Raw genomic sequence first — 105005 nt, 5'->3', positions numbered from 1 at the left:
GGGTGCATATATATATTTAGAATGGTTATATCCTCTTGTTGGAACGAGCCCTTTATCATTATGTAGTGTCCTTCTTTATGTCTTGTTACTTTCTTTGTTTTGAAGTCTATTTTGTCTGGTATTAGTACTGCAACCCCTGCTTTCTTCTTGCTTTTGTTTGCCTGAAATATGGTTTTCTATCCCTTGACTTTTAGTCTGTACATGTCTTTGGGTTTGAGGTGAGTTTCTTGTAAGCAGCATATAGATGGGTCTTGCTTTTTTATCCATTCTGTTGCTCTGTGTCTTTTGATTGGTGCATTCAACCCATTAACATTTAGGGTGACTATTGAAAGATATGTACTTATTGCCATTGCAGGCTTTAAATTCGTGGTTACCAGAGGTTCAAGGTTAGCCTCTTTAGTATCTTACTGCCTAACTTAGCTCGCTTATTGAGCTGTTATATACACTGTCTGGAGATTCTTTTCTTCTCTCCCTTCTTGTTCCTCCTCCTCGATTCTTCATATGTTGGGTGTTTTGTGCTGTGCTCTTTCTAGGAGTGCTCCCATCTAGAGCAGTCCCTGTAAGATGTTCTGTAGAGGTGGTTTGTGGAAAGCAAATTCCCTCAGCTTTTGTTTGTCTGGGAATTGTTTAATCCCACCGTCATATTTGAATGATAGTCGTGCTGGATACAGTATCCTTGGTTCAAGGCCCTTCTGTTTCATTGTATTAAATATATCATGCCATTCTCTTTTGGCCTGTAGGGTTTCTGTTGAGAAGTCTGACGTTAGCCTGATGGGTTTTCCTTTATAGGTGACCTTTTTCTCTCTAGCTGCCTTTAAAACTCTTTCCTTGTCCTTGATCTTTGCCATTTTTATTATTATGTGTCTTGGTGTTGTCTTCCTTGGATCCTTTCTGTTGGGGGTTTTGTGTATTTCTGTGGTCTGTTCGATTATTTCCTCCCCCAGTTTGGGGAAGTTTTCAGCAATTATTTCTTCCAAGATACTTTCCATCCCTTTTTCTCTCTCTTCTTCTTCTGGGACCCCTATAATATGGATATTGTTCCTTTTGCATTGGTCACACAGTTCTCTTAATATTGTTTCATTCCTGTAGATCCTTTTATCTCTCTCTATGTCAGCTTCTATGCATTCCTGTTCTCTGGTTTCAATTCCATCAATGGCCTCTTGCATTCTATCCATTCTGCTTATAAACCCTTCCAGAGTTTGTTTCATTTCTGTAATCTCCTTTCTGGCATCTGTGATCTCCCTCCGGACTTCACCCCATATCTCTTCCATATTTCTCTGCATCTCTGTCAGCATGTTTATGATTTTTATTTTGAATTATTTGTCAGGAAGATTGGTTAGGTCTGTCTCCTTCTCTGGTGTTGTCTCTGTGATCTTTGTCTGCCTGTAGCTTTGCCTTTTCATGGTGATAGGAATAGTCTGCAGAGCTGGGACGAGTGACGGCTGGAAGGACTTCCTTTCTTGGTTTGTGGCCCTCCTCTCCTGAGAGAACAGCGACCTCTAGTGGCTTGTGCTGTGCAGCTGCGCGCAGACAGGGCTTCTTCTTCCTGCCCGGCTGCTATGGAGTTAATCTCCGCTGTTGCTGTGGGCGTGGCCTGGCTCGGGCTGCTGCTCCAAAATGGTGGAGTCCCGTTGGAGCAGGAGCTACTGGGAGGCTATTTATCTCCGTAAGGGGCCTCCGTGCTCCCTGCAGCCCAGGGGATTAGGGTGCCCAGAGATCCCCAGATTCCCTACCTCTGGATTAAGTGTCCCGCCCTGCCCCTTTAAGACTTCCAAAAAGCACCCACCAAAACAAAACGACGACCACAAAAAAAAAAGAAAAAAATTTTTTTAAATTAAAATAAATAAATAAATAAATGAAAAATGGCCACTCGTTTTTCTTTATTCTCCGGTGCCAGCCTCAGGCATCTGCTCACCGGTCTTGCTGCCCTGTTTCCCTAGTATTGGGGTCCCTGTCCCTTTAAGACTTCCAAAAGGTGCTCGCCAAAACAAAACAGAAAAAAAAAAAATGGCCGCTCGCTTTTCTTTGTCCTCAGGCGCTGGCCTCAGGCACCCGCTCACCAGTCTTGCTACCCTGTTTCCCTAGCATCCAGGGTCCCGCGTATGCACTGTTTCTGCGCTCTGGCCCGGATGGCGGGGGCTGGGTGTTCGGCAGTCCTGGGCTCCGTCTCCCTCCCGCTCTGCCTGCTCTTCTCCCGCCGGGAGCTGGGGGCAGGGGCTTGTATCTTACCCCCTTTATGAGGCACTGGGTTCTCACAGGTGTGGATGTGGTCTGGATGTTGTCCTGTGTCCTCTGGTCTTTATTCTAGGAAGAGTTGTCTTTGTTATATTTTCATAGATATATGTGGTTTTGGGAGGAGATTTCCGCTGCTCTACTCACGCCGCCATCTTGGATCCACCCCCTCCAGAGACTTTTTAAAAAAGTAATTTTCACAACTTATGCATGTTTTGCTGAGAAATGGGCCCACCTTTCTAGAAGAGGTTTCTGCTGCTGATGCTTGGAGGAAACCCCTCCCCTCACTGCCCTGAGGAGCTTCCCCGTCCTGTCCCCAGGAATGCCTCCTCTGGGAGGAGCCCTGTGTCTTTGCGGTCACATTATTTTGGCAGAAGATATCCTTGGAGAGACACACCCATCTTTCTGCTGTCCCTGAATTTTCCCGTTTCTGTGCTTATCGCTGTGGTGCAGACCTCCCAAGATCACAGACCCTCTCTGGTTTGGAAGCCCCACCTACCTCCCACTGTAAAGTACTGTAATTTTTGGTTTGAAAATGCTTGAATGGAATTTTTTATTTGGCTTCAGAAATTATTATTATTATTTTTTTTTTTTAGATAATTATTTTTTTATTGAAGGGTAGTTGACACACAGTATTACATTACATTAGTTTCAGGTGTACAACACAGTGATTCAACATTTATATACATGATAATTCTAAGTACCAGCTATCACCATACCAAGTTGTTACAATATTTTGACTATATTCCTTATGCTATACATTACATCCCGGTTGCTTATTTATTTTACAATTGGAAGTGTGTACTTTTTCTTGGTTGTTGTTGTTAGGGCATCTCTCATTTTTATTGATCAAATGGTTGTTAACAACAATAAAATTCTGTATAGGGGAGTCAATGCTCAATGCACAATCATTAATCCACCCCAAGCCTAATTTTCGTCAGTCTCCAATCTTCTGAAGCATAACGAACAAGTTCTTACATGGAGAACAAATTCTTACATAGTGAATAAGTTACATGGTGAACAGTACAAGGGCAGTCATCACAGAAACTTTTGGTTTTGCTCATGCATTATGAACTATAAACAGTCAGTTCAAATATGAATACACATTTGATTTTTATACTTGATTTATATGTGGATACCACATTTCTCTCTTTATTATTTTTAATAAGATGCTGAAGTGGTAGGTAGATACAACATAAAGGTAGAAAACATAGTTTAGTGTTGTAAGAGAGCAAATGTATATGATCAGGTGTGTGCCTGTAGACTATGTGTTAATCCAAGCTAGACAAGGGCAATAAAACATCCACATATGCAGAAGATTTCTCTCAGAACAGGGGGGGTGAGGTTCTAAGCCTCACCTCTGTTGATCCCCAATTTCTCACCTGATGACCCCCCAGCGACTGTGCCTGTCTTAGGTTGTTCCTCCCTTGAGGAATCTTACCCGTCTCTGGCTAACCAGTCATCTTCCGGGGCCACACAGGGAAATGTTAAGTGGGTAAGTGAGAGAGAAGCCTTATTGTTTGAAATGGTTAGCTTTTTATTTCTTTGCATATTTATGCCCTGTGGCTTCTATGCCCAGCATTTGTCTTGAGGTATCTTTACCACTTGGAGGAGTTATGATACTCGGTAAATTTGATATGAGGCACGAATTCTATTTAAGAATTCGTTGTAATTAGGAAGGAAGAAGAAAAGCTATAGAAGTAGCAGGCGGGAGAAAACATGGGAAGATTGATTATTTTTTTGACATATCTTCTTGTAGAGTAACTTCAGCATGTATATATTTTAAGCTACTACTTAAATTGCGCACACACATTAACATAATAGGAGTATAGTTACATAACCAAAGCATACCTGTAATTACCAGCCATCTCCAGTGAAACCAAGAAAACCAGTTAGGCACCCTAGGCATTTGTGAAAACTTATCAATGATATGATGGTTATTATCTAACTGAATTTGAATAGTTTGAGAAAAATCAGACAAATTAAAACAACCCATTCCTGGGCACTGTTCACATCCCATATGTTCTTTTAACAGTAAATAGTCTGTAGTTGTAAGATTTTGGAGCGCTACAATTTGCACTTCTCCTAATTCTTGGTTGAGTTCCAACAGTATAGATCCAGTCAAATTTGTTGTTTTACTGTATGCACAGGCCAGCTTAGATATCTCCTTCATTCCCATGGCAAGTCCAGGAGCTGGTGGGATGAGTGCATCTACAGCTGTAGCAGTGCGTGGATCTTTGTTGGGGTTTTTTGATGATCATCTTCTGGCATGAGTCTTCCCGAGAGTGCTGATGTTGGAAGTTCTCTTTCATATCGTTTCTTAGTTCATTTTCGGGGTAGCCAAATTAGGCTTTGATCCTCTGTATAAACACAAACAGACCCTTTGCCTACACTTTTATATGTCCTTTATATTATTGTGTAGAACTCATTAGAGGTCACCACATAGGAACTGCATTTTTTTTTTTAATCATTAATCTACACTTACATGACGAATACTTACGAATACTTTGTTTACTAGGCTCTCCCCTATACCAGGTCCCCCCTATATACTCCTTTACAGTCACTGTCCATCAGCGTAGCAACCTGTTGTAGAATCACTACTTGTCTTCTCTGTGTTGTACAGCCCTCCCCTTTCTCCCACCCCGCTATGGATGCTAATCTTAATACCCCCCTACTTCTCCCCCCCTTATCCCTCCCTACCCACCCATCCTCCCCAGTCCCTTTCCCTTTGGTACCTGTTAGTCCATTCTTGAGTTCTGTGATTCTGCTGCTGTTTTGTTCCTTCAGTTTTTCCTTTGTTCTTATATTCCACAGATGAGTGAAATCATTTGGTATTTCTCTTTCTCTGCTTGGCTTGTTTCACTGAGCAAAATACCCTCCAGCTCCATCCATGTTGCTGCAAATGGTTGGATTTGCCCTTTTCTTATGGCTGAGTAGTATTCCATTGTGTATATGTACCACATCTTCTTTATCCATTCATCTATCGATGGACATTTAGGTTGCTTCCAATTCTTGGCTATTGTAAATAGTGCTGCGATAAACATAGGGGTGCACTGATCTTTCTCATACTTGATTGCTGCATTCTTAGGGTAAATTCCTAGGAGTGCAATTCCTGGGTCAAATGGTAAGTCTGTTTTGAGCATTTTGATGTACCTCCATACTGCTTTCCACAATGGTTGAACAAGTTTACATTCCCACCAGCAGTGTAGGAGGGTTCCCCTTTCTCCACAGCCTCGCCAACATTTGTTGTTGTTTGTCTTTTGGATGGCAGCCATCCTTACTGGTGTGAGGTGATACCTCATTGTAGTTTTAATTTGCATTTCTCTGATAATTAGCGATGTGGAGCATCTTTTCATGTGTCTGTTGGCCATCTGTATTTCTTTTTTGGAGAACCGTCTGTTCAGTTCCTTTGCCCATTTTTTAATTGGGTTATTTGTTTTTTGTTTGTTGAGGCGTGTGAGCTCTTTATATATTCTGGACGTCAAGCCTTTATCGGATGTGTCATTTTCAAAGATATTCTCCCATACTGTAGGGTTTCTTTTTGTTCTATTGATGGTGTCTTTTGCTGTACAGAAGCTTTTCAGCTTAATATAGTCCCACTTGTTCATTTTTGCTGTTGTTTTCCTTGCCCGGGGAGATATGTTCAAGAAGAGGTCACTCATGTTTATGTCTAAGAGGTTTGTGCCTATGTTTTCTTCCAAGAGTTTAATGGTTTCATGACTTACATTCAGGTCTTTGATCCATTTTGAGTTTACTTTTGTATATGGGGTTAGACGATGGTCCAGTTTCATTCTCCTACATGTAGCTGTCCAGTTTTGCCAGCACCATCTGTTGAAGAGACTGTCATTTCGCCATTGTATGTCCATGGCTCCTTTATCAAATATTAATTGACCATATATGTCTGGGTTAATGTCTGGATTCTCTAGTCTGTTCCATTGGTCTGTGGCTCTGCTCTTGTGCCAGTACCAAATTGTCTTGATTACTATGGCTTTATAATAGAGCTTGAAGTTGGGGAGTGAGATCCCCCCTACTTTATTCTTCTTTCTCAGGATTGCTTTGGCTATTCGGGGTCTTTGGTGGTTCCATATGAATTTTTGAATTATTTGATCCAGTTCATTGAAGAATGTTGCTGGTAGTTTCATAGGGATTGCATCAAATCTGTATATTGCTTTGGGCAGGATGGCCATTTTGACGATATTAATTCTTCCTAGCCATGAGCATGGGATGCGTTTCCATCTGTTAGTGTCCCCTTTAATTTCTTTTAAGAGTGACTTGTAGTTTTCAGAATATAAGTCTTTCACTTCTTTGGTTAGGTTTATTCCTAGGTATTTTATTTTTTTTGATGCAATTGTGAATGGAGTTGTTTTCCTGATTTCTCTTTCTGTTGGTTCATTGTTGGTATATAGGAAAGCCACAGATTTCTGTGTGTTGATTTTGTATCCTGCAACTTTGCTGTATTCCGATATCAGTTCTAGTAGTTCTGGGGTGGAGTCTTTAGGGTTTTTTATGTACAGTATCATGTCATCTGCAAATAGTGACAGTTTGACTTCTTCTTTGCCAATCTGGATTCCTTGTATTTTTTTGTTTTGTCTGATTGCCGTGGCTAGGACCTCTAGTACAATGTTAAATAACAGTGGGGAGAGTGGGCATCCCTGTCTAGTTCCCGATCTCAGCGGAAATGCTTTCAGCTTCTCGCTATTCAATATAATGTTGGCTGTGGGTTTTTCATAGATGGCCTTTATTATGTTGAGGTACTTGCCCTCTATTCCCATTTTGCTGAGAGTTTTTATCATGAATGGATGTTGAACTTTGTCAAATGCTTTTTCAGCATCTATGGAGATGATCATGTGGTTTTTGTCTTTCTTTTTGTTGATGTGGTGGATGATATTGATGGACTTTCGAATGTTGTGCCATCCTTGCATCCCTGGGATGAATCCCACTTGGTCATGGTGTACGATGGTTTTGATGTATTTTTGAATTCGGTTTGCTAAAATTTTGTTGAGTATTTTTGCGTCTACGTTCATCAGGGATATTGGTCTATAGTTTTCTTTTTTGGTGGTGTCTTTGCCTGGTTTTGGTATTAGGGTGATGTTAGCTTCATAGAATGAGTTTGGGAGTATCCCCTCCTCTTCTATTTCTTGGAAAACTTTAAGGAGAATGGGTATTATGTCTTCCCTGTATGTCTGATAAAATTCCGAGGTAAATCCATCTGGCCCGGGGGTTTTGTTCTTTGGTAGTTTTTTGATTACCGCTTCAATTTCGTTGCTGGTAATTGGTCTGTTTAGATTTTCTGTTTCTTTTTGGGTCAGTCTTGGAAGGTTGTATTTTTCTAGGAAGTTGTCCATTTCTCCTAGGTTTCCCAGCTTGTTAGCATATAGGTTTTCATAGTAGTCTCTAATAATTCTTTGTATTTCTGCGGGATCTGTTGTGATTTTTCCTTTCTCATTTCTGATACTGTTGATTTGTGTTGACTCTCTTTTCCTCTTAATAAGTCTGGCTAGAGGCTTATCTATTTTGTTTATTTTCTCGAAGAACCAGCTCTTGGTTTCATTGATTTTTGCTATTGTTTTATTCTTCTCAATTTTATTTATTTCTTCTCTGATCTTTATTATGTCCCTCCTTCTGCTGACCTTAGGCCTCATTTGTTCTTCTTTTTCCAATTTTGATAGTTGTGACATTAGACCGTTCATTTGGGATTGCTCTTCCTTTTTTAAATATGCTTGGAGTGCTATATACTTTCCTCTTAAGACTGCTTTTGCTGCGTCCCACAGAAGTTGGGGCTTAGTGTTGTTGTTGTCATTTGTTTCCATATATTGCTGGATCTCCATTTTGATTTGGTCATTGATCCATTGATTATTTAGGAGCGTGTTGTTTAGCCTCCATGTGTTTGTGAGCCTTTTTGCTTTCTTTGAACAGTTTATTTCTAGTTTAATGCCTTTGTGGTCTGAAAAGTTGGTTGGTAGGATTTCAATCTTTTGGAATTTACTGAGGCTCTTTTTGTGTCCTAGTATGTGGTCTATTCTGGAGAATGTTCCATGTGCACTTGAGAAGAACGTGTATCCTGTTGCTTTTGGATGTAGAGTTCTGTAGATGTCTATTAGGTCCATCTGTTCTAGTGTGTTGTTCAGTGCCTCTGTGTCCTTACTTATTTTCTGTCTGGTGGATCTGTCCTTTGGAGTGAGTGGTGTGTTGAAGTCTCCTAGAATGAATGCATTGCATTCTATTTCCTCCTTTAGTTCTGTTAATATTTGTTTCAGGTATGTTGGTGCTCCTGTATTGGGTGCATATATATTTATAATGGTTATATCCTCTTGATGGACTGAGCCCTTTATCATTATGTAATGTCCTTCTTTGTCTTTTTTTACTTTCTTTATTTTGAAGTCTGTTTTGTCTGATACCAGAATTGCAACACCTGCTTTCTTCTCTCTGTTGTTTGCTTGAAATATCTTTTTCCATCCCTTGACTTTAAGTCTGTGCGCATCTTTGGGTTTGAGGTGAGTCTCTTGTAAGCAGCATATGGATGGATCTTGCTTTTTTATCCATTCTATTACTCTGTGTCTTTTGATTGGTGCATTCAGTCCATTTACATTTAGGGTGATTATTGAAAGGTATGAATTTATTGCCATTGCAGGCTTTAAGTTTGTGGTTACTTACCAAAGGTTTAGGGTTAGCTTCTTTACTGTCTTACTGTCTAACTTAACTCGCTTGTTGAGCTATTATAAACACAATCTGATGATTCTTTATTTCTCTCCCTTCTTATTCCTCCTCCTCCCTTCTTCATATGTTGGGTGTTTTGTTGTGTGCTCTTTTTAGGAGTGCTCCCATCTAGAGCAGTCCCTGTAGGATGCCCTGTAGAGGTGGTTTGTGGGAGGCAAATTCCCTCAACTTTTGCTTGTCTGGGAATTGTTTAATCCCTCCTTCATATTTAAATGATATTCGTGCTGGATACAGTAGTCTTGGTTCGAGGCCCTTCTGTTTCATTGCATTAAGTATATCATGCCATTCTCTTCTGGCCTGTAGGGTTTCTGTTGAGAAGTCTGATGATAGCCTGATGGGTTTTCCTTTGTAGGTAACCTTTTTTTTCTCTCTGGCTGCTTGTAATACTTTGTCCTTGTCTTTGATCTTTGCCATTTTAATTATTATGTGTCTTGGTGTTGCCCTCCTTGGATCCCTTGTCATGGGAGTTCTGTGTACCTCTGTGGTCTGAGAGGCCATTTCTTCCCCTAGTTTGGGGAAATTTTCAGCAATTATTTCTTCAAAGACATTTTCTATCCCCTTTTCTCTCTCTACTTCTTCTGGAATGCCTATGATTCTTAAATTATTTCTTTTATATTGATCACTCAGCTCTCTTAAAATTCTTTCATTCCTGGAGATCCTTTTATCTCTCTCTGCATCAGCTTCTCTGCGTTCCTGTTCTCTGTTTTCTAGTCCATTAATGGTCTCTTGCATCTCGTCCATTCTGTTTTGAAGTCCTTCCAGAGCTTGTTTTATTTCTGAATTCTCCTTCCTTAGTTCTTGCATATTTCTCTGCAAGTCCATCAGCATGGTTATGACTTTTGTTTTGAATTCTTTTTCAGGTAGACTGGCTAAATCTATCTCCCCAGATTCCTTCTCAGGGGAAGATGTAGCAGATGCCGAAGCTGTCTGGGTTAGTCTTGTCTGAATCATATTTTTTTGCCTTTTCGTGTTGACAGGTGCTATTGACTGTCAGCTGGGAGGGCCAAAATTTTCACTTACTACTGGCCTTTCTTTACTGGGGCAACTGCGACCCCTAGTGGCTTGTGTTGGGTAATTGCGTGTAGAGTGGGTCTTTGTGTCTTGCCTGGCCGGAAGGGAGAAATTTCCCTTTCTGTGGGCGGAATTTGTCTCAGGCTGCTTCTCTGCTTTCGCAGCGCCCGGTGGGGTGATGGATGGGGGGGCTGCTTGACTGTTTGCCTCCGTGAGGGGTCTCAGAGCTGTTGCCCAGGGGGTTAGTGCACCCGGTTTTCCCTGTAATTTCCAGCTGCTGTACTGTGACCTGGGTTGTTTCCGTCAAGCTGTTAAGTCCCTGTCCCTTTAAGACTTTCAAAAAAGCCCCCGCTTTTCTTTGTCACAGGGGCATCAGCTTCAGCACCCGCTCTGAGGTCTACCCCCTGTTCTCCCAGTATCCAGGGCCCCCTGGGCATATACTGTGTCTGCGCTCTGGCCCGGATGGCTGGGGCTGGGTGTTCGGCAGTCCTGGGCTCCGTCTCCCTCCCGCTCTGCCTGCTCTTCTCCCGCCGGGAGCTGGGGGGAGGGGCGCTCGGGTCCCGCAGGGCCGGGGCTTGTATCTTACCCCCTTCGCGAGGCGCTGGGTTCTCGCTGGTGTAGCTGCAGTCTGGCCACTGTCCTGCGTCTTCTGGTCTCTCTTTTAGGGCTAGTTGTGTTTGTTGTATTTTCAAAAGTATATATGTTTTTGGGAGGAGATTCCCACTGTCCTACTCACGCCGCCATGTTGGCTCCGCCTCAGAAATTATTTTTAAAGTGATTTTTAAATCAAACTATTACTTGAAAATAATGTATAGCATTAAAGGGCTTCTAACAAAAGCCAGCCATCCCTGTCTCCCGCCACCCCTCCATTCTTCCATCCCCAGAGGCACTCAGGGCTAACAGGTTCCAAGGGCCACACCTGCCAGCCCCCTTCAGTGCAGGCTTTCCCGGGAGCCCTGCCCGCCTGCTCACTCCCCTCTGTCCTGGGACTCTGAGGGCCCTCCTTTCTCTGGGCTTACCTGGTTCCCCCCCTGCATTGGACCATATGATTGCCGACCCTCATCTTCTTTCTTGATTTATTTACTCGTTTTGGTGCATGTATCTTGCAGCAGGAAAATATCCTGATGACAGTAAGTATTGGCAGGGATTTGGGGGCCCCCTGAAACCTGTTGGTAGGAGCATGGACTGGTACATTCTGGAAAGCAACATTGCATGAAATTAAAAATGTACAGATCATGTCCGGTAATCCCATATGCAGAGAAATCTCCCACAGCTAGAAGTTGGAAGTCCTTTCCCCTTGGGTTCTCAGACACATGCTCTTTCTCTCTTTTAGGTTATTTTTTAATTAATTAACTTAATTTTTGAATAGGTAATACATTAGTTACATGGTTCAAAAGCAGAAAGTCTTTTGCTATCCACCCAGGCAACATCTCCCAAAAGTTAACTATCATTATTAGGGTTTTGTGTATTTTTAAATATTTTTAAAGGTTTAAAGAGATCTTGAATGTCATACAAGCAAAGGCAAGTATCTATTCCTTCCCACCTCTTTATACACCAATGCTAATGTGCCCTACGTGCTGTTTTATAGCTGTAGCCCATCATGGGGACCTTTCCCCATCAATAGAGAGTATCCTTACTGCTGCTCAGTATTCCAGGGTGGGGCTGTGCCGAGCTTCACTTCACCAGTTTCCTATTCATTGATGCTTGGCCTGTTTCCAACCTTTTGCTCTCAAACGGCGCTGCAGTGCAACAGCCTAATACAGGCTTCTTCACCAGGGGGTGTGCAGGGATAATGACAAGACAAATGGCTAAGGTGGGGGGGCCATCCCAGTGTACACATCCGTGCGGTTTTGATGGCAACTGCCAGGCTTCCTTCCTTCCATAGGAAGACATTTATATCCCACAAGGCAATGTGGGAGAGCCGGTTTCCCCAGCTTTGTCCACATGGTGTTCTATTTTTTTGTCATCTAAGAGGCACACCAATGTGGTCTTCCTTTGAGTAAAGTCGAGCATTTCTGTCACCCACGAGTCATCTGCATTTCCTCCTCTTGAACTGTTTTTATCTCCTGTCCATTTTTCGACGGGATAGCCAAGCTTTCCATTTTCTTTTGAATGGTCTTCAAAGTCAGACTTTCACTCCCCAATGCGTCGCTGGAGCTCCTCCCTCTGAGGCGGCCAGTTCTGTCTCCGCTGAGAACCCAAAGGCCAACGCTTGCTTCTTGTGTCATTTGGCTTCTCAGCGGCACTGGAAATGGCTGATCACTCATGTCCTGAATCTTCCTTATCAATTTCTATCTTCCTCTTAACTTTATCAGCTTGGTTTTCCTCTTAACTTCTAGAAACTTCTTCTCAATGCCCTTCGATGGATCTGCCTTATTTCCTCAACCTCTGGACATTTGTATGTCCCAGGGCTCAGCTAGTTTCTCTCCGTGTGTTAGATGCTTTACCCGAGCCTCTGTTGTGCAAGCAGCCTGCTCAGGGAAGCCTTCCGACCTTGTGTATCCAGGCCTGATCTCTGCTGAGAACTCCGGGATCATGTCATTTCAATCTGTGTTCAGTGTCTGCACTGGACTCTCTAATGGATATCTTGTACTAAACACGCTTCAGAGCAGATTCCTGGTTTTCCTTTCCAACCCTGCTCCTCCCCGAGTCTTCCCACATCTCAGGAAGTGGCAATGCTGTTCCTTCATTTGCCAAGACCAAAAAACCTGGGACTCAGCCTTGCCCTCTCCTTGTCTCTCACATTTGACTTACTCTCTACCAGCCAATCCTCTCAGGTTTCCCTTCAAAATACGTCCCACCTCTCCCCCCCTACCCCACCACAGCTACTCTGGCCCAGCCTGCCTTCCCTGCACCTGCATCAGCGAGCAGCCTCTCTGCTGAGTGTGTTGGTGTGTGAGAGCCAGTTAACTACAAGGAGACCTGACAGAGAGGTTGTATATGTTAGCGATTAAGAGATCTTAAACCAAACTGTGCTCTATGTTTTGCTATTTTTTACTTACATTCTAATCCAGAAAGCTGTCATTATTGAAATAAATAGGATGTAATGTCCCTAAAAGTCACAGGAGTAAATCAATTGATCAAAGACCTTTCTGCATTACTAGGTTGCATTGGTCTTACTGTGGTACTGAGCCCCTCACTGTCAGCCCTTGGCATGCATGCCGAGGCCACCAGAAAGCTCCAAGTCCCCCAACATTTGGCCTCCAAGAAGGGATCCAGGCATGGCTTCTCAGCAGAGGGGGTCTCTCCAAGCTCTGGGCTGGCCTGGGGAGCAAATCCAGCTGCTGTCCCAGGAATAGGAAGAATGACGCCATTAATTACTTCTCTGTTGTGCAAATACTGTGTTGATGTCAGATCTTTTCCTCAGGATAAATAACAGAAGTAGAATTATTGGGATAAAAGGTATCAAAGAGATCTTTCCTAAATTGACTGTTACCCCTGGTATTACTCTGGGTTCTCCAGAGGAACCAACAGGAGAGAAAGAGAGAGAGGTAGATAGATTATAGATGACAGATAGAGATTTATTATAAGACATTGGCTCACATAATGTGGAGGCTGAGAAGTCCCCAAATCTGCTGGGTGCAAACTGGAGGCTCAGGAGAGCCAATGACATACATTCCCATCCGAAGACAGAAGAACCATGTCCCAGCTGGGAAACAGGCAGAGAGAGTAAATTCTCCCTTCTACCATCTTCTCTTCCAGTCAGGCCTCCAGCTGACTGGACAAGGCCCCCCACATTGGGGAGAGCCGTCTGATTTACTGAGTCCACTGGCTCAAAGGTGAATCTCACAGGAAACACTGTCACACACACACACGGAAATGTCTGACCCAACATCCGGGCACCTGTGGTGGGGCCAAGTTGACCCATAGAATTAATCATCACATCTGTCCCTGAAATTTCAGTGCCCCCCACCCCCTCAGCCTTCAGGGTAAACTTTAAGCTCCTTGGTCTGCCCCATGGAGTCTTTCAAGGACTGGCCTTCCCTGCCATTTCTCTCCACTCCAACACACCAGGTTAGTGTCACCTTCTTCTTTGCCGAGCTCTTCTCTCACCTGCTCACTTGGTGGGGGTCCGTCATCAGCAGTGGAGCTTCTAGTCTGGGTCTCCTCTCACCTCTCTGGTCCTGCCTGGAGGTCCAGGGTCGGATGCCAAAGGAAGACGGTGTCAGACACCCTACTCAGCCTGCGGGCAGGGGCCCAGGGGCACTGAGAGGCATCTCGGCTCCGGTTTCAAGGTCTCCCTCTGGGATCTGTCCCTGGCTGGTACCCCAGGACTCCCGCCTGGGTCCTGGGGAATGAAAACGGGGCCATTTTCACTGAAGATGCTGGGCAGTGAGACATGCCCCTCACAGCACGTGCCGAAGATGAAGAGCAGTGTCACAGGATCAAGGCCTGCTGTCCTCTGCTGCTGGGGACAAGGCTTGGCTTTGCTGGCAGGGCCTGTGGAGGGGCGTGTGCAGAAGGGGAGCTGGAGGCAGAGGGAGGTCTTGTTCTGAGCATGTCTGAGACCCGGTTGGGCACTCCTGAGCCACCAGGGACACCAGGGGCTCAGTGACCTTCCAGAGGGGAGATGGCAGGAGCAGGGGTTGGCACGCGTATCCTGTGTCCGTGCTTGAAGGCAGACCAGTGGCCAGTCAGTGCCCACCTTGATCCCTCGGAGCCCCCAGGTGCAGAGCTCTGCACAGGCCCAGGCCCCACCCCTGTCCTTGGCACTGCTTTTGCCTCTCTGAGCCTCCCTTTGTCACTTGCCAAGAGGGATGGTGACAGCACCTACCTTGTGGGGTTTGTTAGGCTGTGTGTAAAGTGGCAGGCCTGTGGCTTGGTACTCATGACAGAAGAATTCGAGTTTCAGGGTGAAATGGAGCTGCCTGCTGAGGCACACCTCGACTGAGTCACCCGGCTCCTCGCCCCTTGCCCACTTGGATGTGGCAGCAGTCAGAAGTTAGGGGCTTGTGGGGGAGTGCTGTAAATGAGACATCCTGCCTATGAAACCTGCAGCCTGGGGGGCATGGTGGTCTGTGATCCGAAGGGCCAGGGGCCACACTGGCTACTGTTTTCCCCTGAGTTATTAGGGAAAGGGGGTCTGTGGTGCCCCTGGGACAGCTTTGGCTGTGCCTTGCAGAACCACCCTGGGGTTACCTAGGGTCCTACCCTGGAGGGCTGCCGGGTGGGAGAGACAGGCTTCTGCAGAGGCCTGGGTACGGCTGGGTTACTGGGTTGGTCAGTGCCCTTCCCAGGGAACTTCAGGGCATGGCGGTGTGTCTCCAGTGATGCAGTGAAGTGGGGACAGGAGCTTCAGAGGACCCATGGGTCACCCATGTCCAGTCAGGCCCCAGGGAGCTGGGGCAAACCCATCAAGTCTTCCTGCCCTCCACACCACTGTTTCCTCTCTGCAGGGCTCAGAGAAAAGGCGCCAGGATACAGCACAGCCATGCCCTTTCCCCGGCTCCCTCGCCACCCCAGGGCCCTGAGGCCCAGGCACCTGCACAGGGCTGAGCTGAGTAGCTTCAAACCCTGTGTCTCGTGTCTGGGGGCCATGTCACCTGGCACCATGCTGGGCTCATGGGCATCTGTCTTGGGCACCACCTGTGGTGCTGACACCTGCACGGCAGGTATAGGCTCTGCCCTTCGGGGCCCGTGGGCCATCTGACCCAGCCACAGGGACTGAGGGCAAAGGGGCCTCTGCAGGGAAGGCCATGAGTCCTGGGTACAGCCTAGGGACTGTGTGTGGCTCAGGCTGTGAACACCATGGGCTCAGGATGCCTCACGAGCTTCATCAACCCCACTCTCCAATTAGAGGGGCAACTGGCCACACGCAGGGCTATCCACTCACCAGACCCTGTCCATATGGCAAGGGGTTCATGGAGTAGACATGACCCCCATGTCCCCCTCCTGATCCATGGCCACAGAATTCCCCAGCCTGAGCTGGGAAATTGCCCTGCATCCTGGCAGAAGTTCATCGCGGGCCCATGGATGAGAGACACCATGTGGATGTGATCTGCAGGGTCTACAAGTATGTTTATACACCTCTAAAGCTTACAATGTACTGTACATGTTGTCATCTCCATGGCAAATTTGTCCTGTGACTGGTGTCACAGCTGACACCCAAAAGCTATCCCCTGATACCAGCAGGATCCAGAAAGGGGGCGAATGGGGCTGCAGAGACCAGCCCATCCCGAAGGGCAGGGAAAGGTCCATTGGCAGAAGAGCAGGGGCCACTGGTGGGTGCTGGCCCCTCATGTCACTGCGAAGCCTGCTAGCCACATGGAGGCTCCCAGGCCACCTGGCGACAGACTGGGTGTCAGCCTCTGAAGTGAGACCGCAGCCACCTGACCCTCTGGGGTAGTGCTGCGTCCTTGACAAGGATGGACAGACTGACTAGCAACGTGGCGCCCGCTGTCCTGAAGGCAAGACATGTCCTGCCCACATGTCTAGAAGCCCTGGGCCCTGCCAGGGCTGAGGTTCCACAAAAGGTGGAGAAAGTTGTCCTGTGCCTCGTGGTCACCGGGGCGGGTGCCAGGCCACAGGGGCAAGGTCTGCAGAGCAGTGAGGCCCCCACCGTCCTCTGGGTCGGCTGGGGCAGGGCTGCAGAGGCTTCTGTTCACTTCCACTTCTTCTCCTCCTCCCGCTCAGGGCTTCACGTCTTCCCCAAAATAGAGGACCTGGGGATTCAAACAGCCAGGGTGGTTCACAGTTATACTTCCCCCTGGCGAGTCCCCTGCTCAGCAAGAGGCTCCCCACCCTGAGGAGTGGTGTGCGGTTCTTTCGGCTCTGTCCCCAGAGCCCACCGCTGCAGACGGCTTCCACCCACCCCCGCTTGGCCATACCAACGTGCCAGACAAGCAGGAGACTGTGCCCATCTCCCTTTATGGCCTAAAGATATGGACTGGGGGCTTCTGGCACCAGGACTGACATCTCGACAGCCCACGGGGGCAGCCTCCAGCTGCTGGGGGCTCTGGTCCCAGCCTGCCTCCCCCAGCCCTGAGCTAAGGCCCTGGCCTGACCACCCACCTCTGCTGCAGGGGCTGCCCCGAGGCTGACAACCTGGTGACCAGGAAGCCCCTCGGCCCTGACCTGGGCCCAACACCCTCTCCCTCCACCTGTCTTGGCTCACAGACTCACCTTAGAGATTTCCACCTCTCTTTTTCTGTTTGGTTCTCTGGGCTCTCACTTTCATAAGAAGCCAAATAGAGACCTAGTCAAGAAATGAAGTGAAATTACACAGTTACGGTGGATGATAATCTGTTCCACATCCACTCTGGCCTTTTCACTTTTCAGTTAAACTTGGTAAGTAATTGTAGATTCACATGTGGTTGTAAGAAATAATACAGGGTATGTGTACCCTTTACCAGGAGTCCCCAGTGGGTGATCACTCACCCAACTAAAGCATGGGATCACCACCAGGATACTGATGCTGATCCAGTCAGATACAGGTACTGCCATCACCACAAGCCTCCCTCAGGTTGCGCTTTTACAGCCACATCCACTTGCGTCCAACCCTACCTCTTTCTTAACCCCATGCCACCCCTAATCGGTTCTCCATTTTGTCATTTCAAGAATGTGATATAAGTGGAATTGCAGCACGGGATATAACCTTTGGGGACTGGCTCTTTTTGCTCAGTGCAATTCTCTGGAGATTAATCCATGTTGTTGTGTGTGCCAATATTTCATTCCTTTTTATTGCTGAATAGTATTCTATGACATGGATATACCACTGGTTATTTAACTCTACCCACTGAAGGACATCTGGGCTGTTTCCAGTGTTTGGCTCTAACAAATTAAGCTTCTGTAAACATTGGTGTATGTGGTTCTGTGTGAACATGAGTGTGCATTTCTTTGGGATAAAATAAATGCCCAAAAGTGCAATTGCTAAGACATATAATAGCTGCATATTTTGTTTTATAAGAAACTCTGTCTAATTCTACATCCTAAAAAGTTCATCTTGCTTTTTCTTTTTCCTAAAAGTTTTATGCTTTTACATTTTGCATTTGAGTCTGTGATCCATCTTAAGTTAATTTTTGTATCAGGTGTAGGACTTAGGTTGAGGTTCATTTTTTTAGCTCGTGGATGCCCAAATGCCCCAGCACCCCTTGGTGGCAAAAGCTATCTTTCCTTCACTGAATCACTTTTGCACATTTGTCAAAAATCACTGGGCATATTTGTGTGGGTCTGCTTCTGGGTTCTCTATTCTGTTTCATTGAGTAGTGTTTGTCCAACCAATACCACACATTCTTGATTACTGTAACTATACAATATCAGCTTTAATGTTGAGTAGAGTGATTCCTCTCATTTTATTCTTCTTCAAAATAATTTCAGCTGCTCTAGTTCCTTTTACTATGTAAATTTTAGAATAATCTTATCTATCTATCTATCTATCTATCTATCTATCTATCTATCTATCTATCTATCTATCTATCTATCAGCTATCTATCTATATCTATCTATAAAAAATCTTGCTGGAATTTTGATGAGAATTATATTAAACCTATACTTAAATTTGGGGAGGAGAATCAAAAGCTTTGTTATGTTGAGTCTTCTCATTCACGAACATCATGTCTCTCCTTTTATTTAGATCTTCTTTGATTTCTTTCATCAACATTGTGTAGTCTTTAGCATATAAATCTTGTATGTTTTGTTAGACTTACACCTAGCTATTTCATGTTTCTAAGAAATCATAAACAGTACTGTATTTTGAAATGTAGTGTGTACATAATCACTGTTAGCAATGGACATACAATAGATTTTTGCATAGTTAGCTTGTATTCTGTGGCTTTGCTGAACTCAGTTCTAGGAGTTTTTGTAGATTTCCTTGGGATTTTTTTTACATGTTCTGCAAATAGGGACAGTGTTAACTCTTCCTTTCTGAGCTATATGTCTTTATTTCCTTTTCTTGCCTTATAACATAGACTAGATCTCCATTATAATGTTGAACAAGAATGGTGAGAGTAGATATCCTTGCCTTGTTATTGATTTTAGTGAGAAAGCATTCAGTCATTCACCATTAAATATGATGTTGGCTGAAGGATTTTTGTAAATGCAATTTATGAAGTTGATAAATTCCCCTCTTTTTTTTTTTCAAGAGGCAAAACGTTTATTTTTGATCAAAGAATTACAATTTGGGGTACACAGATTTAGGTAGAAACCCAAATAGTATCCTAATTACAAAAGGTGGACTAAAGGTTTTTCTTATGGTATCATTAATGTCAATTACATGAGCAACATTATGGTTACTAGACTGCCCCCATTATCAAGTCTCCCCCACATACCCCATTATAGTCACTGTCCATCAGCGTAGTAAGATGCTATAGAATCACTACTTGTCTTCTCTGTGTTGCACTGCCCTCCCTGAGACCCCCCACCACAACATGTGTGCTTATTATAATGCCCACTTTTCCCCCTTATCCCTCCCTTCCCACCCATCCTCCCCAGTCCTTTTCCCTTTGGTAACTGTTAGTCCATTCGTGGATTCTGTGAGTCTGCTGCTGTTTTGTTCCTTCAGTTTTTTCTTTGTTCTTATGTTCCACAGATGAGTGAAATCATTTGATACTTGTCTTTCTTTGCCTGGCTGGTGAAACTGAGCATAATATCCTCTAGCTCCATCCATGTTGTTGCAAATGGTAGGATTTGTTTTCTTCTTATGGCTGAATAATATTCCATTGTGTATATGTACCACATCTTCTTTATCCAATCATCTACTGATGGACACTTAGGTTGCTTCCATTTCTTGGCTATTGTAAACAGTGCTACAATAAACATAGGGGTACATGTGTCTTTTTCAAACTGGGTTCCTGCATTCTTAGGGTAAATTCCTAGGAGTGGAATTCTTGGGTCAAGTGGTATTTCTATTTTGAGTTTTTTGAGGAACCTCCATACTGCTTTCTACAAAGGTTGAACTAATTTACATTCCCACCAGCAATGTGGGAGGGTTCTCCTTTCTCCACATCCTCACCAACATTTCTTGTTGTTTTTCCTTTGGATGTTGGCCATCCTAACTGGTGTGAGGTGGTATCTCATTGTGGTTTTAATTTGCATTTCTATGATGAATAGCAATATGGAGCATCTTTTCATGTGCCTCTATTCTTATTTTTATGACAGTTTTCCCCATGCATGGGTGTTGAAATTTGTCAAAGCTTTTTCTATACCAATTGATATAATCAAGTGATTTTTCTCCTTTAGCCTGTTAATATGGTGGGTTACATTGATTGATTTTCAAATACTGGATTACCTTGCATCTCTGGAATAAACCCACTTGGTCATGATGTATAATTATCTTTTTATATTGCTGAATTCTATTTGCTAATGTTTTATTAAGGAATTTTTGCATCTATATTGATGAGGGATCTTGGTATATATTTTCTCTTTTTATGTTTTTGTCTAGTTTGGTATCAGGGTTATATTGGCTTCATAAAATGAATTGGAAAGTTTCCTCTCTTCTATTTTTTGAGAGATTGTGTAGAACAGGTATTAATTCTTTGAATGTCTAATAGAATTCTCTAGTGTAACCATCTGGACTTGGAGATTTCATTTTTTGGTATTTTTAAATTATAAATTCAATTTCCTTAATAGTTAAAGGGCTATTTAAATTATCTATTTTATGTTGAGTTATGTTTGCATTTTTCAGGCAATTGGTCCATTTCATCTAACTTGTCAAATTTATGTGCATAGAGTTGTTTGTTCTATTTCCTCATTAACCTTTCAATGCTGGCAAAGTCTGTAATGATATCCCTTGTTTCATTCCTAATATTAGTAATTTCTGTCTTATTCTTGTCAACAGGTTCTTTGCTAGAGTATGGGAATTTTATTTTTCTTTTCAAAGAACCACCTCTTTGTTTGATTTTCTTTATTGTTCTGTTTTCCATTTCATTAATTTCTGCTTTCTTCTGCTTTTATTTCCATCCTTCTGCTGGCTTTATGTTTATTTCATTCCTCTTTTTCTAAGGTTCTGGAGTTGGGGAACATAGATTGGAGACTTTTTCTTTTTTCTAATGTATGCATTCAGGGCATCCCCCCTCAGCCCCACTTTAGATCTCACAAGTTTTGGTTGTATTTTCATTTAGTTCAACTATTTTTTTTATTTCCCTTGAGACTTCTCTGACTCATGGATTATTTAGAGATGTGTTGGTTAGATTCTAGGTGTCTGGAGATTTTCTTCTTGTCTTATGTTATTGATTTCTAGTTTGATTCCTTTGTGATCAGAAGCTGCACTCTGTATGATTTCAATTACTTAAATTTGTTGCAGTTTGTTAAATGTAGCTTGGGATATTATCTATCATGGTTTGTGTTCTGTGGGTGATTGAAATAAATGTGAATTCTATAAATGTGTAATTGTATGAAGTGTTCTATAGCTATTGATTAAATCTATTGTTTGTTGGTATTGGTGAGTTCATCTATGCCTTTACTGATTTTCTATCTAGTTCTAACAATTGTTGAGAGGGGCACTGAAGTCTCCAACTATAATTGTGGATGTTTATTTCTCCTTTCCATTCTATCAGTTTTTTGCTTCATAAATTTTGCAACTCTATTGTTTGGTAGATACACATTTAGAATTCTTGGGAGATTGACACTTCTTTTATTATGTAATGTCCCTCTTTGTCTTTGAAAATTTTCTTTCCACTGAAGTGTACTTTATCTGATATTATTATTGCCACTCATGCTTGCCTTTGATTAAGATTTCCTTGTCCCTTCACTTTTTAACCTCTATAACATTATATTTGAATAGACAGCATACAAATGTAGACACCATACAGTTAGGTCATGTTTTAGATTTACTCTGTCAATCTCTGCTTTTACTTGGTGTATTTAGGCCATTTACATTTAATACAATTATTTATATGTTAGAGCTTAAGTTGCCTTTTTATTTATTTAGTTTTATTTTCAGTTTGTTCTATGTTTTGTTTCTTTGTTTATTTTCTTCCTGTGGGTTATCTCAACAGTTTTAGAATTCCATCTGGATTTATCTATAGTAAATTCTTAAAAGGTACTTTCACTGAATATGGAATTCTGGACTGATAGTATTTTTTCAGCACTTGAAAAATGTACCTCTGACTACCACTATGGCTTCTGATGAGAAGTCTGATGTCATTCAGATTGCTTTTCCTTTACAGATAAAGTATCATTTCTCTCTCTGCTTTCAAGATTTGTTTCTTTTCCTTTAGTTTTCAGAAGTTTGACTACAATGTATCTTGCCATGGGTTTCTTTGGGTTTATCCTTCACCCAGCTTCTTGAATCTGTAGGGTTTTTTTGTCTTTTTGATATCCGGGAATATTCCAGTCATTACTTCTTTGATTACTTTTTCAACCCTGCTTTCTTTGTCGCTTTCCTTCTCAGATGCTAATGACATGAGTATTAGATCTTTTGTTATAGTCCAAGGTCCCTCAGGCTCTGTTGTTCAGATTGTATAATTTCTATTGTTCTACCTCTAGCTCACTGATTCTTGCCTTGGTCCTCTCCATTCTGCAGTTGAGCCTACTCACTCAGTTTTTTGTTTCAGTTCTAAATTCTGCATTTGGCTCTTCCTCATAACTTCTGTTTCTTTGCTGAGACTTTCTATATCTTCATTTGTTTCAGAAAGCCTCAAGGCTGACTGGATTGCCAGGCAGGTCCTGCCAGGGGAGGCCTGAAGCTGAGGGCAGGGTGGGTCTTCTGTCAGAGGCTTTAACCAACCCAGGTGGGGCTCAATACATCTTAGGTCCCTTCTTTTGCTTTTCTCCACTTTTTTTTGGGTGGGGTGAGGAACAGGAGGAAGGGAAGGTCAAAGGGAGGGTGCTTTTCTCTAATAGTACTTCCAGAGGGCCAGGATTTTATCTGTATGTTCACAACCAAATTGCTGTATGGTAATTGATGTGTATAGAAACAGTATTTCTACACTGTTGACTGAAGGAGTGAATGAAGTGACTCTCCCTCACACCCCTCCCTGCCCCTAGACACCCTCTGCCCCTCTCCTAATGTCCCTTTGACCATTTTTATTGCCCCAGTTCCATTGGCTAATGACAACAATCATCATAAGAACCAGTGTTGTAGTTTGGTAATGGTCCCCAGAGATATCTAGAGCCTACTCCCCGGGACCTGTGAATATGTTACCTTTTATGTCCAATTGGTACTTTGCAGATGTGATTAGGTTGGACCTGCAGATGGGAGAATTATCCTGATCATCCAGCTGGGCCCTAAATGCCATCACAAGTACCCAAGAGGGAGACTTTATTATAGGAGAGAGATGGAGGAAGAGGTTGGAGTGATGTGCTTTTAAGGTGGAAGAAGGGGCCACAAGCCAAGGAATACAGGTGGCCACCAAAAAGTCACAATGGGCTAGGAAATGATTCTCCTCTCAGAGCCTCCAGAAATAACCAGCTTTACCGATGTCTTGATTTTAGCCCAGGGGAACTGATTTTGGACTTCTAACCTCTATAACTGCAAAAGGATACATTTGTGTTGTTTGGAGCCACTAAACTTGTGCTGATTAGCTACAGAACCAATAGGAAATTCATACAACTAGTATCAGTTGAGTGTTGCCCTATGGCTGTAGCTGTGCCAACTCAAGTAAGTCTCACCATGGCCCTGGGAGTCGGTTCTCTCATTAGCCCACTTTATAGATGAAGTAGGTGAGGCTTAGGGAGAGTGAGGATCCTGTCTAGGGGCACACAGCCTACCAGGTGCGAGCACCCCAGCTGGTGTATGTAGGTTGCCGAGCCTCTTGTTGTGGGGAGGGACTCCAGAAACAGGCAAGACCCCCTCCAAAAAGTTACTGGCTCCAAAATATAAAAAATAAAATGTTAACATTGCAAATGTTAACAATTACAAAGCAAAATCATTAAAAAATCTTTCCCCCTTCATGTTTTGTTTTTGGCAGAGCAGGTTCTCCTGAGCATGAATGTAGATCCCTCTGTAAACTGCTTGTTGGGATGAGAAGCCAGGCCTCCTGTGTGCTGAGTTGGGGGCCTCCAGGGGACTCAAGGGGCCTGGATCCAGACAGCAGCTAACTGTGGGGCCACACTGCCCCCAAAGGGACGGTGACCACAGGCCCAGATGCCCACTTGCTTCTCCAGCACTTTCTCTTCCTGGAGGAGGAGCTCCTGGAGTAAGCTCACTTGGCAAATACACAAGCAAATTTGCTGTATCTGACAAATGGTGCAACGGGAGTGCTGCTTTACTGCAGGGACAGGCATTGACGGTCTGGAGAAAAGATGCCTCATCTCGTGGCACACGCACACACACACACACAGGCACACATTCACATCCATGCACATGCACATACATGCACATTCATACACACACACTCACACACTCATGCACATGCACACACATACACACACATGCACACACACTCACACCTGCTGTGGAAAGACTCAGGGTTATCCCAGCACTCTGCCATCCCCATGTGAGCTTCAGGAAGGCTGTTCTTATCATCATCCCTATGTTACCCATGAGGAAAGTGGGGTCAGACAGACTGATGGTTCAGATTAATGTTGCCCAAAAGCATCCGGACTGTGTCCAAGGGTAAGCCTGGACCTGGGGACCCTTGAGGTCCCTACCTGCAGCTTCTCAGGCCCTCTCCCATGATTTGCGGGTGGCAGCCATCCATCCAGGGCATGGATGACTAAGAGACCATCTAAGAGTTCCATGGTTGGGAACTGGGGCAACTGTGGGGGCAGCTTACCATCCTCGCTGAAGATGGGGGCAGTGTGCAGGTAGTGGGTGATGCTCGGGTCTCGTTCGAAGGGACACTCCACTTGTTTCCATGTGATGAACTCTCCAACCTGCTTGGACAGCTCCAGAAATTTCTGCCAAGGTCATAGAGAAACAAAATGGGAGCCCCACACAACCCCAGGGCCTGGAGGTCACCTGTGAGAGTGATCCTGGAAAGACCTCTCTCATCTCTGCCCGTGAGGCCCGCCTCTGGGCAGGCAGGGTCACTTTGAGTGGTTGAGAAACCTGGTGTTCATATTATTTCCACTGAGGAGTCTGTGGGGACACAGCAGCTCAGCTACGGTCATGAGCAGGCAGTGCATCTAGCTAGAGGTGAAGATTACTTTAGTTTCCTTCTATTTAAATTTATGGTTATCCCTACTTGTGGCAAGTTTGTTTATCTAGAGAATTATGCAAATAAATTTAAATACATGTATTAAGTAAAATTTAAATAAATCCATTTAAGTAGGATTTTACTTAAGTTGAACTTGAATATGTTCATTTCAACAAAACAAACTGCTAACTTGAAGGAGGATTTTAAATAAATGGCAGCACAAACTCATGACTGGGTGGAAACCCCATTCCATGGTGTCCTTTATTAGCGTTGGTGGCCTGCTCTAGCTCCCACGGCCTGTGCCCCGAACCGGGGGCCACATGTACACCTTGTAGCTTTGCCTCTAACCCTGCCCTTGGTTCTGAGGAAGAGTTCAGGAAGTCAAGAGATGGGGGTTCCCACCCCTGATGTGTCGGGGTCACATGGAGAGGAGGTCCCAGGTACCCCTGGGATCTTGGACTCTTCCAAGCCCAGCCTCTTCCATGTCACCTCCAGCCTGGACCAACCCTGGGACATGGGGCCCAGGCCACCTGCTGGACTGGACTTCCCCTGCTATGCTGGCCCTCAGGGGCAAGCAGGCTTGGGGGCAGCAGATGGAGGCCTGCAGGGGTGTCTGTGAGAGGCCCCGTGCCCCCAGCAGAGGCAGCTCCTGGCAAAGGGCCCAGATAGCGTCTGGGACGCCATTAGCAGGGGCCCTTGGGGGTGCCTTGCAGCATGACTGCTCTTTCTAGCCCCTCTGGGCAGCCATGGCTGAAGCTCCATTTTACAGAGGGAGAGACTGAGGCACAGGCAGAGACAGGGGCCGACTGCCCCTTGTAGCTGGAGGCTGGAGGTGGGCAGCACTGGGTGGAGCCAGCCCTCCGGAGGGAGAGAAGCCCCCTTCCTGTGGGTTGGGGAGGGCCACTGTGGCACGTCATGCCCTGTATGACTCAGTGACTATCTGCTGTGACTGCTCAGTTCTCTCAGGGCTCCTGGGCCTCAGTCCTCACTATGTTCAGCCCACCAATCACTCTGAGACACCTGTGCTGGGTGGTCTCATGTGGCAGGTGGGGACATGGAGCATCAGCCTGGCCTTGCTTCTGAGGAGCTTGGGGGCTGGAGTGCTGTGACCAAGGGATGCCTGGCCCCCTGTGCACAGGTCTCCCTCCACCTGGGAGGTCAAGGGGGGCTTCCTGGAGGAGGGGACCCTTGAGCTGACAACCATGAGTGTCTGCAGAGGGAGTAGAAGTCTTTCTTTGCTCAGGGTGCCTCCTTCAGGAGGCCGACCCTGACCCACGAACCGTGCCCCTGTGCAGCCGGTCACAGCGCCTTGCCAGTTGTCGCCATGGTTCTGCAGGGTTTTCTCACCAGCCTGGTGGTCCTCAAGGGCTGAGAATGATTCTGCTTCACCAGGGCTGGGAGCAAGGCCCGCACAGAGTGGGGATCAGTGCCTGCATGAGGCCCAGTCTCCTCCCATGGAAGATGGGGGCGTGGGGCGGTCCCGACTGTCTGCCCTGATGTCTTGTGAACTGCTGCACTTGGCCTCGGATGTCCCCTTAGTCCAGCTGCTCAGGGCCAGGGCTCCCACCCTGGGAGCCTTCACTGCCCCGTCTAACCCTCTGAGGCCCCTGGGCCTTACCTCAAAGTTGACGTGTCCGTTGGGGAGGCGGTTGGCACAGCCCTCATTCAGGAAGTAGATGTCTTTGATGAGCAGGCTGAAGAAGGGAATGACAATCTGGAAGGGAGAGGGTGCACGTCAGCCCTTAGCGGGCCTCCCCGCAGGGGCTGCATGGGCAAGGCAGCCTGGCCACAGTCCCTGCCCAGGGTCCTGAGACGCAACCCCAGGAGGCAGAGGGCTTCTCGGTGTGCACCTCTGGGCAAGTGGGAACCACACAGAAAGGAGGCACAGGCCCTCACCCTGCACCAGACTCCTCCCTCCCCGGCCCCATCAGTCTCCCCTGTGTTGGGGCACAGTCCCAAAGGCCCTTGAACACATCTTCCATCGCCTGCTGGGTGAGGCTGGGGGGAGCTTCCCCCACAACCAGGGAGACCACAGACCCAGGCCTCCCAGCTCACGTGCACCAGGAGGAACAGAGCACGCCGAGCACACAGTTAAATACATATGGATTGTGAATTGTCTGTTGTGAAATTTTGTGGCCTCCTTTATGTACATATCATATATATTTATTTACGGCAACAAATAAATTTACATATTTAACGATTTGCCTAGTTTATTGTATGGAGGTCACCTGTGAGAGTGACCCTGGAAAGACCTCTCTTATATAAAGTGTATTAAAACATTTGTCATTCTATGTCTTTCCTGATGCTGAAGATCCAATCCAGCTACACTACAGTACATCCAAAAGCTGCCATTCCTGAGGGGAAAGGCTTGTGGCTCAGCCTGAGAAGGGCGGGGGGGGGTCTCTGTTTCCCGACAGCTGGCTTGCTCCTCCCCCTTCCCTGCCCTGCACACACTGACGGCTGGTCCCTGAGGAAGGGATGCCCACTGCTGACGACTCAGAACACCCTTGGAAAGCCAGCTGAGTCCGCCTGCCACCGTGAGTTCGGAGTGGAGCGCTCAGGTCCTCAACCCTGGGGTCCGTTTACAGGACCTTCTCTGGAGATGGTCTTTGGATGGAATCAAGTTACGGTGAGTGCACACTGGATTCGGTAAACTTTAATCCAGGGACTGGTGTCGTTGTAAAAGGAGAAAGTTTGGATACTCACAGGACAGATGGCCATGTGGAGATGGAAGCTTTGCAGCCACCCGCCAAGGACCACCTCGGGGAGCTGCAGGAGGCAAGGAAGGGCCCTCCCATGGCAATTTCGGAGGGCGCGTGGCCCCGCCAACCTTGAGTTCCACCTCTGGCCTCCAGAATATGGTAAGAGAAGACATTTCTATTGTTCTAAGCCACCCAGTCTGTGCACTTTGTTATGTCAGCCCCAGGAAACACACCTGCTGTGTCTGCCCCTGCCCCTGTCCCCCGAGCAGGGCACTTGCCGCCAGCCAGCTAGGACTGGCCTCAAGACGTGGGGCCGGCACTTGGCCCTGACACCCCTGGCTTTCAGGTGGGACCCGGGTGCCGACCACTCTGAAGCATGGATGGCTCAACTGGGCAGGGCAGGTGGGAAACTGAGGCCCACAGGGTGACAGCACCTGGCCCAAGGCCACCCAGCTAGTGACCAGCAGGGCCAGGACTGGGTCCAGGTTTAGCAGGGAGACCATCCACTTGGTTTGCCCAGGACCAAAGTATGCAGGACTTTAGGTGCTGAAACTGGGGCAGTTCCAGGGAAACAGGGACAAACTGGTTGCCTTAGATTTATGTCAATTCTGCAAGCATTTGCTCAGGTCTTCTGTGCATCAGGTGCCAGGGCTTGGGGGACAGTGATGATATGTCAGACGCATTCATCCCTGACCTCAGTGTAGCGGGAACAACTCCAGCATGCAGAAGCCTCACCTGGGTGGTCTTTGCTATCCCAGGCTGGGTTCAGGCCCCATCTGTGCCCACAAAGAGCCTCCACTTATGCCCTCATCAGAGGGTCACTGGTGGCGGGCCTGATGCTTCACTGAGCCGAGCTGTATAGGCGGGTCCTCCCACTGAGTCGCGTGAAGCAGCACTCTCACTACCCCACCTTACAGATGAGGAAGCCGATGCCCAGAGAGGCTGAGTAACCTGCACAAACTCATACAGCAGTAAGTAGCAGGGGCAGGACATGGATCCGCGTGGCTTGGCCCCAGAGCCCCTGTCCTGCCTGTTTCCTCACTGTGCCAGGTGATCTCTATTGCGCCTCCCTGCCCATCACTGGTGCTGAGCTCCAGGCCAGTGTGGGTGCATGGGGGCTGACCTGGGCTGGAATGGGGAGACATGCCGGGATGGAAAGGAGATTCAGGGCGCTGGGACTCTGCAGATGGAGACAGCTCCTCAGGGCCTGGTGCAGGCTTCCTGGAGGTGGAGGCATTGGAGCCGGTCCTCAGGGAGGTAGCATTTCCATCTGCAAGAACTTCTCACCACTTCTGCCTGTGCGTGTGGGTCCGGGCCACCCCCCCATCAGGCTTCAGCATCCTAGTTGGTCTCTTGCCCCCATGGCATGACTGTAAATACGCTGACCATGCTTTCCAGAGCTGAGCAGTTCCATCTGAACCTTCTCTGGGTGGGGCCTGTGACAGGGATGGGGGCAGAGTTGGGGTGGCCGGCATCTGGACACAGACAAGAACGAGTGGCAGGGCCCCTGGGACCTCCTGGCCTCAAAGTTTCAGTGGGGGCACTGGGCACCACAACACCATCTGCAAGCTCCCCTCCCTCGTTCCTTCCTTCATCTTTCTGTCCTTTCTTCCACCCGTTTATGAAACACCTTCTGTGGGCCTAGCCTATGATCTCTCTGGAGAATGCGGCGAAGCGAAATGCACAGCTCTGTAAGTCACCTGTCTCCAGCACTGGGCTCACAGCACAGCGGCCACCTGCCTCAGTCTGGAGGGAAAAGCAGTGCAGAGGCCAGGCCAGCTGTGACCGCCACTCAGCACCTGTGCCCTGGGGACGAAGGCAGCCTGCTGCTGTGCAAAGCCATGAGATCCTTAGCCGGGCAGGCTGAAGTGTGATTCTGGGCTCTGCTGCCTACTTGCTGTGTGACAGGGGAGGCCTCTGCTCTGAGACTCAGCCTTCTGGTCTGAGAGATGGCACTGCTGCAATCCTCCCCACAGAGCGGTCGTCAGGACTAAGAGGGGAATGGAGGTCAGATGGCCCTCCTGGGGTGAGTGCTAATGACAGGTGGTCCCTGTCCCTGCTGCCCTGGTTTGCCGGCCTCCTGGCCCTGGGGGCAGCTGCATCTCCTCTGGGATTTGAGGCCCTGCCTCACTGAGTGCTGCCTCCCTGCATCAGGCCTCCTGGGCCCCGAGTCACTGAAGTGTTCACAGCCTGAATAGAAAGAGCCAGCCAGGTAGGACACGGCCCCTAGCATGGCCGGGGTCTGTGCACAATCCCTCTGTTGGGTGGGGGTAGAGGGCCAGCAAGGCCTGGTGGTTGGCACAAGCATGCATACCACAACTGATCCCCAAACCTGACCACTGGCATCCATCCAGTATAATTCCAGTGACTTAGAAGGTCTGGAACAGCAGCTTATTGTATTATCCCTCAAGCTGGAAACAGACCACAAACCACAAGGTCCCTGATCCCACCAAGATCCGTTCAAGAGACCAGACTGAAAAGGTGTGACAGGTCCTGGAGTCTCCTCCCCGGAGTGGTGAACAACCCTAATCACCCAGCGGGGACAGGCTTTAAGTCAGAGGATCACTGCAGTGTCCTCCGTGTGTGGCTTATTGTCCTGGAGGCCTCCAGGAGAATGTGGAGGAGAAATGAAACTGGTCAGGGTCAGCAAAGGCCCCCAAATGCAAATGTAGAAGAACGCCTGTGCAAAGGCAGTTTGATTAAGACGCTTGTTGCAGGCATTGCAAAAAATGTGAATGTCATCTGAGGCCACATCAATGAAGGTATTGTGTTTAGAATAAGGAGGTGTAAGACCCTATGTACTTGGAACCACAGTTTGATCTTCAACAGAAGGGCCACTGACAAATAAAGCTGTCTTGGGATCAGAGAGATCCACACGGGGAGGAGACTGGAGATGATAGCACTGCAGGCCAGGCCTGGGGCTGACTCAGGGGGAAGGAGGGCCTGGGGTCTGGGGGCTCTGGCAGACTGGCAGGGAGAAGATGGGGCAGCCTCCTCTGCACAGCCCTCCAGAGAGGACAATCCTGTCAGGAAGCACTTCATACTGGTTAGAGATGTGTGGTGTGGCTGCCCTGTTTGGGGATCTCCCCATTCTGGAGGCATGCCAGCAAGGTGACACAGCTTTCCCTGACAGGTGCTCCAGAAGGCAGGGGCTTGGACCAGGTGACCTTGGGTCAGCATCCCGGTTCGCTGGGCAGGAGGAGCTCTGAAGGCTGGGAAGCCTCTGGCCTACCTTCTCCCAGCTGCTGTGGGCGGTCAGGGAGCGGTGGGCCGCCCCGCGTAGGGCCGTCCTGTAGTTGCAGAAATTCCCTGTTGGATCCATCTGGTGCTAGAAGGAGATGGAGGCATATGGGCAGCTGTGTCCGGGGGTCGGCTGACGGCCCCCACCCTGCAATCCGGCAGCCTTGCTTTTACCTCGAGGATGAAAAACTTGGCTGTCTTCACCCTGGCCCAGGTTTTCTTCAGCCTGGAGACGGGGCTCATGTTCATGCCAGCTGCAAGAGGGTCGCTGAGCTGGGGGAACAGCTCGGGCCGCACAGTCCCTCTCATGGCCTCTGGCAGGGGGCTCTGTGCAGCCCCAGCTGGCCCAGGCATTCAGGCTGCATGCTGAGCATGGTGACGTTGGGTGGGGGGTGCTGGTGCACACTGTGTCGGGGTGGTCTGGCTTCTGTGTTTGTGGGCTCCTGCCCCAGTGCCTGCCACACTGCCCCACAGGGTGACCAGAGCCTGCTTTGGGCCCCACCCTCCCTGGATCTGGGGACACCCTGCCAAGCCCTCACCAAGGCCCCTGAGGAGGCTGAGCTCGCCTCTAAAGGGACACCTCCCCAGAGGGGCAAGGAGAGAGTGGGCCCAGCTGACACACACACCCTGCTCAGAGGCCCTGGCATCTTCCCCACCTGCCAGCTGTGCCCCTCCTCTCTGGGTGCCCGCCCCAGCCCCAGGCCCGGCCGGCCTACTCACAGATGATGGCCATCAGAGAGTTGAAGTTGCCAATGTTGAAGCACTCACGGGCCACGTCAATGAAGAACTCGATCACCTGTGCCCTCTGCTTCTTCTTGGCTGGCTGGGGACAGGGCACCCAAGTCTCAGCAATGATGCATCCCCTGCTCGCCTGGCCAGGCCCTCACCAATCTCCTCTAAGGCCCTTTCTTGGCTGAGATGCTCGATGCCGGGGCCAGTGGCAGCCAAAGGGCTTAGGGTCTCCGAGCACATCCAGGCAGAGCCAGCACAACGCCTGCAGCCATGGAGCCATCCGCAGTCCCCCTCCCGCCCCCAGTCCCGGCTCCAGCACCCTCCATGGCTCCCTTGCCTTTCCCCCTGGCAGCAAGCTCGCAGCTCGCTCTGCCCACATGGGGTCCTGCCCTGAGCCCTCCATCACTTTCTTCAAACGACTGCATGACTTCACTCCCAGCTCAAGGCCGAGGGCTTGGGACTTCAACCCCTCTGATGGCTCAGAACACAAGGTCTTCCCAGCCATCCTGGCTGAAGCACTCCCTGCCTTTGGGGGCTCAATCTGGGCTGCACTCAGGTAAAGTGCAGGTGAGCTGCCAGGCCAGTGCATGTAGGAAGTAGACAGGCCAGCGAACACCAGGATGTGTTCCTTCCACAGGGAGATCCTGCCCACTGAAGGGGCAGCAGGGACCTGGATGACCAAGATGAAGTGTGCCGTGGAGTTGCCATAAAGGTGCTGCCCACATGCCCATCCTTTGCAGGGCAGCCCTCACGATGACAGCGATGGTGGCCAAGCAAGGTGGGGGATAAAGGCCAGCTATTTCACTGCTGTGGGCACTGGGACCAGACACACTCCCAAGGCTGCAGGGTCACAGATCAGCTTCTCCTCTGAGCAGCCCCGCCTCTTCCCCTTTCTCTGGCACAGGTGCTGGTCCCCATTAACACCTCACACCCTAAACTCTGCTTCTGGAGAGCCTGAGCTGGCGTCTGTGCTGCCTCTAATCTTTCCCTGACCCCAGGGCCCCCCTGGCTGCATCTGATGGGGGGAGTGGGTTCAGGGGAGGGTCCCTCTGCTGGAAAGAAGGGAAGGCGGTGGCCAGGCTCTGGCCCCACAGGACTGCCACTCGGGGACAAGCCCGTCCCGCTGGCCATTGCATGGTCTTCCAGCTTTCTGGTTGAAGCCATAGACCTGGACTTTGTATGCGCAAGCTCCCAATTCTCAAAGCTTGGCTCATTTCCACCTCCCATTCCTGAGGGGGCCAAATGAGCGCAGCTGCAGGCCAGGTGCCCAAGGCAGAGGCCCAGGTGGAGAAAGCAGGGGAGCAGCTGACTGCCCTGACTCCCACAAGGCGGGGTCTCTGCCACTCTGTCCCAGCTGGTGGGTCCCTACCCACCCAGAATGGAAACGCCCCTGAAGACAAGCCGGGCATCACCCACTATCCTGGAGGGGGCCCCCAAACCCCTGCCACCTCTGGCTATGCAAAGCTCCGCCCCACCCCAGGCTTGCTCCACACCATGCAGATCTCCGTCGCCACGAGGAAGCACAGTCTGTTGAACCATTTCACGTAAGCCTCCAGGTTGTTAGTCTTGTCACTGAAACAAGGCTAGGAAAGACACAAGGACCACACTCAATCTTTCTGTCAATGACGTTCTGAACATGCAGTCAGTTCATGATCATTACAGACAATCTGGAAAATGGTGACGCCTCAAAGCCACCCATAAACACCAATGATTTTGATGTGCATTCTCCCCGTCTTTTTCCTATACCCTTAAAGACGTATCTTAATGTGCTACATATTTAATACAGTGTCTATACACCCATTTTTTACAGATTCCGGTCTTCAGTTTTCACGGATTCTGTTTGTGACTCTGTCTACTCCCTAAAAATGTCTTTGTAAGCCCGCCATCAATGACGATGCCCTGTCACTCAGGCCACGTGCAGCATGGCAAGCAAGGGCACCCCCTGCGTGCTGGTACACCCCCAGCTGAGGCTAAGTGCTGCGCTGCCTTCCTGTTTCAGCTTCTGCATGTCACCATGTGTCCTTTTCGCAGCCTCCTTGGTGTCCTGGTGCCTTCACTGTTTAAAGGGGCCCTGAGCACAGGGCTGCAGTGCGGGCTGGCGTTCCTAAGCACACCACAGCCCCCTGCAGGGAAAGTACCTGTTAGATAACCTTGTTCAGACAATGGTCATAGCGCTCTTGGCTGTGAGTCCGATGTTAGTGAATGAACACTACAGATTAAATAAAATGTCTTTGAACAGAAACACATCAAAAAGGCTATACAGTTGACCCTTCAATAACACAGGTTGGAACTGCATGGGTCCACTTAAATATGTGGGCTTTTTTCAGTAAATGTTTTTGGAGATTTGTGACTGTTTGAAAAAACACTTTCCTTGAGCCTACTTTATTGTAAGAATACAGTATATAATACATAGAACATATAACATATGTGTTAGTCGATGGTTTATGTTATTGGTAATGCTTCTGGTCAACAGTAGGCTATTAGAAGTTAAGTTTTTAGGGAGTCAAAAGTTGTAATCAGATTTTCAACTGTGTGGGGGGCAGGGGGGCACCGCCCCTAACTGTGGTGGTGTTCAAGGGTCAACTGATATTGACTGGTTGATGGAAATGTGATGAGAGGCTTCCAAGGGACTCACTCTTGTATCCTCTTAGGAGCAGTGGTATTTGCTAAAAATGAGGATCCACCACTGCCATGTGGGGTGTATATATACATATATATACACACATATATCATGTTAAATATGTATCATATTAAATTAATCTTCAAGTGTTTGGAAAAACTTTATAGGATATAACTAATTTGAATCATGAGAATCAACTATATATATGTATTTTTCTGTCTACATATAACTATATATATATTTCTGTATTTTCTGCATGAACCTTTGGAAATGTAATTTCTTAATTGATTTAGAAAATTCCACTGTATAAATGTACCACAATTTAAAAGATTAAACTGAAATATACATATTAAAATAACCAGGGTGACTTCAGTAAATAGAGGTGGGGATGGAACAGGGGATCTATTAGTGTAAAAAAGGTAGAGAAAGGAGCCAAAAAGACATGGGAAAGGTAAGGGGATAACTGAGAGGAGGAACAGGAGGCCGTCAGAGCAAATCCATACACATCACAATTCCCATCATTGTACAAATCCAGCAACTTGCTATTTTCAAGATAAACCCAATGATAAAAGTTAAAAATATAGAAAAAATATGATAAACATCACATAACTGTACTAATATTAGAGAAAATAGACTTTACGGCAAAAAAAAGATTCTGAGGCAAAAAGCAGTAGAAGAGATCAAAGGGTAACTGCATAAGGTGAAGGTTTGGATTTCCTGAAGACGTGTCACAGGTGCAAACTTGTTTGCACTGAACAACGTAGCTCAAAATAGGAGGCAGAAGTAATCCAAAAGGTAAAGTTCTTCATAAACAGAAATTAAGTCCTGTTGTCACAATGGAAGATTTTAACCTACCTGCTAGTGTGGAATAGTTTATGGAGATTAAAAAAAAAACCCAGTACAGATATAAAATTGAATAATACGATTTACATAGTTGAGGTAATAGACATGTGTGGAAGCCTGCCATCTGGGAATATACATTCCACTCAGATGCCAGAAATCTAAAAACATTTAAAAATAAGGTATGGGTCAAAGATGAAACCATAGTGGAAATTAAAATGAGAACGAAAACATTGAGAAACAAAATTTGGAGGCTGCACATAAAAATATATTGAGAAGGAGATGAACAGTCTTTCATACTTTGATTCAAAAAGTGTAAAGAATCAAAACAACATCCGACATAAAGATTAGAAGGACAGAACCAACCCAAAGAAAGTAGATGGAAGGAAATAGCAGGGATTTGAGAAAAAAAAATGAAATAGTAAAGAAAGGCACAGCATATAGAGTCAATAAAACCCAAAGCTTTTTATTTAAAAAGACTAATACAACTGATGAATTGTTGGCAAGACTGATGAAGAAACAGAGACAAGTAGACACAAAGACTGCTAGAGATGAGTCAAGATGGGTGTGAAGAAATAAAAATGATTAATAGAGATTATGGTGAATTACTTTCTGTTTATAAATGTGAAAACTTAGGAGGAATGGTCAGATGGCTGGAAAAATATACGTTACAAAACAAGAGTAAAGAAGAAATAAAAAGCCTAAATAGTCCTCTAACTACTGAAACAATAACGAATGAACAAGAAATCCTTGAATCATACAGAGTCTCCCCTAAAGGGAAGCAGCAGGCTCAGATGGTTTCACTGGCAGATTCTGCCAACGGTTCCAGGAGTGGGTAATCCCAGTCTTGCACACAGAATAGAGAAGAGGGAGAGAGAAGAGAGAGTAGAGAAGAGCACTGACAGTAAGGGAAATAACAAGTCAATCTCTTGAGAATAGTAGAAATCCTAAACAAAACACTAGCAAACTGAATTGAGGGATGTATGATAAAGATGCCAATCAGGACCAAGTTTCATGTAGCCCAGAAATGCAAAGTTGGTTCAACACTGAAAAGAAAATGAATATAAATAATCACTGAATAGCTTAAAAGGGAAGAGAACATGTGGCTAATAGATCCAGAAAAAGTATTTAATAAAATTCAACAACTATTCATACACAATAGGAACTCTCAGCAAACTAGGAACAGGCAAATTTCCTAAGTGGATAAAGGGCATCTAAAAAAATGCAATAGGAAACTTCCTATTCTACTGTGACATGTTAAAAGCATTCCATTTAAAATCATGACAGAAGAAGGATGCCAGTTCTTAACACTTCCATTTAACATTTACCAGAAGTGCTGGTTAGCACAATAAACAAGAAAAAAGAAATGCTAGGAGTCAGACTGAGCAAGGTTACTCAGCAATAACTAATAACCCCAACATTTCAGAGATTTAAAAAACAGGATCTGTCATTCATGTCTGTCCCATATCAGCGGAGGATTCCTTGTATGGCAGCCACAGAAATAATAAGAATAAGGATCGGAAATGAAGGAACAAAAGTATCATTGTTCCCAGAGGATGTAATTTTCTACATGAAAAACACAGAAGAATACAGAAAATTATCAGAATGAATAAGAATGTACAATATCATCAATTATAAAGTTGATATACAGAAGTAAATAATATTCCTTAAACCACACAGTTATGAAATACAATAAAGAAGATGCCATATATAATAGCAAAAATATTCATAAGATACTGAAGGAAAAAAAGTAATATCTGTTTAAGATTTTTATGGTGGTAGTTATAAAACATTACAAAGATGTTATAAACTAGACCTAAATAAACTGAGGAACACACCATTTGTATGGGTTAGAGACTCAGTATCATAAAGATGTAAATTCTTCCCAAATTGATCCATACTTAATACATTTTAACAAAATCTTGATAAGACTTTTCATTGAGTTTGACAAGTGATTCTAAAATTTAAATGGAAAAACAAGGGGCCAAGAAGGGCCAAGCCACTGCTAATGAAGACCCAGGGGACCTGCTTCACCAGACAGCGAGATGGATCATACAGCCATGATGCTGAAGGCAATGGGCACCAACACAGAGACAGATAACTCCAGCAGAGGAGAGCAGACAGTCCGGGAGCATATCTAACACATACAGAAACCTGACGTGTGACAGCATCGGAACCTTCAGGGCTCATGTCAGAAACAATTGGTCATTTGTAGGAAAAAATCAGCATGGACCCGCTACCTCAGGCCATCTCCACAAAATGAATTTCAAATCAAAGACTTAAATGTGAAGGGCAAAATGTTACAGATTCTAGAGGAAAAGACAGATTAACTTTATGACCTGAGTAGGGAGTAGAGAGGGAGTTCCTAAACCCCCCATTAAGGAAAAGTTTGGTAAATTTGACTAGGTTAAAATTAAGAACACCTGTTCATCAAAACATGTAATAATGAGAATAAGAAGCAACACAACCTTCCAGGAGCTGGACATTTGCAGTACATCAAACTGACAAAGGATAATTATCTAGTACATACTTTTAAAAAAACCTCAGAAAAAATTCTTCAATCCTTAAGAAAAAGCCAGCTCACCCACAGGAACCTGGATGAAAGTCAAGGACAGGCCTCTCATAGAGGAGAAAGCAAGAATGTCCAAAACACGTGGAAAGATGCTCCACTGAACAGTTTGACCAACAGGTAAAGCTCTGACAATTCCCAGGGCCAGCGAGGTCAGGGAGCAAGAACAGCTCTCTGCCTCAGTGTGAATGGGTACAGCCTCGCTTACTGGCACCTCCTGGTAAGGCTGAGCACGTGGCCAGTCCGTGACACAGTGCCTTCCCTACTACAGTTCTCCCAGTGCTGTTCACAAGGGCACAACTATTTTCATATCCATGCAATGTCATTCCCTTTTCACTCTGTCAACATTTGCACGGAATGGTGGATAAAACTGCTGCTACCGCAGCCTGAATCCAGGCAGAGGCACCGATCCACACAGTGGCCGCTGTGGTCTTCACCCCACCCACTCAAAGTCAGACAACATGTGACTTAAGAATGTCCTGGAGGAGGCAAAATGTTTCCATTTTATGACATCTCAACCCTTGTGTACACTTTCTTGCATTCATTTGATGAAATCTAAGTACACAAAAGCTGTCTACAGAAGTCTGATGGCGGCTGTGAGGCAAAGCAGTGGGGTGGCTGACTTCTGAGCAGAACTGGCCACTTTTCTCATGGAACACCATGTTTGCCTGAAGGAACGACTGACCAGCTACGGTTTTTCAGGCTTTGGGATTTGGCTGACGTTCCCTTGACAATCGACAAAATCAGGCTGACCACTTCAAGGACAACAACAGGCAGATATCTGTGGCCCATGATAAGATTCAGGTGTTCAAGAGAAAATTAGGAACTTGCAAAACATGTATCTGCCACCCTGACCCTGCCAGTCTCTCAATAGTTAAGGATGTTTTTTGGGTGAGATCAGTAGTGATATTAATTAATGTGGTTTCAAAATATCAAGTAATAAAATGTGCCAACATTCGGAAGATCTTGATTCACTGAACTCCTATTTCCCAAGTGACCAATGTGTGAAGTTATAAAATCATGCATGAGCAAAACATCCATTCAAGAGGGCAAGATGAACCCATGGGTTTTAATGCAATAGAGCACAGAAAGCCCAGTGATGTATTTTTAGACTCCAAATTGCAAGTAATCTTTCAAAACTACCACTTGCTGCATTTTGCATAGAATTATCTGAAAAGGATGTGAAATATACTCCTCCCTTTTCCAATTACAGTGCAAGGGTGGATTTCTTTCAACCAAAATAATGTATGTCAAGAGATTGAATGCAGAAGCAGATTAGAAAATCCAGCTGTTTTCTATTAAGTCAGTCGTTAGAGATTTATAAAAATACTAAATACTGTAAAACAATGTCACTCTTCTCAGCAGTTTTGTATTTTGGAAAATATGGTATTTTTCATAAAATAGGCTTACTTATATGTTAACATACAATGGGTTATACTGTTATTTTTGAAAGCGTGTTTTAAAAAGTTATCTGTTTTAATGGTTAAAATGATAAATGTCACTAGATTAATCTACTTAACCAGAAGTTCTTTGGGACCCTCAATAATTTTTAAGAGTATAACAGAGTCCAGAGACCAAAACATTTAAGAACTGATACTCTAGAAAAATATGCACCCATGAGCACCAGGGAACATGTAAGAATGTTCATAGCAGCAAGATCTCTAATAGCAAGAGGCTGGAAACATCCATCAGCAGTAGTGTGTGAATAAATGCCACATGCACTCTTGATGTACTTCACAATGAAAAGGTAACACTTGGGAAGGGCCAAAAACCAAAACCAAAACAAAGAAAGAAAGTAAACACCTTTCTCCTTCCCAAATTTCCTTCCCTCTCCAGCCCACAGCCCTTGCTGGGTTCCCCAGAGTGACCAGTATTCCTAGAGATGGTCCACACTCCTGTGCAAGCACTTATGTACATGAACCCTCCTTTTTGTTGTTATGCAAATGGTCACATACTCTTTGTCACTGCTCTTCACTCTAGTTTTTTTCCTCAGGTGTCAATCTTGGCGATTATTCTGCACTTACAGTCACATTTATTCTTTTGAATAGTTGCAAAGCAATCTATGCATGGATGTATTATAATTTTTAATCCAGCCCCCATGGATGATAAGGTAGTTTGATTCCAGCCTTTGGCCATAATAAATACTGTATATCCCCAAATATCTTTATGCATACATCTTTGTGTGTATGGGTGTGTATAACTGTAGGATAAACTAGGAGGTGTGGAAAGTTTGGGGTCAAAGGTGTACCTTTCAAGTGTTGACGCCATTACCACACTGCCCTCCAAAGTGGCTATGCTGATTTCACCCCCTACCAGCCTGTACCCTTCACACCCACAGTGCTTAGCTGCTGCTTATCTGAGAGGGGCAAATACAATCATATTTAGTTTGGACTTCTTTTATTAGGTAGGAGAGAAGACACATGTTTCCAGTTCTGCTTCAGATCTAACCCTGCTGATAAACACCAGGTACCCTGCTGGTTGGGCTGGAAGGGAAGGGAAGCTGGAAATCCAGTGTGTGGTGGGCGTCCTGAGCACGTGGCCCAGGGGCCACCGCAACCCTTGGAGGGAAGAACAAGGTTACCTTTCCTGGGCAGGGCACACCAGCCTGAACTCCCTCAAGCGGCCACTAGAGGGCACCAGCGCCCACAAAACACCCAGGAGCGCTGGGTCCCAAAAGGCTGTGCATCCTTTGCCCTCCTCCCTACCCAGGGCTTCAGCTCTTCCCTGGCTGGGTGGGTGACCGGTTGGCTTCCCTGGGAACTCAGGGCTGTAGTAGGGCTGAGAGCATGGGTGGAGTGGACAATCCTTTCAGAGCCCATCTTCTGCGCTCTGGGACCCTCCCAAGCCTGCCCAGCTGATGTTCACAGGATCCCCTGGAGGGGCCCGTGGGTGGGGAGCACCGCTGGATCAGCCAGTCCCAGGGCCTTCTACCTTTGTGCTGGCCAGAGGGTCCTTGTTCACAAAAGCCTGGACAAACTCCTCAGGCCCGATGTGTCGCAGCTGCTCCTGCATTAGAAAGGAGGTGAGGAGTCAGGGAGAGGGGGAAGGCTTGGGGAGGCAGGAGCCCACTGGGGGCCTGGCACTGTGCTCCTGTGGGCTCCCTGCCTCTGAGCCCACCCCAGCAGCACCTCTGGATGTGTGTTCTTCTCTCTGGGGCTCCACAACCCTGTTTTAGGTTGTCACAGAGCTCAGTACCATCCTGAAGGAGGCAGCCCCAACTTTCCCAGGCCCAGAGGCTACCACACTTCACGAGGTGTGGGAGAAATGTCCCCTTAGGAAATGCTTGCGGCATGTGACATCGAGGAAACCAGGCTTGAAGTTGGCAAGCCTCCGCAGGGGAGGCCTGGAGGCTGAGCATAAGGTCTGGGTCAGAAGTGAATCCTGGCTCTGTCCTCTCTGCTGTGACTTCTGACAAGTCACTTAACCTCTCTAGGCCTTAGTTTCCTCATCTGTGAAAAGGTAATAACAATAGCATCTACCTGGCAGGGTGGTGCTAAGACAATGAGAGTGCTGAATGTGAGAGCTGAGCACAATGTCTGGGGGCAGCAGCCCCGTAAATGGAGGTTTAGAGGTAAAGAGACCTCCTCCCCAGCCTCCACTCTCTCTGGGGCAGGCCCCAACATGTGGAGACCAGGCTAGGGCATTCCTTCCCAAGTAGGAAGGCCTGTCTGGGCTTCTCTGGAAAGTGTCTGTGTGAGCATTGGATGGGGAACCTGAGGCACTGGTGGACGGTACTCATCCTGGAGGATCACACAGCAGGTGGGGCCCGAGCCAGGGTTTGAACCCAGTCCCTCTATCCCAGGCCTGGACTCTGAGACAGGCCAGTGTTGGAGCTGGGCAGGGCTGGTACGCAGCCCTCCTGTTCCTGGCCTCAGAGCCAGGCTCCCCGGACATGCTGAGATGGCCCTGCTGTGATGGGCTCAGGCCCTGAGTTATGCAGAGACAAGGTGGGGGCCATGGGGGAGGACTGGTGACTAGAGGCTCTCAGTTGCTGCCGGTGTGGGTTTTGGTGGAAGGTGGCCCAGGCCCGCTCACCAGCTCCACATGGGTCAGCTGCTGGGCCAGAGTGTAGGGGTCACTGCAGACACCAAGGAGTTCCCTGTGGATGGAGGCGGGCGGCTTGGTCCTATAGGAGATGGGCTTGTCAGCGCCCAGCAGGCCCTCTGGGCCCTGGCCCAGAGCCGCCAGCTTCTGGTGCAGAGCCTGCAGGAGATGATGCATCCTTTTTCGGTATGCCTGGAAGGGGGTGGAAAGAGGGGTGCTCAGGCCTGAACCCCCATCTCTGCAGGCCTGACATCTGAGGTGGGCAGGCTCCCGGGCTGCCAGGGATGAGCTGTTCCTAGGTGGGCCTGCACCTGCCCCACCCACAAATCAGGCCCCAATCCAGGGCAGGCTGGAGTTGGGGCCAGAGTCAAGGCCACAGGGCACAGGGGGAGGGGGTGGGGCCGCCGCACTGCAGTGGCAGCTCAGAAACGCACCCATCAGGGAGGCACCGAGGACCAAAGCCTCCCCAGCTGCCTGGCCAGTGGGGCAGGTGGGCTGGGCCCTGCCAGGGCCATGCAGGAAGGGGATGCAGATGGGCCCTCCCCAGGAGCTGACCTTTCACTCAGGCCCCGCTCAGAGAGGCCTTCCTGTCCCATCTCTACCCCAACAGTACCTCACTGGGACACCGTGTGACTCTCCTACAGGACCGCTGTGGGGATGACTGTGGCTGTTGCTCCCCACTAGAAGGACAGGGCAGGGAAGTCTGCATTGCCAGAGCTGGGCCTGGCTCCAGACACGCAGTGGGCCCTTGAGAGCCACTTACTATATCAACAAAGTCTCCGGCCATTCAGCTCAGACAGGCGAGTTCCCGCTTTGGGCTGCCCTTGAGGGACACCTGCCCTTCCAGCCTCCCAACCCCACAAGGAAACTGATTACTTCCAGCTCAAGACCCCTCTTTCCAAGGAAGGTACCATCAGACCAGCCTGGGTTATTAAGCAAGCTGTCCACACATTCCCAAGGGTTGGGTCAGTGACCCTCAGAACGAGCCCCTGTACTTGTTGGCAGATGTCACGTGCCCAGGAGCCGAGAAGTGGCAGCGGGCCCCTGGGGCCTGGTCTCCTGCAGTGAGGCAGGTGGTGGGGTGGCCGGCAGGGCCTGTTTGAGGCCTGGAGCATGACGGTGGTGAACAGTCAGCACTGCCAGGTAATTTCAGGCAGAAAAGGCACTTCTCACGCTGTCTGGAGGCCCCAAACCCAGCGGCCTTTTGCAGGAGGGGTGTCCTGCTTGCTGGGCTGAGTGTGCCCTGGGGATCTAGGTGGTCCTCAAGTCTCTGATGGGGACTGAGGAGCTGCAGAGGCCCACCACTGTTGGTGTCCAGAGCTCCGGCGATGGAGGTGGCACCCACCCAGCCCTTGGTGGGGGCTTCCCTGTGAAGCAGTCAGGGTGGCTGTGGTGGAGCCTTAGACACAGGGAACAGGACAGGGGGCTGTCAGCCTGAACCCCAAGCTGAACCCTAACTCCCAGAGGGGCAGACCCAGAAGGCACCTGCTGGTGAGCTGGGCAGTGTGTGGGTAAACTGAGGCACAGCTCTTTCCTCTGTCACCTGTGGAAGGAACAGCCACTCTCAGCTTTGCTGTGTGTGAAAGTGTGATCTGCTCATTGCCTCCAGGTCTTCACCTGAATGTGGCAAGAGGGGAAGCCGGGTCCAGCACTGCCAGCCTGAGTGGCATGGCCAGTCAGCGGTGGTCTCTCAGGCTGTCCTCATCCCCCACGACTCACCCTCCCCATCTAGCCCCCTCCCAGCAGCCTCCCTGGGGCATCATGGGGCCATGACCCACAGCCTAGGCCTCCAGCTCCTCCTGCCCAGGGCTGTGGGCAGGCCTGTCTGCACCACCGGCGATGCCGGGTCCCTCCTGTCCCGTGTGACCCTCCCTGGCCCTCACTCTGGCCCTGGGTGCTGGGCAGGCGGGTTCACCCCCAGCAGGCTGTTCATGTGGACAATGCCCAGTGTGCACGCGCAGCTCCTTCTCTGGCCCCCAAAGCCACACGGCGGAGGGGCCACCTGGACCCAACACATGCAAGTGGGCGTCACGCTCTCCTCGCCCAGACTGTGTCCTCTGCCTGCATCCCTGCCTCCGTGAATGGAGCACCAGCCCTGGGCACACAGGCCAGGAGCCATCCTCAGGCCGCCCTCTCCCTCATGCCTCTATAGGCCATCGCCAACCCTCTTGATTTTGCTTTCTTCCATTTGCTTGTCTTCCACCACGGTCTCTGGTCCTGGCCACTGCACCCTCCCTGGCTGCTGCAGCTGCCTCCACAGTGGGCTCCCTGCATCCACGCCTGGCTCTCTCCACTCCACTCTGTCCCAAATGCACATCTGACCCCTGCATCCCTCTTCCTTAAGATGCCCCCATGCTTTTGCAAAACACAAAGGAACCATGTGGCTCAGAGGCTCTGAGGTCAGCTCTGGCCACGCTCCATGGCCTCAGAGGGCCTTTCTCCCCTTCTCTATGCTCCAGAAACAAGCCATTCCTCCATGCCCTCGACCTCTGCTCTGGCCACCCCAGCAGGGCCTTGCAGCCTCTCCCTCTTGCCATGTTCTCCCTGTGCCCAGCACACAGGGCTTCCTTCCCAGCCCTTGACCAAGCCACGATTGGGGGTTATCCTGTTCCCTGCATCTCCTCTCACTGGACCACCAGCTCCACGAAGACAATACCAGGCCACTCTTTGCTTGTCCCCAGCTTGAAGGGCAGTGCCTGGCCCCTGGGAGGGGCGCACAGACATCTGCCGACCGGGGGAGCGCAGCCTCGCCAGCTCCTATGCATCAGCCTCTCCTGCGCACACCTCCGGGCCCCACAAACTCCAGATGCCGCGAGACTTTGCTAGTGGTTGACAGAACCACATGCTCACCCTATTTAAAAATTTGAACATAATTTAGCAGGACTTGCTTCTCCTGAACCAGTTCTCACTCCAAATCATTAACATTTCTGTTTGCTGATTCACTGAGCATTTTCCCCGTAGGGCTCACCTCAGCTTATTTGTTGGTTCTTTCCCAAATCTCTGGCTCCCTTTCTGATGTGGGGTGGCACTGGCCCTTCTCTCATTTTCTAACTGATTTCTGCACCCTTGTGGACAGAGGGTTGCAGATCTCGGTTCCACTGGGCAGACCCTGGGCCCTCCCACTGAGAACACGGAGGCGTTCCCTTGCCCCTGTCAGGAGTCTGCATTCAGGGCATTGGGGTGTGGGCGGCACAGCAGAGCACCTCTCTCCATGGCTTGCCCACGTGCCATCCATTTCCCCGGAGGCACCTGCTGTGTGCACGGAACTCGGTTCCAGGGCAGAGGCTGTCCCAGGTGGCAGCTGTGGTTCTCCAGGCACCCCCTGCACTGGGCATTTCATGGTGAGAACCTGCTGCAGCCAGACAGGCACAGGCCCCTGGTCTCTAAAGTTCTTAGAAAGTCTCTCCTGAGCCAGCCCAGGGTGACGTGCAGTGGGCCCAGCCCTTCTGCATGGGCAGAAACCCCACGCCCACCCAGTGTGTTCTCCTGTCAGCTTTCCCTGGAGGGCTGTGGGTCCACCCAGCGGGCAGCATGTGGGCCAGCAGGAAGTCCTGTCCCATCCCAGGGGGCCTGCTGTGTCCCTCTGGGGCACTGAGGCCAGAGCGCCAGCACCTGCCTCTGAAAGGGCTCCACCAATGGTAGAGGCAGGACTGCTAAGGCTGGGGGACCCCATCTTGTCCATGGGGAGACCTCACACTGCTGAAGGCCTTTGGGGAGAGGGAGATCGAGCAGGAGACTGGGCTCTCTCCCCTTCAGAGCCTCTGTTCCACCAGCACCCATCACTCTCCACCCCTCTGCTATGGCCCATCCGCTTTCATACAGTCACCCTCCCAAAATCCATCACCACTCATCTATCCTTCCTCCCTCCTGTCTAATGTTGACCACCCACCCACCCCTCCATCCACCCTCCCATCCATCTACGCATCCGTCCACCCACCTGCCCACCATTACTACCTTTCTCCCTGCCTTCTTCCCATTCATCTTCCCATGTCTGCTCACCCCATAAACCCACCTGGCTGCCCAATTACCCAGACATCTGTGCTCCCCACTATCTATCCGGCCTCTTAGCCAGCACCTCCCCTTCCTGCTTCTACCCCCATCCCGATGGGTCTGTGCATCATCCCACCCCAGGCCAAGTGTCACGGCCCCAGCTGGATCAGAGGAGGAGACAGTCCTCATCTCAGAGCCCTCAGAACAGCTAGGTCGCTCATCTGCTCTGTGAACTGGCCCCAGGGCAGGGCTGCCTCTCTAAGAGTGTGTTGGACCTTGGGCTTTATGGCTTACTTTGGCCAGCCTGCCTGCCAGTTTTCCTTTGCATCATATGCAGCAGGTCCTGCACGTCCAGACCCACTCTGAGACATATCTCCAGCTCCCAGCTTGCCACATTCAGTCCCAGGGCTGCTGACATGCACTCCCCTCAAGGTTCTTTCCTTCCACATAAAGCCATATCAGTGCTGGCCCCAGTCTTCTGCAAATGTACCAGGAGACCTCCACCCCTTGGCCGCAGAGCGCTGCAGCCAGGAACAGGGCAGGGCACAGCCCAGAAGCCCACGGTGCCCATGCACTGGTTGCCTTCTGAGCCACTGGACAGCGAGGGCTGTGTTGGCCTGGGGTGTGGTTTAGCTGCCAGGGGCTGTCTCTCCTCTGCCCAGTGAGGGCCCTACCAGGCCAGCTCAGTGGGTCACTGACCAACAGCCCTACCCTGTGACCCCGAGAGCTCATGAGTGGGTGTTCCCTCGCCTGCCTCTGGTGCCAGCAATGACCACAGGGCAGCAAAGAGGTCAAGAGACCAGACCTGGACCTAGAGGCCTGGTTTCCCTGCCAGCTCTGTTGGCCTGGTTCCTTGATAAGGCAGAAAGGGGGTTGTGATGTACAGGTGGGGAAACAGGACCCTGAGGCGGCCCTGGGAACAGGCCCAGGGCCCTGCATGAGGGCTCACGGGGTGTGGTGAGGGCCGCCCACTGTTCGCCCACCTCATCGCAGGGGGCGATGCGGCCCACCACGTCCTTCAGGTGCCCGATTGTCGACTCCTCCTGAAAGTCCCTTGGAAATGTCTCCGTCCACTCGGCCAACAGCTGGAGCAGTTTGGGACCAAACTTCCGGACCTGGGCCTGCAAGGAGCCAGGGGAACAGCCCTGCTTGGTGATGGGTCTGCGGCAGGGTGGGGCCACATCAGCCCCGCCTCAGCCTCTCCCTGCATGTCCTCTGCCCAGGGCTGGGGCGCCCAGGTGACACTGGTGGTGGCTGTGGCCAAGGGGGTTGGGCTGCATGCCTTTCCTGGGCTGGGGGCCAGGCAACAGGGATGGGACACGGAGATGGGGAGCAGAGGGGGACAGACACACATTTGGAGTGGGGTCATCTCAGTTTTGCCTGCTGGGCATCACATATCCTTTCCTGTGGGGACAGCATCTCAGTTTGCCTTGGGTCCCCCCCAATTCCCAGTCTGTGGATCTCAGGGGAAGCTGACCCCATCCCGGGGCTCCAAGAGCCCCACCGTGCGTGGTGACTGACTCACAGATGGGCATGTGGCCTGAGATCAGGACTTTTATTGAGACGTAATGAAACTGGGCATTTCTACTGGAATTGGGACGAGTAGCCGGTGAGCCTGGAGTGGCAGAGGCCACCTGTCACCATGCAAGCAGAACCTCTCCCCACGAGAGTGAGAGAGATTCTGGGCCCAGGGAAAGTGGAACAAAGGGTCGGGGGGAGAAAGACCACATTTTAATGAGGTCATTGAGCCCTGGAGCCAGCAGTCCTTGGGACCTTGCTGTTACAGGAGCCCCTGAGGTCCCTTTGTCTGGGCCACTTGAAGCTGGGTTTCTACCACTGTAAGAGGAGAGCCTGACCAATACATGGGTAAGTGGCCAGTTACTGGTGCGCCCATGGGGTCTGGCCAGGGATGGAGGAAAGGATATGGGAACCACAGGAAGGCTGGGCTGTCAGCAGACTCCACAGAGGAAGGCGGGGTGAGCAGAATGTGCTGGCAGCTGCAGGGCCGTCCCAGATGCCAGGGGTCCTCCTGACGAGGCTCTGGAGGCCCGAGCCTAGGCTTGGTGTGCGCTCAAGGGCTCCCGGAGGGCACTGGAAACCCGCACCCCGGGGAAGGGTTCTAACTTTGTCCTTCTAGCTCTGGGCCTCAGACAAGTCAGAAACCCCTGCGGGCTCCTCATCAGGAGAACGGGGACCCTGATCACTGCCTCCCCAAGAGGCTGATGCCCCAGGGCTGGGATGCTCAGAGCACCCCGGCCTGCCCTCACCTTGTCCAGCACGGGCTTGTCCAGCTGCTGCTGCTCGACACACAGGTGACAGACCCGGGCCAGGAGCTCCCGGGGCTCGATGAACAGGCGGGAGCTCAGCAGGAAGGTGAAGATGTAGGCTTTCTGGGAGCAAATGAGACAGGCGGCACATGCTCAGGAGGGCATGGGGGTGGGGATGTGCTCCCAGATCGCCCTGCCCCCGGGGCCCAGGGCAGTCCTGGCCCTGCTGTCTCCCCCATGCCCGGAGCAGAGCCCCCCACTGGGTGGTCTCCCACCTCAGGGTAGTAGTCGGCCGTGGGCACCAGGTGCTGGATCAGCATGTCCAGGGAGGCTGAGGACGGAGCTCCGTCCAGGAGGGGCTGTCCAGCCTGCGCGCCATCTGTGGGCTCCGTCGGGGGAGGGCCGAGGCTGCCTGGGGTCACCATGTCGGAGGCACTTAGGGTCTGGGGCATGCCTGCCTGAAATGGCAAGGAGGTGCTGGGCTCACCGGAGCTGTGGCCTGCACCCCCCAGCTCCTAGCTGGGTGGGCCCTACCTCCCACAGGCCCTTCTGTGCCCATTGAGCCCCGTGGTCACTTCCGGGAGGGCTACCAGGGACCCGTCGCCCTGGAACCACCTCTCCTCCACTCTCAGTGTCCGCCACTCAGGGACTGACTCCTTTCAGAGTCCACTCCCACCCTTTGAAGGCCATTTTTGGGAAGGCCTCGACAATCAGCATATCTCTCTGCCCTAGCCACAAAGATTAGCTCATGGGGGGCCAGATCTAAGCTGGGGGACTCAGGTGTAGTCCCCAAACTCTGCGGCACGTGGAAGCTCCCTTTCCCCTGGCATCCTTGAGCTGGTGGAATGGTGCTGTTGGGACCCTCTTGTCCCCACAAGGGCCAGGAGAGTGGACACATTGCTGAGGTCACCGGGGAGGTCCTGGATTCTGCTGTGCCTGAAACTGCCTTGTGGACTTCTCCCCTGCATGAGCCTGGTAAAGGTACTGCTGAACAGCTGCCTCCAGGCCCTCCATCTGTCATCTCCACCTGTGGTGGGGACCCATCTGTGGGCGCTTGGTGGAGAAAGGCCACCTGCTGCTGTATGGTGACATCTCCACCCAAACCTCCAGGCGGGGCCAGGGTACCTGCTCTGATTTGGCACTGCACCAAGGGCCTGGCCTGCGGCAGGCATTGGTCCATGCGTGCAGTGACCTGTTTCCTCGGCCAGGCTCGTCCATGAGTACACAGGCCAGGCTTCCTGAGTGAAGCTTTCAGTGAGCTCTCTGTGGGTCCTGGCCAAGCCTCAGGATTTAGCCATGACCCACGCTAGACATTCAGATCACCCCCATTCTTAACTGTGGAGTCCTGCGGGGTCATGCAGGGGCCTCTAGGGGTCAGTATCCCCATGACCCTGCTCACTGCCCCTGTGCGCTCCCTAGGGCAGACCGACATAGGCCTGGTCCTGTCTTTCCCGGCCCCCTGGGTGACCTGGCCCCAAGAGTAGGGCCAGAAGGACATGAGAGCCAGAGAGGACACTGGGGGTCAGTGGGAGCCCGAGGAAGGCCATCCCGAGGGCGTGCGTGTGTAGGAAGTGTGGGCGCAGGTCACAGAGTGGGGACCGTGGACACCAGTGTGGATCGCATCCCACAGTCCCCACCCTGGGGATGACCACAGCTCTATTTTCACTTCCCAGCCAACCTGTAAGTGCTCAATTTTCAGCCCATGAAACTCTCACATTTCACAAAACCACCTCCTACCCAGCGCTGAGGAGGCCCTGTGTATGTGGGCATGCAGGGGGCTGCCTGGGCTCAGCAGGCGGTGGTGGTCAGCTCTGGGTGGGAGCCGGCTCTGCCTCATGCCCGGGCCCAGCATCTGAGCCTGATTCCACTACAGAGCGCGTGTGGGGCGGGCAGAGCTTGCTCCCTCCTGCCGGGCACACGGCACCTTCTCCCTGGAGCACCGGGCAATTTTCCAGCAGATCCTGGGCCAATTTCTCAAAGACGAGTCAGTATCTGGGGAGAAGGTGATTCTGGAAACCTCTCTGTAGAGCAGGGTGGTTTGCTAGGTGGCACAAGAGGCACAAGAAGAGGCTCCCAGAGCACCTCCACACTGGGCCTGGAATGGGGTGGGGGGGCAGAGTGTGGGCACATGGGTCAGGGAGGGCTCAGGCTCAGGAGCAGCAAGCTCCTGGCCAGAGAACTGACAGGCCGCCGTGTGCCCCCTGGACCCGCAGCCACCCGTGTCCCAGCTGGGCCAGGCCCGGGTCTCACTGGGTGGGCCTCTTCTGGCTCGTCTCCAGTCTGCCTCCCTCCTGCTGCTGTGGAGAGTCCCTCTTAAACATGTGCACAGAGTGGCGCTGTTCTAGGTGCTGGGCACCAGCAGTACTCTGGGAGCTGGTGGCAGGGGGGCAGGGAACAGGCAGGCCAAGGCATGTGGAGAGACTATCCCCCTAAGGCACTCGGCAGGCATGCCTGGGTGAGGGCAGAGGGGGTGACGGCTCCCTGTGATGGCTCTTCCCTCAGCAGAGGGTGTGTGAGGGCGGAGCCATGGTGGCGCCCCTGCCCATCCTGCTGCTCTTGCCCCCAGGCATGCTGGAGACGCCGGGACAGTGGGGACCCACCCCTGCCTCTGTGTGTGCACTGCTGGACGCAAGCCGGCGTCCTCCTCCCTCTGGCGGGGGCTCCAGTCCGACTGGAATACAGAGAGGGGCTGGTGGGTGGTGGTCTGTGCTGGGGCTACTGCAGGAGGCAGTCTGCAGAGAAACACTTGCCAGGTACAGGGACCAGCATGAGCAAAGGCTCAGCCAAACTGGGGGCACCGTGGTGGGTCGTGGGAGTCTGTGCTGTGGTGGCAGGAGCCAGGCTGTGGCCCCTGGAGGGCAGTGGTGAGCGACCAAGTGGGGAACCAGGGAGAGCGCAGGGGCTCACCACAGAGGTGCTTGTGTCCTCTGAAGAGCCTTTGCAGTTCCCTCTCTGCCTTGCTGGGGGCGTGTGGGAACAGACATGTGCAGGGTGTGACTCCGGCAGGTGGCTGCTGCCTACCCACTACAGGAACAGCCAGTGCCGCCAGGCATGTTGGAGCGGGCTTTTAAACCTGCTGGGCAGGGGTGTACGTTGTCACCGGCTGTCCCTTTGCATGGCTCCATGTGCCAGCTTGGAGACTTTATGTGGGACAGTGCTGTCACTTTGTTACATCCCTGGAAATGTATCCCAAGAAAAGAGGGAAAGCCGTGGAAAGGAGTTTGCTCTGGCACTAATTATAAGCAGCAAACAAAATCCAGGGCACAAATTCAAGTGGTAGAGTCTGTGGGGGGCAGAAGCCGGGGAGATGCTTGGGGTCCCAGCCTGGGAAGGCCAACAAGGCTGATCCCCCTGCCTGGTCCCTTCCAGCCCTTAGATGAGGAACTGGAGGCGTGGGGAGTAAATGCAGGGTGCCCAGCTCACACTCGGAGCACCTAGCGGAGCTGGGACTGCACAAGGGTATGTCCGAGTCCCCTGCCCTGTTCCTGTCCCCAGCCCATCTGGGCATTGATGCTGGTGTCCCCAAGTTCCGGCCTCAAGGGCACTTGGTCAGCCTCCTGAGGGCTGCCCAGCGTGCCCAGGACAAGAGGAGAGAAGAAGCTCATGCTGACTGGCTGCTGGGTCATGGCGGCCCCTCCTGGGACAGGCCAGCCCTTCCAGGCATTGCGTTTGGACCATGGGTCCCAGCTAGCCGCCTTTCTTGTTCAGGCTGGGCCCTTCAGACACCACCACCCTGAAGAATGCACCTGGAGGGGACCTGAGCTGAGGAGGCCTCACTCACCGCAAGCCTGGGAGGGGCTGGGGTGACTTCTGAGTCACGGCTGTCCCCACCTAGGCATGTGCTTCTGCCTGGCTTCCCTATTCCTGCTGCCCTGCCCTCATTGCTCAGGTGTGTCTGTCTCCTCCTGTTTAGGTCTCCAAGCCCAGCTTCTGGAGGTGCTGGGGCTCCCCAGACAGTGGTGGAGGCAGCCAGCCTGCACCACATGGATTGGCCCTCAGGGTGGAGCACCCCCCAAGCTGCCCTGCAGGAGGCACCCTTCCCGTGGTTCCTGCTCAGCGTGAGGCTGGCAGGTAGCGGTCAGAGCTGTGGCCACTGGAACATGGCCCCATGGGGCTCCTCAGGGCTGACCACGAGCTCAGACCTTCCAGGTTTAGAAAACACCAGGACTCCTAATGTGTGTGTTTTGTATTCTGATTTTAAGGGTGGCAATTAAATTTATTTTTTTTTAAATAATAAGCCACTGTGGGGACTACAGCGTGGGACCAAAGCACATTTAGAAATGACATTTGCAACCCCTACTCTGCTGCCATGGCCTCTAGCACTAGTGGGTAGCAAAAAAACCTGCAAGAAATGGAATCCATCACAACTATGGAAGGAAAGTGTGGCTGGTCAGTGTAGTGTGTCTTTCTGACTGGAGGGGAAATGTTCTCTCAGGCATCCTTTCCTGGGTGGGCACCAGGCCAGGCCTGGCTGAGGGCACAGAGGTTGTCTCTGTGCTGCGGGAAGAGTCCTCTGAACTCTGAAATGTGCCTTCAGGATTTGAGAATAGGAAGATTCCCTCCTCGATAGCTTATGCAGAAAAGCTGATGAATTAAATGTACAAAACACCCAGTGCAGAGCCCACCCTGGAGAAGAAAGGGTGGCCAAGGCCAGTCTGTCCCACGGGTGCTCACCACCTGCAAGGGTCTGGAATCACAACATGGGTAGGAATCACACCTGCTAACGAGGTTCCTGCCAGCAAGACCTGTCAACTGGAGTCCGGCGGTTTACCCTGCTTGTCCAGCCCTGCAGCTGGGGTGACTGAAACCAGCTATCACTGGCTGCTGGAGACCATTCCTGCCAATCTGGGCTTGAAGGCTGTCCTAGGCCCACAACTCCACAGCAGAGCCACTTTGTCCTGGCCTTAATGTGGGGCAGAATTTTACACACTTACACAATCTCATCCCACATTTCTCCCTACATCCATTAAATCTTTTTTTAAAAGTATGGTAAAATATGCTTAACATAAAATTCACCATTTTAATCATTTTTAAGTGTCCTCTTCAGGGGCATTAACTGCAATCACAATGTTGTGCAGCCATCACACTCCTATCTCTGCAACTTCCTCATCTTCCCCAACTAAAACGCTATCCACTCAACACTAGTGCTCTATTCTCTCCTCCCTCCAGCCCCTAGCAACCCCCATTCTTTCTGTCTCTATGAATGTGACTATTCTCGGTACCTGTATAAATGGAATCATACTGTATTTGTCCTTCTGTGACTGGCTTATTTCACAGAGCATAATGTCCTCAAGGTTCATCCATGTTGTAGCAGGTGTCAGAACTTCCTTCCTTTTTTAAGACTGAATCATATTCCATTCTAAGTATTTATGCCGTATTTTCTTTATCCATTCACCCACCAAAGGATATTTGTTTTCCATAGCAGCTGCACTATTTTGCATTCTCACCAGCAATTACACACTTACACAATCTCATCCCACATTTCTCCCTACATCCATTAAATCTTTTTTAAAAAGTATGGTAAAATATGCTTAACATAAAATTCACCATTTTAATCATTTTTAAGTGTACACTTCAGGGGCATTACACACTTACACAGGGTTCCAATTTCTCCACATCAATGCCAACACTGTTGTTTTCTGTAGCTTGGATAGTAGCCACCCATTGGATGTGAAGTGGCATCTCACTGGGGTTTTGACTTGCATTTCCTCAGTGACTGGTGATGGTGAGCATCTTTCCATGTCCTTGCTGGCCATTTGCATAGGCCTTGGTCCATTCTCAAATTGAATTGTTTATTGATGTTGATGAGTTTAAGGTTTTTTATGTATATTCTAGCTATTAACCCCTTCTTAGCTGTGTTATTTGTAAATATTTTCTTCCATTCTGTGAGTTGTCTTTTTACTCTGATGATAATGGCCTTCGATGTATGAAAGTTTTTAATTTTGTCTATGTTCTCTTTTGTTGCCTGTGTCTTTAGAGTCAGACAAGAAATCACTGCCAAATTCAATGTCATGAAGTTTTCCAGTGAGATTTCTTCTATGGGTTTTATAGTTTCAGCTCTTATGTCCAGCTCTTTGATCCATTTTGAGTTAATTTTTGTGTATGGTGTTAGATAAGGGATACCCAGTTTTCCAGGCACCTTTTGTTCAAAAGACTGTCCTTTCCCCATGGAATGTCTTTGCACTCTTGTTGAAAATTATTTGCTTCTATATACAGGGGTTTATTTCTGGGCTCTCTATTTTATTCCTTAAAGCCAGTGCCACACTGTTTTGATCACTGTAGCTTTGTAGTAAAATTTGAAATCAGAAAGTACAAGTTGTTCAACTTTGTTCTTTTTCAAGATTATTTTGGCTATTCAGGGTCCCTTGAGATTTTATATGAATTATAGGATGGATTTTCCCATTTCTTCAAAAATGACACTGGAATTTTGACAGAGATTGCATTGAACTATAGATTGCTTTGAACAGTACTGACATCTTAACAATATTAAGTCTTCCAATCCATGAATCCTGGATGTCTTTCTATTGATTTGTGTCTCCTGTCATTTCTCCCAGTAATAATTTGTAGTTTTCGGTGTACAAGTCTTTTGACTCCTATTTCTTTGTGTTTCAAACTTGGGAGGTCTTTGGTTTCTAGGAATTTGTCCATTTCATCTAGGTAAGTTGATTTCTAAGTTGAAATTGCTAAATTTATTCTTTTTGATTCTATTGTAAATGGGATTATTTTCTGAATTTCCATTTTGGATTGTTCACCATTAGTGTACAGAAACACTGTTGATTTTATATCATGCTGCTCTGCTGAGTGTTAATTAGTTCAACAGGTGTGTGTGTGTGTGTGTGTGTGTGTGTGTGTGTGTGTGTGTGTAATCTGTAGGGTTTTCTATTATATCATTTGCAAATAACTAATTTTACTCCTTCCTTTCTAATTTGGATGGCTTTTACTTCTTTTTGCTCTGCCTAGAACTTCTGTACTGTGTTAAGTAACAGTGGTAAAAATGGGCTTCCTTGTCTTGTTATTGAGCTTAGTGGGAAAGCTTTCAGTCTTTCAACGTTATGTATAATTCTGCATTTTTCATATATGGCTTTTATTATGTTGAAGTCGTTTCCTTATATTCATAATTTGTTGAGTTTTTAATCATTAAAGGGTGTTAAGTATTGTCAAATGTTTTTTTCTGCATCAGTTGAAATGATCATGTGTTTTCTCCCTTTGAAATTCTGTTCATGTGATGTGATATTTATTGATTTTTATGTTAAATATTCCAGGATTACATACCATTTGTCATGGTGTATAATCCCCCTAATATGCTGAATTCAGTTACTAGTATTTTGTTGGGATTTTTGCATCAATATTCATAATGGGTATTGGTCTGTAGTTTTCTTTTTTTGTAGTGTTTTTGGCTGGCCAAAGAATTCACCAGTGAAGTCATCAGGTCCAGGAATTTTCTTCATTAGGAGGTTTTTGATTACTGATTCAATGTCCTTATTACATATAGGTCTACTTAGATTTTATTTTTCTCTGTGATTCACACTTGGTAGGTTGCGTGGTTCCAGGAATTTTTCCATTTCATGTAGGTAATCCAATTTGTTCACATACAGTTGTTTGTAGTATTTTCTTATAATTGTAAATAATTTTCCTAATTTCACTTTTGATTTTAGTAATTTGAATCTTCTTTTTTTATTAGTCAACCTAGCTAAAGTTTTGTCAATTCTGGACTCTTTTTGAAGAGCCCATTTTAGTTTTTTTGTTTTCCTTTACTGTTTTTCTATTCTCTGTCTCTGCTCTACTGTTTATTATTTCCCATCTGCTAGATTTGGGTTTAGTTTGCTCTTCTTTTTTTAGTTCCTTAAGCTGTGAAGTTTGGTTGCTGATTTGAGATCTTTCTTCTTTTTTTAATATACATTTTTGTAGCTATAATATCCCCCTTAGTACTGCTTTCACTGCATCCCATAAATTTCAGTATGTTGTGTTTTCATTTTCATTCATCTCTGAGGATTTTCCAATTTCCTTTGTTATTTCTTCTTTGACCCGCTGGTTGGTTTCCACAAATGTGTGAGTTCTCTAGTTTTCCTTCCTTTTTCAATCTCTAACTTTCTTATTGTGGTTGGAGAAGATACTTTGAATGGCATCTCTTTTAAAATTTATTCTGACCTGATTTCTGGTCCAACGTACAGTCTGTCCAGGAGACTGTCCCATGTGCACTTGAGAAGAATGTATATGCTGTTGTTGGGGAGGTGCTTTGTAGATGTCTTTTAGATCTAGTTGGTTTATTGTATTGTTCAAGCACTCTATTTCCTTACTTATCTTCTGTATGGCTGTTCAATCCATTATTGAGAGTAGGGTATTGAAGTCTCCAGCAATTATTATAGAACTGTCTATTTGCCCCTTCATAGCTAGTAATTTTTGCTTCATATATTTTGATTGTTTGTTATTAGGTGCATAAATGTTTACAAGTGTTATATAGAACATTTATTTTTTCTTACTGCATTGAGCCTTTTATTAATATATGATGTCTTATAATATTTTCTTGTAATTTTTTAAATATAAAGTCTATTTTCTGTTAGTATAGCTACCCCACACTCTTCTGGCTACCATTTACACAGAATATCTTTTTCCATCCTTTCACTTTGAACATACTTACATCTCTGGATCTAAAGTGAGTCTCTTGTAGACAGCATATAGTTGGATCTGCCAATCTCCATCTTTTTGACCAGAGAGTTTAATCCATTTACATAGACATAATAACTGTAAAGGAGGGTTTACTTTCCCCACTTTGCTATTTGTTTTCTCTATGCCTTTTAGATTTTGTCCCTTATTTCCTACATTACTGTATTCTTTTGTGTTTAGATACTTTTTTTGGAGTAAAACATTTTAATCTTTTTTTCTCATTTCCTTTTTTTGTATATTCCATAGCTATTTGCTTTGTGGCTACTGTGGGAATTACATTTAACATCCTGAAGTTATAGCACTCCAATTTGTATTTATACCAGCTTTACTCCAATAATGTACCTAAACTTCCCTTACCCTGTTTCAGTTATTGATGCCATAAAATCATATATTTATGCATTATGTGTCCAAAACCACAGACCAACAATTGTTTTTTAATAAAAAATGCATTTGTCTTTACAATCATAGAAAACAAAAAGTGGAGTAACAAATATAAAAGTTATAATGCTAGCTTTTACAATTGCCCAAGTATATACCTTTAACAGAGATCTTCATTTCTTCATATGACTTTAAGTTACTGATTAGTGTCCTTTCATTTCAATCTAAAGGACTGCCTTTACTATTTCTTATAGAGCAGGCCTAGTGGCAATGAACTTCTTCAGCTTTTGTTTATCTGGGAATGTCTTAACTTCTCCCTCATTTTTGAAGGGAAGTTTTGTTATATATAGGATTCTTGGTTGACAATTTTTTTTTACATTCACCACCAAATAAATCCACTTGCTGCCTTCTGGCCTCCAAGCTTTCTAATGTGAAACCTGCTGATAATCTTACTGAGGATTCCTTGTATATGACAAATCACTTTTCTCTTACTGCTTCAAGAATCTCTCTTTGTCTTTTGACAGTTTGCTTATAACGTGTTTCAGTGTGAGTCTCTCTGAATTTCTCTTACTTGGAATTTGGTGAGCTCCTAGGATGTTTGTGTTCATATCTTTCATCAAATTTGGGAAGTTTTCAGCTATTACTTCTCCAAATAATCTCTTGCCCCTTTCTCTCTCTTCTCCTTTCATAAGGTGTATGTCTGCTTAACGGTGTCCCACAGGTCTCTTAAGCTCTGCTCATTTTTCTTCGATCTTTTTTCTTTCTGTTTCTCAGACTCAATAATTTCAATTGTCCCATTTTCAAGTTTGCTGATTTTTTATTCCCATATCTGCCTTTGAATACCTCTACTGAATTTTCTATTTCAGGTATTGTACTTTTCTACTCTAAAATTTCTTTTTGTTCTCTCTTTACTAATATTTCTATTTTGTTCATACATTGTTCCTGTGACTATCCACCATTTTCTTTAGCTCTTCAAACATCTCAAAACAGTTGCTTTAAAGTCTTTTCCTTTTTAAGTCCAGCATCTGGTCTTTCTCAGAGATGGTTTCTGTTGATTTTGTTTCTGGCCCATACTTTCTTGTTCTTTGTATGTGTTGTTATTTTTTTGTTGAAAACTTTGGAAATCAGATTTCTCCAGGGTTTGCTGTTTTACTTTTTAATTGTTATAGGATGTCTCTCTGCCAGGATCAGCCTGAGGTGTAAACTTAAGGTCTTGGGTCTTTTCTGAGCCTGAGCTTTCCCTGGGCACATGCAGTAACTTTCTAAATCCCCTTCTATGTGTGGTTGCTTTTGAATATCCTAATCTTTAAATGTCTGGCTCCCAAAAGTGGAAAGGGAGAAAAATGAAGGGGGTGAAAACAGGCTTTCAACCTTTAAATTCCCCAGAAGTTTCTTCATTCTGTGGGGATTGCAACAGTGGTCAGCTGCCTCTGTATCTGCATCTCTGTGATCAGAAACAGTAATAAGCATCAGAACTCAGATCCCTGACATTTTGTGGACAAGGCTCTTATTGTCCTCCTTGGCTCCTGCAAGCTATGGACAAGCTACTCCAGGAACATGTGCATGGCTGCCTGCCATGAGGCTGGGGGTAGCGGATGGGTAGCTTCTACTGTGCTAAGAGCTTAACTTGACCAAAACTGATCGAGATTTACTGTCCAAGCTTTCCTCTGGAAACTACAAGTCTTTGAAGAGAAGCCAGAGTTCTGAGATGGTCACAACAGACATGTTCCACCAGTTCATTTGTTATCTAGCTGGAGATGCAGACCCGGTGCTTCCTACCCACCGTCTTCTCTGATGCTTCCCTCCCCATTGCATCTGTAATTGGATATTGTTATTGGACTTGCTATGTGGATTTTTATATCTCCTTAGTTCTAACACAATCTTGGTTTTCCAGAAGTCAGTTGTATCTACAACTAATGGTAATTTCTTTTTCTTTCTGCTGTTTAAACCTGAGTTTGCTATTGTAATACTTGTGGGAATAAGCACCTCACACTGTATCCTCTCTCCGTCAGGGCCAGGTGTGCTCTGGGGACAGAGCTGAGAGCCCTTCTAGGATGATGTTCTTAGTCGCCCTGCAGCTTTTTGGGAGGATCTGGGGCCACATGGCCCCTGGCCTTGTGTGTGTCCTGAAAACCCCAGGTCTCCTCCTTCCTCTACCGTGAGAAACAGCAGCTCAGTCCAGTCCAGCTGGGCCTTGTCAGAGCCCGTGTCTCAGCCTCCATTCAGTTTTACTTCTGCCGTGCAGGGTCCGCAGAAGCTCGGAGAAGAGGTCTGAATTCCAAGCTTTTCTCACAGGGTCCAAGCCAGACATGCTCCCCAGGTAGGTGTCTGGCACTTCAGTCAGCCCAGGCCATTACTGAGAAAGCCAAATGGGCATCTTTGCTTGGGACTGCTTCTGCAGGACAGGGACAGCCCCTGCACCCTTAGGGGATGGGGACCTGAACTAGGGGCCTTTTCCAAGGGTCCTGGATGAGGTACCTGCTCCCTCTGACCCAGATAGGTTCTATGCCTCAGAGGTGTCAGTTCAAGAAGAAACTGATTCCGTATCATACCTCATATATCCTGTTCTCACATGCCACTTAATCCTTCACACTGCCATATGGGAATGACTGCTCACTTCAGAGATGAGAAAACCTGGCATCTAGAAAGTAAAATGGGGTAGACAAGGCTATCACTGGTGACTAGTATCCCAGACCCCTGGGCTCCTGATTCCAGGCCAAGCTCTTGGCACTGGCCCTGGAAGGGAAAACTGGTAAAGGCTGAGTGGAAGACAGACATGGCCCAGAGAACAACAGGTCAGGGGCTGGGATCTGGGGCAGCACAACCTGAACACTGAGAAACTCAACATGGTCTGGTGTCCAGGAGGCAGGGAGCCCCCTGAGCAGCCCGACGAACCGAGCTGATGGACAGAGCTTGGCCCACAGCCAAGCCCTTCCCCCACCTTCCCAGGAACCTCAGGGAAGGAAAGGGTCCGCCTTGAGTCAGGGCGCGGAGGATGCCAGCTCATGCCAGCTCATGCCAATGACAGCACCTTGCCCAGTCGCCAGCAAAAAATGGGGTCCTTCTCCCTCCCCAACAAGGCCTGGGGCTGAGGCACTCATCTCATTCCAGTTTGGGTTCCAGGAAGGGCTCCTCTCTGTTCCCGGGTGTCTGAAGGGATGCTGGGCGGTGGACAGAGGGCCTCCCCAAGAGGTTTCGCTTGCCCAGGCTGGGAATGCACTTGGCCTTTTCTTCAGGAGGCCACCTAACAGACTTGGCTGTGAAGGGAGAATCAGCCTGAGTTATTTTTATGCTCCATATGGCCCCAGCTCCTGCTGGCAGAGCCTGCCACTTCCACATCTCAGGAAGCTGGGGTTTCTGTGAGCTCAGGGCCCAGCCTGCTTGCAGGCAATCTGTCAAGTGCAGGCTGATAGCACCAAGACCCACCACAGTTGGTAACTAAATATAGAGCTCTTCAAGGCTGGAAAAGTTGGCCTCTGTCTCACTCCATAATCCATCTGGTCTCTTACTCTTTGTCCACATTCTTGATGATTTCCTAAGGACGTGCCTCTTGAAGGAGAGGTACTGGGCAGAAGGATACTAGTCAGAGTAATTGAAATATATCACTCAAACTGCTCCCCCAAAGCACAGTGAAGGGGTTTTGTTTTAGCTTCCCAACTGCCATGCTTCCTTACTTACAGGAACAATTTCTCCCCAATGTCTGGAACCCTGGTTAGGGTGAAGTGGGGTAAACGGGCTCCTAACCATGACAGTGCAGTACCCCTCTGCTCACCCCTGAACAGGGGACCCAGGTTGTTCAATAAGAGTAAATCCTGGGCCTTGTTTGGAGATGACAATGGAGAGATGTTCCATTGATATTTTTTCTTCTTTCACACAAATTAAACACAAAAGAGTTCCTAAGCACATCTAAAATTTAAATAATAATTACTTTTATTATTAGTATAACTACATGAACATCTGTGGACTGATAACCAGGCTAATTCAAAGAACATTACCAGTACCTTAAAATGCCTTATGCACCTTCCTCAATCAAATTGACTTCTTACCTTCCAACCATCCTAACTTCTGTGCTAATTATTCACTTGCTTTTTGTAATTATGCTTGTGTAGCTATCCCCAGACAATATGACCTTGAAAACCAAGGGCAAGCATACACCAGCTGTGCAAGGAGAGAGCGGTGCTGTGCCTGGTTGATGGAGGCTCTGGGAGGAGGTGAGCAGAACAGTCTCTGGGTCATGGTCTTGGTTCCCATCTGTCATGCTGGAAGCATTCCTCAGGCATCTGGGAATCCTTGGCTGTCAGGTAGAGACCAAGAAGCCGACTGGACACTGAGGGAGAGGACAGGGCCTGTGGAGGAGCTCATGGGGAGATCTGGGCAGCTGCTTCAGGGGAGCGGAACTAGTGTCCCCAGCAGCATTTTCTTTTCCCCATGGCACAGTGGCCTATGCTCAGAGCCTGGGCTGGGAGGGAAATGGCAGCAGACAGCTGAGAAGACAGGCTGGAGGCTTCTGCTTCCTGTCTTCTTCCAGGCCTTCATGTCTTATTTTCCTGGGAGAGACATCACGAGGCAGGCAAGGCTCCTCCAGAGCCCCTGACCAGGCGTGGGTGTGGGGGAGAGGCAGGGGCTCCCTCACTGCAGCTGGCTGACTCCCCATCATTCAGAGCTCACTGGGACGCATCTTCCAGAGAGGACCTCTGTGGTGTTGTGAATTATAACAAGGAATTTATCCTTTGAATTTCCTAAGCAGTAAGAGCAATAAAGGTGTCTTGATATTCATAGCACACCCCTTTCAACCACACCTGATTTATGTTAAAGAGGTGATGTTTAGAAAGCACCTAAGGGTGGGGGCTCATTGCCAGGGAGCTGGCCAGGTGATTGGAGGGTTGGAACTTTCAGTCCCACCCCCTGACCTCTGGAGAGCTAAGAGGGTTTGGAGGTTGAACAAACTGCCAATGGACAATGATTTAATCAATCATGCCTGTAATGAAACCTTCATAGACCCACAGAAGGAGGGGGTTTGGAGGGCTTCCAGGTTGGCGAACACGTGGAGATGGGGAGGAGTGGTGTGTGTGCCTGGAGAGGGCATGGAAGCTCCACACCTCTTCCCCATACTTGGCCCTATGCATCTCTTTATCTGTTTGTTCATCTGTATCCTTTATAAAAAACTGATAAATGTAAGCAAATGTTCCTCTGAGTTCTGTGAGCCACTCTAGCAGATTAATTGAACCTGAGGAGCGGGTTGTAGGACCCTCCGATCTATAGTCAGTTGGTCAGAAGCACACGGTACACCTGGACCTGTGACTGGCGTCTGCAGTTGGGGACCGTTTTGTGGGACAGAGCCTTTTCCCTGTGGGACCTGTCGCTACCTCCAGGCAGACAGTGTCAGAGTTAGCTGCAGGACACCCAGTTGGCCCGGGAATGCTGTGAGCGTGGTTGCAGAGAAACACACCGGGTCCTCTCGGATCCATCCTCGCCCTGCCTTGGCCAGACCACTCCCTCCCTGGCCCATTTCCTCGCTGAACGAGCAGAGGGGTTGGGAAGGTCCCTGATGCTGTCTGGCTCTGGTCTGCACAGGAGCAGGAGGATGCGTCCAAAGTCAACAGCACCCTGGCTTCCTGCTTGCAGGCCCTGCCTCCTTCTCTCTGAAAATCAAGATGATGTTTGCTTGCCTCCAACCACCTTGATCTCCAACTTCCTGGGCCACGAGGCCCTGTGCAGAGGCCTTCACCCCTGAGTCTCAAGGTGCCAGGAGAGGACCTAGCTGGGCCAGGAGGTGGGGAAGCTGAGAGCCGGAGAGGGGACATTGCACTCCAGGTCCAAGCTCTGACTGCCCACCCTGGGATCCCATCTTGGGTGGTGGATGGAGGGGCTCCAGACCACAGGCCACTGCACAGAGCAGACCCAGACCCTCAGACCCTCAGAGCTGGAAAGGGAACCATCCTCCTGACTTAGACTCCCCGCATCACTCTGAGCAACCTGAAGTCAGCCTTTCACAGTGACATTTGGTAAATGTCTCCTCTTGACTCATTAAGAAACTTTTACAGACATGTATTGTCATAAATTTGTGTTTATTTCCACCCATATTTTGGTGTTTCAAGCAAGTTCTTTTGCCTTTCCTTATATGTTTTGGAATGACCTTGTCTGTATCTATAAAAAATCCTGCTGGGATTTTGATTGGAATTGCAGTAGATCTGTAGATTAACTTGGGGAGAATTGATAGTTTGACTGTGTTGAGGGTTCCAACCCATGGCCACAGCATGTTTTTAATGCCATTGATTTCCACATTTATCTTTATTATTTCCTTCCTTCCATCTGCTTTGGATCTATCTTGCTCTTCTTTTTCTAGTTTCTTAGTGTGAGAGTTTTTATTATTGATTTAATTTAAGACCTTTCTTCCCTTCTAATGTAAGAGTTTAACACTATTTATTTCTTTTTAAGCACTGTCTTAGGCATAGATCACAGATTTTGATATCTGCATTCCCATTCTCATTCAGTTCAATATGTTTTCTAATTTGAGAATATTAGTTCACTCAAGACAGACTCTCTTATCTACAGATTATTTAGAAATGTGTCCCTTAATTTCTAAGTGTTTGGAGACTGTTCTGTCATTGGTCCACATTTGATTTCTATGATACAGTAGACGGGCTGGGGCCAGTGCATCTGGGGGCAGCCACTGCAGGGACTGAGGAAAGGGTCCTGGGAGCTGCTGGGGTCACAGAAGGAAACCTGCCAGGTGGGACGGGGGGCAATGAGGGTGTGTGTGGGCGCCTCCCTGAGACTGTTTCTCCCCGTGCAGCAGGGGACTAGAAACCTGAGTACCCTCAGAGAGGCTGTGTGTTCTCGGCACAGCGCTTGGACTTGGCCGGCTTTGTCACTGGCTGCTTCCCGTGACAGCCCGGGGGCCCCCTAAAGTCCTGGCCCCCAGTCCCACCGATGTGGCTCCAAGCCCACTTCCCCGACACCGCCCCTAATCCCCCACCCCCTGCACATGCTCAGGGCCCTGCCTGCTGCCCCACCCTGGGCCTGCTCTTCCTGCAGGCCTTCAGGCTGGCTCCCACCCGCAGCCTCCACTGGGTGCCCCCACCCTCGCTCTCTGCGTGACCATGTCTCTGATGGCATCATGTTCTCACTTCTTGTTTGTCTCCAGCCCTCCCACGCCCTCCCCACAGACGTGAGCCTGCAGGGCATGGCTGTGTCAGTCCTCCTCACAGTGGCACCCCCTGCCCAGAACAGGGCTCTGTCAGCGCTTGCTGGGCCACAAACGAACAACTGCATGCATGCAGGGGTGGACGACAGTCACGGGAGGTGACCGGCTGCAGCCCCAGATGGAGGAGCCTGGCCAGCACTGAGGCGGACAGTGGGCACCAGGCCGCCGGCCAGGCGGCAGCTGTGGGGTAGGAGTGAGGCCTGGTTTGTGAGGGAAACAGTGTCTTATTTACCAGGACACTGAATATCAGGCTCTGTGTGAAAAACACATGTGCAGCGGAGACGTGGGAAGGGCAGGCAGGGGCTGAAAGCACTAACTGTCTCTCGGCTGAGGGGCTCCTTACTACCCCCGCCCTCCAGCTAGGCAGCTCGGCCTCACCCAGGGTGGGGGGACCACCACCCCACCAGCCCCCTCCACACCCCTGAGCACCCATCCCCATTGCTCACTGGGGCCCCCGGGGCTGTCCCCCTGCCTTCCCCCCAGCTCTGAGGCCTCTGCTGCAACCAAAGGGGCTGCACGGCAGGGCCACCAACTCTCCTGCTCCCCGTCCTAGGGGCCAAGCCCCCAACACCCGGTATGCATCTGGGAGTTAAGTCAGGGTGATGCCTCTGTGGCCCCTGCCTGGTGAGGGCCTGGAGGGAAGGTGCTCTTGTTAGCCCCGTTACACTGCAGGCCCCTCCACATTGGGGCCCTGGCGTCCCACAGAGCTGGGGACAGCCCGGGTCAGAAGGCCACTGAGACACGGGTCTGGTCCCCCATTCTAGGCACCCTGTGGCCCTGCCCCAGCCCAGGAGTGGGACCCCCACCCCCCTCACCTCTGCAGGGGCAGCACACAGTGGGGGAGCAGTTCTCAGCTCAGGTTTGGGGCCCTGAGCTGCAAGAGCCTGGGGTTTCCAGCTGCCACAGCTGAGCCCAGGGCCGTGGTCTGCCAGGAGGTGGGAGTCACCTGGGGGCATGGCCAGGAGCTAGTGGGGCTCTGGACAGCACTCCTCATGGGGAAGGGGACACCTACCAGGACCTCGGCCTCTCCACGGCCCTGGAGCCCCACACAACACTGAGAGGATGGGGAGACCCTGGGGGTGACAAGCTCCCAGCAAACTCCGAGCCTGGCTTTTGGGCTGAGGGATTTATTTTCAGCGATGCTTACAACGCTGGTAGCAACACTCCTCTCTGCAGCCCCCAGCGCCTGAGTTGGGGGCAAAAATAGCCAGTTCCTTCTCCCAGTGTCTGCATGAGTCACCCAGACCGCCTGACAAACACCTCCCGGGAACTGTGGGCAAAAATAAATGCTTTGTTTTCTCCCGGCTGCCTCTGGGAGCCTTTAGGGCAAAGTGGCCTGGAGAGGCAGGTCTGGGAGGCTGGGGGCTGGCCCCGAGGATGGTGGCAGCATGCGGCCCACACCAGGCTTCCCCACTCATTGGCCGTGGGACACCCTCACCTGTCTGAGCCTCAGTCGCTACACCTGTAAGGTGGGCTCATGGCTCTACTGGGGTTAGGACTAGGGTTGGTGCCCAATAGTGTGGTCCCACTCACTACGCCCAATGCACCTGCAGGTGGACAGAGAAGGACCCGAGAGCCACCTTCTCTGTGGCAAGGGATGCCCAGGTCCCCCCTGGCATGCCCAGACAGCTGAGTGGTCAATCCCCACAAGCAGGAATTGCCCCCTAGCCCGTGCTGCCCAACCCCACCCCTCCACCCTTTGTGTTGTCCTGGCCTCTCGCCAAACCCAGACCCAGGGCCTGGCCTCGTGCTCCTGGGGCTGTCCTGGTCAGGGCCCAGGGATTGCTGGGTGGTTAAGGGCACGGGGGGCACAACAGGGGACATAGATGAGGCTGCACGGACATCACTCCCTGAGGCCATTTCCTTGTAGCTAGAGATGATGTCAAGAGTCCGCAGAATCTTAAAGGACAGGGAAATAATTTAATTTCTTTTCTGAATTTGGAAATCTGGGGCATGAGTTAAAACCTGTACATTTTTTTTATACATAATAAGCTGTGACTGATGTCCACAAATGCGGGGACCCAGACCCGTAGTGTGGTCCCAGAAAGTCGGGGTGACCAGGGCAGGTGGCCATGGGGCTCCCAGCCTTTCCCCGTGGCAGGCGGTGGGAACTGGGGCTGCCGTGAGCCAAGCGGGGCCTGCCTGACACCAAGCAGGACCACGTATCTGAAAATAACCCAAGAAGCAAGAAACCGCTTTTAAATATTTCTCGTTCTTGCTGTAAGAGGAGGCTCTCACAGCTGAACTTTCACAAATTCGTCATCGTCTTTTCTGGGAGGACAACGGGAGATGAAGTCATCAGTGTTAGATCAAAACAAAGAAACATACTGTGTTTCTCTGGCTTCTCTCAGAAACATCCAGCAGACAGAGAAAAGGCCCTTGTCAGAAGGACTGGGAGGATGTGGGAGTGTGCAGGCCTGAGCCCCCGGCCTGGCGTCCCCCTCGGATTCTGGGTTCAGTCCCGGCCTGGGCTCCAGCCTCTGGGGTGGTGGGGCCATTGTCCAGGGCTGACAACCGGCAGGTGCATAAACCCACTGTTGCCCGTCTGGTGCCCTTGAGACTTGCTGAAAAGCAGTTTTGTCATTAGCTGCATTTCACAGGTGGGTAAACTGAGGCTTGGAGACAAAGCCTGACCTGCATTAGGTCACCCAGCTAGAACGTGGGAGCACAGGACAGCCGCACCCCTTCTGGGGACTTGAACACAAATTGGACTTTTACTGTCCTCTGAAAATGGGTCAGGCGTAGCCTGCAGCAGGACTGATTCTGACCTGGGAGGGTCTCCCAGGACCCGAGGAAGCATGCATGGGGAAAGCCCGGGCTGGACAGTGGTCCTAGAGGCTGCCCCGCTGCGTGGGGTCAACCCCAGCGACTCAGGCAGAGCGGGCCTCAACAGCCGCAGTCCTGGTAGGTGGCCAAGGAGGTGACACATCAGAGCCTGCATCCTGAGTAAGAGGCTGCTTACTCATTGGCAGACGCCAGCAAGCTCCTGCCTCAGAGGATTGGATGTGTCCCTGACCTCGGCATCAGGGGCAGCCTACAGGTACCAGAGGAGCCCCTGGAATGCAGACGCCTGAGTCTCACCCCAGCTCCTGGTCAGCCCAGCCAGATCCTTACTTGGAGAAGTCCCCTCTTTGGGGACACACAGGGCTGCTCCACCACCCTCCCGGGAGCCCTTGGGCAAGTCCCCTGTTTTGCAGAGCTTCCTAGTGAAGTGGATGCACAGCACCACCTCACACAGTGGATGGGAGGGTACAGGTGTGACCCTGACCTGATCCCCAGAGAAACTCCCAGTCCAAACACAGCTAACACACACACCCTTGGACATGAACATGTGAATGTTCAGATGGCATACCAACACACTGGCAGAAAGGGCAGCCTGTTTTACCTCCTATAGGCTCACCAGACCCTCTGGTAGCAGAGGGCATGAGGGTACAAGCAGTGAGAGCGTCACACGGCCCCTCACTCAGTGCTGCCCACCTACCGTGGCTGCTCCCTTTCTCCACGTAACATGAAGCCATGTGGTTGAGTGACTCGCCCCTCAAGACAGGGAGCTGGGGGAGCTGGGACCCAGCGCACCCACCTCCTACATGCAGGGCCCTGGGCCGCCCATGTCACCTCCAGGAGGCTGGAGGATGAGGGCTCCCCCTGGGAGAGAAGCCTTCACAGGGCTGGGATGCCTGTACGTAAGGCACAGCAGGGTGACAGGCTGGAGCTCCTACGGGCACACTTGCCCCAGAGCCCGTGTTGAATGAGGCTCTCCAGCGTCCCTGATGCTTCCAGGCTGACTGCTCTCTGGGCAGCTATTCACTTCTCATGTTCCTCACATCAATTCACGTTTTAAAATCAGCAGCATCCTTCCAATAATATCTATGAACTAACGGGTCTAACGAGCTGGCTATGTTTTAAAAATGCATTAAAATAAACACATAAACACGTGGTCCTAGAGGCAGAGGCCATGCAGGCCATGCCCTCCCCGCCCCTGTGGGCTTGGCAGACGGCTGGCTGGGAGGGCTCCGGATGACCCAGCCAGGCTGGGTGCCCACTTTCATCTTGCAAAGACAGCCTGAGCGGCTGCCAATCCTGTCATCAGGGCAACGACTCCATGGGGGCCTCGGCCAGACCAGGCACCACCCATCACAGCCCTGGCCTGCTTAGGTCCTGTTGCTCCAGTGACGGGGCTCTGGCCTTCTGGGACTAATACTTTCTTCAAAGAAGATTTGGCTACACATATGCTATGGAAACATTGCTGCTCTGGCAAGGGCCCGCTGGAAGCCAGTCCTGCCTGGCTCTTGGCTCTGCCTTGGTCAGCCGGAAGCAGGGGACTGCAGACAGGAGGGGCTTCCGGGGAAGGCAGTTTTGCTGCCTGTGGGGAACCAGAGTGGGGATGAGGCCCTTAGAGTGAGGAGGGGCCGGGTGGGGGGCCATGTGGGGAACTGGCCTAAGGGCCACAAAGTGACTATTCCAGAAACACCTCCTCCTGGGGAAGGATGTGTTTGAGGCTGTCTGCACATCAGTCCCCTTGGGCAGCCCTGATCCCTTCCCACTTGGGGCCCACCTGCCACCCAGTACAGGGGCTGGCCTGCCTCTGTCACTCATAACAACCTGAGTTCCCTGTGTGCTTATGCTCTGACCACCCAGTGGCTTCTCTGAGGAGCAGACTGCCAACTGGCTCCATTTTCAGCCTCCTCTCAGCTCCCACAGCGAGGCCAGGGTGTAGCAAGCCCTGGCATGCCACAGGGAGACCTGGGTTTGCCTCCCAGTCCCACGCCAAGGCTTGGCCCTGCTGTAGCTGCCCAGGGTCATAGGCCTCTGTGGCATCTTCCTGCTCAGCATCTGCTCCTCCTTCTGGCACAGGGCCCAGTTTGGCCTCCATTTCCACTGGTGGTAGGAGGGCATGTGGCGCTAGGAGCCACTTGGGGCAGGAGTGGCCGTGGTCTACACTGGTTTGGGATGGGCATGTGATCCAGGCTGCCCATTCAGTGTATTCTACCTCCCAGACTTTGGGATAGATGTCACCTGGTGGGCCAGCAGCCTCATTCTTGGTACATTTATTTGCACTGTTGGAGCAGACTCTCTTTATGCTCAGGTAAAGGGAAGGATAGGAGGTGCTGGGGGCCTTCTTGTGAAAGTTGCCCATTGGACAAAGCAGATCCAAGGGACTGAGAGACTGAGACTATGTCCTAGTTCTACCCATGACTGAAGTCCACCTCTGGGCTTTTTATTTTCAGACACAAGTACATTTTCCTTTTGTGCTTAAGTCTGATTAAGTTGAGTTTCTGCACGTGCAATAGGAAGAATAGTAATACCCCAGGTTCACGAGGTGGGTGTATTTCTAGAGCACACCACCACCAGGCAGGGGCTACACCAATCAGTGGTGGGCTACGGAAGGAACACTGGCTTTACATGCAGGCCAACCAGAGGGAAGATGTGGGCTTCTTCCTAACTGGTTGTGAGACCCCATGGAGGTCACTTTCCCTCTTGCATTCTCATCTGTAAAATGGGCCTAATGACCCCAGCTCCCACACTGGTGTGTGAAGGTGACATTTGGTCTGAAACCCAAGGAAGGACCGGTTGTGGGAACTACATTCTGGGAGTGGGGAGAGGATGTGTGTAGCAGGGACAGCAAATGCCACGTGGAGGGAGCAGGCTGAGGAGGGCAAGGCCACTGTGGCTGGAGCAGGGCGACAAGATCCTTGCTGTGGAGCCCGGGGAGGAGGTAAGGCCTGGGCCACAGAGGAGGGTTTGGTTAGTGCTGCGGATGGCCCTGGAGGGCCTCTGGCTGCTGGATAGAGAATGGGTGCAGGGAGTCGTGGGTGTGGAGCAGACTGGAGTCGGGGGGAGAGAAGCGGCTGCCTTCTGGACAGACTGGGAAGAGGACACCGCGGGCCTTGCTGATGTTGGATGGCAGGGGACTGCTGGGGAGAAAGGACACTGAGCTACTTGGGTTTGCCCCTGACCACCTGGTGACTTGACCGAGATGAGCGAGACTGTAGGAGAAGAGGGTGGGCGGGGGAGGTGGGCACAGCAGGAGGAAGCTCGGGCAAGGGGTGGGGCTCCTGGAAGCCCAGAGCGGAACAGAGCAGGAAGGAAGGGCTGATACCGTGGGCCTTGGTGCAGAGCAGGGCAGAGCATGAGGGCATGGTGACCCCGTGGGAGATGCCCAAGGCTCTGAGGACCCTCCCCTAGCAACAGGTGGATGTCAAGAAGGCCGAAGCCGGCCTAGATCAAAGCGCCTGCCCTTAGACACAGCAACCATTCTGACGACCCACCCTGGGAGAGCGCAGCCATCACCAGCAGCTGCCCAGGGTGGGAGGCTCATAGTTTTGCCTAGGCTGCAAGTGAGCAGCACCCGGCAATAGGCGCTGGTTCCGCAAACGGGGCCCAAAGGGCCCCCGCAGAACCATCAGCGGAGTGCAGGGGATCTGAGGTCTGCCAGCTACAGGTTGTAAGCTAGTTATTAGAAAGGCTGTGCTTAGTACAAACGGATCTTTGCGGAAGAAAATCATGCCTCCACGCACCAGAGAAAAAGCCCGTACGTTCACTCCTAAGAGGGATTGTCTCACTTCCCCTTTACTTCATTCTGCATTTCGGTCTCTTTTCTCCAGTCATTTTGTATTTTACAGACAAGCATCAAAGGGTTTGCGTTTCGGGACAAAAAGAAAGGAAGGGCAGGGCAAGAACAGGCCGGTGGTGGGGGTGAGTGTGGCCCGCTGGGGAGGCGAGAGTGCTGGTCTCCCAGGTGGCCTGCCAGCCCAAGCGCCTGCTGCCCTGGGAAGCAGCGCCCTCACTGATCCACTGGTCTCCTCTCTCCCCAGCCGCGTAAGGTCTGCGGCGGTAGCGTCACGCACAAGCGTGCAGGGCGCATTTGAGTTCAACGAAAAGCAGGAGTGATTGATTCCAAGTCACTTGTCAAAGCAGAGGCTTGCATCTGGGAAGGCCTGGCTGCTCCCTTCACACAACAGCTGCAAGGCCATCTCTGTGCTAAAGCCAGTGGCACCGGCCCTGTTCGCTGAGATGAGTTCGAGGGCCCAAAGCAGTCCGGAGACAAACTGCCCTTTTGGGGTTCAGACGGCACATGCCCGGCGCTGTGTGCAGAGTCCTCTCAGACACCGTCACCCCTGGCTCCGGGCCTGCCCACAGGCTCAGGGAGCTCAGCCCCCACCCCAGGAAGCCCGGCACGCGGCTCCTGCCCGCGGGAAAACCAAGCCCACTCCTACAAGCTCAGCTCCTGGCGTCCTCAGCTTCCTTCTCGCTTCAGTGTGTTGCTTGTTCCATGCGTCTTCCCCTTGTTACTGACGTACAGGGTACGTCCTGATTGACGCAGCTAGGCGGGTTCTCGCAAAGCAAACACATCCGTACCACCACATCCAGTGCGGGAAACAGCACAGCCCCAGCTCCCCGACAGCCAGCCCGAGCCCTTACCACTCACTAACGCCTCAGTTTCAACTGGAAAGAAAATGAAACAGAATCACCATATAGGAAACCGTCACTGTTCAAACAAAGCCTGAGACAACATAGCAGCCAGAGGGATATGTGCACTAAAAGGGAGGAGAGGAGGGGCCCTGTGCGCCTGCCCCACGTGGCCGTGGTGGGCTGCACGCCCCGCTGGGGTCCCGCTCTGTGCCTCCCATCAGTAGTGGTCAGGAGGCCGCTGTGGGGGATGGACTGGGCCTGCTTGGCCTCAGTTTCACCCCAGATCAACACAGAAGAATCAAGGACATGGTAACAGAAAGACTTTTCCTTTTCATTTAAATTATTTTAAATTATTTTATTTAATATTATTCTACTTACTTAATATTTAATATTTAGTTTAATCATTTAAAAAATATAATTGGCTGTTTAAAGCAAAATTAATGTAGTGTGGGATGAGGAAATATGTGGAAAAAACATATGACATAATAGCACTGTTATGGGTTGAACTGTGTCCCCTGTAAAAAAGATATGCTGGAGTCTTAACCCCCACTATCTCAGAATGTGATGTCACTTGGAAATAGGGTCACTGAAGGTGCAACTAATTAGGAGTAATTAAATGTACTTACTAGAATAGGATGGGCCCTTGTCTAATATAACTGGTGTTCTTATAAGAAGATGGCCGTTTGAAGACACAGATTCAGCAGTGAAACATCATGTGTAGAGATGACAGCTGTGAACTGGGAATGTCAAAGATTTCTGGTAAACCCGGAAGCTAGGAAGAAGAAAGGGTTTCTCTATTGGTTCCAGAGCAATCCTGGCCACGTGATGCCTTGATTTTGTACTTCTGTTCTGTGCAAGAATATATTGCTATTGTTTTAGGCCATCCCAGTTTGTGGTACTTTGTTACACAGCCCTAAGAAACAAGCACAGAGGCTGAGAGGGAAAACAGAAGCTTGCTGGCCAATGGTCCTCACACTACGTGGGAATAGCATAAGATCACTTGAAGGTAGATTGTGCAATTAAAGATGTTGTGGTGGAGGAATTCTAAGATGGCCCCTAGATTCCCACCCCCTGGTATATATATCTTGTGTGTCCCCTCTCCTCGCATGTGGGTGGGACCTGTGAATATGACAGATGGCACTCCTGTGATTAGGTTATGTTATGTGGCAGCTTTGCAAATTTAATTAAGGCCCTTAATCTGTTGACTTTGAGCTAATCAAGATTATCCTGGTGAGCCTGACCTAATCAAGTGAGCTTTTTTAAAGAGGGTCTAGCAGTCAGAGACTTGAATCACAGGCTCTTCTGATGTTCTTGAAGAAATAAGCCTCTGTGAGTCTACAGCTGCAAGAAAATGAATTCTGCCACCATCCACATGAGCTTGGAAGGGGTCTCTAAGCCTCAGATGAGACACTAGCTTCAGACTTGTAATGCTTTGAGGAAAGGACCCAGCTAAGCTGTTCCTGGATGCTGACTCATGGAAACTAAAATAATAAGTGTTCATTGTCTTATGCTGCCAAGATTGTTTTAATGTTTTTGGCAGCAACAGAAAAGTAATACAAAGTATATTATGATGCCTACATTGAGCACTAAAATAACACAACAAAGGGATATAGCTAAATCAACGAAGGAGATAAAATGGAATCATAAAAAATACCTAATTAATAAAAAAGAAGTCATAAAATGAAAATAAAAGTAACAAGGAACATATGAAACAAATAAAAAACAAATAGCAAGATGGTCAATTTAAATCCAATAATATCAAATTTTGCATTAAATATAAATGGCCTAAATAAACCCAAGTAATGATCACAGATTTTCCAATTGGATAGGAAAACAAGAACCATGTAGATGCTGCCTACAAGAACCCCACTTTAAATATAAAGACACAAATAAGTTAAAAGTAAGAGGCTGAGAAAAGGAAAGTTGGTATGTCTACATTATTATCAGACAGAATAGATTTCAGAGTAAAGAATACTACAATAGATAAAGAAGGCCATTTCATAATGACAAAGTAGCCAATTTATCAAGAGGACACAACCATCCTAAATATATATCCACCTAATAACAGAGCTTCAAATGATGTAAAGCAAGAACTGATAGAACTTCAAGAAGAAGCAAGTATACAATTGTAGTTGAGATTTTAACACTCTCTACTCAATGATGGACAGAACAAGCAGACAGAAAATAAGGAAGGATATTGAACACTTGCACAACATTATTAAGTAACTTCTCTTGATTGATATTTGTAGAACCCTTCATACAACAACAGAATATACATTGATTTCAAATGTATGTTTAACTAGGTAGACCATATTCTAGGTAATAAAACAAGTTTCAGTAAATTTAAAAGGATTCAAGTCACAGAAAGTATGGTTTTTGACAGTAAAAGAATTAAATATCATAAATAAAGAGATACCTGGAAAAATCCCCAAATATTTGGAAACTAAGTAAGACACTTCTAAATAATTTATGGGTGAGAGAAAAAATAATAAAGCAATTAAAAAATATTCTGATCTGAATGAAAAAGAAAATATAACATAACAAAATATGCAGGCTGCAGCCAAAGTGGCACTTAGAGGGAATTTTAGAGCAGTAAATACCTATATTAGAAAAAAAACAGATCTCAAATAATATATTCACATCAATGACTTCAACTTCTACCTTAAGAAAGTAGAACAAGAGCAAATGAAATCCAAAGTGAGCAGAAGAAAGAAAATGATAATATTCAGAGCAGAAATCAATGAGGTATTCAACAGAAAAATAATAGGAAAAAAACAATGAAACAAAAGCTGGTTTTCTGAGGAGATAAAAAGATCTAATAAATTTCTAGTCAGGCTAATCAGGGAAAAAGAGAGAATATACAAATTATCAGTATCACAAGTGGGAGGGGTAACATTACTACAAGTTCTAAAGACATCAAAAAGACAATAAGGAAATATCATGGACAACCTTATGCCAATTAATTGACAATTTAGATGGCATGGAAAATTTTCCTTAGAGATACAAACTATTAAATTTTACAAAAGAAGAAACAGATAACCTGAATAGCCCAATATCTATCAAAAATTTAAATTGTTCTTAAAAACCTTCCCATCAGGAATTACACAAGGATGCCTGCTTTCACCACTGCTATTCAACATTGTATTGGAATTTCTAGCCAGTGCAACTAGGTAAGAAAAATAAATAAAAGGCATTACATTAAAAGGAAATTGAAAAACTATCTCTATTCACAGATGACATGATCCCATATATACAAAATCCCAAGGAATCCACAAAAATTACTAGAGCTAATAAATTCAGTGAAGTTGCAAGGTATAAGATCAAGATGCAAAAATCAGTTTTGTTGCTATCATTTTCAACTAACACTCTGAAAAATTAGTTAAGAAAACAATACCATTTACAATCACATGCAAAAGAAGAAAATATCTGGTAATAAATCTACCCAAGAGGATGAAAGACTTGTACACTAAAAACTATAAAATATTGTTGAAAAAAATGAAAGAAAAATAAAAAGGAATGACATCTCATGTTTGTGGATTTAGAAGACTTAGTATTGTAAAAATGGCAATAGTACCCAAAGCAATCTATATATTCAACACAATCCCTACCAAAATTCCAATGTCCTTTTTTACAAAATATAAAACCCATCCTAAAATTCATATGGAATTGCAAGGAGCTCCAAATAACCAAAACAATCTTGAAAAAGATGAACAAAGTGGAGGACTACATTTCCCAATTCCAAAACTTACCACAAAGCTACAGTAATCAAAACAGTGTGGTACTGGTATAAGAACAGATATACAGACAAATGGAACAGAATCAAGAGTACAGAAATAAACCCATAGGTCTACAGGTAGTTAAGTTTTGAACAGGGTACTAAGATCATTCAGTGGTGAAAGAAAGTCTCTTCAACAAATGGTGCTGGGACAGGTGGATATTCACATGCAAAAGAATGATGTTGGGCACTTCCCCATACCAAATATAAAAGTTAATTCAAATGGACCAGAGACCTATATATAAGAGCTAAATATGTAAAACTCTTATAAGAACACATAGAAAGAAAGCTTCATGACACTGGATTTGGCAATAGATTCTTAGATACGACACCAAAAATGTGAGTAAAAGAAGAAAAATGGCTAAATTGGACTGCAATAAAATTAAAAACTGGTGTATCAAAGGACATTATTAAGAATTCGAAAGGACAGACTACAGAATGGGAGAAAATATTTGCAAATCATGTATTGGATATGAGTCTAGTATCTTAAATATATGAAAACTCCTACAACTCAACAACAGAAAGACAATCCATTTTTTTATAAAAGGCAAAGGGCTTGAATAAATATTTCCCCACAGAAGATGTGCAAGAGGCCAATAAGCACATGAAAAGATTGTTAACAGCATTAATCACTGGGGAAAGACAAATCAAAGCCATAATGAGGTATCACTTCAAACCCACTAGGATGGCCATCAACAATAAAAGTGAAACTAGGATATAGAGAAACTAGAACCTTCATATGTTGCTGGTGGGAATGTAAAATGGTCAGCTGCTATGGAAACCAGTTTGAGGGATGGTTCCTCAATAAGTTAACCATAGAACTACCATATGATGCAGCAATTTCACTTCTTGTTATATACCCAAAAGAACTGAAAACATGTACTCAAATACTTGTACATGAATGTTCATAGCAGGACTATTCAAAATAGCCAAGTGGTAGAAACGATCTAACAGTCTAACAACAGATGAATGGATAAATAATGGCGGTATGTACATACAATGGAATATTATTTGGCCATATAAAGGAATGAGGTACTGACACATGCTACAACATAAAGAAGTCAGACTCAGAAGTTCACATACATGGGATTCCATTTGCATCTAATGGAGATAGAACATAAATTGGTGGTTGCTAGGGGGTGGGGGAGGGCAGAGTGGGGAGCAACTGCTTAATGGGTACGGGGTTTTACTTCAGGGTGATAAAAATATTTTGAAACAAGACAGAGGCAGTGGTTACACAACCTTTTAATTTATGGTAGTGGACTAAAAAAGAAAATGAGGGAGATTCTGGGAAAATAGATGGTGCAGTAGGAAGGCAGGTGGCAAACTCTCCCCCACACACCAAGGAAGCAACTACAGCAAATACAGCTGACCCTGAAAACCACCTGAAGACTGAAGAATAGACCACCTACACCTGGTAGAGAAGACAAGACCACACAGAGAAGGGAAAAGTGGCAGAGCCACAGTTGGGACCACAGCCCTTTCCCCATCCCAGCCCACAGGTGGGAAGAAAAGGAATGGAGCAGGGCAGGGGAGAGGCACCCAGGAACTCTGCACATCTGGCCCTGGATATCTGCACTGGGAACACGAGTTCAAATTACACTAGGTTCTGGTAATTACTGGTGCTGGATACCAAGGAGAGTTGGAGCACTCTGGGAGGCTAAGACTAGCCACTTGTAGATGACAGGCACACTCCAGTGGTCCTGCTGAGACCTAAAACACAGAAGGAATATTGAAAGATTTACCAGCAGCTGCAGGGGTGCCAGAGGGAGGAGAGTTGGACAGAGCTCTCTCTGCAGGAGAAAGGGCAGGTGGATCCTTCCTCAGCCCAACAAACACTCCAAACCCCTCACTGGTATCTCAGCCTTGAGGCACTTCCTTGTGTGCCTGCCAGCCCAGCCTAGGAGTGTCAGACTTTGCTGCATGGCAAGCAGAAGGAGGCTTTTCCAGCTTTCTTGTCCCTGTCTCAGTCCAACTGGAGAGGCACCTGCAGGAGCCAGCGCTGAGTGCTCCTTCCTCTTCGTGGGTGGCCCAGCCCAGTGGTATCCCTCTGCCATCACACAACCACTTGACTTACCACTGCATGATGGCCCCAGAGCTGCACGACTGCTCTGATCACCCAGTTAGCCCAGTAGTGCTGCCAGCACTGCAGGGAATGCAGAGGGTGGCTCCACCCAAAATGATCCCAGCAGAAGCGCCACTGCTCTGCTCACAAAGGACTGACTGAGGCAAACTGCCGACCGTGGCTGACTGAGATAAACCACTGCCTGCAGACAGACAGAAAGACAGCACCACCCATAGCCTACCAATAGCAACTGGGCTTCAACACAAAGGAGAACCAGGCACTGAAGAGTAAAGGGTTGAGCTTCTGCACAACACAGGATGCCTTCTTCATAAAGCCATTATTTTCTAGGCCAAAAAGTATAATGGATCTATCGAATACAAAAGAAGAAACACAGAAACTCTGACAAAATGAAGAGGCAGAGGAATGTGCTCCAAACAAAACTACAGAACATGACACCAGAAAGAGGGCTAAAAGAAATGGAGATCACTAATCTCTTTGATAAGGATTTCAAAGTAAAAGTCATAAATATGCTCACTGATCAGCTGAAATACACTGAAGATCTCACAGAGGACTTCAACAAAAAGACAGAAGAGCTGAAGAATGCAGTAACTGAAATGAAACATACAATGGACGGATGAATAATAGATTGCTGCAAGTAGAGGAGACAATCGATGAGATGGAAATTAGAGAACAGGAACAAGAGAAAGCTGAGGAACAGAGAGAAAAAATAATCTCTAGAAAGGAAAGAATGCTAAGAGAGCTGTATAACAACTCCAAATGAAACAATATTCACATAATAGGGGTCCTAGAAGGAGAAGAGAGAGACAAAGGGATAGAAAGTCTCTTTGAGGAAATGGTTGTTGAAACTTCCCCAATCTGGGGAAGGAAATAGACACTCAGGTCATGGAATCGCAGAGAGCCCCTAACAAAAGGAACCACAGGAAGACAACACTGAGACATATAATAATAAAAATAACAAAGATTAAGGATAAAGAGAGAGTATTGAAAGTAGCCAGAGAGAGAAAAAAAGATTACTTATAAGGGAATCACCATCAGGGTATCAACAGACTTCTCAGAAGAAACTTTACAGGCCATAAGGGAGTGGCATGAAATATTTAATCTATTGAAACAGAAGGACTTTCAACCAAGAACCCTCTGCCAAGCAAGATTACTATTCAAATTTGAAGGAGAGATTAAACATTTCCCAGATAAACGAAGGCTGAAGGAATTTATAACCACTAAACCAGCATTACAGGATACGTTAAAGGGACTGCTGTAGATGGAAATGTTCTTAAGCCTCAATAGTTCACCAGTGCAAGTAAACCCACAGTAAAGGCAGTAGACCAATTACTTAACAAGCAAGTATGAAATTAAAACAAAACAAAAATAGTAAAACCAACTATACACAAAATCAGTCAAGGCATACACAAAAAATGTAGATTATAACATCTAATACATGAAGTACGGAGGAGGAAAAAGGATTAAAAATAAGTACTTTAGATTATATTTTAAATAGAGCAATCATCAACTTAATATAGACTGTTATATAGTTAGGAAGCTATCCATGAACCTTATGGTAATGACAAACCTAAAGCCTGTAACAGATACACAAAAAATTAAAAATGAGAAATCCGATCACAATACTAAAGAAAACCATCAAATAACAAGAGAAGAGAATACGAGAAGAAGAAAGGAAGAGAGAGGAACTACAAAAACAACCAGAAAACAATTAACAAAATGGCAATAAGTACATAGCTATCAATACTTACTTTAAATGTAAATGGACTGAATAGACCAATCAAAAGACACAGAGAGGCAGAATGGATAAAGAAATAAGAACAATCTATATGCTGCCTCCAAGAGACTCATTTCAGACCCAAAGACTTACACAGGCTAAAAGTAAAGGGATGGTAAAAGATATTTCATGCAAGCAATAGGAAAAAAAAACGAGCAGCAGTACTTAGACAAAATAGACTTCAAAACAAAGAAAGTAACAAGAGACAAAGAAGAACATTATATAATGATAAAGGGGTCAGTTCAAGAGAGGACAGAACCATTATAAGTATCTATGCACCCAACATAGGAGCACCCAAATATATAAAACAAATACTAACAGAATTGAAGGGAGAAATACATTGCAACACCTTATTTTAGAAGACTGTAACACACCACTCACATCAGTATACAGATCAACCAGAGAGAAAATAAATAAGGAAACAGAGGCACTGAACAATACATTAGGTCAAATGGACTTAACAAATATCTACAGAATCTTCCACCCAAAAGCAGTAGGACACACATTTTTCTCAAGTGTACATGGAATGTTCTCCAGAAAAGGTCACATACTAGGACACAAAAGAGCCTCAATAAATTTAAAAAGATTGAAATTGTATCAAGCAACTTTGCAGACCACAGCGGTATGAAACTAGAAATAAATTACACAAAGAAAAAAAAAAGCCCACAAACACACAGAGGCTAAACAACATGCTTCTAAAAAATCAATGGAGCAGTGAACACATCAAAACAGAAATCCAGAAATACATGGAGACAAATGAAGACAAAAATACAACATTCTAAAATTTGAGGGATACCTCAAAAGCAGTTCTGAGAAGGAGGTACATAGCAATACAGACCTACCTGAAGGAACAAGAACAATCCTAAATAAACAGTCTAAACTCACAATTAAAGAAACTAGAGAAAGAACAAATGAAACCCAAAGTTAGCAGAGGGAGGGACATAATAAAGATCAGAGCAGAAATAAATAAAATAGAGAATAAAACAATAGAAAAAATCAAGGAAATCAAGAGTTGGTTCTTTGAGAAAATAAACAAAACAGATAAATTCCTGACCAGACTTATTAAGAAAAAAAGAGAGTACAAAAATAAACAAAATCAGGAACAAAAAGGAATACTCACAATGGATACCATAGAAATATAATTATTAGAGAATTCTATGAAAAATTATATGCCAATATATTGTATGACCTAGAAGAAATGAACAAATTCCTAGAAAAACACAACCTTCCAAGGCTGACCCAGGAAGAAACAAAAATCTGAACTGACCAATTACCAGCAATGAAATTGAGTTGGTATTCAAAAAACTTCCAACAAACAAAATTCCATTACTAGATGGCTTCACAGCTGAAACATTTAAAGAAGAGCTAATATCCATTCTTCTTAATGTATTGTAAAAGGTAGAAGAGCAGGGACTACTTCCAAACTCATTCTATGAGGCCAGCATCACTCTAATACCAAAACCAAACACACCACAAGAAAATAAAATTTTAGACTAGTAAGTCTGATGAACATAGATGCAAAATCCTGAACAAAACATTAGCAAATCAAATTTAAAAAATACATCAAAAGGGTCAACCATCACAACCAAGTGGGATTTATTCAGGGATGCAAGGATGGTACAAAATTCATAAATCAATTAATGTCACATACTACATTAACAAAAGAAAGGGTAAAAACCACATGATCATCTCAATAGATGATGAAAAGGCATTTGGCAATATTTAACATCCATTCATGATAAAAATTATCAACAAAATGGGTTTAGAGAATATGTACCTCAACATAATAAAGGACATATGTGATAAACTCACAGCCAACATCATACTTAATAGTGAAAAGCTGAAAGCTTTTCCTCTGATATCAAGAACAAGACAAGGATGTCCACTCTTGCCACTTTTATTCAACATAGTACTGGAGTTCCTAGGCATGGAAATCAGACAAGATAAAGAGATAAAATCATTCAATTTGGTAAGGTTTAAATGTTACTATTTGCAGATGACATGATTTTATATATAGGAAACCCTGAAGAATCCACCAAAAAAACCATTAGAACAAATAACTTGATTCAGAAAAGTTGCAGTATACAAAACTAATACACAGAAACCTGTTGTGTTCCTATAGAGTAAAAAGAAACTAGAAGAAAGAGAAATGAGGAAAACAATTCCCACAGTTGCATCAAAAAGAATAAAATACTTAGGAATCAACCTAACTAAGGAGGTGAAAGACCTGTACTCTGAAAACTATAAGACACTCATGAGAGAAATTAAAGAAGACACCAATAAATTGAAATCTGTTCCATACTCATGGATAGGAAGAATTAATATCGTCGAAATGGCCATCCTGCCCAAAGCAATTTACAGATTCAATGCAATCCCTTTCAAAATAACAATGGCATTTCTCAATGAACTAGAATAAATAGTTCTAAAATTCATATGGAACCACAAAAGACCCTGAATAGCCAAAGCAATCCTGAGAAAGAAGAACAAAGAAGAAAAATTACGCCTCCTGACTTCAAGCTCTACTACAAAACTACAGTAATCAAAATAGTATGGTACTGGCATGAAAACAGACCCATAGGTCAATGGAACATAATAGAGAGCTCAGATATAAACCCACACATGTATGGCCAATTAATATATGATAGAGGAGCCATGAATATACAATGGGAAAAAGACAATTTCTTCAAAGACTGGTGTTGGGAAAATTGGACAGCTACATGTAAGAGATTGAAACTGGATTACTGTCTAACTGCATACATAAAAGTAAATGAAGTGGATAAAAAGCCTGAATGTAAGACATGAAACCATAAAACTCTTAGAAGAAAACAGGCAAAAATCTCTTGAACATAAATGAGCAATTTTTTCGTGGACACATCTCCTCAGGCAGGGGAAACAAAATAAAAATGAATGAGTGGGACTACATCAAGTTAAAAATCTTCTGTACAGCAAAGGACACCACCAGCAGAACAAAAAGGCAACCTACAGTGTGGGAGAATATATTTGTAATGTAAATGATTTATCCAATAAGGGGTTAACATCCAAAGTATATAAAGAACTCATAAGCCTCAACAACAAAAAACAAATAGCCCAATTAAAAAATGGGCAGAGGATATGAACAGACACTTCTCCAAAGAAGAAATTCAGATGGCCAACAGGCACTTGAAAAGATGCTGCACATTGCTAATCATCAGAGAAATGCAAATCAAAACCACAATGAGATATCACCTCACACAAGCCAGAATGGCCACTATTCAAAAGGCAAGAAGTCAGTAACAAGTGGTGGCAAGGATGTGGAGAAAAGGGAACCCTCCTACACTGTTGCTGGACTGTAAATTAGTTCAACCATTGTGGAAAGCAATATGGAGGTTCCTAAAAAAACTAAAAATAGAAGTATCATTTGAGTCAGTAATTCCACTTCTTGGAATTTACCCAAAGAACAAAATCCCTGAATCAAAAAGATATATGCACCCCTATATTTATTGTCACATTATTTATAATAGCCAAAATATGGAAGCAACCTAAGTGTCCATTAATAGATGAATGGATTAACAAGAGGTGGTACATATACACAATGGAATATTATTCAGCCATAAAAAAAGAAATCCTGCCATTTGTATCAGTGTGGATGAACCTAGAAGGTATTATGCTAAGTGAAATAAGCCAGGCAGAGAAAGATGAATACCATGTGATTTCACTTATTTGTGGAATATAAAAACAAAACAAGACAAAACAAAACAAAATGAACAAAATAGCAGTAGACTTATGGACACTAAGAAGTGACTCGTGGTTACTATGGGGGAGGGTTTGGGTGAATGGGTTAGGGGGGCAAAGAGGATAAAGGGGCACAAAAATTCTCAATTATAATATAAGTTGGTCTCAGGGATGGTAGTACAGCATGGAGAATATAGCCAATGATTCTGTAACATCTTCCCATGTTGACAGATAGTAGCTGACTAGTGGGGTTGAGGATTTAATAATGTGGGTAACTGGTAAACCACTGTGTTGTGTACTTAAAACCAAGATATGATGATACGATTGTACATGAACTATAATTTAAAAAAGAAAAGAAAATGGTCATCTCATAGATACAAAAACCTATTTGACAAAATCCCAAATCATTCCTGCTAACAACTCTCAGCCAACTAGGAACAGAAAGGAAGTTACCCAGCCTGATAAAGGGCATCTATGAGAAACCTACAGATTCCATTATAGTGGTGAAAAACCGAATGCTTTTCCTCCAAGATCAGGAAAAGATAAGGTTGTCTACTCCTATCATGTCATTCAACACTGTTCTGGAGGTTCTGCCTCGTGCAAAAAGGCCAGGTAAAGTGAGAAAGGCATCCAGATAGTAAAGGAAGAAAGAAAACTGTCTTTGCAACTAATGTGACATGTGTGTTAAAAATCCTGTGAAATCTGTCATAAAAGCACTGTAACTAGTGAGTTCAGCAAGATGGCAGGATACAAGCCTGATATACAAATATCAACTGTATTTCTATTTACCAGCAACAAAATATTGAAAATTGACATTTTAAGTACTGTTTATGATAGATTAAAAAACTCAAAATACTTAAGCTAAATCTGAGGAAAAAAGATGGGCAAGAGCATTACATGGAAAATTATAAAACACTGTGGAGAGAAATATTAAACATGTAAATAAATGTTCATGGACCAGAAAACTCAATATTGTTAGGATGTCAGTTCTCCTAAATTAATCTATAGTTTATAGAGATTGACAAGCTGGTTCTAACATTTATTGCAGAATGCAAAGGAATTACCACAAACCTACTTTGAAAGGTAGAGAAAAGGAGTTATTACAGTTCCTGTCTTCAAGACTTATTTTAAAGCTACAGTAATCAAGAAAGTGGGATGTTGAAATCAAGATAGGCAAAGAGGTCAACGGAGTACAATAGAGGGTCAGAAATAGAGCCACATGTAATGCTCAGTTGATTTTTTTTTTTTTTTTTTTTTAGGAGAGCAAGGTACAGGCTTTTATTTAGAGATGCAGTGAAAGGATAGAGCTCCCGGCTCATGCCAGGAGGGGACAGGAGAGTCCATAGTGGTGCGCTGTCTAGGGGGTTTTATAAACACTTGAGGATTTTTCGAGAACATGAAGAAAACTTAGGGGTGTGGACTTGTTAACTGGTCCCTGACTATTTAGAATTAACTTAACACAAGTAACTTCCTCTGATAATTTCTCTCTGAGATACCAGCATCTTGGTCTGGGGGCATATGAAACAAGGCCACCTTTCCAGCCCCCAAGGTGGGCTGAGGTATTGTTTGCTAAAGAGTAAGTTAAGAATTTCTAACGTCTTAACTTCTTGGGTATTAAAATGCAATCTTATCTTTAAGGTGGAATCCTTCCTGCCTTTTACTGTGTTGCTTATGCCTGGGCTTACTTGCGAAATTAGTTGCCCAGTTTGCTAAATCACTTCATCAGATCTGAAGGAGGAAAGACAGCACATAGGCCTGGGCCTTTTAATATGCTAAAGTGAACCTTACACATGATTATAAATGGTTAGCATTAACATGTGCTACTCTTCTTTATCTGGGGAACATTAACTGACTTTACTGAAGAATGATTCTAGAGCTCAATGTCTAAGATAGTTTTAGCAGGGGGGGTTTCCTTGCATGTAGTTACATTGTTCTGACTTCAAATATCCCGCCCTGCCCCCTCGGGAGGCCCTTACCCTACTCTGACTACACCCACTGTCCCTGTCTCATTCCCCCCTCTACAGATAGAATCCCTAGCTGCTGCTAGGGAGAGGGGGTGATGACCGCTCTGGCTGCTTCATGCTGAGAGGGGGCGCAGTAAGGGGTGCAGCTAGGTTTCCATCAGTCATTTGAAAGGGCCTCTGAAGATGGGCAGTTTTATTCCAGGTTCTATCTCCATTTGCAGTTTTGTGGCTTCTAGGCAAGATAGAGCAAACTGTGTTACTAGGTTAAGTAGCAATATCTGGAGTTGGGTTTTCCATTCTGGAAGGACAAACTTGATGAGAGTAAGAATGTATGGTTGAATATGAGAACTAGAAATAGTAAACTTTAACTATGATAGGAGAAAACTAAAACATCTAGAGAATCATAGCCAGATATTTTGAAGAAGCTAGAATTCTGGATCTAGTTTATGTATCAATGACTAGTATTAGGATTTAGTATCGATAAGGCTGCATTATTGAAACAATACTTTTCTCTAAAATCACCCTCATTTTTATTAGAAGTAACCAGGCTAAGAAAATAATTAACACTTGGCTTTATTATTTGCATAAGTGCAGCAAGAAGAGCAATTGATTACATAGGCTCCTTTAAATATGCTTTGCTGGAACTTTTTGTAAGGAATTTCAGATTGAACTTTTAAAGGCCTCTTGAGGCCAGACAGCCAAGCCAGACTTGCCATCAGGTTTTCCCTGCAGTACCTGTACATTTGGGTGAATTCCTCTCTTCTCGAGGTCCCTAAGACATCATGAGGTTCCTGCACCTGCCAGGTAGTGACCTTCCTTACTCACCTGGTAAGGCTGCTGGGAACCCTGTAAGCAAGGTACTAGGCCAGTTCTTCCAAGGGGCTTTGTTGGCTTTATAAAGTCAACCTTAGTTCCTTAAAGCTGTTCATATCTGAGTTTATGCACGTGTCTCTCAGGTATGACATTCCAGTCAAAGCCTTGGTAGTATAACCTGTGTTTTTAATTGGTCCTCTTACAAGGAAAGTAGATTCTTATTGAACTTATGCAAATAAACATACTGCCATGAAATATAAAAATACTGAAAGCTTTTAAATTCTTGAGGGGTCAGGTAGAAAGATAAATGTTTCAATTCTGCTTATAAAGGTATTGTCATTCATGAAACTGTAGTCAGCTTAAGAGAAAAAGCTTAAAATACTTTATCAGCAACATTTGAAACAGAAAGCCATAAAATCATCTTTTTTAGTTTACTTAATCTTATGTAACCAATACCTGTTCTGCTGAAATCTAGTTCTTTACTAGTTTAGGAGTAATAAAACAGTGACTATAAATGACAAAAGACTTACAAATGACAGTGGTTAAAGATCTGATGAGAGCTTACTGTAAGACAGTTGACATAAGGAAATTTGGATATTTCTGTAACACAAAACATTCAGTAACAAAGTTTAGCATCATTCCCTTTGACAGTGCTTTCCAGGTAATAATATATCAGATAAATAAGCCAAATTAGCCAAATACTTTCTTCAATGAGAAAAAGTTCCTCTGACATGTTCCAGGGGCCCTCTGGAAAATATCAGAGTTAACTAGAGGTAAAGTACCTTTTTGAATTTGATTTTTTTTTTGGCACTTTGCTTAAATAGGATTATAGGTTGCCATGAAGCAATACTTATCCATTTAACCAGACAATGACAACAAAATACCTCAAAGGCAAATAAAGAAGGTTACACAGTTGTTAGCAAACTTTACCTTTTAGTCCTTTTAATATTAAGATCTCATTTTCTTAAATACTCCGACAAATTACTGAGACTTTAAGCATGAGAAACTGCTTTGATAGAACAGAGAACCCTTTGCAATCTTTCAATATTAAGAGCAGACTAACAGTTAAAACATTGTCCTTTGAACTGAAAACAAAATTCTAATTTTGCTGTGTACTTGATACTGAGACTCATTTGCTTTAATTTTATATAGCATGATCATATTAAATTCTTCCAAAACTTTCTACAACCTTCTTCTTATATTTAGAGTTCTCTCTCTAAATAAACAGCTGTACTTTAGAACAAAGTTACTTTCTATTATCAAAAGACACATTCTTTAGCATGCAGAAATGTTTTCTTTATTACTTTAAGTAGTTTTAATTAGAACTTAAAACCATTAGGTACCTTAATTTTTAGTGAACACTGAGAAGCAGGCTATTATAAACTGTTACACTAGCATTCTTTAGATTGACAAATTTATGAACATTGTATAATTCTGTAACCATGAGCTATACAGCACAATCTCTCACTAAGCACAAAGTATATCTTCTTAACTTAGCAAAACTTTAAGATTTTAGGTTACCACAAAGATTCTCAGGCTGTAGGTAGGTATACACACTGTAACACACAATTATTAAGTTCACTTGCTACATTTAGTTTACTCATTCTTAACAACTATGCTAGAATACTTACAAAACCTTTACTGAATATTAGACAAAGTCAAGCCTCTAAGCATTTTGTTCTTGAAAGATTTAGCAGGTAACATCAACTTAAATGACTTTAGGTAAACTTAGGCAACTGATAACTATAAGGACACGTCTGTTTCAGTTCAACTTAAATTAGCATTAATGCTTAATATTTTCCATTAGAATTCTCTGGAAGTTTTAGAATGCCCAATTTTCACAAGCACTTATCTTTAAATCAATTCCATTAATATCATCTGTAGTTAGAAAAATCTTTCATCTACAAGCTTAGACACAAAAACATACAGACTGATACATAATGACTACAGTTAGCAACACTCTTCATAAAAAGAACATATACACAGACAGACTGACACAGAGACTTGAGTGACTGATATCTTATGCCTTTCCTTTTAGCTTATTTGACTAAAAGTATCTCAGTTTTCAAGAATACACTCTACAGGCAAGCAGTTTATATAACTGGGTTAAGGTTTAGATAGCCCCAGACTAACAGGGCCGATGAAGGCTCTGAACTGATAGGGACTGTGTGTCTCTCCAGGTGGCTGGAAATGAAATTCAATCACAGTTCTAGCTCGTCGTTTAAAGCCAGGCTGTATTGCAGAAGATACATTTCTTCTGTTTCAGGGAGTCTAGTTTAAAAACCTCTCAATTTTTTAAGATAATGAACCCAATAAGTAGAATAGATTTCTACCAAAATAATTTACAAAACTAGTTCCATATTGTAGTAGTTCACGGGACTTTTGACTATTTTCTTTCTTGCATTAAAATAAATTTAGCTGTATAACATTATTATGTTGCATATTTCTCTCAGGGGCCAAGCCTCTCCATCAGAGAGTTTGCATTGAGGCCAGGCTTGTGTGCAAAAGATAAAGTACTTTTTCCTTTTCAGGGTCTGGGGATCAAAATTGCTCCCAGTTCCTCAGAATGCATGCCAGAGGCGTGTCTGGCTTTAGCCTTGAAGAGGATGCTCCCATCTTGCGGTGGTGAGCATCAGATTCCATCAAATTGATGAAGTTAGAAGGGAGTCAGGAACACCCCCTGCCTCACTGAGGCCAGGACAGCCTCCAAAGTTATCCCGGATGAGCCCCCAAAGATGATGCCGGGGTTCTTGTTCACAGAGCCGAAGAATGAGCTTCACAAACACTCAAGGTAGGAGAGCAGGGTACGGGGTACAGGCTTTTATTTAGAGATACAGTGAAAGGACAGAGCTCCCGGCTCATGCCAGGAGGGGACAAGAGAGTCCTCAGTTGATTTTTTTAAAGAAAATACAAATACAATTCAGTTGAGAAAGATGGCCATTTCAACAAATGGTGTTGGAACCACTGATTATTGAATTACAAAATTTGATATGGGTCCATTCTTCCCACTGTAGGCAAAAATATACTCAAAGTGGATCACTGATTAATAGTAATACCTATAGCTCTAAAATTTTTAGAAGAAAACATGGGAGGAAATCTCTGTAACCTTGGGGAGAGGTAAAAGTTCCTTAAACAGCAAACATGATCAAAGAGAAAAAAATTGGTTAAGTGGACTTCCTCAAAATTAAGAATGTCTGCTCTTCAAAAAACACTATGAAAAAAAGAACAAAATGATAGCCACATAGCAAGGAGAAAATAAATCACTGATAAAGAACATGCATCCAAAATATATAAAGAGCTCTCAAGAAACAACAAGAAAACAAACCTGATTAAAAATGTGCAAAATATTTGAATAGACATTTCATCAGAAAAGTTACACAGATGGCAAACAGGCACAAGAAAAGATGTCCAGTATCATTAGCCATTCAGGAAATGAAAATTGAAACCCCAATGAGATACCAGTATACAGGTAGTATACACCTACCTGAATGGCTAAAATTGAAGACTGATGATACTAAATACAGCAAGGATGCAGGGCAAGTGGTGCTTCCATACATTGCTAGTGGGAATGTATAATAGCTCAACCACTTTGGGAAAAAATCTGGCAGTTTCTCAAAAAGCTAAACATGAACTTACCATATTACTTTGCCAATCCACTCCAAGGTATTTCTCCCACAAAAGTGAAAGCACATATCCACACAAAGACTTGCATGAAAATTTTCACACCAGCTTTATTTATAATAGGCCCAAAGCATAAACAACCCAAATGTCCACCAGCAGGTGCAATGGACATACTAGTTTTTTATTGCTGTGTAACAAATACCCCAAACTTAGTTTATAATTGCCATAAACCTAAATAAACATAAACTTATTATCTCCCAGTTTCTGTGAGTCAGGATTCTGGAATATTTGGGTGAGCTCCTCTCCTCAGGGACTCACCAGGATGAAATCAGGGTGTCAGTAGTGACCGCCTCCTCATCTGAACCTCGGGATCCTTTTCCAACCTCAGTGCTTGGCAGAAGTCTGTTCCTTGCAGCTGTAGGGTGAAGCCCTCAGCTCAAAGAGACCACCCATCTCCCAAACATCATGGAAATTTGCTTCTTTAAGACCAAGAGAATATTTCTCAGGCTTCAAATCTGATTTCAGGAAAGATCCAGTCCCTCCATTAGGGTTCACCTGATTTGGTCAGGCCCACCCAGAATAATCTCCCTTTTCATTAACTAAGTCAACTGCCCAGTCACCTTAATAACATCTTCAAAATCCCTCCTTCCATATAATGTAAACTAATAACCTAAAATCTCATCATATTTGGAAGTCCCTCTCACACTCAATGGGAGAGCATTATCCAGCACATGTGCAATGGAGGCAGGAATCCTGGGGGCCATCACAAACAAATTATGGTATGTCCATACAACAGGACTCCTGCTCAGCAGTGAGGGGAAGAAGCTGTTGAAGCTTTACACACAATGTGGATATGCTTTAAAATAATTGTGCTGAGTGAAAGTAGCTGGATAGATTTATTATTTTGATTGTGGTGATGGTTTTGTAAGTGTTTACATATGTCATGAGTGTTTACTGTATATCAATGAGGCAGATATTTGAAAAGGAAGTTGATAAAACCTGATACTTGATGCAGTTATTGGAAAATAAATTTGAGTATGTTTTTCAACTTTTCAACTGTAATTTTTATGAAAATTTCAATACAGATCAATTATTTCTGGTGAATATTTAACATTCAAACTGAGATGTGCTGTAAGCACAAAATGCACATCTGATTTTGAAAACAGTATGAAAAAAAGAATGTAAAATAGATCCTTGGTAACTTTTACATTGATTACAGGTTGGAATGATACTATTTTGAGTCAATTGGGTTAAGTAAAATATACTAATCTTAATTTCACCTTTTTTAATATGTCTGGGCTACAAGGAAATTTCGAATTACTCACACTGTCCCATGATATTTCTCCTGGACAGAGCTGCTCTAGATCAAACTGCCAGCCAGGGAAGGATGGGGGATAGACCACCAAGTTCAATGACACCAGAAGGGAACAAACAGCCAAATCCAGAACCTGGGGCACTCTACAGGCAAATATGTCCCTATTTCTCTCACCAATCTGGAATAAAGACCACAAAACAGAACAAAACAAACGAGAAGAAGGACCAGTATAGAATAAAAGAGGCCTAGAGTTATAAAATTGAATGCAGTGTGCGGAACTTGTTTAGATCCTGATTCAAATGAACCAACTATAAAAAGAAATTTTTGAAGTAATGGGGGCATCTGGTTATGGGCTGGGTACTAGACAATAGTAAGAAATCATTAATTTCATTAGGTGTATCAGTACCATGGTGCTCACACAAATAACACCCCTAGAAGTTCAGAGATTCAACATATCAGGGTCATGACAGGGTATCCCGGATTTACGTAAGACCCTGGCAGGGTGGGAGCACAGATAAAGGGGGGTGGGCTGTGAGCGGATAGCCTAGAAGCTGGGAGACAGGTCTATGATGGTGGTCTGTGTTCATCCTATTTTTATTTTTATATGTTCACATTTTTGAAATTTTCCATTAGAATTTTTTTTTTTAAAAAAGAGGAAAATCTGCGACTTTCTCCCTAAACTCCACAGGGCCTGGCGTCCTGTGACCTTGGGCTGCCCTCCCTGTCTGAGCGGGGGATGAATATGGCAGCAGGAAGGGACACAGGGCTTCCTCATTAAGATGAGTGGTAACACTGCTGGTCACGTTTATTATATGCCAGATACATCTGTCACCGACTCCACTCATGAAACTGGTTACAGTACAATAGATTAATTTGTCCTTCCTCCTTTCACTCCCTATTTGCAAAATATAAGGACATTTTCCCTTCCTGGCAAACATTTCAGAACTGCAACATGCAGACACTTAAAACCCTTTTCATCATCCAAAGTGCTAATATAATTTGGCTGCGTTCACGCAGAAACATCTGTTTTCAAACCGCAGGCCACTGGGGGCCTGCCTGCAATTCACATCCAGGGAGCAGCTGTCATACACTCTGTTGTCTCAGGGTCTGTAACCCTTTCCACAATCCCCCTTGCTCGCGTTCACACAAACAACCCAGTACTCTACCTTTGTTCTGAAGGGGTGTGTCAGAACCACTGAGCTGGGGGTCCCTGGGGTGGTCAGGACATGAACCCAGGAAACAGCTGACTAAGAAAGCCCGGAGCCCTCCTGCGTCTCCCACACCTCGCTTCCAGCCTGTGTGCAGGTGGCGGGGATAGCGGCCCAGGATCTGTCCGTGAGCCACCCACAGCTGGGGCACAAGAGAGCAGGCACTGAGCTGCTGGGGTCTCTTGTGCTGGGGGCCTGGGCTCTTGCTCCTGCCTCTCCTCCTTGCTGACCACCCACTTTTTGCCTGACTCTTGTTTGACCTTCCAGAGCAGCATGACCTATCCTTCGGGGAGCCTCCGACTGCGGCCCTTCCCCACCCAGGCGTGTCCTTGGGGACACTCCAGCCCCGTGCCAGGGCTCACCACAGAGAGGTACTTTGGTGGCCATGTGGTCTCCCCAGTGGGAAATGTGTCCCCAGGGTATAGTTCAACAGGAGGACTATGGGATGAAAATAGCAGGAGTCCTTTTAACATGTTAGCATTCACTGAAAGGAATTTGCTAAGGAATGTTTGTTCCCTAAAAAGGTTACCTGTAACACATGAGTTATGAAGCATTGTAACAAATTAGAAGCCTGGAGGTCTTCCACCCAGTGCAGCTGGGGATCTTTCCTTTTTCACCTGTGCCATCCTCCCTACCCACCCCACTCTCATCATTCCCACTATCTGGAATTTAAAAAGAATTCATTATAAAAATGTATCAAACTCATACAACAATACCAAAAACAATGTGATTAAAAAATGGACAAAGGATCTGAATAGACATTTTTCCAAAGAAGACATACAGACAGCCAACAGGCACATGAGAGAAAAGACGCTCCCCATTGCTAATCATCAGGGAAATGCAAATCAAAACCACAATGAGATATCACCTCACACCAGTCAGAATGGCCACCATCCAAAAGACAAAGAACAAGACACATCCTTGGCAAGGATGTAGGAGCCCTCCTACACTGTTGGTGGGAATGTGAATTGGTGCAGCTACTGTGGAAACAGTATGGACGTTTCTCAAAAAATTGAAAACAGAAATACCATATGATCCAGAAATATCACTTCTGGCTATTTATCTGAAGGAAACAAAAACACTAATTTGAAAAGATATCTGTACCCCCATGTTCACTGAAGTATTATTCACAGTAGCCAAGACCTGGAAGCAACCTAAGGGTCATGAAGAGATGAGTGCATAAATAAAATTACACACACACACACACACACACACACACACACACACAGGAATACTATCCAGTAATGAAAAAAAAAAACAAAACAAACACATAGAGCTCACAGATACAGAGGACAGACTGGTGGTTGCCAGAGGTGGGGGCCAGGGTGGGTGAAATGGGTGAAGGGGGTCAAAAAGGACAAAGTTCCAGCTATATAGTAAACAAGTCCTGGGGTTGGAACGTGCAGCATGGTGACTGTAGTTGATAATACTGTATTGTACATTTGAAAGCTGCTAAAACACTAGATATTAGAAGAAAAAAGAATTTTATCTCAGCAATGTGTCCCGAAACAACATATTGTATACTTTGCTTGCTTTTAAGATTTATACAAAAATAGTATCATTCTGTATACAGTGCCCTGTGATTTTTTTCACTTAACATGATGTTCCTAAGCGTCTGCTTCCTGATGGCCCACTGTGTGCATGTCCCACAATTTCTCTTTCTGGTTTCCTGCCAGTGCAACTTAGGCTGATTCCCGGGGGGCTCTGGAGCCCACCTAGAGCAGGGCCCTGGGTGCACATGCACACATGGTTCTCTGGGGACCTGCAAAGGATACGCTGCAAATATTCAACTTGACCACATAATTCTCGATTGTTTTGCAAACTAGTTGTTCCAATTTACACCCCCAGGCATGGATTAGAAGGGTTCCTGTTGACCCCTATCATGCCCAGCATTTGTCATTTTCACACATGTTCATGTTTGCTGATGGAATGAGTGTGCAAGGGTGTCTCCTCCTCACATGTTTGATAGAATTCACCAGGAAAGCCACGTGGGTCCAGCATTTTCTTTCTGGGCAAGTTTCTCATTATAAATTCAATTTTTTTACCAGAAATACCATTGTTCAGATTTTCTGTTTCTTCTTGTGTCAATTCTGGTAAGTTATGTCATGACATTTGTCCATTTTACCAGATGTATTTGTTTAAAATTCTTCATAAACATCCCTTGTTATCCTTTTAGTATGTGTAGGATATTGGTAACTTGTGTTTTCTCCTAGTCAGCCTCACCAGGAATTTCATTTTATTCTTTTCAAAGGGTTTTTTCTTGATTATTTTGTTTCTTGTTTTATTCATTTCCATTCTCATGAGATAATGTTTATGAGCAACTGGTAACAGTAAGCACTCAGAGAGGCTCCTGGCTGAGCCCAGCTCAGGCCTGAAATGGACAACTGCTTCTAGCATGACTCCTGGTGATCAGATGGATGGACAGATGCACAGCTGAGCAGAGTGGAGGCCCCACAAAGACAGGAGAGGGCAGGCCATGCCTCTAAAAATAGCCCGGCCCTTAAACGTATCAGACTACAAACAGCACAGATGGAGCTCCAAGCCCCACGCTGGCTGAGTGACTCTATGAAGTCCCCTTATGCCCCTGAACCTCTGTTTTCTTTTTCTCATTTATAACGTAGATGGAAGCTGCTGTGAGAATTACCTAAGATCACAGATGCACAGGTGCTGGCCCCATGCGGGGGCTGAACCATCAAAGAGAGAAGTGGTCACTTTATTATAATTATTATTTAGCCAGACTGGCACTTTTGAATGCTGTCTGGATTTAAAAACAAACAAATGAACAATTTACTGACCAAATGGGTCAAGTAAATATTGACTCTGCAGGGGCAATATTTACCTGATTCCAAGAGGCTGTGCTCCTGGCCCTGGGTGAGATCGGTGGCAGCGAAGCAGGAATTCACTGATTAGGATGATCTCTAGTGAGGAGAGAAAGGCCTTTAACTGGCAACACTGGAGCCTGTGTTAGCTTTACTCAAAAATAATAAAACTGAGCTGCCACACTCCAAATCACGGGCTTTTCACAGGTGAGACCCTAGGACTCTTCCTGGGCAGGTTTCCAAGGCTTGGTAGTTTGGGGTGTGCTTGGTGGCAGTGCCCGGGGAGCCAGGCTCTAAGGAACCTATGGAGGTAGACGTGACAGGCAGGAGAGGGCTCCTTTCTGCAGGCGGGGGCCCCTGGGAGCTCTGCCGGGCAAAGGAGGGTCAGGAACTGCTCTTGTTATCAGCACCGAATGTGAGGGACATACGCTGGGTCCCCAGGAAGGGAAGGAGCACACGTACTGTGCACCAGACACGGGTCCCATTTGGTGGCTGAAACTCAGAGTGATCCTGGGGGCCTCAGAGCTGCCACCCGGTGAGGAAGCCGGGGCTCCCAGCCTCAGTGACCTGGGGTGACTCTGGGGTGACTCTGGTTCCCTGAGGAATCTTGTGGGGGGGCTTGCATGCAACAGGCATGGTGGGCTTCTCTGCTGAGAGGGAAGCCCCAGAGGCACAGCTGGGTGCTCAGGGCCAGACCCAGAGGCTGCACAGTAGGACGTGGCCCCCTTGGAGGGCAGAGTGACAGTGACAGCAAGGGGACCAGGAGGGATGCCTGAAGGGTGGGAAGGGAAACTGAGGTTGGAGCCCAAAGGTACCACAGACACCCTGGCAGAGGCTTCAGCCCCAGGGCCCCCCGTCTCTCCTCCCAGCACCTGCTCCCCACCCGAGGCTGGCAGATGCCTGCCCCCAGAAGCGCACAGCATGGGCAGGGGGCGGTGCTGGGCTCTCCTCCTGGACACGCAGCACGGTCTGTAATTTTAAAACAACTTCAGACCAAAACACTTAGCCTGAATTGAGTTTTGAGGAAATCACCCAACAATTCCAGGTTATGGGAGAAAATGGATATGAGCCTTCAAAACATTGCCAGGATGAACAAAAACCGTGGAGGGACTGTGTAGATTAAGACTCTCATGGGGGACTCTCTTGTCCCCTCCTGGCCTGAGCCAGGAGCGCTGTCCTTTTGCTTTATATCTAAATAAAAGCCTCTGCCTTGCTCTCCTAAAAAAAAAAAAAAAAAAAGACTCATGAATACATCAACCCTGTGCAATGCTGGATCACTGATTGGCTCACTGATGTAAAAGTAAGGCCCAAAGGAGATGGCTGGGGCAGCTGGCCCACGTGGACTAGGACTGTGTATGAGGAAAGCTTTTGCGTTGATGAGTTTCCTGAGCGTGGAACATGAATGGAGGTTTTGCAGGATGTCCTTGATCCAGGGAGATGCTGGCTTACTAGGGGGAGGGCATGATTCTGGCAACTGACTCCTAGATGCTCAGCAGAAGGGAAGCACCCACTGCGGGATGTTGACGAGTGGTGGGTTTAGGCGAAGAGCAAACCAGTCTGTACGGCGCTTTCCAGGTACAACGTTTGGGGACATGTCCAGGCCCTATGAGGCCCTACGTTTGCCGCCTAAACGCAAACCTCCCCAGAGAGCTCGACTGAGAACGAGTGAAACAACCCAGACCAGGCCCGGAGCACGGAAACTGAAGGAGACAACAGGGCCTTCCCCACGGCCCCCGGCACAGCAGGGTCAGCAGAGCCCGGGGACAAGGGGCGGGCAGGTGGAGCCAAGAACCTGGACAAACTAGCACCGTAAGGAGAAAGTCCCACCCGCGTGGGGAAATTCTGAGAGCAGGTCTGAGACCAGGGGAGCCGGAGCACAGGACTCCTGGGAATTGAAAGGGCCGGAAAGCATGCGGGCCAGGGGCGGCTGGCTCAGAAAGGCCTGGCATCTGGGGCACATGGCTCAGAAGTGGAGGCCGTTAGAGGGATGGTGGTAATTGAATAAGAAGTAGCCTGAATCCCAGGATTCATAGTAACAAAGTGAATGTAAACTTAGAAGACACATAACCATTCCCAAGAGTATCCAAGTAAGGAGGCTGCACTTCTCTCAACTAACAGAAGAGGGCACTCTTGAACTAAGAAACCTGACGTTACCCATATCCCCAACTCCTGCCTGCTTTTGTCTAGTATTACTAGTCCCCACAAACATAAAGACGTGTCTTAGATAACAGAAGGTAATAGACTGTATCCACATAAAGCCAATATGAGGCTGAGTCATTCTCAAAACCACTGTACAGAGGAACAAAGTAACACACCAGCCCAATTTGCATTGCCTGAAGAAAGCATTCTGAGACATGAGAAAAAACACCTCAAGTACAAACTTGAAAACTCAGAACAGAAACAGACACATGCAAAAAAACAAACCAAAAACCCACAGATAACATGAAACTGGAGTTGTTTAAACTCAAGAAAGAACATGAAAAAGACAAAATCATTTCAGAGATGAACACTAAGTTAGAAGCCTGCTCAGGGAAAATAAACTTGACTGGAAGTTGCATAGTGCTCATTGAGGAAATGAATGAAAACCACAAAACAAAATGAAATAAAGACAATACTAAAGAGTATCACAGAGAAAGTGATAGACTTATAAGGTAGGCAAAAAAGATCTAGCATATAGACATAATATTGGGAGGAAAACATTTAAAATTTATCCAAAAATACTTTCTGGAAATAAGACTTGAGTCTGCATATTCAAAGGGCCACCCATGTACCTGAGGAAATTGATACTGAATAGTTAACTCCCAGATACTTCCTAGTAAAATGATTAGACCTTAAAGGTAAAGAATAAAAAGGTCCTTTTGAGCTCCAGGAAAATTGATCAAGTCCCTCATAAAGGGAAGAAACACATGTTTGTATCAGACTTCATGACAACACTTAAGCAATGCAACCCAGCACAACATTTAACACATTCAAGGAAAGAAAGCATGAGTTAGTATTTTATAACCAGCCAAGCTATCCTTCAGATATTAAGGGTATACAATTTCAACATGAAAGAAATCAGGGAAAGCTGTAGTCAGGAGCCTTCTTGAAAAATCCATCAGAAGCTAAACTTTTTCAAACCAAGGGCTGGCTGGGGAAAATTTAGCAAAAATAAATATTAGCAAACAGAATACAACACCAATTTGGTGGACAGACTCTAGGGCACTAATGATCCCTTTCTCCTGATATCCATTCCCTTGAATGTGGATGGAACCCTTGACTTTCCTCTATCAGAAGAGCATGGCAACGGTGGTGGGCTGTTACTCCCATGATTCTGTTATGTGAGACTCCATGCAGCAGATTTACTCTGGATGCTCTTTGCTGGCCTTATGGAGCAAAAGTCCATGTTGAGGAAGCCCACATGGCAAGAAATTACAGGTGTTTCCTAGGAACTGCAGGTGGCCTCCAGAAGCTGAGGGCAGATTCCAACCAGCCACCAGCAAAACACTTCAGATCTCAGTCCTACAACCACAGAGCACTGAGTGCTGCCAATAACCACTGAGTGGAAAGGGAACCCATTCCAAGCTGAGGCTCTAGAGGAGGACCCAGTCCTACAAACACCAGCAAGGACCCAGCTAAGCCATTCCCAGACTTGAGACCCACAGAAACTAAGAGATAATAAATGTGTGTTGTTTTAAGCCACTCTGTTTATGATAACTTGTTACACAGCAGTAGATAGCTAATACAACCATATTAAAATGTATACAATGCCCAGGTGGTTTCTATTTCAGGAATGCAAGGATGGCTTAATGTTCACATTAATAAGCCTCATTGATTGCCTCACCCTCACTTTGGACCTGATATTAAGAAATCCATTAATATGATTCATCTTATTAGAGAACTAAGGAGAAATAACATATAATTATCTCCCTCTATGTCTTCAACAAAAATCAATACTCATTCCTAATTTTAAAAAACTGCCAAATAAAATAGAAATTAGTGGATACTCCCTTAACTATATGTATATGTGTGTGTGCATGTGTGTGTGTGCGTGTGTGTGTGTGTGTGTGTGTGTGTGTGTGTGTGTATCTCCCCATCCTAAAGTTAACGTCTTTCTTAATGGGAGAAGAACTAGAGGCATTTTTGCTAAGGTCAGGAGCAAGGTAAGGATAGCAATAATATCCAATATTTAATATTGAATTGGAGGTATTTACCCAACTTAATTAGATAATAAGAAGCAACTAGATGCTAAAAATCAGGAAGAAATAAAACTATTTCATTTTGCAGATGACAGAATACCTGAACTATCTAAAAGAATCAAGTGATAAAACAAAATAGATTTAGTGAGGCAGATAGGTATAAAACAACAAACACACAAACAAAAACTAGTTATAAGATATAATAGAAGAAAAAAACAATTATAATAGCAAAAAACAAGGCAAAGTGCTCATGAATAAACTTAACAAGAAATGTGAGGAAAACTTCAAAATGCTCCTGAAAGTAGTCTCGAACACATAGAAAGACACTCCTGGTTTTGGGTAAGATGACTCAGCTTCATAATGATGTCAATTATCCTGAAGTTAATACGTAAATTTAATATGATCCCAACAAAAGATACCAGCAACATGCTGGAATAGCTAGGAATCCTCTGGAATAAAAAGCAGTAGCAGGAGGATTAGCCCCACCAGGTATCCAGATATCCAAGCACAATAATGGGAGTTGAGTTCAGTCTTGCTCCTCTATTGCAATAGTTGTGGGTAAAGTCTTCATGGCCCTTCCCCCCTCCCCCCCAAACAAAATGATATTTTTATAATTCCCACTGTGTTTATGATAAAACAAACATGAAGAGACAACATGAAGAGACAGAACTATAAGAGAGACTCAAAAGCCCAGAAATAGGTCCAGCTGCATTTAGATGTCTAGTATATAATACAGGTGCTTTTTAGATCACTAGAGAAAAGATGGCCTCTTAAGTAAAGCATGTTGGATAGAGGGACAGAAATTTGGAAAAAGATTAAGATTCTTTAACTGAGTGTAAAACCAAACAAATCCTAGAAAACACGGGTAAATTCCACTATAACTGGGTGTGAGAAAAACCTTTCCAACTAGGATTCAAAATCTAGATGCTATAAAAGAAAAGAATGATTACATCAACCACATAGAAATGGAAAGCTTTTAATGGCAAAATGCATCATAGAAAAATTTTTTTAAAACTGTGAGAAATATCTGCAATATAACAAAGATAAACCATTAATCTTCTTAACAGGTGTTTTAAACAAACTTAAATCCAAGAAAAAAATCCAAAACCTATAGGAAATGGGCATGATATATGGACAGGCAATTCACAAAAGAAGATAATCAAATGACTCATGGACATATGAAAAGATGTCCCATTTCATTCATATTAATAGAAACATGAATTGATATGCACCAAAATATTTTTGCCCAGCTCTCAGAGCAGCGAGGCTATGGGGCAAACAGACACTATCAGACATGGCTGGTGGGTGTGCAAAATTTGGGAGAGGGGAATTTGGGAATAGCTAACAAAATAAATATGTATTCACTCCTACTTCTTAGAATTAAAAATACACCTCTACGAATACAAACAACATATACGTGAGGTTATCCATTACTCCCTTGTGTTTAATAACAAAGGCCTGGAAACAGCCACATGTCCATCCATAGGACACTAAGTGAATAAACCATGATACAGCCACTCATTGGAGTACTATGCAGCTGTAAAAAAGAATGAGGAAAATTTCCTTGGACTGGCAAGAGATATTTTTAATTGAGATAAGCAAGGGGCAAAAGAGCTGTGTGTGCTAACTTTGTGATAATGCATAAAGGGGATTGTGCAAAAGAAATGCAGGAAGAATTAACCAGAAATGATTTCAAATGGATACCCCTGGTGTGAGAACAAGGAGGAAGACACAGGGATGGGGTTGAGACTTCTCAGTGCAGCTTTTTAATAGTTTTCACCTTGGAACCATTAAATGTTTTACAGGTTCAAAAAATAAAATTATATCATAAAAACTAAAAAAAAAACAAAAAAATAAATCATGTGCAAACAGAAACAGATGAAGCTAACAGTGTGCTTCAGTATGCTTCATCGAATTGGTAACATACTCACACCAGGCTGACTGCCTCCCAAAGAAACCCTGAACTTGACCTAGTAAGTTTTGATTGGCAGTGGTTTGAATGTAGTGGTTCTGAAACTATTTTGGGTGTATTATAGGATCAAGCAAATGTCTACTTATATTGTTGTTTTGGGGGAACCAGTTCTTACTGTTGGAGAAGGGAGATGATAATATAAATATTTAGTTCAAAAAAAAGATTTCTTGACTCAGTCCACTGAGAAGGCCTAGAAGCAATGATGCCAAGTGGCAATGAGCACATCTAATGGCCAGTACTGGTTTCTAAAACCCACTCCTGGCTAAAAGGTGCCAAGGCTTCTTGGAGAAAAGGTTGACTCTAGGTCTGGGTCAAAGTACAGGTGAGAGCTGGACAATGCTCAAAGACTTATGGGGACATGTCAAAAGGATGAAAAACTCACTGAACACCCAGTCCAACCACCCAGTGGAATGCTGCCTGTTTCTGTGAACTCCCCGCAGGCGCCTCCTTGCTGCTGAGCACAGGAAGTGGGAGATTGGCAGCCAGGCACCAGGAGGCTGCAGGACACAGGGCAGTGCTTGAGCCCAATCCAGGCTCCCTGTCCACCACAGCTGGTCCCTCGAAGGAGACCCCGAGTGCTCAAAAATCCCTGGCAGACTCCAGCCGCCTCCTCCTCACTCCCTCTCCTGCCCCCCATCCTCCCCACCTCCCTCAGGGGCATCCTTACCATACTCAAACTGTGAACCCTCTGGGGGCTGCCCACTGTGCTTAGAGGAAAACCCAGCTCCCCTCACTGGCTCTGACCAGCTCCTCCTACCCGTCCCCAGCTTGCCTCAGGGCCTTTGCACCTGCCATTCCCTCAGACCTTAACCTTGGCTCTGCTCTTCCATTTACATCACAGCCTGAGAGGGTCACTGCTCTGGGACACCCTCCCTCACCAGGCTGAGGCTCTTACCCCCACCCAGTCTTCTTCCACCCCAACTACCCCGTCTTATTTTCCTCCTAGTCCTCTTATCCTCTGCAAGAACTTCGGCTTTTCCTCTGATTACTTGTTCAGCTTCTCTGTCCCACACCGGTTTGTAAGCACTTACTGGGCGGGGAGCAGATCGCTCGCAGTAGGCGCCCAGTGAACTCTCTCCCCGAGGGAGTGGGCAACCGTAGGCCTGCCCTGGTCGCCTGGCATAGCAGCCGGAGTACGCTTTTGGAGCGAGTTGCACTGGGGTTAGAACCCCAGCTTTGCCGCTTCCCTGTCCTGAGACCTTGACAGGTCCTGTCACCCACTAAGCCTAAGTACACCAACCTTAAGATGGGGACACAGCACCTGCTGGGCCGGTGCACTTCCCCAAGGCACGACGCAGCTCCAGAAGCTCAGAACATCTGCCTCAGCGACCGGGGGCCAGAGGGTGGGGCTGGGGGGAGCCCCTTACCCCCCAAGCTGCCGCCGCACGCCGAGCATGGGGCAGGGACAGGAGCGTGCCCGCGCCTCTCCCCTCCAGGACGCCCACCTGAGCACAGGGAGGAGTGGACTAGGGGTCTCCGGCCCCTGCCCGCCGTCACTCCGTGAGGGACACACCCAGAGGCCCCGGCTGACCCCGCAGGCTCTCCGATGGCTCTCACTGACCCTCTCCTCAATCCCACCCAGCTTCAGAGACAACACCCTCTTCTCAGGATCAAGGCTCTTCCCCTTCTTCCCAAGCACCCGGCGGGGCCGCCTTGCTACTCCCATTTCAGAGACCGGGAAGCTGAGGCCCAGTGCAGGCGGTGGGGGGTGCTTGGGTCTCGGCTGGACTCTTCCTGCCGCCTGAGCGGCTGAAGACCCAGAGTGGGGTGGCGAGGGGCGCGCTGCACAGCCGGCCTCGGGGCGCGGCGGGCGCCCGGGGGTGTGTCCCCCGCGGGTCTCCTCCCCGCCACTGCCCTGGCGCATGCACCCCGCAGCCTCCTCCCGCGTCCACCTGCCCCGCAGCCCACCCGGCGGCCGCGCCTCCCGGGCCCGCCGGCAGCGCACAGGGCCACCCGCGCGCGCACCTGTGCCCGGGGTCAGGCCCGCGCGTCCCCGCGCAGCTGCCCGGACGCCCGCCGTCCCCGCCGGCTCGCCGCCTGCACCTCCGCGGCGCGCCTGCCCCGCACCAACTACCCCGCACCAAATACCCCGCCCCGCCGCCGCCGCCTGCAGCCCCTCCCCAGAGCCCGCAGCCTCGCGCCCTTGGCCGCAGCGCCCTCGTCCCGCCCGGCCGCGCCCCCACTCACCGGCTCCCGGCGCGCCCGGACCCCGGGCCCGGCCCGTGGGCAGCCCCTGCCGCGCCGGCTGCGAGCCGCGGGGCCGCCGACCTGGGGCGCTGCCCGCCGCCCGCCGCCCGTTGCCGGCGCCGCTCCCAGGCGCAGCCCGCTGTGCGCTGGAGGTCGTTCCCGGCGCGGCGCGGCGCGGCGCCCCCTCGCGGCCTCACGGAGGAGCGCGGGCGGGCGCGGGTGGGGCCGTGGGCACCCCCGCTGCGCGGCTCAGTCCCTGCTCTGCTCCCGCGGCTTCGCACACCCGGCGTGGCTCTGCACACCGTCCTCTGGGTCAAGGCCATACTTCCAGGCCTGCGTTCCGGGCCCTCCGCTGCAGCTCGCCTCCCACCCAGGTAGCTGGGACCCACTAGGAGCATTGCACGCTGTCCCCCTCAGCGTGGCTGCTGCCGGACTCTGCACCCTACCGTCTCCCTCACCTGGGAAAGCCCTGGAGCCCTAGGACCCAGTTCACCCCCTTTCTTCAAGGCTGGCCCTGGTCACTCCTCTGGGCTCTCCTGCAGCGGCCACCCAGCAGTGGTGTGTGTCCTGAGTCCTGTGGGCACGGGTGGGCTTCAGGGGGACAGGGAAGACTGCACACAACCCCCTACCCTTCCCACTGCTCCGTGCCCTCTGTGGCGTGGGCCCAGGAATTGCTCCCTTGGGGAGGGTGGATCACCACTCTGAAGACCCTGGGGCACCCAGAGAATAACTGTGTGCTAGTTCACTCTTAGAATGATGTTGGGGCCTGAACATCATCCTGCAAGCCTCCTCAGTGGTGCCACCTGGACATCAAAACTTTCCAGGTTTGCTCCATTGCAGTGGTCAGGACACCTGTGCCCTGTTTTAGCCAGGGCCTGCCTGATGAGATGTGGCAGGAAACCTAACTAGCTTAAGCAAAAACAGTTTATTGGCTCATGAAGCATTTTTTAAAAAGCGAACATAGGTAGGGTGCTTTCAGAAATAGCTTGAACCAGGTGCTTAAACAATATGAATAGAAATCCACTTCCCCCTGCCCCCAGCCCCTCTGTGGTGGCATAGTCCCCAGCAGCAGTGGGAGCACACCTCCTCCGGGTTCCGAGGGAGCCCAGGGCTGCTGTGCATGAGCCAAGATGCTTGGCTTAGGGCATTTCTGCAGACCTGGACAGTGAGAACCACAGGCCTGGGTGTTGCCCTCCTGGAGCTGGGTGTGCAGTTGGCCCTGTGTCGACCCCGAGGAAGGATGGAGTAGCGTGCTGCTCTGTGCATTCCCTGACGGCTGTTTCCAGAAGACTGGACAAGTAAAAACAAGTCTAGCCTGTAGCTTACACAGTTGGGGAAACTGAGGCCTGGAAAGAGCAGGCACTTGCCTGGGGCACACAGATGTATTAGGGCCAGTGTGGGTTAGCTGGCCTGGGCAGGGAAACCTTGGGACAGGGCCGTGGTGAAGGTGATGTCCAAGGACAGTGCCAGGTCCAGGCTATGGTGATAGGCAGGGGGAACAGAGGTAGGTGGGGGGGGCAGGTGCTGGGGCCAGTCCTCAGGCTGGGCATCTTCTCCAGTTCACCCCGCACCCTCACATGAGGCCAGGTGCTGTCCCGGAGGCTGCTGGTGTTCTAGGGAGTGAGCTGCAGGAGAGCACCTGGAGCAGCTAGCTCACTCCCCTGGGACACGCGGGGGCCCCTGACCAGTGCCACTCACAGGAGCAGGGCCACTCTCCCCCATCTCTCCCCTTCTGTGAGCGCAGGCATGGGGGGCCACGAAAGCTTCCAGGCCGGGTGCAGGTGAGTGCCTGGATTCGGGTAGCTGAAACTGAAGGGCAAGCCCGCGGCCACAGCTCATGTCCCAGGTGGATGAGTGAGGCAGGACTGTGTACCAAGATGAGGGAGATGGCCGTGTTCCCTGAGCTGTCCTGTGTCATCTCCTCCTGCACGGGAGGTCT

General features: G+C 47.1%; 1 protein-coding gene across 2 annotated transcripts; it reads right to left on the bottom strand.

Annotated features, from left to right (window-relative positions):
• Positions 1–13470: 13470 nt before the first annotated feature.
• RASGEF1C (RasGEF domain family member 1C) lies at positions 13471–103223 on the bottom strand. 2 transcript variants are annotated; one of them, XM_036917837.2, is made up of 15 exons: positions 103067–103192; positions 94750–94828; positions 48257–48439; positions 47982–48104; positions 46698–46835; positions 41716–41916; positions 40612–40686; positions 33145–33234; positions 31640–31742; positions 31094–31173; positions 30912–31007; positions 26596–26691; positions 24615–24738; positions 17083–17155; positions 13471–16622 (listed from the first exon to the last, which is right to left on the bottom strand). In XM_036917837.2, exons 3-15 carry the CDS (start codon positions 48431–48433, stop codon positions 16598–16600), a joined length of 1401 nt encoding a protein of 466 aa, XP_036773732.2. In that variant the 5' UTR covers positions 48434–48439; positions 94750–94828; positions 103067–103192; the 3' UTR covers positions 13471–16597. The 2 variants fall into 2 exon arrangements, with proteins under 2 accessions (XP_036773732.2, XP_036773733.2); XM_036917838.2 differs by lacking the exon at positions 94750–94828 and having other exon boundaries at positions 103067–103223.
• Between the last annotated feature and the right edge of the window lie 1782 nt (positions 103224–105005).

The sequence above is a fragment of the Manis pentadactyla genome, chromosome 13, assembly GCF_030020395.1.
Source record: "Manis pentadactyla isolate mManPen7 chromosome 13, mManPen7.hap1, whole genome shotgun sequence".
NCBI lineage: Eukaryota > Metazoa > Chordata > Mammalia > Pholidota > Manidae > Manis > Manis pentadactyla.
Note: the sequence above shows the minus strand (reverse complement) of the source record. Positions and strands in the feature narration are given on the sequence as shown.

Bases quoted from the DNA above. Each gene is read 5' to 3' on its own strand.
- RASGEF1C (XM_036917838.2), bottom strand. From the start codon at position 48,433: ATGCCCCAGACCCTAAGTGCCTCCGACATGGTGACCCCAGGCAGCCTC. The intron at 48,105-48,256 runs GTGGGAGACCAC...ATTTGCTCCCAG, and splicing joins CGGCCGACTACTACCCTGAG to AAAGCCTACATCTTCACCTT. The intron at 31,008-31,093 runs GTAAAAGCAAGG...ATCTCCTTCTAG, and splicing joins CCAAGTTTTTCATCCTCGAG to CACCAGATGGATCCAACAGG.